We start from the raw sequence: 144,179 nt of genomic DNA, 5'->3' as shown, positions 1-144,179 counted from the left end.
ACTAATGACATGGATTGCATGATGATATGGCAATGTCAATCCATTTTTTGTTGTTGCTTACTTGTGTATTCTAAACTATGGGTCACGATCTTCTTCGTTTTCCTCCAAATGGCTTAGAGATGAGGAGTCTTCAGTGGAACTTGATCTCTAACTGTTGTCTCAATTTCATGTTCCTTTGCTTTCTCTTGATTGATCAGCTTGTCTTTGCAGCTAATAAAGTGTCTTCTGGTATGGCATCCTTCTCCATCTCCTTCTTCATAGTCTTGCCATAACATGATATAGTACTTGCATTTGCAATCCAGTGATGACAAGATGACATCAATCCAATAAACCCCTAGTCTCTGATGTTGCATGATGATTCACTGACTGAGCCAGAACTGGGTGATAGGCTGAGGGAGAGGCTCAGTGACTCTGCAGTTACATAGATTAGGCAGTCAGGGGTGAAGCTTGAGCCTTGAGACTGCGCAGTGCGCGGTTCGGGATGGACTGGGCAAGAAGATTGTGCAGTTTTAGGATTCAGTGAGTCAGGCTGAGGGGTTTTGCGTTGTTTCATATAACTATGTAGTTCTGGAAGGAAGAGGAGGTCACATGACTACGTAGCTCAGGATCTCAAGGGTTGGGCTTGAGGTCAGAGATTACGAAATGCGTAGTTAAGGCCTGGATGGAGGGCATGATTGCATATTTATGGGGGCCAAGGTCAGGGCTTGTTAGGTCCCTATACTACTAGTGTAACCCCTTATTGTTATTATTAAAACCCCCTTATTATATTTTTATGCCCATGTAGTCCCCATATTTCTATTATTGTGCCCCATAGAAGCCCACTATTGTTATTATTGTGCCCTTACATTATTATTGTTATGTCGACTCTGATTATATTATGACCCCTTAGGCTTCTATATATAGAAAGGAGGTCTTGTCATTTGTATCATCCAAGAATTTTTCATTTGTGTAATGTAAAGGAGGTTTTCCCCTCAAAGAGGCTTATTTCTAAGGCGTTGATCTTCCTTTTCTATCTTTTCGTGAGTTGGTTTCATAACATTTGGTATCAGAGGTTTGGATTCTAGGGTTTCGCTGCTCCAAACAGGTCATCGTGGAATTTTCGCTATAACTCTATCGCTACAAAGTTTCAGAAGCTAAAAAAAAACACTTTTGAGATGGAATCAGTCTGAACCTTGGGACCAAATTTCAGATCTTGTATCGCTATATTTTCGGATATATAATTTGAAGACGTTAGGATTTTTGCAAACCCCCGAATTACATTCCAAACAGGTGACCTTTGGAAAATCATCATAACTTTCTCTCTGAGCATCCGATTGAAATTTTGTAAGAAGTTACAGAAAGAGGACGGACTGTAATTTTTTTGGGTATAATTTTCAGAACCTAAGGTTGAAATAGTGACACGTGACACGTCATACAAGTTCACTCTACTGAACTAGTCTATAATTAGGTCATCGCGAGAGATTAGGAATAAATATTTCTTCGGGAATCCAATTGCGATCTGACTTGTGGAGTTAGAAAGAGGATTCAGAAGGATATTACAAGCCAAAATTTCAGAACTTAAATATCCAAAATTACAGAGTTACAGTCGTTTCAAGATTGAGCTCCTAAAATCAAGAAAAAACGAGATGAGGAAGTTTGATGGCAAGGATCCGGTAAATTGGATACTACAGATGGAGAAATATTTTGATATACATGGTGTACCACTATTACAGAAGCTATGTATTGCATCTAATTATTTATAATTGAGTCAATTTTTATGGTAAAAATGGCTTTGTTCTCGTAAACCACTTATTACGTGGTCAATTTTCACGGAGGAAATGATAGCACATTATGAGGATACAAAGAGAAACACCTTATTTAGCCAATTGATAAATATAAAACAAAAGTGGTCAATGGCATAGCACATTGAGGACTTTCAAAAATTTAATATAAGGGAAAATGATATTCCATAGAAGCAGAGGATTGATGTCTCCATAGGGACTTTAAAGGATAACATTCAACATGAGGTTCGTCTTAGTGAACCTGATTCATTGGAGAAGACATTCAGGTTGGAAAGAAAAGTGGAAAGAAAAATTATGGCAACAAGGATGTCTACCCCTCACAACTATAAAGATGGAAGTGTTGTTTCTCCTAGCCTTCCACAACCTACAAGGTTGACACCACAACATTTGGAAGAAAAACGAGCAAAAGGGCTTTGTTACAATTGTGATAACAAATATATTAAAGGTCATAAGTGTGTTGAGAAGAAATTATTTTACATTGATTTTGAAGGGGAGGAAGAAAAGGATCCAAAAACGTCAAAAGAAGAGGATATACACCAAGAACCAACCCCAAAGAAAGAAGAAATGAATCTGACCATATCTTGTAAAGCATTGGCAAGAATTACCACTCCTCAAACTCTCAAGATAGAAGGACATATCAAGAAGAAACAGGTTCAAGAAGCGAAAGATCACATCAAGAATCAAGAAATTAATCTAATAATATCTTGTAATGCATTGGCCAGAATTACCACTCCTCAAACTATAAAGATAAAAGGACATATCAAGAAGAAAAAGGTAATAGTTTTGATTGATTCGAGTAGTACCCATAATTTTATTCATTGTAAGATAGCCAAGGAATTGAATTGCTTCCTATATCTAGCACCAAAGTGTCAAGTGATGGTTGTAAGTGGAGGAACCATAAATTGTTATGGAAAGTGCCATAATATCAAGCTATCCATGGGAGAATATGTATTGAATAGCCCAATTCTTTCCATTCCAATGGGTGGTGCTGATGTTGTACTAGGAGTCCAATGGCTACAATCCTTGGGTACAATAGCTTTTAATTTTCAAGAACTTTTCATGAAATTTTCTTCGGAAGGAAAGGAAGTTGAATTAAGGGGTATCATAGGGAAACCAGGAAAGATAATCAGCTCTAACGGAATGACAAAGCTTCTAAAGAAAGAACAACAAGGCGTAATTGCACAATTATGTTTGCTAATGGTTCCCACATCGAAATCATCTATTTCTCTAGATCTCCAAAAAGTCTTGGACAATCATTCCAAGGTATTTGAGACTCCCAAATGTCTCCCATGTATTCGTGATCATGATCATGTTATTCATTTGATTCCAGGAAGTGTTCCTCCAAACATCAGGCCGTATAGATATCCATATTCCCAAAGGAGTGAAATTGAACATATGGCTGCAGAAATGGTAGAGGTTGGTATAATTATCCAACCAAATTTGATAAACAAAGCAAGGGATGAATGGAAGAATGGCGAAGCAGGGTGGGAACTCATTCAAAAGTTGCCAAAGATCCCAATTCCAACAATATTGCCAGAACTTGACAAGGAAGGAAAAATAATATTGGAACTTGAAGCATTCACAGAACTGAGAAGTCGACAGCTACGAAATCGATCAATTTCAGAGTATCTCATCAAGTGGAAGAACTTACCCGCTGAAGATTCCACATGGAAGGATGAGAATTTTATATAGAAGCATCAAAAACTACTCAAGCGTTGAGGACAACACTTTTTGAAGGAGAGGGGCATGTTAGGTCTCTATACTACTAGTGTAACCCCTTATTGTTATTAGTACAACCCCCTTATTATATTGTTGTGCCCATGTAGTCCCCATATTGTTATTATTGTGCCCCACAAAAGCCAACTATTGTTATTATTGTGCCCTTACATTATTATTGTTATGTCGGATCTGATTATATTATGACCCCTTAGACTCCTATATATAAAAAGGAGGTCTTGTCATTTGTATCATCCAAGAATTGTTCATTTGTGTAATGTAAAGGAGGCCCCCTCGAAGAGGCTTATTTCTAAGGCATTGATCTACATTTTCTATCTTTTTTTGAGTTGGTTTCATAACAGGGCTTGGGCACTGAAATTGTGAAATGTGAAGTACTGGAAGAATTGGGGGGGTGGGTGATTGCATAGTTTCTTTGTTCAAGAGCTCAAGACTGAGACTGTGCAATGCATAGTGTTGCCTTGGATGGAGAGAAATATTGCTTATTTATGGGACTTAGCTTGAGCACTAAGGTTGTGAAATGTGCAGTTCTAGGAGGAAGAGACTATGCATTGCATAGCTCCAAGAGACAAGTTTTTTTCTTGAGGAATGAGACTGCACAGTCTGTCGTTCAGGAGGCCTGGAAGAGGCTAAGTGGCCTGGTCGAGATTTTTTCCAATTTTGACAAAGTGTTGGATTAGTTAGAGGAAGTTAAATAAAAGAAAGACTTGAACATGATCACCCATCTAGTTCACTTTATGATACAACACGAAACATTCATAACACACGAAGAACATACTTTCCTCAATGCAACAACATTGTGACGACCCATTCCAAATGTGACATTTAAGTTACACTTTGCGACGACAATGATGACACTTGTGTGATAGTGCGTGAAACTTTGGAAATGAGTGCGGAACATATCTACATGATACAAACAACTCATTATCACAAATATTTCCCCTTGAAACAAACCAAATCTCCACTCTACATGATAAGCGACAATTTCCACGCCAAAAGACAACACTTTCTATATGAAAATAAAAGAGCGAACGACACTTGCGATATGCAAACCACTGTGAAAACAAAATATGTCAGGGTGAAGATAACATGAAAACGACACTAATTAAAGTAAAAGCAAGCGAAAGCAACAACTGAAAACATGAAAACGACACTTGTGAAAACAAAGGTGCATGGAGCAACAATTTGCAAAACTCACCGAAATAGAAGTACAAACACAGCTAGAAGTGAGAAACTATCGATGTCAATGCGGCTGACTGTCGACATGGATTGGACATTGCACAGGCACAGTCTTGATGGACCGTGATATTCTTGTTCAATCTTGTGTAAAAGAATGCACTCATGCACTTGTTACGAACTAATTGTGCACAAGTGAATTCGAGACTTCCAATCCAAGAGGGAGCTCAAAGACTTAACAGAGCTAGAAGTGCCTATGGAAAGGTCGATCACAAGATCCACAGTAAGCTCAAAATTTCAAGTATAGGAAAAAATTTGGAGGGTGTTTGTCACAACGACAACAATATCATTACATTTAGCAGTGTTATGCTGTATCCATATTTTTGTTAGATTAATAACCTTCGATAAAAACACAAATAACAGAAATAATACTAGCAACCTTAACGGATCATTCATTGTGAGAAATGATCAATTGGTTAAACCATTGACAAGGGATTGCATATAGACCGCAACTCTAACGATTCTCTATTCATAAGGTCATTCATTAGACTAGTGATTCATTTAGCATGGGATCTCTATTGAGTGATTTCTAACAAAATCACACATAGCATGAGAAAATTAATGGAAATAATGAGCTATGGGCACATCACACTTGCAATAGTAAATCAATATCTATGGCAACTGTAAGACACAAAATGAATCTAATTCTACTATATTGCACAAATTATAAAAGTTAAGGAACTACTCTTGAGATAAACGGTGCCTTGCCTTCTCTCAAAAGTATCCTTGTAGCACACTTATAAACATAGCAAATATAAAAATAATTGTGCACAAATTGAGATTATATTGCATTAGTAAAATAAGGTATAGAGTATACAAGCCTCAGAACTATCACCCTATCTCTCTATGCACTCACACCCACCTACCCGCATCCCCCTCCACCTCCCTATCACATCACCTTCCCCTTTATTTATACCTTAGGGTGGAAGGGATTGCATTCAACAAATTCCCAATGATTGGCAAGAATTAGAAAAACCATACAATTTTTTTTTGCAATTTTAGGTGATGATAACTCATGGAAGGGTTTAATAATTAATTACAAATCATAGGATATCTAGAAAAACTTCGTTATTTGTCGTCTCCTCAAATCTAGGTGCTACTTGATTTTTCACAAATCTAGGCAAAATTTTGCATTTTTGGCAGATTAGTGTTGAAGAACTGAGCATAACTCTCAAACCATGCTAAATTTATGAAAATGGCCCATGAATACCCATTTTCCATATTGGGAATAAATCCCATGTTCTAAAATTTCCAAATTCATCCTCATTACATGCTAAAATGTGCTCAAAGTCGACTGTTTGGAAATTTTGACTTGCAGTGTTGATTGAGAGCTGGAAGCCCGCAAGTGTGACATGGGTGCAATCTGAACAACATAGAATCACGTTGACACCTCAACCTTCAAATCCCATGTGGTCAAATCTCAACTGGAGGGGTGGACATATGTCAACCTTCGAGGTCATTGTAGGAACAAGAATCTACTACAAGAAGCTATAGGAACTAAACTCACAACCACCATTATCAATACCAACCATAATATTCTATAATTCATTAAATGGAAATAAATAGAAATTAACTACTTTATTACCTATAAGCTTGTTATAGTATATTTATGAAGAAACATGGTAAGAATGATAATGAATGAGTGAAGGGATGAGGTAAAATGGTCAAAATAATTTTTTTAAATGGTGAAAGAGAGGACAAAATGGTGACTCAACATCTTCCCCATGCTTGCACTTTTGAATGTCCTCATGCAAACAAGGTAGAGATGACCAATGATCATGCTAGCTATGCTTGAGGGATGAATATTATTATATAACAATCAACAATATTTGCAGAATATTCAATGGGGCCCTACCTGATTTGGTTTGGTCCTCCTTCAATTCAAATTGAGAAGATCTTTCAATAACCAACTTCCTTCACACTAAAAACTTTTTTTCCATCAAGAATTAATTTATTACTAATTCTCAGAAAATATATTCACCGAAAGGAAGGATCATCATTCTTTTTCTTTGGGCCTAAATTAAGTAATGTTCCCCAAAGTTTCTTTCAAAACTACCTTAAAAGTTAACATATTGATGTAAGCTTGGAGTTGCAAGGCATGAACCTGACGCTTGTGTACCATCAACATAGAGTGTTGAAAGTTGTACTGAGTCTAAGACCAATGTTGTTATGCCAAGGTATTAATGCTAAGAGATGTTGACTTTGAAAATATTTTAACATTCTATTACAGGAGTAGAGAAATTCGGTACTAGAACATAGATCAGTGACTTTGTCCAAGGATCTCCTCTTTAACTAAGGGTTATTGAGTTAATTAAATAATAGGTAAGCATGTTACCCCTATGCTTAACAAAACCCATATCTTCATATTTTCTCTAACTACATCCAAATATGCTAGCCTTGTGGTTGTTGCTGAATAGTTATCTGTTGCAAGAAGCTACAGGAAAATATGAAAAAATTAAATTCAAATACATTCCCATACACCCTTCATTATGCATTTTCTGGATATTTTTCCTCATCTTACTTAGAGGGCCATATGGGGCACAAAACCCATGTCCCTATTTTTCTTTGTTTGGCCTCAGCTGGTTGTAATATTTGTGCAAAAATTGTCCTTGACACAAGCTACTACAAGTGACTGCTACAGGAAATTTGGAAATAATTGTTGTAGGAAATATGAAAATGACTAGTGTAATAAATTTGGAAATGACTACCTTGGGAATCTCCTTCTTCTAAATACCTAAGTCATTGCATGTCCTCATGCAACAAAGTTTGTGGATGATTGTTGCATGCTTGGAATGTTTAGTCTCTTAGTTTTCTTCCTTTATTCCAGCTTGGTTTTGATGTGATGCATACATGTTGATCCTGATGAAAGGGATACTACAGGAAACTATAGGAAATGTCCAACTATATGAATTTTGGGTGTGAAATGTTATAGGAATTCTAAGCATATGTGACGTAGTAATGATCTTTGAGGATAACACCTTATTGCTAAACTAGGTTGTCGTGCTTGTTGGAGTCCAAGTGTGAACTTGGGTTAATGAGAATATTACATGTGAAATGAACATGCAAATGCCAAATGCAAATGTAAAATGAAATGCATGTAAATTTAAATGCACATGGGATGAAAATGAAATGTAAATGCCATGTAAGGTGCATTTCATTTGGAGGGAAAATTAATTGTTAGATATTTTTATTAAAATATTAAAATATTTCCTCCTAAGTTTAGGGTTAGGGGTTTTTGAATGGGGACTGAACGAGAGTTTGGAGTCTATCTTTTTGTTGCAATAGTTATGCATATGGATTTTGGGTGGTTATGTAGAGAGGAGCTATAGAGGTTGCACAACCTCCTGCTGCCATGGCAAGGAGGCCTGCATATTATGTAAATATTGTTGATCCTAATATAGGAACCTGAATTCCACCGAGTATATTTGTGTTGCAACAATTTGTTATTGATTTTGTTGCCCAGTTCTATTTATGTTTTATTTGAAACAATTCTTTTTTATTTGCAGATAAGTGTGTCATTTAGGTTGTTGTTTGTAGATGTTTTTATGGGTTTATTTCTGAAGTGTTTATTTCGTTGATCCTTCTAGCTAAAGGGTAAAAAAAAATTCCCAAAAAATTGCACTAGTCGGGAAAGCCTGGTTCCCCTTTCAGTTGGGTGGTAGCAATGATGAAGATAAGCCCAAGTGGACAAACTTGTCGTTGGAGGGAGGCTATGGGCATGGCCAACTTGTGGCTTCAGGAAGAGCACAAAATATTTGACTTCTTTGCTGAATTTTTTCTAGGTTTCTAATGGGTAAAGGAGAAAGGGTGATGTCAGTTGGCTTTCGGGTGGTCTATTGGTTGCTTCTAATCATACTTACCAACCATTAAATCTTTAATCAGACTTACCAACCATTAATCTATGCACAACGTAAAAAAAGGAAAACACACATACAATACATGACCATATAGCATTCAATACATATGATTGAATTCACATCAAGGGTTGCCTAACAGCTACAAACTTAGACATTCATGCTTAAGTCTATAGATAGACACAAACATATATAATACATGAAGAGTACCAATATTCTCCTTCAACAGTAGTCATCATGTCATATTCTTCGTTGATCAACCTTCTAACCCTCGATCTGTCTCGAGCATCTCCTTTTATCTATCTCTAGTAGCTCTTCAAACCTACTGAGCTTTCTCCTTCATCTCTCCAGCTGTCCTTTGGACCTTTAAGATATTTTTTGATACCTCCCTTAGCTGGCCCATGTGTGCTCAACCACCTTTTGAAAAATATATCTCGTTGTTAGCTCCACTTTGCCAACCTTCCCTTTGCCTACAAAATATCTCGAACCTCCCTTGCCATATCATCCCTCTCATGCTTCACCGCTGCTTCAAAATCCTAACTTCCTAACCTTCCTCTCATGCATCCCTCTTTTATGGATGCCAACATCTCCTTCTTGCACAATACCTCTATATGCCACACCTCTTCCTCCTACGCCAGCTCCCTCTACTGCACACCATCTACTCCTTCTACACTCCTCTATCCTCATGTGCAGTCCTTCACTTAACAAAATTTAAACAAAAAAATTATTGGGCTCCAACAAAGTTATACTTCAACCAATCAACAATAGGTAGCATTTATTGATTTATTTATTGACCATCCTACTCTAACTGGAAAAAGATCAAAAAATATTTATGCACAAACTAAGATTATATTGCATTAATAATATAAGGTACATGGTATCCAATCCTATGAACTATCAACATGTCTATCTATGCCTCCCCCCCCCCTCCCGTTCACATCACCTTCCCCTATATTTATACATGAGAGTAGAGGAGATTGCGTTCAACAAACTCCCAAAAATTGGCAAGAATTAGAAAAATTATACAAAACAACCTTTTTGTTATTTTGGGTGATTCTAACTAATGGAAGGGTTTAAAAATAAATTATATGTCATAGGAGATCTAGAAAAAAATAATTATTTGTCTTCTTCTCAAATCTCAATGCTACTCTATTTTTCACAAATGGGGGTGAAATTATACATTTTTGGAAAATTGACGTTGAATAACTGAGCATAACTCTCAAACCACACTGAATTTTGGAAAACAACTTGTGAAGTACCCAATTTTCCATATTAGGAACAAAACCCATGTCATAGAATTTTCAAATTCATCCTGATTACCTCAGAAATCACGCCCAAAGTTGATTGTCCATAAAGGTTAATCTATAATGTTGATTGAGAGTTGGAGGCTCACACATGTGACCTGGTTGCGATTTAAACCACATAGAATCATGTTGACACCTCAACCTTCAAAATCCATCTGGCTAAATCACAACTGGAGGGGTGGAAATATGTCAACCTTGGAGGTTACTACAGGAACTATAATCTACTGAAAGAAGCTACAAGAACTAAACTCACAACTATCATTAGCAAAATCAACCACAATCTTCTCTAATTCATTAAAAATAAAGGAAATAAATGGAAATTAGCTACTTTATCACTTGTAAACTTGTTGTTTTATATATATGAAGAAACATGGCAAGAATGGTATTGAATGAGTGAAGGGGTGATTTAAAATAATAATAAAATGGGTGTTTTAAATAGTAGAAGAGAGGAAAAAATGGAGACTCAACATCTTCCCTTGCCTACGCTTTTGCATGTCCTCATGCAAGCAAGTTAGAGATGACCATTGATCTTGCTAGCTTTGTTTGAGGGTTGAACATGCTTGTATAACAATCAACAATGTTTGCAAAATATTCAATTCCCTGCCCAATTTGGTTCAGTCCTCATTCAATTCAGATTGAGAAGATTTTTCAATAATTAGCTTTCCCCACACTAAACACTTCTTCGTACATCAAGAAGCAAGTGATTGTTAATTATCAGAAAATATTCTCACCATGAAGGAAGGATTGTCATTCATCTTCTTTGGGCGTGAATTAAGTTATGTTCCCCAAAGTTTCATCTTTAGAGTTGCAGACCGAGTTGAACTTTAGTACAAGCTATCATCTCAATTTTGATGGGCAGGTAGAGAGAATAAACTGGAGTAAACTGAGATTTGGAATATAAACTATGTATGTGTGTAATGAATATATACATGAGTTGGGAATATTCTCTTCCACTTGTAGAATTTACTTACGTTAATTGTTACCACCATTCATTTAAGAAGAGGATGTTTGAAGCTTTATACAAATGGGAATGGTTTGTATATCTATTGGGCCATTTATAATTGAGGCTAACTTAAGGAAGTGGAACTTTGGAAGAGATGAAAGCATAGAAAAGTTGGTTTCACAAAGGACATAATGCAATTTCCAAGTTGGAGAAAATGTATATTTTCATGTAAATCCAAAGATAAGTTGCTTAACTTTAGTTAAATGGAGGAAAATAACACCAAGTTATTGTGGACCTTGAGATCTTGGTACACATTGGATCAATAGTTTGGAAAATTGTCTTTACCACCTCAATTAGACATTCATAATGTATTTCATGTATACTTATTTAAGAAGTATGTACATGATTCAAACAATGTGTTTGATTTTGATGATATACATGTGGATATAGGGAACTTCTACATACAACCCTCAATGATACTTGAAATTGATAAAGAACACCTATGGAGCAAAGTTAGATGGAGACAATATCCAATGATTGGAAATACTTGAGAGTTTGATTTTGAGATTAGGGAACTTTATCCCTATTTTTTTTTCGATCATTAATTTCATGGATGTAGCCTTTCCAAGGAAGGACGATCTCTAACACCTCATTTTGTGTTTAATCTAGTTGATCACCTAGATAAAGTACTTTATTTATTGGTTGTTAATGGAACATTATGAATTATTATTACATACATTTTGAAAATAATGGTGTTGCATCCTCAAGTGATGACATATAATTACATTTCTTACTTATCATGTTGACCATAATAAGACATGTTATGAAGATAGGATTTGAGATAGTTGGATGTAATTTATATATTTTTGGAACAATATGTTAAATTTGTTATCTCAATTTTCTCTGGTGACATATGTAATTTTGATTATCATGCACATAGAATTTATTGAATTAATGATCTTATTTGAGAAGGAATTTAAGTCAATGAACGATAATGGCCTAGGTTAGATGCTCAAAGTGAAATGTATGATTATCAATATCATTGTGGAATCATACTCTAAGGTAAGGACTCCAACTCAATGTGGATAAAACTAGCTTAGAATTTTTAGGACCTTATGAGAGAAAAGTAGGGGTAAATAATACTTTATTTGGGAAATTTTTAGTCCTAATGTTTAATTAGGCTATAAGGGCCAAAAGGGATGGGATTTAGCTAGCGATCTATGATGTGAGTTGTTGAAAATTACTTTGACCGTACTTTTTCCCTAAACCTATTTATAGCTTATACTTTCATTTTATGGGGAGTGATCAAAAGTAAAAAGAATTAGTTGGCTAAGCTAGGGAACTAAGTGAGCGAAAGTGAGTTTGTTATTCTCTAGATGGGGTTTAGGTGTATGAGAAACCTTGTGAGGGTTACATCTCCAAGTGTATGGCTTATTTTGAAATAGACCCATTACTGAAGGTGTTGTGGTATAACAGTTAGAATGGATAAAGTTCTTTGGACATTGGGATACCACATTTGAGGTTAGGAGGTCGGTCCCGAATTAAGGTCGAAGGTCGGACCTCCTCCTCCTTGCAATTTTCCTCCATGCACGCTAACTCTCTTGATAGTCGACTACGCCAACTCGCTCCAAGCCTGACCAAGCCTACTATCTGAGGTCAAGTTCTCTTGTTGGTCGGAGGTTTCTTCTTTTGAGATTCTGCCACACGCCTAACTTCTCCTCAAGCCGACTAGACCAACTAGAACCAACCCTCATTGTTTTGAAATTGCTTCATTTGGGCTTGTCCCATGCTCGGCCTGGTTTCGCGGTATATATATTTGTTTTGTTTCACGAATGACTATGCAGTCTGACTCCCGACTTCTATGGGCCAATTTACCAATGGCCTCAACTTTGGTATTTTCAACATTCATTGAATAGTAGGCCTTCGATCCATGCACTCTTATCTAATGGTTTTGGTTTGGAACTAGCCGCCACCATCGTTCTTCTCTGGTGTGCAACGAAACCCAAGAACAAGTGTTCCTGGTCTTGTTGTAACTTGCTTTATGATCACACGCTCAATCACCATCAACGCCTCTCTTCCCTTATTGGTTTCTTCACAAATCAATTGGAACTCATGTGCATAACTCTACTCAATCCCCTTTCACGGATCTAACCCTAAACCCATAAGCTGATGATTGTTGGAATTTTGTGCTAGATCGAATTTCTTATTTGAATGGAGATTATACACAGAGTTTGAACAAGGTTCACTTAGGCTCGATCTGTCACTTCGTTTCCTTCCACCAAACATATTTGTTGAGCCAGAGTTAAGGGATTCCCTCATCTAGATGTCCAAACTGATAGAATTTAAATCTACCAAGAGACTACTCAGAGAAGTCATAAACTAATACACAGAGAAGGTTCAAAACTATATTCATTCTTTAATAGAAAATATGTACACTAAGATTTATTGACCACCTGCCCGAGTCCTTTTTTGAATGCAATGCGAGCTCCCACCCCTATTTTAAAAACACATTTCTATACAGTAACTCTACTCTAAAAATATCTCTACAATCAAAGTGAAATTGGATGTATCTATCTAATAGATTAAAACTACCAGATTCCTAACCCTACATGTGTTACATTGAAAAAGGCCCACTTGGCCAACCACTAAAACAAACCAACACCTCATCCTATTGATTGGCATTCTCACAATGAGCCACATGGCTAGACTAACAACCTATATTCCCACTACAATTTTATGATTTATACACAAAAATAAAATGTCTTCTCTATAATTTACATGGCTCCTTTGGGGTCTTAAAAAAAATGATTTTCCTAGGGTGATGCTCCTACATCAGGTGGAAAAAGTTTGACCTCCTAGTCGAATGTATTTACTCTACTAAAATCCAGGATCCCAAACAAAGTTTTGTCGTTTCCCACATATTTGGTCATGTTTTTGCTTCAAACTTGACTTTTAGTTTTCCAAGATCCCATACTTGATTCTGCAATGTGCCACTTGATTTGTTGAGACAATATTGCACGGTCATCTTAATGATGATTGTCCTCTTCCTTCCTCGATCCCAGATTCTACTTTGTAGTTTCTTCATCTCTACCATGTTGATGTAGCTCCCTCCAATCAGCCAAATGTTGAAACTGAATAATCTTTCTTCACCATTGTTCTATTCCCCCGATACTCCTTTTATCAACATAATTATTTCCTTAGCCTCCATATCTAATCTTCCTTCTTGTTGTTACATGTTGCTTCTTCCTTGTTGATTAAAACTATTGATATCAATCACAATCATAAACATCTCCTAAGACTGTAGCACTTCATTCTCTACCTCATTATACTCTTTACCATAGGATCTTGTCAACCATTTCCATGGTTGATCCATGAATAATAGATCTCCTCTTATATATTAAATGGAACAACAACAACAAGTTTCCTTCTTGTTGATGCCTGCAATAAAGTATGCCATGACAAATTGTTGGTCGCTTCTTAAGATAAAATTCTACTCCATATTCATTATTTGTAAATGAAATAACATGTCATGAAATAGACTTGTCCCATGCTCCTTCTCATATACTTCTTCTGACAACATTTGTTGTCCTTCCTCTACATATGCTTTTAATGGTTTTCTTATCACACATATACTTTGAGGCTTTAAGCACCTCAACTTCCTTCAATGCATTCTTCCCATAGTCTTCCTCTTTTGGTTTAGCAATTAAGTGTGTTCCCCAATTAGTTGAGTCTCCTTCTTCTTGGAGCAAAATTGACTGCTTCTTTATTTTATGAATGGCATATGTAACTTTGACTCTATATGACAAAATTTGTCACCATGTTGTAGCTTCACATTCTTTGCAGTCCTCCCTTATCTCAATGATTTTCTACTTATGAATTGCAATAATCTTCTCCTTCTTTCCTTCATTTATCTCCAAAGTACATGGCTTCCATGTCAAATATTTTGTTGTTTGTTGTCATTCCTAGAATTATGAATTCTAGTCACACATGCACATACAAAAAACATGTTATTGAAAACATTTCCTCTCTTCTGACCTCCTACTGCAAATGTGTGGGTCTCTGTCTCATCAAGAAAATGAGTTCCTCCTTGAATCTCTTCACCATCTTCTGCAGCTTCCTGGATGACACTCTTGTTATAATTCTTCTCACCTATTCCTTGGTTTGTTCCCCTTGAGGTGCTTCTAGGTGCTCTTCTTCATAATTGTCCTCATAATCTAGTCTTTCTCTCTCTCTCTAATTGCATGAGATAGTGATGTCTCCTCCTTGTTAATAACAAGTTCTTGGATGTATTCTTATCCTTGGGTTCTTTTGACCTCCTTTGGATTATCTAAATTGAATTGTACTGAGGGCTTCTCACTATCTCTCCCTCCATCATCTTCATATTAAAACAATCCACAAACCTACAAAATATGCGGTTTCTTCTCTTTTCCCAATTTCCATTGATCTTCAACCCATGACAAAATTCTTTCAAAAAGGATACAATAAACACTCAGTAATATAAGACATAACCAATCAATTATACCTCCGAGGTCACTCTTCCTCTCACTAACTTCGAGAGTTTTATTCTAAGCTCCTCTAGGACTTCTTTCACACCGTCTTTATGAGATAACCCTACATCTCCTTCCACTGTGATAGTTCCTTTAGATTGTCCAACTTCTAAAACAACTTCCTCCCACTGATCTTCATCAGAGTAACTCAACTTCTCTTAATGTTTTGCATCCTCCATAACTTATGACACTTGTTCAGCTTCACGACACTTGATACCTTCAAATTCAAACTCATCCAAACATTTAGCTAAAAATATATCTATTTCCTCCTCCTCATATGATGTTATCAACATTCTTTCCTTGTGTTGAACTAAGCACATCATCATTTCATCATTGTCATTATCCTCACCTAGGATTTATCCTTGATCTGCTTCACAGAAGTGGATTGGACTTCCACTCCTCCATACTAAGCAAATATGAGTTCTTCCTACAATAGTGAAGCACTTAGGCTGTCCTTCAACCTCTTTTGCAATAGGTTCCACTTCATCTTCTTTCTCCCTTTCAACATCCAATCATCTCTTTGGGATTTTTGCAGCAATATTACTTCCATGTTTCCCCTTTGGATAATCTATCCATGGTTTCATTATGAAAGGACCTTCAATGGTTGCTCATCTTCCTTGCTTGAAATATCCTGTAACCGCACATAATTTGTTAGTCTTAAAAGTATAAGGTTCTTTGACCTTTTTATCCATTACCTCCTCCTGCTTTGGAATTTTCACCAGTCCCTTCTCCTTGCCTTCAAGGAGTGATCATCCTTCTAATTCATAGTAATGAATTGTCCTTTATTTAAGTTCAACTGCTTTGATCTTTTCTTCTTCCATTCGTTCTTTTATCAAAGACCTCATCCTTTGCTTCCCTAGCTCTCTGGCTTTTTGGGATATCCTCTTAAATCCCTTCTATTTGATAGGTATTTTCATTTTCTTCCTTAGGTCCCACATTTGATTTTCTTTCCTCTCTAGAAGAAACTTTCTTATTACACTGAATCTTGCATTTAAATCAATCATTTCCCTATCAAACTCCTCTTGATTCATCCTCTTCTCCATGCCATTTTCTTTGGTCTCCTCCCTTCTTTTAATGTGTTTTACACTTGGAATTTCCTTATGACCAACAATGTCCATTTTATTTTTTCCCAGCATGAGCTTCTTTTTTCTCATCATGAGTGGAAACCTAGCCTGTAACAAGCCTCACCTCGCTTGTTACTTGAACATATCACCTTAACCTGGCTAATGGTGTTCCTATGGTTCTCTTCTTTGGAACCTCTTAAGAACTCCTTGCTCCTCCCTGGTTGTTTCTCCTCTGCTCACCTCTTGATAACTTTTATTGTTCTCTTCTCTTTGAGGACTTACTCTATCCCCCTCTTCCTTCCAACCTTAGTTGGAATGATTCTTTCTCTAGGAAGCCTTTCTGCTACAAGGGTTTATTTCCGCCACAACCTTTAAGAACATAACTGGTTCTCTCCTAAACCTATATCACCTTCTTCTTGTGAACAACTTTTCTCATGCTCATAGCATCTCTACCTATAACTACTTCTACCTACACTCTTGAATTTTATTAACCAATTATAGAAAATAAACTAGTTATACCTTTCTAATTCTCCACCTCTATGGTACCCCAACCCCAGTTCTCCCAGTTTCGCCTTTGGATGGTACTCTCTATCCAATTCCAGTTCTTACTGGCTGGAATTCCTTCCTCTATTTTCTACAATCCTCTGTCTCTGCCTCTGTGTCGTGCTTTTTCAACACTATCTTTGCAAAATAACCAGTTTGTTAGTGATCATTCAAATAAACAAAACAATCATTACCTCTGTGGTGCCACATCTTCTCCTCTTCACTGGATGCAAGATCCTTTGGCTCATTCCTCTCTCCACCAAAAAATCCACCAAGATCACATTACTACTATAGTCTTATCCATTTGTAACTCTTCTCTATCTTTTAGCTCTAATACCACAACCAATGCAAGCCCCTTCGATGTCCTGCTTTATTTGCCTATGATTCTTCCTTCTATTACACCGATGGACTTTTCTTTCCTCTAGGTGGATTGTTGCACAAACCACAAACCTAACACAATTTAAAAATTTCGTCAAAGATCTCTCTAAGATTTCCAAGCCTCCTCACTTTATTCTCTATATTGGTGAGATTCCCAAACAAGGTGAGGTTGTTCCTTTTCTTTTCCTTTTCCAAAGTTAATTTTGAAACCTTCTGCCTTTATAAAACCACACTTGGGGAATTTTCATGGATCATTCTGTTGGAGTAGGTTAAGAGGTCAATCTTGACTTGAGGTCAGAGGTTGAACCTCCTCCTCCTTGTAATTTTCCTCCACGCATGCTAACTCACCTGATAATATACTACACCAACTCGCTCCAAGCCCAACCAAGTCTTTCGGCCGGGGTCGAGTTATCTTGCTGGTCAGAGGTTGCTTCTCTTGCAATTGTTCTCACGCGCTCAAATTCTCCTCAAACTGACTAGACCAACTGGAGCCAACCCCGAATATTTTGAAATTGCTTCATTTGGATTGGTCCCACACTTGGTAATGTTTGGTGGTATATATATATTTGTTTTCTTTCATGAATGACTTCATCCGACTATCGATTTCTACGACCACTTTACTAATGGCCTCAACTTTGGTCTTTTTAGCATTCATTGAAGAGAAGACCTTTGAGCCATGCACTATTTTCTAAAGGGTTTGGTTTGGAACCATCCACCACCATCATTCTTCACTGGTATGCAATGAAACCCAAGCAAACTCACTCACCATCAACACCGCTCTATAACAACCCCTGGTTTATTTTCTATGTAAATAAAATAAGACCAAGGTCATGGGACACATATTTCAAGCTGAATGTTGGGTAAAACATAGTGATGGGTATCACTAGTGATTAATTAATGACTATGGAAATTGGAAAAGGCATTGGCAAAGGCAAAGTGGCATTAATTGGCATTTTATTTATGAAATAAAGGAAAATAGGAGAAAAGGAAGGTGAAGGGTCACATATTTGCATGAGAGGGAAATTGAAGGAAAAATGAAGGAAAATGAAGAAAATGGAGACCTTAGTGATAAAAAGGCATTTGAGGATCAGTTTCTATCCTTTTGACTGCTTGTGGGTGGATCTCTCTTTTATTCTCTCACTCTCTCATACTCTTTCACAATTAGAGAATTCTTGGAGCACTCTATTATTCTCTTGGATTTGGAGAAAGAAGGCAAAGGAAAGTAGTAAAGTGCAAGGGAACAGGTGGATCAACAACTACAGTTGGATTAATTTGCGAGTAATAGGTTGTATGAGTGATTTCATTATTGATTTATGGATGCATGGTATATGCATGTGGTTTTCTAGTTATGTGTTGCCATTGACATGAAGGATTTTTTAGATTGACAGTGATTTTAGCCTTGCCTTTCCATTTCCTCAATAGTCATGGTGTTGTGGGTTTTTCCACTTGATTTTTTTTTTTTATTGGTGCTCATGATTCCTTATGGCTATGGGTTGGAACAGAAGCTCTAGAAGCCCTGTAACAACTTGGGTTGAGTTACTAGTCTTGAATTTTAGGTTGAGACAAACACTCTAGATCCCTTGGTGGGTTGAGCTACTGGTCCCTAAAGTTGGGTTGGACAAACGCTTTGGAGCCCTGGAAGGTTGTGGGTTGAGTTACTAGTTCTTGGAGCCTTGGGTAGATACCGATATGGCTGGTGTTAGTGATGTCTAACCGAGAGGTGGAATCATTGGTTGAGGGTTGAGTTGGTCTAGCCTCTAGAAGCCCTGGTTTGTTTTTGTTTGGTTATTCCATGAGATCCCACATTCATTATTGGAGTATGGCGTGGGGGTGATTGGCTGAAACAAAGATTTGGTTCAAGCCAATCTATGGTTGGATGGTATGTGAAAGTCCCTGACTTGGTTGGTAGTTTCATATGTTAATAAGAGTTATTCTTTTATTGTGATTCATGTATATTTGTAGCAATTATGTTGGCGATATTATGGTTGAGTTGCCATGGTTTCTATGCTGGTTATTTATTGGTTATATGTTGGTTATGTGATGTATATTATTTATGGCTCTTGACATGTTTTGATGAATGTATGAAGGTTTGATGAATGCATGGATTAAAAAATGTTATTGCAACTATTATGAGAGGGCATTAGACCTTCTTGGTGGTTCTCAGATAATTTTTTGACTCCTATGATCAGATATACATTCATGACTTGTAGCTTACATTTTTTCCATATGGTTGACGAAATGATTGTCATGGTTAGGCCTAGTTAGGTCAAGTTTCTGACTCAATATTGAATTTTTAGTTTTTTTCATGTCTATACTAATTCTGGAAAGTCTTAGGTAGCGGTCTAAAGGCTTACCTGAAATTATGGCTCAGATATTGGGACCGCACCCTCTGAACTGGAAATTTTGAGCGACAGTCACACTCAAGCAGTGTTGTGCATGTGGTTGGAGGCCTTCAACCACACATAGGCCTTATCATGCATGCAATTGAGAGCTTAGGTTAATGAAAAGGAGCCCCAACTCAGGGTTTGGTCACCTGGGGTGGTTCTTTGGCCCCTGAGTCTCCTGTATCCCTAAGGGATATTGTGAGTTGTCAATTTGTGGTCAGTTTGTAGGCTCCACTTCCTTAACTGGAGCTTGGAGGTCCATTCATGTCATAGTAACTCTTCATCTCATGTTTACCTAGGAAGGCCAGTGAAATTGGGTAAATGTGGGAGGGGCAGTTACACGCTCTTCCCTTATTGGTTTCTTCACATTTAATCAGAACTCATATGCGTAATTATACTTGGTCCCCTTTTACAGAGTTGGCCCTAAACCCATAAAAAAATGATTGCTGGATTTTTGTTTCAACTCGAATTTCTTGGTTGAATGGCGATTATACACAGACATTGAATGAGGTTCTCTTAGGCTCGATCCCTCACTTCGTTTCCTTCCACAAAGCGTATTTGTTGAGCCAAAGTGAAGGTTTTTTCTCATCTAGACATCCAAACTGACAAAATTTAAATCTACTAAGAGACTACACATAAAAGTCAAACACTGATACATAGAGAAGGTTCAAAACTGTATTCATTCTATAATAGAAAATATGCACATTGAGGTTTACAAATCGCCTGTCTAAGTCCTTTTCCAAATGCATTGGGAGATCCCTCCCATGTCCTACACACACATTTCTATACAATAACATTGCTCTAAAAATATATCTACAATCAAAGGGAAATTGAACATTTTTCCAATAGATTAAAACTAACATATTCCTAACCCTACACTTGTTACATTGGAAAAGGCCCACTAGGCTAGCCACTAAAACAAACCAACACCTCAACCTACTGATTGACATTATTACAATGGGTTACATGGCTAGACTAACAACCCAGATTCCCATTACAATTTTCTAATTTATACAAAAAAGTAAAATCTCCTCTCTAGAATTTACATGGCTCCCTTAGGGTCTTAAAAAAATGATTTTCCTAAGGTGATGCTCTTGCATCAGTTAAGCCTTAGGGGAGTGAACCTATTAAGTATCCCTACTAAAGTAAAACTATTCATAAAGGGGCGCTACTTGTATTCTTTTTGCTTTCATTAGTTGTGAGGAAAGGCATCCTTAATTCCATTGTGGTTGTTATTGGACTTGAACATTAGTTTGCACTAGTTAGCTTGTCACCATCACAACAAATTAGAGATAGATAATTTATCTACATCTTAGTTGTTTTTGTTGCTTAATATATAATATTATTTGAATTCACTATAAGAAAATTTTTAAATACATTAATGATATTTGTTGAATTAAAGAACGGGATCCTAAAATTGAAAAACCATCCAACCTACTCATGATAAGTTTGGTTATTACTTTTGATTTCAAAGTTAACCCAACATTGAGTTATTTTCAAATGATATCAAGGCTCATCAACTGAATACAATCTTAAAACATGAGACAAGCATTGATACTAAATGGTGGTTCCTTCACATTGCAAATCATGTAGAAGATCACATCAATTAGTGTTTCTCAATCAAAATTTAATGTTGCAGTTGATTTTTCCCATGCTTACATAGGTGAATGTGGTCCAATGTGATAAACCAATAAACACTCTACTTCCCTATAAATTGAAACCATATGATGGATTTTTCAATTTCCTCATGAAAAGCAACATGCTTGCCAATAACGAATCAAGGAATTATAATATTTTGAGCTCCATTAATCATATTAAGTAATTTGAGTTGTGGTTCATCTTGTCTTGATTTTGTTTGCTTAAATCAAGGCATAATGCATGTCCTAGAAAATGATAGACACACATATACCAATCAAAACAAAACTTTAACTTCATACAAGGATGAATTAATCCATATGTCATGGTAAGAGAAGAATACTTTTTCTAAAACTAACCCCCTCTCCCATTTAATAACTGTCAAACATCCACTTAGTGATGCAAAAGTTAGATTTTCCATGATGTTGCTAACGACATCACAAAATTTGTTGCAACTTGCTATGTACTTTGAAACTCTTCATCTCCATATGCTTGAGAGCTTTATGAAGGAAGGGCACAAATTCTTGACTTAATTTATTTGTGATTCCTTATTGGCCAAAGTTGCTTAAGAAAAATAGAATTATGCATTCATGATAACACACGATATAAATATGATACAACTATAATAGTGTTCATATATAAAATCCATGTACGTTGCAAGGCTCTAAGTTAATTCTTGAAAATGCAACCACACATGCTTTATAACACAAGTTAATTCTTGAAAATGCAACCACACATGCTTTATAACACAATTGACTCAACATAATATTGATAAAGTATCCCATTATTAACAATAATAACAATGATTAATTTACTTAGTTGGGCACAAAATAACATAATTGTTGATTATAACTTGTTAAACTTGCTTGAAGGGATCTACCCATTGGCTTCTTTGGTTGGGCCTAACCCTAAGGGCGTCGAGGAGATTTGACCCATGACCTCCCAATTGACAAGATACTTAGCAACGAGAACTCGACCAATTAAACTATCCCTTAAAGCTATTGCTAAGCTTAATTAGTCTCTTACATTAATACAATTAAATGTTTAAACATTGAATCAAAACATTAATAATACTTTTATATATTATTCATTATACTTCTTACTATAAATATATAGTAATTCCAAAATTAATACATAATAATAATTATGCTTATGCACAGAATTCTTTTTCATAATAACGGGCTATCTTACTCAAATCTAAAATATTTTACTTGAAAACTTATTATTCATATTATTTATTGAAAACACCTAAAACATAATTTTTTTCCTTTAAACAAACGCATATATTATAAAAATTCTATAAAAACAAATAAATAATTATGAAAAACAATCCATATATTATCAACAACTCGTAACATTCATTAAAGCTACTAACATTCATTAAAATTCTTTTTCATAATAACTGGCTATCTTACTCAAATCTAAAATATTTTACTTGAAAACTTATTATTCATATTATTTATTGAAAACACCTAAAACATAATCCTTTTCCTTTAAACAAACGCATATATTATAAAAATTCTATAAAAACAAATAAATAATTATGAAAAACAATCCATATATTATCAACAACTCGTAACATTCATTAAAGCTACTAACATTCATTAAATCAAATTTGAAGATTGTATTATCCTATATATTCCGGACTAACCCAGAAAAGCGAAGTAAAATAAAGTGAAAAAGAAAAATTAAAACAAAATAAAATATAGTGAAAAAAATAAAAGGCAAAGTACAGATGAGATTAAAAAAAAACAAAAAAATATAAATCATAACTGGCCATAGGGAGTGAAAGCAAAACGGTGGGAAAAGAGAAAATGATAACAGAAAATATTAAAGAATTCAAATGAAAGACAAAATATTTTAGATTGTGAATCTCATTCATGCATTCAAGAATTTTGTTTCCTTGGAACAGGCTAAATTCAAAATCTGTTTATGGTTAGAGCACAGCGTATCACCATTAGATGAAAATTTGAGCAGTGAGGATTTTTTTGTCTTTTAACCTCATGTTCGATGCGGAGATTAGACTTCTTAGAATTTTATAATATATTTTTAATTAAAAATATAAATTTGCATGGACAGATATTCATGTTATTATGTTAGATTCACTTTGGGGTCTTCAAGTACCTTAGGAATCATGATCTAGAAGAAGAATTGGAAAAATAAAAAAAATTACATCAAGAAAATGGAAGAAAAATAGGAAAACAAAAATATTAAATAAAATACATAATATTATTATTAACATTTAATTTAATATTTTTTAAAAATCTTAATTTTTTTATTTACAGTTTATGTAGTTTTAGAGATTAGTAATTGACTTAACAAAACAATGTGAACTTAAGAGAAATAATTTTTTTAGTACTAATTATATATATTTTTAATCATTAACTAACTCAAACTATATATATATATATATATATTTTATTGTAAATATTAAATCAGTTTTGATTTATTTTAATTGTTGAATTATTTATCACTTTGAGAGATTAAACATTTTAAGGTATAAATTTTTCTTCAAATTTTGCACTCAAAAAATAGTTTATATCTTAAATTTTTTTATCACTTTTACTCTTGATAAATCCAGAATTAAGATATTTAAACTAATATTTAATAATTGTTTCTCAAACCAATATACTTTGTTTTATTGTATTATTATGTTTATAAATAATATGACTTAAACTCTTTATGAATAAATTGGTTATAATCAACTAATCAATTTTTACTTTGTAATCTTTATATATAAAAATTATTTATATATATATATATATATATATATTAAAATTAAATTAAAAATAATATAATTTAAAGTATTTTTCTTTTTTCATATTTTTCCTTTATCCCAAATGTAAATATAATAATAAATATGAAAATTAATAAATTATTATTATATTTATTATTATCATACATATAATTATATAATTTAATTAATTTATTGGTTGTTTTTATTATTTAATAATTGTTTTTATGTAAATATAATTATAAATATGAAAATTAATAATTTATTATTATCATACCTATAATTATAATTATATAGTTTAATTAATTTATTGGTTATTTAATTATATAGTTTAATTAATTTATTGGTTATTTTTATTGTTTAATAAAATTTTTATTTTATTTCTTTTCTATTTTCTAAGTTTTAATTTTATAAAATTATTTCATGAAAACTTATCTTTGGTAAGATGTAATATTATATTTTTGGTAATTGATTATACTTTAATTTCGATTGGTTTGATATCAAATTTTGATGAGAGTAGACTACGCGTATCTTCATAAATTTTAACAATCAAATAAATATATGGAGGGGTCCCTTGTCTAAAAAACTAGGGTCTAAGATACCAATTTGGTGTGTAGCGTAGTTGTGACCTCAAAATTAGATTATTCTTACTCTTATTATTATTATTGAAAATGTTTGGATCGTCATTAACAACAAGTAAAGTAGTTGTGATGCAATAAAATATGATCAATGATGTATTCGGGCCCAAAATTTTTCATGCTTCCAAAAGAATAAATCCTTCCATATTAGTTGGGGAATGATCAATATTATATTGAATTAGTTGGTTAAGCTAGGGGACTAAATAAGAGAAAGTGAGTTTGCTTAAATTGTAGGACTGCAATTCTCACAACCCACAATGGTGTAGGTTAGATGTTGAGAGTGAATTGAATGATTATTAATACCATGGTGGAATCATACTCTAGCGAGGGGCTCCAACTCAATATGAATATCTTAACTTAGAAGCCTTAGGACCTTCTCAAGCAAAATTAGGAGTGAATAAAGCTTTATTTGGGAAATACATGCTATAAGGTACAAAGGGGATGTGATTAAGCAAGTGATTACCTATCATGTGATCTATTGAATATTACCTTCACCCTAATTTTTTCCCAAAGCCATTTATAGATTCTAATTACATTTTGTGGGGAATGATCAATTTACAATCAATTAGTTGATTAAGCTATGGAACTTAGTGAGATAAAGTGATTTTGTTATTCTCTACAGAGAGTTTGGGTGTATGGAAAGCCTTGTGGGAGGTACATCTCCCACTATATAACTTGTTTTGAAAGAGCTCCACTATTGAAGGTGTTTGTGATACAGAAATTGGAATGGATAGAGTTCTTTGGACATCGAGGTTGATCCAGGTGGATATTGGTGGCCACCCACCTATTCCAATTGGACCCCAACATTGTTTCCTATATGTTTCCTATTTTTTAGCACAATTCACTGTTTTGAAAATTTTGATTTTTCGGCAATTTTTAGGTCCTGAATTTCCAAAGCTACTTTGTAGAACAAAATGTCGTTTTTTTGGGGAAACCAACAAAAATTGCACTCAAAATTTACTATCTTCAGATAAAACTTTAAGGTATTGTCAATTCCTATAACAATATTAACCCAAAAAAATATGTGTATTGCTTATATACATCTCAACACAAACATCTAATTATTCTAAAATTAATACATAATAATTATTATGACTATACACACAATCCTATAGTTAAGTATTGACACTATCCTATAATAAATATTTATTAGTATTATATATTTATTAGTAATATATAACATATATTAACTCTTAATATTGTGTAACAAGCCAAAGCAAAAAATTATTACACACTATTAAATATAATTATACAATAATGTTATATTTAATTTATAAAGTAATTATTTACCTAACATATATTTTTCAAAAAAAATATTAATTTTTATTTAAAATAAATTATTTAATCAAAATATATTTACTTATATTATATTAAATTAGAGTTTTTAAATTTTTTTAATAAAAAATAATATACAAACAATTATAGGGGTTTGCTCACCACTAACCATGAATAAAATAGAAGTGGCTGTGATTTATTGATGTATTGGGGCAAATTGTTCCGTGTGTTCAAAACCATGCGTTCACCAAATTAGAAGAAAGATTGTTTCCTTATATTAACAATTTGTATATATAGCCAATAGGCTTGTGGGCGAATGGCGAGGACGTTGGCGCGTCCATAAATAATCTATCATGATATCTGCTCGAGCCTATGCCTGCACTCTCCCCTTGCCAGTGCCAATTGGTAAAAGCTGGCCAAAAAATGCTCAAGAACTACGAATACGAGGGGTGGAAACGCCAGGAAGAAGAGGAGGCCGGAAAATAATAAGGATGCGGATGGTTGGCGCCAGGAGTTGGAGGGCAATAGCCGATGCCGATGCCACCGCTACCGCTGAGGAAGAACCACCAGCAGCAGAACCATCACCACCTACTGCTAGTCTTTCTTCTATCAAGGCACACTTACTAGTAAGTCTTTAGTTCTTCTCTCAAGGCGATATATTTATCAGTAAGTTTTAAGTTTTTAGTTTGAGGATGTAGTTCACCGGTTATGTGGGGAAGTTTAATTTTACACATATTGTGGGGAAGTTTAATTTTACACATATTGTATTTTAATTTTAGGCAAGGTTATATATGAAATGAAAAATGAAATGAAATTTTAATAGTCACGATATTATGAAATTAAATTTTAATGGCTGCGATATCATATATAGTGTATAAGACTATTAGTTTTTTTTGCATTTTGCAATTCAATCTTTTTATTATTCAAATTAATGGTAAACAAAAACTATATGCCTGAAGCTGCTATGAACAAGATTTCTATAATTAAAAAAAAACTCCTATCATGTAACTCCAATATAGTTTCCCAATATTAAACCAAAAACAATTCAAAACTATGAAATCTGTTAGTTACTGGCTGTAAGGAAAATTGAGTCACAACTTTTCAACGTGAATCATCCACATCCAGAAGTTTATTCTCTAAGCTTTCAGGTTCCTCTCTTTCTTCTTCTCCTTGTTTACTAGGAAGGGGAGGCTTAGGTTTTTATACCATAAAGTCTGACGTTGGCCTGAAAATGGTTTAGTCCGGTTGGAAAATCAATCTACAGTAAACCTCAAAATCTAGAATGAGATATTTGGAATAGTTAGAAATGAGAGTAAATTTGGGTAGATGATGATGCATACATTCATACATAGATGTATGTTGGTATGTGGTCCATGGGAGCACCTCATGATCATGAGGGGGTGAAGGGAATTGAATCCGTGCCTCTCAGCTTGGGAAGACATGATCAAGGGAATTGAATCCGTGCCTCTCAGCTTGGGAAGAGATGTCACTGCTTGAGTTATCTCCAGCTATAAATATTTAAGTTAGAGGGAAGTCATGACTGCTGAGGGAAGTCATGACTGCTTAAACTACTTGAAGAAGAAGATAATAACTTTTAATTATTTAAGTTATAGCCAATTGACATATATAGAGAAAGAAACACATACACATGCCAGTGTTTGACCTATGAAATTGCCCTTTGGGGAGGATTTAGACATGAGATCGGAGAGGGGTTGTTTCCTTTTGAAGTGAGCAACCTGGGTACCGATGTGCAAAATACCTGTCCCAACCTAGGAAAAACATTCCAGGGCTTAGTTTTATTCTCACTAAAGACTCTGAACATTGATATTAAGACATAATCCATAAAATAAAAATTAAAAAGGACAAAATGCCAATTTAAACTGGAAGTCCTCATAAGGAGTGTGCCAGCAGTTTGGAAATTGGCCACCCATAATCAGAAATGCAGTTTATTCTATAGGCTTCTGCTGGCTGTTTAGCAGCTATAATTGACCTGTAAACGACTCCATTCAAATGAAATTGTTGTGAGACAAGCTGCTACTTCGAGTTGCTGCATTTATGTTGCAGAGTGGTGTTATGCTCCTTGTTGCTGCCTCTGTGATCTAAAGCAATTACTGTCGTTGCTTTGCTGATTGTTGACTGTATCTTTGGAAATCACTGTGTTTGACCTTTTCAATTTTACAGTGTAAACGAGTGGATTTTATCATTGTACTGAAACCAAAACATTCACTCAATAAATTTTTTTTCAAGGTCATGATTAGGGAAAAACTAATAGGAATTTTCATTTTCTTTTGGGAGAAAGGCAGAAATTGAGAAGAGCAAGGTGAAAGAGAATAACTATAGCTATTTCCGTTTCTGGTAAATACAGTTATGTCCAAAGTGGGGATTCTGTGGATGAATTCGATTTTGAGCGTGATTAAAATTTAAAACAAACCTGCAAAGCGGGGATCTATTTGGTTGTGGAGTTCTTATACCATAGGAGGGTTTTCTCCACCTGAAATCTGTCTATTACTATCTGCATTCTCTATTTCTGTGTTCATTTTCTTTTCATTCATTCTATCCATCGGTCTGTTGAATGCCAGTATTGCTGCTGCGTCTTTTTTGGTTATGAAGAGAGGCGGCTTTCTCCACTACAGCTAGGGTTTTGACCCCTGCTGCCAACTCGCTGCAGGTAGCTTTCATCATGTGGTCAATTTTTAACCTAAATCCAGCCTTGAGCAAAAAACCGTGGTGTTCCAAGCCCCTGTAGCTAAGACCTCAAAGCATGGAGCTCATCAACCAGAGAGAGTATGTTTCCTCATGAAGTTATTATAAGTGTCAAAGAAAATAACTATTCCATTTCCCAGGAGTAAGGCTCTTTTATTTGTTCAAAAGTTTTTGGATGATAAGTTGATGGGGCAGTGGCTGAATCACAAGGTTTTAGGGCTTTGGCTAGAAGAAAAACTACTGCTGATGAAAGGATCCTTAAGTTTCATCCTTTATGGAGACATATATATTGCTTTCCTGTTTGAATGAAGGAGGACAGAAGCTTAATATTTCACAGTGGCCCTTATTTTACGCGCTATTGAAATTTGAGGGTTTTATTTGAATTGCAGAATGCTGGAATTCAACACTTTTACCTTTCATTTTCACTTTAGTGTACTTTCTTCGCTAAATTTGTTCCAACATCTGAGCCTATCTCATGCATATTTCTAGATAATGTTAGAGCCCATGGTTCCATGATCAGTTGTGTCATCGTGATGATTTGTATTATGTATCATGGTTAGTCAAAAGTGTGACCATTGTACTAGACCATGCTTAGTAATCTATGTAAACTGTTCTTTTCATCCAGATGGTTTCTCTAGACCTTTGAGGTTTGTATCATCTAACTGGGCTGATCTGTTTATTAAATATGAATTGGGCCGACCTGTGCATGTGAGACTTGGGGCTGGCCCCTTTGGAAATTTCAAATTTGCTCATGAGTTATACGGATGTGACAACAAAAAACCCATACATCCACTGCTAAGGGAAGATTTGGCGTTCTTACATGATGAGTGAAGGAGATCGACTATTTGGGGCTTTTGATGCTGAGCATTCACTTTGAAAGTCCACTTACCCATTTTGGAGGATACATAGAGATTGTACTTACTGGTTTTGTGGAGGAAAGGAGCACTTGGGAGGCCTTTAGAGGCTGGATGTCGCATCTTGAAGGGCCTTCTTTGCATCATTTGTGGAGGAAGATACCCTTCTTTAGGGTTGATTTCATTGTATATGTGGCACGATCAATCCATATTTTGGACTAATTAATGATAGAAGAAGGTGTTTTTACTCCCCCATAGGTTAGATTAGGGACTTTTTAGCTAAAGAATCAATATTTTAATGTAAAAGGAAGATGAACATCTCCCTATAAATAGAGACGCATTTCCTTATCATTTTCTCATGGATGTATTGGGGGAGAAATCCCTTGGCTAGTTCTGGAATTTTTATTACATTTTTTATTTTCTAATACGCTGTGGAAGGATGACTAGAGCAATTTCTTGTGGAGATGGTTTTGTGAATGATTTTGCAATTTTTATGGATTTTCATGGCTAGGGTTGATGGGTGATCTTGATTTTATGAGTAAATGGTCTCCCTGATATTGTTGGATTTGTTTATGGATGATTTAAGTGTAATTGTTCTTGTTTGGTGGAGATGGTGCATTCACTTCGTCTCTTCTTGGATGAATCCCTTCTTGAAACCATAGGAAGAATTCTAGTGAAGAATCTTTCCTTAACTTTTGGATTTTGTAAGATACAAGGGGGATCTTTTAGGGTTAGGAGTGGACAGCTCTAGATATCATTATAGATCCACTTGATTTCCCCCGAGGGAGTCCTTAGTTGATCCAATATGCCCCAAAAATAATGGTAGGAAGAAGCATTGGTCCAGTCCTTTCGTCAAACCAAAGGCTAAAATTCTTTCAAAACCATTTTGCTGGATTTACACTTCACATCACCTTGGAAGAATCCACTTCACATCACCTTGGAAGTCTGTGCCCTAATCCCAGCAATATTGACCTAAGGAAGCCTCCATTGATTTGGAGGTGAGCCTTCTTGAAATGTAGAAGAGGGTTGGTGAAGTGACAGTGGCCCCTCTTTGTCTTTGTTTTCATTCGGATTGCACTTGAGCTTTTCAGACTTTATCGCAAGAAGTTCGAGTTTCTGTGATAAGAATTCTATATCCAATCAGTAACTAGTTTGGAGTTGCCATATATATTTATTTCCACATTCCATATCCCTTTCTCGAAAGCAGTGGTCATCACTAGGCTGGCTACCCTTACATCTACTGAATTATTTGCGCTGGGCCAAGTCATTCAAAAGTGATATTGTTATGATCTGATATATGAAGAATACCTCCACCATGTTCTTTAGGGTTCTACTTTGCAGCTCCATTGAAAAACCCGTAAGGGATGGACATATTAACCTCCAATTCTCCAAACAGCTCACTGCTTTTTATGGATCTGACTTTTCTCACATGTTTTGAAAGCAGCTTTTACCTTGTACTAATCATGATAGGGGTTACTACCTTATCCCGGAAGGGGAGAGCGCTCCTACTAAGCCATATGGCCCATAGTTTCCTCTCTCACACACATATATGCCAATATTTAATATATGGAATTGCCCTTGTGGGAGAATGTGGACATGAGATCCCAGAAGTAGTAGAGGGGTTGACAGGTTGTTTCCATTTGAGGTTAGCAACATGGGTATCAATGTGCAAAATTCCTGTTCCAATCTCAGAAAACATTCCGGGGCTTAGTTTTATTCCCACTAGAAACTTTGAACATTGATATTAAAATGAAGAAGTCTAACTACTAATGATATGGACACATACATTACTAAAATAGGTCAATTCATGACCAAAAATGGTCAATGCACAACCAAAATGGGTCCAATCATGTAATAGTTAGACAGTTAAAATGTAATTTAAAACGAAACCAGAATGCCAATTTAAATTTGAAGGCCTCATGTGCAAGGGTCAGGACTATGTCAACCTGTTAGATCCTCACACTTGGAAATTGTTGCAGGTTTTTTGGGGCCGTGGATTCTCCGGGCTTCCACAGGTTATTAAGAAGCTATAATTGGCATGCAAACAGCTCCATTCGAACCTCATTGTAGTGAGACAAGCTGCGATTGCGAATTGCTGCATTTATGTTGTACATTGGAGTGGATGCTCTTGTTGCTTCCATGTTAACAATTGTTGTTGTTGCTTTATTGGTCGTTGATATGTAAGGACCTTTGTAAATTAATGTTTTTCACCTTTCCATTTTATTTGGCATTAATGTTTGGATCGTATAGAAGGCCAAAAATTTACTAGATAAAACCGTTTCAACTTTCATGTTTTCGGTTATAGGGTAAAACATAAGTGTTTTCATTTTCTTTTGAGGGAAAGGCCGAAATCAGGAACAGCAGGGGGGTTGGCCGTAGAAGAACAAAGCTGAGGGGAAGGAGAACGACCATACCTGTTTTTGTTTCTGGAAATTACAGTTATATTCAGAGGACAGACTCTATGGCTCCATTGTATTTGATTCTAAGGCATGAATTAAAGCAAACCCGCAAGACAGTGCTTTGTCTAATTGTGGAGTTTTCATTCCCCAGGAAGGTTTTCTCAACCTAAGATCTGCATACTATTGTGTGCAATTTTCTATTGCCGTGTTCGTTATCTTTTCATTTATATTTAGCGGTCTCTTGTTTGCAAGTGTTGCTATTGTTGGTTCGCTGTAATTTCTGGTTTTGGTGTACCGAATTGCTCTTAGGGTTTGTTAGTTGCATGCTCTGTTCTTTGTTCTTTATCCCCTGTTAGTTCTGTGAAGTGCATTGACTGTAGGCACCACAGGCATGGTAAGTGACACAGGATCAACACATACACAGGTGTTGTGATAAGATTCGCGGCCAAGGGGAAGATGTTCCATTTTTCCATTCAAACACTGGCTTTCAGTCTCTGCATTGAAGAACGTTCATATAGCTGAATAATCTGTATGATCAAGTGTGCAGAGAGGTGATATGCACTTTTTGTCCTGATCATGAACCACACAAAGCCCTGACCATGAAGCACACTGGTTGGTTCGAAATGCGTCGGCATTCAATATATTTATGTGATGGATCAGGGAGATAAATTTATAAATAATTCAACTCACAAAAGCCTCCATTCAGATAGGTAATATGCTGTTACAGATCAAACTGGTGTCAGTTCCAGGCTTCCTTGGCCAGTGAATCAATTGCCCAAATTGCATGCTATGTTGAAACCAATCAGCGGGCATTGCCAATAACTCAACAACTTTGAGTAAACTCTGCAACACAGTTGCATTACTAGGAATTGGAGACTCAGTGAACCCTTTGACTCGGGGTCAACTTAGACTCAACCACAAAGCTGTGAATTGAGTCGGGAAATTTCTAAAATATATAAAATATTCAAAAAGCAAGTTAAACAAGTATAAATCCATGCATAAGAATAGAAAGATGAACAAGTAGAGACCAGATATGTATGTTTGTTGATTTCTATTGCGTGCAAGGGTGCAAATAAGCAAACTCACATCACTTATTGCCTCAACTCTTTTTCTCACCAAGTCAAATCAAACGTGGTCAATTTTGAGTCAATCAGCCAAGTTGTGCAAATACTAGGGCATCCAAACTAGGCAGCGTGCAGAAAGTGAAACCTCCTTGTTGATTTGTATGGTGACCCACAAAGACCTAGCATCTTTGTGCTTGATATGAAGAGACAATGTGAAGATGGCCGATGGCACACTAACCTCTAGGTGGTAAGATTACATAACTCAACAAAATGAATCCTCAATGACAACATTGTAGAGGAGCAACAACATGATGTAGCCCATATGTAATGTCTTACCTAAATTTTTGACATAGTAGATGGCACTTGCTCAGGGTTGAGGGAAAGCTAGGCCCAATTAAAGGGCACTAACTTGTGAATACCCATGTTCACCATCCTGAATCTATAACCAAGAAGTCCTTCAGTCTTGGCATGAGCACATAGTCTATGGAGCAAGGTAGTCGCTGCCAGGTAAGTTCCAATATGAAAGGCTAAGAAGGAGACTTGTCCCCAAGGCTGAACATATTGAGAACAAAATCCTTCTCGCTCTTTAAAACATCCTAACTGTGAAATTCAAGTAGGGAAATAACGTAGCCGAAATGTCAATGTCCTCCTACTCGACTTCCTTCTTTATATCCAGTAAACCAAAATCCGTCTTCGCGCAAAATAAGGTAAAATGACCATACCAATCAATAGACTACCAGGCGTTGTGTGTTGATAGCTAGATGGAACCAAGGCTCATCCACATAAAAGTTGGAAATCTTCGGGGCACGCATAAGACTAATGTTGTCCAAAGCCACGGTACTAGTGACCAATAAGGTTGTTAGTAGGTGTGAAAATTTGGCTAACCCCGAATCCTATTGCAGCAATTGATGTTATTTCTTCTTTTGTTAATTTAATTAAACAAAATATTTGTTGTGTGCTATGGCAAATATCGAAACAAATACACTGCAACCTTCATGAAACAAATATTGCAGAAGAAATAAAACTGCTGGAAGAAATAGATGCACACACACAATATGACACCGTTATTTTTGGACTAAGTCCCCGGAAAAACCCAACTTGAGAAAACTAGTGCAATAGTTGAGGGTTTTAATATTATGCAGTAGTGAAAATTTGAGTACAAACTATGGATGCCCAAACTGGCTATCCAAACAGAGGAAAACTAGCAAAAATAACTAGTGAGGAAAATTCCTCACTCCACAGGCGATCTGACACTGACCTCAGCTCGAAATTGAGTCGTCCCTTGCTACCTCTGTGCAGTCTCTGTGTCAGCCTACGCAGTCACTGCATCCCTCTAGCTCGGAACTGCGTCACCTCTCACTATCTCGTCAGTTGCTGTCTGGGAAACTGATTCTCCTGGCCTTTGGAACCTCTATCCAACTTCTGGCACTGAGTCTCAACTTCTCCCCAACAAAACAAAAATCTCCTCTAGAGGGCTTTGCGCTGCCTCTCTGTGGCAATCACTGCCTCTCTGCAATGTACTCGTCGGAACTGGAAAAGCTTCCTCCGGCCTCACTATCTCTGCCCCTCTCTCACTACTTCGATCTCACTGAATCACCTCCGACAACTGAATACTGCTACTTTGGAGATTGATTTCCTAGCAAAATCGAATGCTCAACTGATTTGGTGTATCTTCTCCAAGCCCCATCGACTTTTTCTTATAATCCTCTGTTGAGACTTCAATGGACTCGATTAAGCCTTAATCGATTGCTAGGATTAACTAGAAAATGATCCATGTACTTTTCTAAAACATTCTCACCATGACTTAATTAATTCTGATTAATTAGTCATATTCCCTAAGTTTAGACTTAGGAAATATTTAAAAAATGACTAATAATCTAATTAAGTCGTCTCTAGGTGGAATTTACAGAAACGATTTCTGGGTTTTGGAGATCTCATGTATTCTAGCCTCTCTACAAAAATTCGTGGCTAGAACACATCCGATGCTACAAAAACTAACACTCCCTCTTAGCAAGGAATGTGTTTTAGAGTTGCTGCCCCCTGCAATAACACCTTATCTCTGCATCATCTCCTGGCACATTGTTGACGTCTGGCTACTGTTGCCCACCAACCACTGTACAACTCTGATATATGTTGCATCTGTGCTATTGCTGACCCTGCACTATGCCAATTGCACTATTGCCAACTCTGCATTGCACTCCCCAACATCTAACATGCAACTAGACTCTGCATCTATCACTCTGGCATCTGACTACATCTACTGCCATTGATCCATCCTGCTACTGAAATACTGTGGACTCTCGTAGCAAGGTTCTGATTCAAGAGGTGGATCTCTTCAAGAATCCTGCCCATCTGTAGCACTCTTGGGCTTACAAAACCAAATCACCCCATTTGACTCCCAGGGGTATGTCAACAAACATAGTGAAGTCTTCCTCCAGCCTAGAGAAAAGCCTATTGATCTTTGTTGATGCTGCCTGTTGGTCTTGCTTCTCCTCCTTGTCCTTCTTCCTTAGAGGACATTAGTTGCTATAGTGGCCAAGCTCACCACATCTGAAGAACTTGACCTTCGACAGGTCCTTCTTCTTTCACTGCTCCCCTTATCCCTGACTGGGACCCTTCAATGCGAGGGACACATTCTCCTCCTCCTTCACCTGCTTCGATCCGCTGTTGCTGCCACTGATGGAGCTCTTCACTAAGTCTTTCCTCAACTCCTCCTGTTGCAAATCGGCCCACATCCTATCCCACCTTGGCAAGGTTTCTCTGCCCAAACTGCTTTGGACGAATGCCTGTCACTCATAGGAGACACTGTTGAGTGCCAACCGTACTAGCTCTGCGTCTTGAGGTGTTGCTCCAACAGCCTGAATCCTGGTGAGGTAGGGGCCTATGCGTTCCCCCTTCTGCATCCTAGTGCATCTCAGCTTTTCCTCCAAGTACATCTTCTACTGCTCGGAAGTGCCTTGGTATAGCATGGAAAGTGTATCCCACATCTCCTTGGTCGTTCCCTGGCTCACTATGTGTGATACAATGTGATCTCGAACACCGTCAAGAATCAACCTCTTTTCCCTCACCATCTCCTTTTAGTATTCCTTTAGTTGATCTACATCCGTGGGGATATCTACCACTGCATCTATGAATGGCTTTAGACCATATTCATCTAGAAGGAAGGACATCCTTGCCTTCCAGATGACATAGTTGGAAGCATCGCCCAACCTGGCCTGATCTCGTAGTCTGATGGTGGCCATCTCAACAAAATAAGTCGAAATCCTCCTCTTCTCTTCTGCTCAAATATTGCTAGGCTCTACACACTCCCTATTGGAGTGAGTAAATTTACTCACAACGGCTGCTGATCTACAAGAGAAAATCAAACCTCTGAAGCTAGAAGTCCCCTGAGGAAAATTTCCCTCGGTGTGTGTTCTTTCTTCTTCCTGACGCTATTTTTCACAGGCAACTGTTGCAAAATACTGCATCCAGCAAGAGATTTGCTCTGCAAGGAAAATGCTGGCTACTCCCTCTGGCTCTGGTAATCCTCTATCTGGAGAAATCTTATTTTTCTGTCGCTCTCTCCTCAAGAAATTGACCCTCCTGGCCAAGAAACTGTGTTGCCTCCGATGGTTTTGAACTGCTGCTTACATAAAGCTACAAAATTCCTCTTCCCTTCTGCTACTGAGCTCTCCAGCGTACAATTTGTGCTTTGATACCATGTGAAAATTCGGCTAACCCGAATCCTATAGCAACAACTGATGTTATTTCTTCTATTTGTTAATTTAATTAAATACATTATTTGTTGTGTGCTATAGAAAATATTGAAACAAATACACTGCAACCTTCATAAAACATATACTGTGGAAGAAATAAAAATGCTGGAAGAAATAGATGGACACACACAATATGACACTGCTATTTTCAGACTAAGTCCCTGGAAAAACCCAACTCAGGAAGATCGGTGCAGCTGTTGAGGGTTTTAAAATTATGCAGTAGTGAAAATCTGAGTACAAACTATGGATGCCCAAATTGGCTATCCAAACAGAGGAAAACTGACAAAAATAACTAGTGAGGAAAATTGCTCACTCCACAGGCGATTTGACACTGACCTCAGCTTGAAACTAAGTCGTCCCTTGCTACCTCTGCATAGTCTCTGCATCAGCCTACGCAGTCACTCCATCCCTCTAGCTCGGAACTACGTCACCTCTCATTGTCTCGTCAGCTGCTGTCTGGAAAACTGTTTCTCCCGGCCTCTGGAACCTTTATCCAACGTCTAGCACTAAGTCTCGACTTCTCCCAAGCAAAACGAAAATCTCCTCTAGAGGGCTCTGCGCTGCATGTCTGTGGCAATCATTGCCTCTCTGCAATGTACTCGCCGAAACTGGAAAAGCTTTCTTTGACCTCACTATCTCTGCCCCTCTCTCACTACCTCAATCTCACTGAATCACCTCCGGCAATTGAATGCTGCTACTCTGGAGATTGATTTCCCAGCAAAATGGAATGCTCAACTAATTTGGTGTATCTTCTCCAAGCCCCATCGACTTCTTCTTATAATCCTCTGTTGAGACTTCAATGACCATGATTAAATCTTAATAAATGGCTAGGATTAACTAGAAATCAATCCATGTACTTTTCTAGAACATTCTCACCATGACTTAATTAATTTTGATTAATTAGTCATATTCCCTAAGTTTAGACTTGGGAAATATTTAAAAAACGACTAATAATCTAACTAAGTCGTCTCTTGGTGGAATTTCCATAAACGATTTATGGGTTTTGGAGATCTCATGTATTATAGCCTCTCCCCAAAATTTCATGGCTAGAACGCATCTGATGCTACAAAAATTAACAGTAATTCCCCAAAACATGTCAATGATCATGTGTACGAATTTTCAGAGGTCTCTAATTATAGTTCGAACCCTAAATTTAATGTTAAAAAACTCATAAAAGTCTTGGAAAGTTAAGGGAGTCTTTGAGACTGCCATAGCTTTATCTAATGAGGCTTACAATTAGCGCAAGGGTGATGGTCACATAAGAGGCAAGGTTTTTCTGAGGTTGAGAGAGTAGGAATGAAATTGGAGGACAACTAGTGGGAACCATTGAAAATTAGAAACCAAGCATCGCATATTTGGAGATAGTGGACACAATGTGGAGACGGGAAGGAGTGCAAGTAGAGAAAAGTGAAAAAGAAAGTAAGAAGGGAAACATGTAGAAGAAAAAGAAAGAGATGTCAATGGGGGGAACATCTTTTATAGGCCTTGAAAGAGCACTAATCACAAGACGAGTCACACACATTGAATCATGGACAAATTGGGGTGATATGCCCCTTAAAGATTGGCACTAGCTTGGACAGTTAAATTTACATGCAGACGTGCTAGTAATGTGGTAGGGAACAAATTTGCATAGGAGAATTGTGCAATGGATCAACATCCAATCTATATTCTTCACTTGTGGTAGAGCTTTAGGTGCAGTGTGTCCGTGCCGTTCAGCTATCATCATTAGCCTGATTATCATGTTATAATGTAAACCTATTCTACATGTATATGATGTAAATAATATCAGCAGATCTGTGTCATGTATGTAATTGTCTAGGTAAACCTACTTTTCTAGTGACGATCTACATTCTGAGAGGTTTTTTGTCTCACCAATCCATTCTTAGATGGTCGACAGAGTTTTCCTTCAGTCTTACCCCAAAGCCGGAATGAATTTTGTCTCTGGGATCTTCAGCGAGTGATCTGATATTGATCATAAACTAAACTGAAGTAGAATTGATTATTTGCCAACAGTGAATTGATCGTTAACCTTATATGCTGAATGTGGAAGACTGAAGGAAAGCAGTTGATTCAAGACTTAATCAAGAACTTAAGAAACATAATTAAACATGAATTTGCAGCAAAAACAGAGATAGAAGACAACAAACATTGATTACGGAGTTCGTCCTTGATGGACTACGTCTTCGGGTCTGCTTTCAAGATGGGCGTCCACTTTATTAAGATTGATCGAAAGAGGTCTTTTACTGATCCAGATTTAAGCAGGAACGCAACAAATTACAGAGATAACCATATACACAAAGATGCAGCGGAAATAATACTTCATTTCATTAATGGAAAATACTGACATATGCTTACAAACAGAAATGGCAATAAACTAGCTAGGGCGATGGTAGCTTATCTCTGAGAAGAGATGTGATGGCTACATGCCTCTGAACTGTTCTGAACTGTATTACAATGAGGCTCGAAGGCCTATTTATTGTTGAGAAACAATGGAAAACCCTTCACATACCGAAACCTAACCCTAGAAGATGAAACGCCAAATTGTGGGCCCCGTTTGGGTAAATTGGTACATCAATTTCTCGGGGTCGTAACTTTGGCATACGATCTCCGTTTGACGCGTACGATAGCTCGTTAGAAAGATCTATCCGAGTACTACCACTTACTTTGGGAGGCAATATAGGGCTCGGTCGCCCCAGAATTCCAAAAAAACGTCGTTTAGGGCCTCAAAACGCCTCCGGAAGTTCAGGACCCGAAAAACTGCTAAAAATAGTAAACTGTGCTACAATTAAGGAAACTGAAAATGCTGAGAAAGACAATGGTGGGGGTCCAGGTGGACCTGGCAGGTGGCCACCAATATCCACCTGGATCATTCCTCCCCCCTTAGGAAGCAATGGTCCCCATTGCGTTGAGCTCCTCCATGAGATGAGGAAACCTCTGCTGAACTTGTTCCCTGGTGAGCCACTTGCTCTGCTGAAGGAGTTGGCCTGCTTTGACAACTCGATACAGTTGGATATGCTGTTGGCGAGTGTTCTTGATCTGTGTGTCCATGATCCGATCAGTTGCAGCTTGTTCCATGCAATCTGGATTTAATTCTGTGGGTTTGAGCTGTTCTGCAATGTCGGATGTGTCTAGCAATGGTGGAAAGTATGGCCGAAGGCGGTCCACATTGAACACTGGGTGCAGGCCAAGGAATGGGGGAATGCTGAGCTCAAATGCATTGTCTCCCATAGCCTTAGTAATGGTGTAAGGACCATATCGAAGTGGTCTCAATTTCCGATAGGCTCCAGTAAGGCGTTCCTTTTGCAAATGCAACCAGACTTTGTCGCCCACCTGAAACTTGTGTGGCACCCGGTGTTGATCATGTCGCTGCTTGTACTTGGCATTTGATTTCTCAAGAATGTCATGGACCTGCTGGCGAATATGTTGGATGCGCTCAATGAAGCTGGTGGCCTTATCTGTTTCGGACTGGACATGAGCTGAATTCATGTGAGTAGCTGCAAGTGGCATGGCCACATCAATGGGGCATAGTGGCTGGAATCCTAAACCCACCTGAAAAGGGCTATGGCCAGTGGAGCTGTGAAGAGCTCGGTTGTAGCTGTGCTGAACATAGGGGAGGCTCTCGTCCCATGTGCGTGGATGCTTTGAGTTATACATGCGCAGAATGTGCACAATCATCCTGTTGACAATCTCTGTCTGGCCATCAGTTTGAGGATGGAAGGCTGTGGACTTCGTGAGTTTGGTGTCCAGCATTGACCAGAGACTGGACCAAAATGTGCTGAGAAACCGACTGTCCCGATCTGAGATGATAGACTGTGGGATCCCAAAGTGCACCCACACTCGTTCAAAGAAGAGTTTAGCAGTGGCTTCTGCTGTGATATTCTTCTTGCAGGCCATCATAATGGCCATCTTTGAGAACCTGTCGACGACCACAAAAACACAGTCATTTCCATGCTTAGTGGAAGGAAGGCCTGACATGTAATCCATGGAGATGGATTCCCAAGGTCGACTAGGGGTAGGCAACGGGGTATAGAGGCCTTGCTTCTTAATGGTCGGTTTGGCAATGGCACAGGCAGTACATGATCGGATGTACTTCCCAACATCCTGTCGAAGATTCGGTCAATAGAAATAGTTTTGCAGTACTGCCACTGTTTTCTCGACCCCGAAATGCCCAGCAGCCCGACTGTAGTGTGCTTCCCAAATCATCTTGGCACGCTCGCTTGAAGGAACACAAAGGTGACCGAGGTGGCATAATAGGGCATCCTGGAGGTGAAAATCTGCAACCTGCCGACCCTCCAAGAGTGTCTGGTATGTGTGGCCGAATTCTGGGTCGCTTTTGTAGAGAAGTGGCCAATCAGAAGTCTCGTGCCCGCAAGAGTTGAGCACGGTGGTTAGCGCCATGATTGGTGGTCGACTGAGGCAATCTGCAACATTATTGGTGCTGCCCTTTTTATACTTGATATTCAAGTGAAACTGTTGCAGGTATGTAGACCACTTCTGATGGCGATCATTCTGCAATTTCCCTTGGGTCTGTATGAATTGCAGAGGTCGGTGGTCTGTGTGGATGACCGTTTCCTTCCCCAAAATGTAATGCTTCCATTGTCGGCAGGCCTGTACAATGGAATACATCTCTTTATCATAAGTGGGGTACTTCCGGACTGTGTCTGAAAGTGTTTCACTGTGATATGCCACTGGATGTCCATGTTGAGTAAGGACTGCCCCAATAGCATAGTCAGAGGCATCTGTCTCGACCTCAAATGGTTGTTGTAAATCTGGTAACGCGAGCACTGGTGCCGTGCAGAGGCGATCCTTCAACTCCCTGAATGCCTTCTGTTGAGATTCAGACCAAAAGAATTTTGCTTTCGCCCCGCCCTTGGTGACTTGACTCAAGGGCCAAGAAATATGAGAAAATCCCAACACAAACCTGCGGTAGAAGTTGGCAAGACCTAGAAAGCTGCGGAGCTCTGTTAGAGTGGTTGGAGAGGGCCAATCCCGAATGACTTGGACCTTGGCTGGATCGACATGCACCCCCTGTTCATCAATGATGTATCCCAGATACTGGACCTCGGTCATGCCAAAAGTGCATTTCTCCAAATTGGCACATAGCTTGTGTTGCCGCAGTGTTTGGAGAACCTGTCGGATGTGGTGGAGGTGCTCTTCCCAACTCTGGCTGAAGATCAGAATGTCATCCAAGTATACTACTACAAAGGAGTTGGTGAATGGCCGCAAGATGTCATCCATTAGCCTCATAAAGGTTGCAGGAGCATTCGTCAATCCGAAAGGCATGACCAACCATTCGAAGAGGCCCTCCTTGGATTTGAAGGCAGTCTTCCACACATCTGAGGGTTCAATTGGTACCTGGTGATATCCTGACTTCAGATCGATCTTGCTGAAATATTTCGCCCCCTTTAGTTGGTCTAGGAGGTCATCAATCCGCGGGATCGGGTACCTATTACGGACAGTGATCTTGTTCAGCGCCCGATAGTCAATACAGAGTCTCCACGTCCCATCCTTCTTCTGTACCAACACTATCGGGCTCCCACAGGGCGAAGAACTCGGACGGATGTGACCTTTCTGTAGGAGCTCCTGAATCTGCCTCTTGATTTCATTGTTCTCCAGAACGGAGCGCCGATAAATTGGTCCATTGGGTAGCGGCGCACCTGGGGTCAGATCAATGGAGTGCTTGACTTGACAGTGCAGAGGAACCCCTGCCGGGGAGGTGAAGATGTCTTTGTACTCCTCCACAATCTTGTCCATTTGTAGCTGCCGTGCAGAGGGACCTCGTTTGGAGGCCGCGGCCACTGTCTTCTTCTTCCCTTGAGGGCGTATCATCAGGAAAACAAATTTCCTGGTTTTGGAAATGATCTTACTGCATTGTTTTGCAGTAATCAAAGAGATGGCGGCAGGTGGTGGTACCTCTGGTATCCTGAACAACTTATTTCCCAATGTAATAATAACAGCACGGGGCCTTGATTCATACACAGCATGTCGCTTCCACAAGTATGGTTGTCCTAGTAATACATCACAAACTTCAAGGGGAGCAATGTCACACAATACCTCATCCGTGAAGGGCTTGATGTTGTATGGAAGGCGACACTGCTGGCTCACGCGAAGATCTCGCCCTTGGTAAAGCCACCCAATGGTGTATGGTTGTGGATGTGCTGTGGTCGGTAAGCCCAACCGCTTCACGACCTCTGCCGAAATGAGGTTCTTTTGACTCCCGCTATCAACAATGAACTGTATCGGGGAGCCCTTGACCCACATCTGGGAGTGGAAGAGACGCTCCTCCTCCTCTGGATCTTCGGGTTCATTTTTCTGGATCTTTGCGGTAGCAACAGTGGCGCTGGGATCCGCATCAATGATCTGCTTCCCTTTTTCATACCCCTTATCGGGTTCTGACTCAGAGTCGGAACATGCATCTGATTCTGAAACCTTTAGCTCAGCCACCAGTGACTGTTTGGCCCGACACTCACTTGTGTTGTGAGTGGAGCTCTTATGGAACTCGCACCATTTTCCAGTGTCCTTTCTCGGCTTCGCGGCGTTGCTCTTTGCTTGCAGCTTCAGCTGGTTGTCTTGGGCTGTCCCGCCTTGGCTTTGTCCTTTGTTCTGTGGTTTAGGGGCACCTTTCCCCTGCTTTGGATTCGCAGATCCAAAGTCTCGCTTCTTTTGTTTAAACTTCTGCTCGACTTTGACGGCATACCGGTATGCTGCGCCGAGCGAGGGGATGTTTAGGAACTGTATTTCTTCCTGGATGTACTTGTGCAGGCAGCCACGGTATTTGAGTATCAAATGTTGCTCCGAATCCTTGATACCCAACTTTGTGCGAAGGGTATGGAAAAGATTGGTGAACTCCGGCACATCTTGGTCCCTTCCCTGCCGCAGCGTGGTCCACTTTATGTATTCATCCTCATAGCTTCCGACAGGGTAGTACTGCTCCTTGATGGCATCCCGGAACGAATCCCAGGTGGGTGCGGCTGAAAATAGTGAGCCAGTACTTTCATCCTTCTGCTCGCAGTAGGTTTCCCACCAGTCCTTGACGTGGGGGGCTGCTTTGAGAAGAGAAAAAACAATCTTTTCCCGACTCGAAAATTCATGAACAGAAAAATAACCCTCTAGCAGATTTAACCATTTATCTACGGCATCGGCGTCTATCTGACCCTCGAATATGGGGATTTCAAAATTAACTTGTACCTTAAAGGGTGTGGCGTTTCCAGAGGAGCTGCTGGAAGCCGATGCGCCGCTTCTGGGTAGCCGCTGAAGGATCTGCGCAAAGCTGTCCATCATCGCGTTCCGTTGTCGCTCGAGCGCTTCTTCGAGCAAGATTTTGATGGGATCTCCTGCCCCCTCGTCTTTCTTCTCGTCCGCCATGGGAGGCCGTCGGGATTTGCGAGGCTGGTCTTGCAAAGGTTCAACCAGTTCAAGCCCTAACTCCTTATATCCCGACCTTGTTGGGGACATGCAAAGAAAAACAGAGAAAAAGCAGACCGCTCTGATACCACTGATCCAGATTTAAGCAGGAACGCAACAAATTACAGAGATAACCATATACACAAAGATGCAGCGGAAATAATACTTCATTTCATTAATGGAAAATACTGACATATGCTTACAAACAGAAATGGCAATAAACTAGCTAGGGCGATGGTAGCTTATCTCTGAGAAGAGATGTGATGGCTACATGCCTCTGAACTGTTCTGAACTGTATTACAATGAGGCTCGAAGGCCTATTTATTGTTGAGAAACAATGGAAAACCCTTCACATACCGAAACCTAACCCTAGAAGATGAAACGCCAAATTGTGGGCCCCGTTTGGGTAAATTGGTACATCAATTTCCCGGGGTCGTAACTTTGGCATACGATCTCCGTTTGACGCGTACGATAGCTCGTTAGAAAGATCTATCCGAGTACTACCACTTTGGGAGGCAACATATGGCTCGGTCGCCCCAGAATTCCAAAAAAACGTCGTTTAGGGCCTCAAAACGGCTCCGGAAGTTCAGGACCCGAAAAACTGCTAAAAATAGTAAACTGTGCTACAATTAAGGAAACTGAAAATGCTGAGAAAGACAATGGTGGGGTTCCAGGTGGACCTGGCAGGTGGCCACCAATATCCACCTGGATCATTTACACAGCAAAAACACCAGACTGAATGTGCACATAGACACTTTTGGTCTTTGTCAACAGAAAGCTCTCTCTCCTAGCTTTCCAACGTCTATCTTGGTTCCCAATTCCGCCTCTGGACGACCAAGATACACTGAAAACAAGAACTGCCTCTCTGGCTCAACATCTGCATACAAGTCTCAAAATCACTCTAATTCCCTTCTACATGATCAAAAGGTTGAATTTATAGCTCCTTAGGTTCATTCGAACTCCTGATGCCAAACTTAGGCATGTATGAGTTGCATTAAAGGTTGAATGTCTCAGTCTTGTTACAAGAGGACACCTTAGGATAAAGTTACATGGTGGTTGAATTAATTTAGAACAAACTGCAACCAAAAAAACCCAAAATAGACTTTGGATAAGCGTTAGACTGCTGGCGGTCAGGTAACGACGCAGAATAGTTTGATTGTTGGCATGTGAGCAGCCATGGTCTAACCACCGGTGGACATCTGGCAGCTTTTCCCCGGCGGTTTTGGTTTGCTGTTGTGGCTTCCCCCCAGCGGTTCCAACGCGCTTAACAACCTGTTCACATGCTGACAACCTCCGACAACTTCCGCGTGGTTACAACTGAGAGTTCCGCTGTGTTGTTTACACTGCGGTTTTGACTTGACTGCTCACATGCACCTGACGGTTCCGCTGTGGTCTAGTCTCCACGGTTAGGGACTGTTATGTTTGCATTGTTTTTATATATGATTTGACAGGGTTTGTAATAGGTTTTGTTCCATAGGTTTATTACATAGTGTTTGCATTAGGTCTTAGAACTTAGGTTTAGTGCTAGGACTAACACCTTTGCCTCTTAGCATTTAGGACTTAGGTTATGTAGTATAGGTTATATACTTAGGTTTTTAGACCTTATTTTAGGATTTAAACCCCTTTACAACACCTTATTAAAAAAACCATTACAATCAACATTGTCACATTATGACAATAATCATCAAACACCATATCAACAATTTGGACCACATCCACCATGAATAAAACTAAAGACCATACTGGCGAGTTGACGAAGCTGAAGATGAACTTAAATCTCTGGATACACTGGACTGACAGGATCCTCCTGGATCAATCCTCTCCACTTAAAATCTTTTGGACCACAAAAGTTTGATTTAAGCAGATATCAGGTGAGGGTACTGTTCCTTCACTCTTCCGATCTCACAAAAAGATAGAAAAGATAGATGAACGCCTTAAAAATGTGCCTCTTCGAGGGGGCAACCTCCTTTACATTACACAAATGAACAATTCTTGGATGATACAAATGACAAGACCTCCTTTCTATATATAGGACTCTAAGGGGTCATAATATAATCAGAGCCGACATAACAATAATAATGTAAGGGCACAATAATAACAATATGGGGACTATATGGGCACAACAATATAATAAGGGGGTTCTACTAATAACAATAAGGGGTTACACTAGTAGTATAGGGACCTAACATGCCCCTCTCCTTAAAAAAGTGTTGTCCTCAACGCTTGAGTAGTTCTTGATGCTTCTCTATAAATTCTTTTCCTCCCATGTGGAATCTTCAGCGGGTAAGTTCTTCCACTTGATGAGATACTCTGAAATTGATCTATTTCGTAGCTTTCGATTTCTCGGTTTTGTGATTGCTTCAGGTTCCAATATGATTTTTCCTTCCTTGTTAAGTTCTCGCAATACTGCTTGAACTGGGATCTTCTGCAACTTTTGAATGAGTTCCTACTCCTTTGGGCATATGGATATATGTAAGGCCTGATGTTTGGAGGAACACTTCGTGGAATCAAATGAATAGCATGATCATGATCACGAATAGGTGGGAGGCCTTTGGGAGTCTCAAATACCTTGGAATGATTGTCCAAAACGTTTTGGAGATCTGGAGAAATACATGATTTCAATGTGGGATCCTCTAGTGAACATAATTGTGCAATTACACCCCGTTGTTCTTTATTTGGAAGCTTTGTCATGCTGTTAGAGTTGATTATCTTTCCAGGGTTTCCTTCGATACCCCTCAATTCAACTTCCTTTCCTTCCCAAAAAAATTTCAAGAACAGTTCTTGAAAATTAAAAGCTATCGTACCCAAAGATTGTAACCATTGGACTCCTAGTAAAACATCAGCACCACCCATTGGAATGGAAAGCATTGGATTATTCAATACATATTCTCCCATGGATAGCTTGATATTATGGCACTTTCCAGAGCAATTTATGGTTCCTCCACTTGCAACCATCACTTGACACTTCGGTGCTGGATATAGGAAGCAATTCAATTCCTTAGCTATCTTATAATTAATAAAATTATGGGTACTGCCTGAATCAATCAACACTCTTACCTTTTTCTCTTGATATGTCCTTCTATCCTGATAGTTTGAGGAGTGGTAATTTCTTCCAATGCGTTACAAGATATGGTCAGATTGATTTCTTGAGACTCGATGTGATCTTTCAATTCTTGAACATTTTTCTTCTTGATATGTCCTTCTATATTGATAGTTTGAGGAGTGGTAATTCCATCCAATGCATTACAAGATATGGTCGGATTCATTTCTTCTTTCTCGATGTGATCTTTCACTTCTTGAACCTTTTTCTTCTTGATATGTCCTTCTATCTTGAGAGTTTTAGGAGTTTTAATTTTTTCCAATGCTTTAAAAGATATGGTCGGATTCATTTCTTCTTTCTCTGGGGTTGGTTCTTGGTGTATATACTCTTCTTTTGATGTTTCTTGATCCTTTTCTTCCTTCTCTCCACAATCAATGTAAAATAATTTCTTCTCAGCACACTTATGACCTTTAATGTATTTTTTATCACAATTGTAACAAAGCCCTTTTGCTCTTTTTTCTTCCAATTGTTGTGGTGTAACCCTTGTAGGTTGTGGAAGGCTAGGAGAAGAAAAACTTCCATAATTATAGTCATGAGTGGTTGGATTCATTGTTTCCATAATTTCGCTTTCAATTTTTCTTGCCCACCTGAATGCCTTCTCCAATGAATCAGGTTCCCAAAGACGAAGCTCATGTTGAATGTTATCCTTTAAAGTACCTATGAAGACATCAATCCTTTGCTTCTTTGGAATATCATTTACCCTTATATTCAATTTTTGAAAGTCCTCAATGTGCTCTTCCATTGAACACTTTTGTTTGAGATTTATCAATTGGCTAAACAAGGTGTTTTTCTTTGTATCCTCATAATGTGCTATCATTTCCTCTGTGAAAATTGACCACGTAACAAGTGGTTTACGAGAACAAAGCCCTTTATACCATAAAAATTGATCTGATTCTAAATATGAAGATGCAATACATACCTTTTATAACAGTTGCACCTCATGTAGATCAAAATATTGCTCCATTTTTAGTATCCAATTTACCGGATCCTTTCCATCAAACTTCCTCATGTCGACTTTTCTTGATTTTAGGAGCTCGATCTTAAAAGGACTGTAACTTTGTACTTTCGGATCTTTAAGTTATGAAATAATGACCTGTAGTAGCCGTCTGCGTCCTCTTTCCAATGCCACCAGTCTGATCGAATTTAGATTCTCCAAGAAAGAGTTATGCACAATCTACCAAGATGACTTGATTATATACCTTTTTAGAAGAGCGAACTTGTATGAAGTGCCACGTGTCACTGTTTTGACTTTAAGATCTGAAAAATATACACAGGAAACTACAGTCCGTCCTCTTTTGTAACTTCTTACGAAATTTCAATCTGATGCTCAAAACAAAAATTATGACAATTTTCCCCAGGTCACTTGTTTGGAATGTAATTTGGGAGTCTGCAAAATGGCCAACTTCCTCAGATCACATCTTTGCAAATATAGTAGGAAAAGCTCTGAAATTCAGACCTGAGGTTCAGAACGATTTCAACCCAAATGGGTTTTTTTTTTAGCATCTGAAACGTCACAGAAAAAAAGTTATAGCAAAAATTCCACGATGACCTTTTTGGAGCAGCGAAACCCTAGAATCTAAAACTCTAATACCAAATGTTATGAAACCAACTCACAAAAAAATAGAAAAGATAGATGAAAGCCTTAGAAATGTGCCTCTTTGAGGGGGCAACCTCCTTTACGTTACACAAATGAACAATTTTTGGATGATACAAATGACAAGACCTCCTTTCTATATATAGGACTCTAAGGGGTCATAATATAATCAGAGCCGACATAACAATAATAATGTAAGGGCAGAATAATAACAATATGGGGACTACATGGGCACAACAATATAATAAGGGGGTTGTACTAATAACAATAAGGGGTTACACTAGTAGTATAGGGACCTAACATAACGACGCAGAATAGTTTGACTGTTGGCATGTAAGCAGCCATGGTCTAACCACCGGCGGACATCTAGTGGATTTTCCCCGACGGTTTCAGTCTGCTGTTGTGGCTTCACCCCAGCGGTTCTGATGCGTTTAACAACCCGTTCACTTGCTGACAACCTTCGACAACTTCCACGTGGTTACAACTGACAGTTCCGCTGCGTTGTTTACATTGCGGTTTTGACTTGACTGCTCACATGCGCCTGATGGTTCCACTGCGGTCTAGTCTCCACGGTTAGGGACTGTTATGTTTGCATTGTTTTTATAATATGATCCGAGAGGGTTTGCAATAGGTTTTGTTCCATAGGTTTATTACATAGTGTTTGCATTAGGTCTTAGAACTTAGGTTTAGTGCTAGGACTAACACCTTTGCCACTTAGCATTTAGGACTTAGGTTATGTAGTATAGGTTTATAAACATAGGTTTTTAGACCTTATTTTAGGATTTAAACCCCTTTACATCACCTTATTAAAAAAACCATTACAATCGATATTGTCACATTATGACAATAATCATCAAACACCATATTGACAATTTGGACCACATCCACCATGAATAAAACTGAAGACCATACTGGTGAGCTGACGAAGCTTAAGATGAACTTAAATCTCTGGATACACTGGATTGACAAGATCCTCCTAGATCAATCCTCTCCACTTGAAAGCTTTTGGACCACAAAAGTTTGATTTAAGCAGATATCAGGTGAGGGTACAGTTCCCTCACTCTTCCAATCTCCATCCACCTTGCCTTGCTTGGATTCATGCCCTTGAGTCCCACTTGAAGATATTCAACATCTCCACGCCTTGAAGTTCGAACCTTCCTGTCCAAGATGGTATCTTCCTGCAACTCATTCATATACTCAGGTGCCAAATCATCAACAGTTGGAATCTGTGTATCTTCCTCGAGATCCATGATCATCGGAGGTTCATACAACTTCAGATTTTCTACATTTACAACTGAGTAAATACGCATGTAAGGAGGTAAATCTAATCGAAATGCATTATTTCCAATCTTCTCAACAATCTTGAAAGGACCATACCTGATGGGTTTCAGTTTCTTACCTTCACCTTTCAACCTGTCTTTACTGATATATAACCATACTTGATCGCCGACCTGAAAATGATGATCGACTCGATGCTTGTCATGGCGCATTTTGTACTTGGCATGACTCTTCTCTAACTGATCCTGCACTGCTTCATGTATCTGCTGTATCCGCTGAATGAACTTAACAGCTTTGTTTGCATCATGTTCACCCACTTTATCCTCACCGAACATGAAATCCATCAGTGAATTTGGTAGATACCCAAAACATGTTTCAAATGGCGATCGATTAGTCGAAGAATGTAAGGCTCAATTGTAAGCATGTTGCACATAAGGTAAAGATTCATCCCACAACTTAGGATGTTTACTGCAGTAACCTCGGAGAATATGTATGACTGTCCTGTTCACCACTTTTGTCTGTCCGTCGGTCTGTGGATGAAAATTTGTGCTCTTCTTCAGCTTTGTGTCCATGAGTCCCCACAAAGTGGACCAAAACTCTCCTACAAAATGAGTGTCTCGATCAAAAATAATGGAAGTAGGTAACCCAAAATGAACCCATACTTGTTCGAAGAACATCTTTGCAGTCTGTTCAACAGTCACTTGCTTTTTGCATGGAACAAGAATGCACATCTTGCTGAATCTATCAACCACAACATACATGTAATCATGCCCTCTCTTGGACATAGGAAGTCCTCCAACAAAATCCATGGAAATGTTGTCCCATGGTCGCAAAGGAACTAGAAGTGGCATGTACAAACCGATCTTTCGATTGCTTGGCTTGCTGGTCAAACACATCACACATCCTTTAATGTACTTAACAACTGTTTCATACATGCGAGGCTAGTAACAATACCTTTGAATTTGTGTCATTGTTTTGCTTACTCCAAAATGTCCTGAAATGCGAGAAGAATGTGCTTCCCGAATAACATGCGCCCTTTCTGTCTATGGTATGCACAACTTACCCAGATGATATAACAACCTGTCATGAATATGATAATTGACTTCTTCCACCTGAGCACCATGAGTTAGTGATTCATAAATATCTTTGAAATCAGCATCTGTACTATATTGTTCTATATAAATTTCATGTTTTAAAGAACTATTCTGCAGCACTACTGAAGCATTCAAAGATGGTCTAGACAACATATCAGCTACTTTGTTTGTGACACCTTTCTTGTACTTAATTACTAAGTGAAATTGTTGAAGAAATCCCATCCATATGTAATGACGAGATTGTTGCAACTTAGTTTGAGACTGAAGGTACTGAAGCGACTGATGATCTGTGTGAATCACTGTTTCCTTACCCATTAAATAATGTTTCCATTTCTTAACACTTTCAACTAAAGCAAACAGTTCTTTATCATATGTTGTATAATTCATTATTTCCTTAGAAAAAGTTTCAGAATGAAAACAAATTGGTTTCCCTTTTTGAAGTAAGATTGCACCTATTGCATATCCACTAGCATCTGTTTCAATTTCGAATGGCCGTTGAAGATCTGGTAAAGCTAAGATTGGTGCTGAGACAATTTTCTGCTGTATCAAAAGATTTTTGTTGTTTTCCTCCCCACTGAAAGGGAACTTTAGAACATGTTAAAGCATGTAACAGTGATGCAATCAAAGAAAATTGAGCAATAAATTTCCTCCAATACTGAATTGCACCTATGAAACTTCTAACTTCAGTCACATTCTGTGGTCTTGGCCACTTAACAATCACATTGATTTTAGCTGGATCTATTTTCAAACTTCCACCTCCAACTATGTAACCAAGATAATTCAGTGAAGTTTTCCCAAACTCACATTTGGAAAGTTTAAGGTACAATTTTTCCCTGTGCAACACTTCAAAAACCTGCTTAACATGCCTAACATGCTCTTCCATACTGGAACTGAAAATCAGAATATCATCTAAGTAGATTATGACAAATTTATCAATGTATGGGCGAAATACATCATTCATAACCCACATGAAAGTTGCTGGCACATTACACAAACCAAAAGGCATTACTAACCATTCAAATAGTCCCTGCCTAGTTTTGAATGCAGTTTTCTAGATGTCATTTTTTGCAATGCGAATTTGATGATACCCACTTCTTAAATCTAACTTAGTGAAATAAACAACATTTTTCAGTTGATCAAGTAAATCATCTATCATGGGAAGAGGATACCTATTTTTGATTGTGATTTTGTTTAAGGCCCTAAAGTCGACACACATTCTCCATGTCCCATCTTTCTTAGGAACCAAAATTATAGGTGAGCCACATGGAGATGAACTGGGTTGAATAAAACCTTTTTCAATCAATTCTTGGATTTGTTTCTTTATTTATTCGTTCTCTATAACTAACATGCGATATATTCCGATATTAGGAAGAGGGGCATCAGACATCAATTGTATCTCATGTTGTATTTCTCGCTTAGGAGGAAGATGTTTTGGTTCTTTAAATAGACTTGGAAAAGATTCTACCACTTTAACCAAACTATCTTTAAACTGAGACTCACAACCTGAAAAAGCATCCTGTAGATCCTTATGTTGTTCTTTTACAACCATGAGTACATATTTCTTACTTGAACTTATTAATCGCTTCATCTGATTAACTGAAACTAAATCCAAGTGTGATTTGAGTTTATGTGCCCTGACAATATATTCAATCCCATCTTTCTTAAGGTGATATTTATGCTCTTTCCTATGAAACACTGCATCACGATCATAGAGATAAGGACTTCCTAGCACTACTCCACATATGTCTACTGGAATCACATCTAAATCCACTTCATCAATGTAATTAGTTGTGATGGAAAATTTTAACCAACACTGCTTTGTGACATTAATCTGAGTTTCTTTATTTAGCCAACCTAATGGGTATGGTCTTGGATGATTCTGTGTCTCCAAACCCAATTTCTTAACTAAATCTTTAGATATTAAATTTGCCTGTGATCCATTGTCAAAAAATGTATTTATTTTCTTGTGTTTAGAAGTTATCCTTATATGAAATAATTCAACCCTTTTATCCTCATTCAGATGATTTATGTTTGAAGAAGGTGCAGAAGTACTAGAAGTTGAACTAGTGTCAAAAGTTTTACTTGTCGAAACCATTGTGGTTATTTTGTCTTCATCATCTGAGTCAAAGCCTAGATCTTGTTGGATTGCTGCATTAGCCTTCTTTTCACCTTTCTTCTTCTAGAACTTATTTGGTTTGAGTTCTAGGCGAAGTTTCCAACATTTGGATTCATCATGTCTGATCCTCTGGCAATGAGTACAAGTAGGTCTTTCACTTTCCTTCTAAGTTGTCGCTGATCTCTTTCCCTTCAAATTGCTCTTCCTCTTGCTGTCTTTGGAATCCTTGATTTCCAACTGCTTGGATGTTTTCAGTGAAAACTTGAAAGGTCTACCACCTGATTCAATATGTATGGCTTGAACACACACTTCATCAAAGTCATCAAGATTAAACATCAATAATGTATGTTGTAAATATGAATGTAAACTGCCAATGTACTTTAATAAAGTTTCACGTGTATCCAATGGAATACCAAGTGCCAAAGCTTTCTTCCTGAACTCCTAAGTAAACTCCTGAACATTCTGCCCCTTACCTTGCCTCAAATGTTGCCAATCAATAACAACTTGCTGCATGTATCCCAAAGGATAGAATTGTTTTCTAAGAGCTTTTAAAAACTTATACCATGAAGAGATGACTTTACCTTTCCGCTTTACATCTATTTGAGTTTTACTTTCCCACCAGATTAAAGTTGTTCCCCCCATTCTAAGTGTAGCTAACTGAATTTTTGTCTTTTCATCAGAAATGTTCTGAATATGACAATACACTTCTAACTGCTTAATCTAATTATCTAACTTTTCAAGATTCATTTCGCCATCATAAATAGGTAGCTCAAATTTTACATCAAGTTTCAAAAGAGATGATTTCTTAGGTTTCTTTTCTATTTCAGAATCAGAATTGGAAGAAGAAGAAGATGATGATGATGGAGGAGAAGGAGGTTTATCAGCCTTGCCTTTTCCCTTGTCCTTCTTTGATGTCTTTGAAGAAGAAGTTGCATCTCTCACCTTCTTATCTTTGTAGAGTTCTCCCAACATCTACTGCATGCTCAAAAACACTTTCTGAAACTGTTCCTCGCTCATCTTCTCTTCAGGAGTTTCACCTGCATTAGATCCTGTCATTGTTGATTTATGAGCGACTTTTCGCTTTCCAATCTCTGGATCAAACTCCTCAAGTGTTCCTTCTCCACGTCACGACTTAGACCTGGTTAACATTCACTGGCAAAAATTCTACAAAACACAACCTGCTCTGATACCAAATTATATGATCTGATATTGATCATAAACTAAACTGAAGTAGAACTGATTATTCGCCAACAGTGAATTGATTATTAACCTTATATGCTGAATGTGGAAGATTGAAGGGAAGCAGTTGATTCAAGACTTAATCAAGAACTTAAGAAATATAATCAAACATGAATTTGCAACAAAAACAGAGATAGAAGACAACAAACATTGATTACAGAGTTCGTCCCTGGTGGACTACGTCTCCGGGTCTGCTTTCAAGATGGGCGTCCGCTTTATTAGGATTGATCGAAAAATGTCTTTTACACATCAAAAGCACCAGACCGAATGTGCACACAGGCGCTTCTAGTCTCTATCAACAGAAAGCTCTCTCTCCTAGTTTTCCAAGGCCTGTCTCGGTTCCTAATTCCGCCTCCGGGACAAAATACACTGAAAACAAGAATTGCCTCTCTGGCTCAGCGTCTACATACAAGTCTCAAAATCACTCTAATTCTCTTCTACATGATCAAAAGGTTGACTTTATAGCTCCTTAGGTTCATTCGAACTCCTGTTGCCAAACTTAGGCATGTATGGGTTGCATTAAAGGTTGAATGTCTCGGTCTTGTTACAAAAGGACACCTTAGGATAAGGTTACATGGTGGTTGAATTAATTTAGAACAAACTATAACCAAAAAAACCCAAAACAGACTTTGGATAACCGCTGGACTGTTGGCGGTCATGTAACGGCGTGGAATAGTTTGACTTTTGGCATGTGAACAGAAATGGTCTAACCACTGGCGGACATCTAGAAACTTTTCCCCAGCGGTTCCGGTTCGCTGTTGTGGCTTCCCCCTAGCAGTTCTGACGTGGTTAACAACCCATTCACATGCTGACAACCTCCGACAACTTCCACGTGGTTACAACTAACAGTTCCGCTACGTTGTTTACACTGCGGTTTTGACTTGACTGCTCACATGCGTCTGACGGTTCCGTTGCGGTCTAGTCTCTCGCGGTTAGGGATTGTTATGTTTGCATTGTTTTTATAATATGATTCGAGAAGGTTTGTAATAGGTTTTGTTACTTTGGTTTATTACATATTGTTTGCATTAGGTCTTAGAACTTAGGTTTAGTGCTAGGACTAACACCTTTTCCACTTAGCATTTAGGACTTAGGTTATGTAGTATAGGTTTATAAACTTAGGTTTTTAGACCTTAGTTTAGGATTTAAACCCATTTACATCACCTTATTAAAAAAACCATTACAATCGATATTGTCACAGTATGACAATAATCATCAAACACCATATCGACAATTTGGACCACATCCACCATGAATAAAACCAAAGACCATACTGGCGAGCTGACAAAGCTGAAGATGAACTTAACTCTCTAGATACACTGGATTGACAAGATCCTCCTAGATCAACGAGTCCTAGTGTTATAGATCGATTCTATGTAAAAGTGATTTGGGAATAGTCCTAACTATTTTTTTAGGACTATTCCCCCTTATGATGGAAAAAATATGAAAATCATGATGTAAAGTGTCTTGAGAGTTGGAAAAATAATTTATCCCCTCATAGATTAATTAATTAAATTTTCTAGCCAAAAATTAGTTAACATCCTTAGCCAGAAATTTAATTAATTCTAGGTCCTAGGTAAATTTAAATTCTCCAAAGGCAAAATTCGCGGGTCCTTAAAAATCAAATTTTAAAAGGTCCCGAGACTAAGGTAAATTAATTATTTTACTAAATTTTAAGCCTTTGGTCCCTGGGGGTTAAGTCAAAGTCAAATTTTTGAGGAAATTAACTCAAAGTTTTTATTTTTGAGTTAATTAAAATGTATTTAATTGTAAAATTCAAATTTCCTCAAGAATTTAATATTTCGACGAATGAGTTTTTTTTTTTATTATTCTCTTTAAATTTGTCTACTCCTATATTGATACAAAAATAAAATTACAGAGAGGCAGTGGCCTCGAGAGGACTAGCCCAGAGAAGCGGCATGCTTACAAAACCTCGCTTGAACACTGACCAAAAAGACTTGCTTAATGACTGACCAAGAAACAGAGATATATCTAGAGACTATAGCTGAAGACTGACCAGAGATATATCTAGACCAAGACAAATTGATTGGGCCCATTCAAGTAATTAGTAAAGCGCTGCCCTTTCAAAACTGGAATCTGATCCAAAAACAATTTGATCCGAAATTGAGACCCAAAGACAGGAGAATGCCGCCCACGTAGGGGAAACCGGCGATTTAACATTGGAAAAAACGGTCTGATCCTGATAACTGTAAATCATGTAATGAATATAAACCCGGAGGGAATTGAGCATCTTCGTACAGCAGAAAAACAAAACCAATAAGCGCAGACCTGATTAAGCTTCATGAGAGGTTGGAGGCGACTCTTCAACAATGCGACATCCATATTGGTAGGGGTCTTCATCCTCAGAGGGATGGCCCTCTTTGCTTGAAGAACCGCCACTTGTAGGAACGCTCGGACCGGCCTGGGTGCTCATGTCCTGGGTTGAGCCACTAGGGTCCTTTCTCTGTGTATTGGCAATCTGAGAATTATCATGCTTGTCCTCCGTCCTCGGCTCTAGAGATACCCCTGGAGTAACAGCAACCGAACCAAAAGTATCCTCTCGCAGCTCAATGGTAACTGAAGCGATGAAGGAGGAATTACTGAGAGTGCAGGGGAACCGAAAGCGAGCCGTGTGAGATTGGGAATGTTGAGAGCGCGCTTCTATATTAAGCTGCCCTCGACCCCGGCCTCGGCCACTCTTGGTCACGGGATAACTGTCAAAGCAAAAGTCCGAGGCTTCAGACGATGGGTCCGAGGTAGTGGAGGAGGGCTGGCGGGTGACGCGGCCTCGGGAACTTCCTCTTCTGCAGCTCATTCTTGAGCGCACTCTGGGCATGTTGAAATGAGCAGAAAGAGCAGAACAGACAGCTGTGGGAAAGACTGAGTAGGAGTGACAACAGAAATTGCAGAAAGGACTATGAGGAGCATGAAAACACAGCGGAGAATCAGCACAACGATCCAGAGCCAGACGATACCCAGGGCTGTCTCGAGAGCGAGGAGTTGTTGCAACACTGGAACGACATGAGCGCAGGGGAGGAGCAAGAATGAAAATTAAGAAGGGCGCCATAACAAATAAACTTGCATACTGGAGAGGGGGAAGGAGCTGCATTAATGCGGCATTGAAGTTGTTGGCTGGAGACTTTAAAACTGGCTTCATGCGAGGCCGGATGGCGGTGGCATTAAGCCACGCGCCCACCCTCCAAGCCGCCTTCGTACATCTTGCCATGCTACACACCCGCATCCGGGAGAGATATATCTTGTTGCACCAGAAGAGTGCAATCTTGTTTGAGTTGTGCATCATTAGAATCGCTTATTGGATCGGAGAAGAATGGGAGCTGCTTGATTAGCCAATCTATCTGCTACCTTGTTGGCTGAACGCTGAATGTGCTTGAAGGTAATGCTGTGGGAAGTCCTGAGCCATTCTTCAATTTGTTCCAATCTGCTTAGAAGCCGCCAGCTCGAAGCGATCTTTGCTGCTGAGGTGCCTGAGTGAATCCGAGTAGCTGCTTCTATTAAGATTTGAGAATCCCCTTCTACCTCTAGAGGGAAAAATTTTTCCTTTTCTGCTATACAGATGCCTTTCCATAAGCCTTCAAGTTCTGCAGCGTTGTTGGTATCTTTGCCAAGCGAACCATGATATATGTGTAGTGCTGAGCCAACATCGTTTATGAAAATACCACCATATCCAGCCAGCCCAGGATTGCCCTTAGCAGCCCCGTCGAAGTTCAGTTTGTAAGAATGGGAGGCAGGAGGAGACCAGTTGTGGGGAGAAGCAGTACGGATTGGGGAGCTGGTCTTGACTTGAGCTAAAAAAGTGAGGTCCAAATTCCAATTTTTCAGGATGAGGCATTCCTGGGGTGAAGTTGGCAAGTCCGAGTCTTGCCAGTGTCTTAGAGCTAGAGTTTCTTGCAAGTTTTGTTTGAGAAGTAGCCACAGGGTGTCAAGTGGCTTACTAATATTGTTGAAGATCCTGTTATTTCTCTCCTTCCAGATACTCCAATAGACAAAGCCCGGTAGGAGGATCCAAAGGGAGTTGAGAAGAAGGCTTTGGAAAGGATGCTGAGGCCAGTTTCTGATAGTGTTTATAATATCTCCCACACGTCTGCCCGTTCTTCTGTTGCACTGTGCAATTCTCTCCCAAAGTTGTGCTGCTAATGGGCAGGTGTCTAGGAGATGCAAGATGGTCTCTATGTTAAGATTGCAATTAGGACATCTAGAAGGCCCATTAAATCCTCGCTTTTGTAGATTATCCCAAGTGAGGATTCGCTGTTTGCTTAGAAGCCAAAGGAAAGTAGAGACCTTAGGCCAGATGCTTGGTTGCCAGACCTGATCCCATAGTTGATCCTTTGTTATCTGCGTGGGTTGATAGAGAAGTTGGTATGCTTCCTTGGTAGTGAACATACCTTTGGGCGAGTATCCCCATCGCAGTTTGTCCTTTTGATCAGAGTATTTAATTTTCCTGAGTTTGAGCTCCTGATCGATCTCTTCATATGTTTCCTCCTGCCAGTTAGCCTGCCAGGTGCTAGTTGATCTCTAGAGTTGAAAACCTTGAGGGGATTGTTGTTGCCAAAACTGATGAACATGGATTTGATCAGTATGCTATATAGAAGCTTGCCAATTGGGTTTATGGAAGAGTGAGGTTAGTTTGGGAAGTTGTTGCCAGGAGTCCTCCCAAAATCTTGCTGTGGTACCCGAATGGATTTCCCAAAAGCTGTGCGCTTGAATAAATGCACTATGTTGCTTGGCAGCATTCCAAATCAACGAGCCAGGGGTGGTTGTGCTAATTCGGATGAGATCTTCCTGTTGACTGCCTGGCGCATATTTGGCTTGCCAGAGACGTGCCCAAGGAATGTGCGGTTTGGATATCCAGTTCCACCAGATGCGGGCTCCCATGGTGTTATTGTTGTGGAGGGGATCCCTCAAACCTAGCCCACCAGCTGATCTCGGTAAACAAACCTCAGTCCATTTGATGAGAGCCCATTTTCTGTTGAGTCCTGAGGAACCCCAAAGAAGGTTTCTTTGAAGATTGTGAATATTTTTAAGAACCCATTTAGCGGCTGCCAATATAGAAAATAAGTACAGAGGCATGGCTTGGAGAACTGATTTGATTAGGATAAGCCTGCTAGCAATGTTGAGCGAGCGGAAGGTCCAGGAAGAGAGCCTAGTTTCTAAGTGGTCAAGGAGGGATCTCCAGGAGGCATGTTTGATAGTTGAGTCCAACAGGGGAGCTCCCAGATATTTCGAAGGTAGCACAACTATCGGGAAGCCCAAAATCCTGGCAATGTTTCTCTGAGTAAGGGTGGGAGTGTGGAAGAAGAAGAGCTGGGATTTGGAGGCATTGATGGTGGTACCAGATGCTTCTGAGAAGAGATTGAGCAGGGACTTAAAGGCAGAGGCCTCTTGAGCTGACGGATGGCCGAAAAGCATATTGTCATCGACAAACTGTTGGTGGGAGATGGGGGGTAGACCATGTAGAGAAATGCCCTTTAAGGTGTGGGAAGAGATAGCAGAATGAAGAAGGCGACTGAGACCTTCGGCCATGAGAACAAAGAGGAACGGGGAAAGAGGGTCACCTTGTCGAATGCCACGGGAAGGACGAAAGGGCGTAGAGGGAGAGCCATTAAGCAGGATGGAGAAACAGGGGAAGAGATAAGCAGGATGGAGAAACAGGGGGAAGAGATAAGATTCATAATCCATCGAGTCCAAGTAGCACTGAAGCCAAATGCTAATAACATTTGATTGATATAGGTCCAGCTGAGTTTATCAAAAGCTTTAGAAAGATCTAACTTGAGAATCATACCTGGCTTTTTTAATATATTGAGTGAGTGGATCACTTCATTTGAGAGAATGATACCGTCCATGATTTGGTGCCCTTCTACATAGCCTATCTGCTCTAGCGAGATGAGGATAGGGAGAAGAGGTTTGAGCCTGTTTGCCAAGACTTTGGATATGAGTTTGTAGATGACATTGCAAAGTGCAATGGGCCTATACTTGTTAGGCGTGTTCGATTCTTCTGCTTTAGGTATGAGCGCTATGAAGGTAGTGTTTAGGGAAGGAAGGATCCAATGCATCGATCGCGATTCTTCCACTAGCTCCCAGACCTCTGTTTTGATAAGCTCCCAGAACGCATGAAAGAAGTTGGCTGTGAAGCCATCGGGACCAGGCGCTTTGCCATCCTTAAGATGGGCCATAGCATCCTCCACTTCCTGCATAGAGATGGGCTGGAGAAGCATATTGTTGTGGTCCGCTGTAATAATTTTAGGAATATGCTGCGTGATTGATCGAATGGCCTGGTTCCTGCACCCCGGAGGCTCCTGAAGAATGTCCTGAAAGTGCTCTTTGAATTCCTGTTCCACTTCTTCATGCACCTCCAGTCTCTCCCCTTGCCGATTATTAATGAAGGCGATGTTATTGTGCATTCTCCTTTGAATAGTAGACCTGTGAAATTTTTTTGTATTTTTCTCCCCTTCCTTAAGCCATTTGACCCTGGATTTTTGATGCCACAGGATTTCTTCTTGTTGCCTTCGTGCTTCGATCTTGGTCAAGAGGGCCTTCTCCTGTTGCGCATAGTCTTCCATTCTTCCCTCAGAGATAATACACTGTTGCAGTGTATTCATTTTCTGCTCCAACACTTTCCGATGATCAAAAATGTTACCAAACTGAGTGCGATTCCATGATTTGAGAACTTGTTTAAGGTATTTTAGTTTTTGTTGAAACTAGAACATCTTGGCTCCTGCAGGGGGAGAGAAGGATTTCTAGGCATCGATAACTACTTCTTTGAAGTTAGGATGAGAAAACCAAAAGGATTCAAAGCGAAAAGGTCTATTGCACTTAGAGCCTGGACGCGACCACTGTAGCATTATGGGCCAATGATCAGAGCCCACTTGAGGCATGATGGAAGCATGAAAGTCCCCACCCAGGTGAATGGCATTATCTGATATAAGGAATCGATCCAACCTAGAAGCTAAATGCTGCGGTCCCCTTCTTTCATTGGTCCATGTATACACACCATTAGAAGTCTGAAGGTCCATTAACTGATTTCTGTGGATGAAGTCTTTGAAGCCGATGTTGTCACCTTCCAGCCTCGATCTACCTCCTGATTTTCCCCCAAAGCTGTGATTATGTTGAAGTCACCGCCACATATCCAAAGGGGAAAGCTCTTGTCAGAGTTGAGAGCTGTGAGTGTGTCCAACAGATCCAACTTTTTTTGTAAATCTTGTGGGAAATACACATTAGAGAGATGACCATGGATATTGGTCCCAATTAGGTGGAAGGTTGTTTGAATAAAGAAGTGTGAGGCGTGAAAATATTGAAGGGAGAGTACTTAAGGGTTCCACATGATTGCTAGCCTTCCTGAAGCCCCTGAAGCATCCACTGAGACTGAGCGACATCCTGACCAGGCTTTATTTAGAATCTTTTCCAGTATAGTGCTATTGCCTTTTGTTTCTTGTAGAAAGATTAATGAAGGCTTTTCTTGCTGGATCATATTTTTTAACATTTTGTGTTTTGCAGGGCTGTTAAGCCCTCTCACGTTCCATGAGATGAGCTTCATGGGAACAGTGGGGAAGAGATTTGAAAATGTCAGGCCAGGGTAACTCCACATTGAACAAGAGAGAAAACTGATTGATTTTATTCATTAGCTAACTCATGTTTATATACAAAAATAAAACGGATCAGTTCATCTTCTAGATGACTGTCCAGTTCACCCATCCGTTTTGGATTAGGTGTCAACATTCCCCCCCTTAATCTGAAGGGATGTTGGTGAGTCCAAGCATCGTTCTGAATCTTTCAAGCTTTTCTCTTCCAAGCGCTTTGGTGAAGATGTCTGCAATTTGCTCGTTTGTGGAACAATGACGGAGATGGATTGTTTTGGCCTCAACATGATGTCGGATCAGATGATATTTAGTATTGATGTGCTTAGTACGATCATGGAACTTTGGTTTCTTGGCCAACTTTATTGCAGATGTGTTATCAATCATGAGTGGAGTTGATTGTATTTGTTTTACTTGCAAATCTTCAAGAATTTTCCTGAGCCACACAATTTCTTTCGTTGCTTCAGTTGCTGCCACATATTCTGCTTCTGTTGTGGAATCTGTTGGTATTGATTGTTTGCGTGATCTCTAGGAGACAGCTCCTGATCCAAGACTCATAGCATATCCTGAAGTAGATACCCCAGTTTCTTTGTCTCCATCGAAGTCTGAATCAGAGTATCCAATCAAGTTGAAGTCGTCCACCTGTGTATACTTGATTCCAAGGTCTTGAGTTCCCTTCAAGTACCTTAGAACTCTTTTTGCAGCAGACCAATGTCCCTCACAAGGCTTTTGCATGAACCTGGAGAGGATTCCAACAGCAAATGAAATGTCTGGTCTGGTAGTAGTGAGGTAGATGAGACTTCCTACAAGCTGTCTATACTTTGTTGCATCCTCAAATTCCTTTCCTTCAATAGACGTGAGCTTCAAGTTTTGTTCCATTGGAGTACAAAGGGGATTGCACTCTGTCATGCCAAATCTGTTTAACAAATCTCCAATGTATTTCTTTTGAGAAAGAAATATGGACTTTGGATATTGAGTTACTTCAATGCCAAGATAGTAATGAACATAGCCCAAATCAGTCATTTCAAAAAATTTTCCTAATTCTTTCTTTATGGATGCAATATAGCTTTCATTGTTCCCTGTCATTAAAAGATCATCTACATATACCACAAGATATACAACTGTTTTGCCAACTTTCTTGACAAATAAAGTTGCATCATCAAGATCAAAATGTTTGAAGTTGAGTTTCAGAAGATGCTCAGTTAGTTTTTCATACCAGGCTCGTGGTGCTTGTTTGAGGCCATACAAGGACTTCACAAGTTTGCATACTTTGTGTTCATGTCCTTTCACAGCAAATCCTTCAGGCTGGGACATAAAAACATTCTCTTTTAGATCTCCATTTAAGAATGCAGTTTTTACATCCATTTGATGGACTTTCCAACCGTTCTGAGCAGCTAGTGCAAAGAGTGTCCGGATGGTGGCCCATTTTGCTGTGGGAGCAAAAGTTTCCTCATAATCGACCCCTTCCTTCTGTGCAAAACCTTTTGCCACAAGCCTAGTTTTGTGCTTGTCAAGTGAGCCATCAGCTTTGTACTTGTTCTTGTAGACCCACTTGCAGCCAATTGGTTTTGTTCCAAATGGAGGATCAACCAGCTTCCAAGTGCCATTCTTTATGAGGGCATCATACTCCTTCTGCATCACTTCTTTCCATTCATCATGAGAAGCAGCTTTTTTGAAGGAAGTTGGTTCAAAATCTGTAGACAAGTTCAATTCACAATCATAAGTAACATCCATATCAACAGGTGAATTAGAGTTATCTACATCACCTCCATCTTGTCGGTTTGTATTTCTGGTTCCTGTTTTTCCAATTTCATCAAGATGAACACTTTCAAGTGTCTTTGTCAGCCACTTTGGGGGACCTTTCTGAGATGGTCCAGGCTGTTCTGTTGATTGAGTTGGGACTGAATCAAGATTAAGTCTCCCAATTCTATCAATTACATCACTTAAAGCATCATCCGTTGTTGGAGTGTCATGCAGGGGAGATTGTTCTTCAGAAGAAGATTCCACATGTTGATCTAGTATAGGAATCCCCCCTTCAAGATGTGGAATCTAATTATCAAACTCTTGAAATGATTTCGGTTTTGTGAATTTATCCAAGCGATCAAGTTGCCGCTCAACAACACTGTCAGATTTGGATGATTCAAGAAAAATGACATCTCTGGATAAAACAAACTTTTTATTTACTTCATCATAGAGGCGGTATGCTTTAGATGTGTTTGAATACCCCAGGAAGATACACTTACGACTTCTAGCACCAAGTTTGTTTCTATGTACCTTTGGTATTAAAGCATAACAGGTGGAACCAAAAATCCTGAGATGTTTTACCGAAGGAACATGTCCATACCATAATTCATAAGGAGTCTTGTTTCTTATAGCACTAGATGGACATCTATTCTTTATATATGCAGTACATAGAACAGCATCATCCCAAAACATTGTCTTTACATTTTTGAAGAAAAGCATGGAGCGTACCATATTCAAAATTGTCCTGTTCATTCTTTCAGCTACACCATTCTGTTGAGGATTATAAGGCACAGTTGTTTGATGTTTAATCCCATGTTGGCGAAGATAGTGTTCAAATTCATTTGATGTATATTCTTTTCCATTATCAGTGCGAATAGACCCAATATGAGATTGTGCATCATTTTCAATCCACTTATGAAAATTCTTGAATGTTTGAAAAGCATCAGATTTGTTCTTCAACAAGTAAACCCAACACATTCTGGTGTAATCATCAATAAATGTCATGATATATTTATTTCCATTTGCAGAAGGAACAGGGATTGGACCACATAAATCTGAATGAATAAGTTCAAGCTTCCTATGTGCTCTTGAATGTGAATCATGAAAAGACTGTTTGCTATGCTTTCCTAGAATGCAAGCATCACATTGTTTATGTTTTCTAGGAATTGTAGGCAAACCAGAAACACCATTTTTCTTCAACAAGCGGAGACTATCATAGTTTAACTGTCCAAATCTAGCATGCCATAATAAACTTGATGGAAGTGTACCTTCTTCATGATGAGAAATATATGAAAAATGTTGTGCATGAGCAGAGGTTCCTTGCAGTTTAAGAAGTCTTTCTTCTTCTATACCCCTCATGACAAGTGAGTGGTCAGATGCCTTTCTTACCTCAAGCTTGCCATCAAACATATGAATGGAGTGACCTTGCTGGCGGATGTGGACCAGGGACAACAAGTTTCATTTGAGCTGTGGGAGATATAGAACATGATCCAGAAGAAAGTCTGGAAGACCAGGCAGTTTAAGCCTGATTGTGCCAAGCCCTGATGGCTTGATTTTTGACTGATCTGCAAAGTATACTGCTCCATCAACATTGTCAGTGAAATCTTCAAAAAAATCTTTCCTATGAGTCATATGACAGGTTGCTCCTGAATCAAGCAACCAGTCATTTTTCGAAGAAGCAAGTGAAGCATTAAACAAGTCTTCATTTACTCCAATGTTACATTGTGCCTCAATATAGTGAGCGGATTCAGGTGCTTTACCTTTGTTTGAGTCATCAGTTTTACCTTTCTGCTGGTTTCTTCTCTGCTCAACCTTGTCCCATGGTAGCTTGCATGTAGAAGCATCATGTGATCCATTTCGTTTGCAGCGAATGCAATGCAGATCTGCCTTTTCTGCTTGAGGATGTCTGCCCCCCCTGCCTCTGAAGTATCTTCCTCTTCCTCTTCGTCCACCTCTTCCTCTTGTAGAATCTTGAGCAGGATGCTTTTCTTTATGAGCAAGGCAAACAGTGTCTTCAGAAGATTCAGGGACTGTTTTCTTTCCAAAGGCTTTCTCTCTTTCAGCAAACTTTTTCACAAGAGTGTCAAAGGTTATATCTTTAAGATTTCCATTTGCTTGTAAAGACTCAAGATAATTAGAGTAGGTAGGATAGAGTGCTTTGAGAAAGGCAATAAGAGAGATATCCAGCTCAACCTTAGTGGATTTAATATCATGCATTATAGACTTTATTTCATATGCAAGAGCAAGAGGATCATTATTTTTCAGTTCAAGAGTGAAGAGTTTAATCATGAGCTGAACAACTTCAAGTGCAGAATGTGTATCATAGAGTTCTTTCAGCTTCTGTAAAGCTTCAAAGGCAGTGGAATAGGATGAAATATGACGACTTACTTCCTCATTTACAGATGCTGCGATCAATGCATAGGCTTTGCTGTTCTTGTTTTCCCAAATGACAAGTTCTTTATCTGATGTAGGCTGCACAGGGTCTTTGTCTTCTTCTCTGACACACACTCCTTTCCACAGCTCATTGTAGATGAGGGTGTGTTTTACCATCCGAGACCATTCAGAATAGTTCTCCTTGCCAGTGAGAACTATTCCGACCATAGAAATGATTGAATGCATTCTGTAAAAATACTTCTGCTGATAAAAAATCCTTACGTTACAGCCTTCAAATCCTTCTAATATTTGCTAAAAAAAACATCAGCATTTCATTGTACATATCACTGCAATACTACTGTTTTGAAAAAAAATGCGCAAGGCATCACTTCAATGCTTTGACTGATTCAAACTATTTAACAATATAGTTAACCAAGAAGCTGCACATGTGCATGCTTACAGAGTCAATGAGTGAACATTCGTAGAGAAAATTGAACCTCGAAAGATAGCTCAATAACTAAATCAATCGACTCTAGTGTGGCCCCTTCGCTTTTAATACAAAGACAAAATAAAAGTCTGATTCCACACTGTGGGCTGAAACCCAAAGCATACAATGGATGGAAAGAAGCAAAACATATATCTCGTGGCGGTGAAAAGGATAGCTACATGGCCACAAAGGTCAAAACAAGATTGCCCAGCTACAGAGAATAGTTACAGCTCTCGGCACAGTCGAATTCCCTTCCAGTTCTGAAGTGTGTATTCTTATTTAACTGGTGCACCTTTCCAGCCAATACAAGATTCACCTTCAGAAATTGATTAAAATATTCAAACAGTTTCGTGTTCAACGGATGTATGAAAACGACCCTCGGGATGGCACTATAATCTTCAATAGATGATATTGCATACTATAATCTTCAATGTCTATACAGCTGACAGCTAATAACTCGTTTCAAATACATGCATACAATAATATCATCTTTATGAATCAGGGTTATATACACAGAAGGGGCTCCTCTGAATGTAAATTTAAGCAGAGATTGCTGACTTTTCTTAAGCGTTTTCAAACCGCATGCAACACAACACCATGTCACTGCTCTTCTGGATACACAGAGCACGACTCTCTTCAAACCGCACTCCACGACATGTTTGAAATCAAGACGATTATGAGAAAGACTGCAGCTCAAAAAAAAAAAATTCAATACCTCCTCGCTGCGGAACTTTCAGTTCAACAATGAAAAAAGACGGCAGCTCAAACTAATAAATTCGCTGTCCAATACCTCCTCGTTGCGGAACTGAAAATTTGCATTCCTTTTCATTCAAGACGCTGCTGCTTTTTTTTTTTTTTTTTTTTTACAGAGATCTCATAGTTTGATAGTCCACGAACGGATCGATGGCGTTCACCTACAGTTTGCAGTTCGAAAAAGAGACCAGCGGAAAGGGAGGGCGCAGTCTCTGGCAGTCAGAGAGCGCAGGGCGTTCAATATGAAATCAGAAACGCATCAACGTTTAGGTCTATTGCACATTCAGCAGGGCAGAGGGCGAAACGCATGACAGAGGCAGCGCTCAGGTATGAGCAGCTCTCAGGACAGCAGGAGTTACAGCTATTTCTGGGACCTGTGCTCTGATACCATGTCAGGCCAGGGTAACTCCACATTGAACAAGAGAGAAAACTGATTGATTTTATTCATTAGCTAACTCATGTTTATATACAAAAATAAAACGGATCAGTTCATCTTCTAGATGACTGTCCAGTTCACCCATCCGTTTTGGATTAGGTGTCAACAGAAAAACTTGGTCAGCTCGGGAAATCTACCAGATTCCACCAACATTTCTCCAATAATAATGGTCCTTTGCAGATCCGTTTTGCGCCCGCATTTCTTCGTGTCTTTCAGTGTTTTTTTCCATCCCAAGGACTGCCTGCCTGAATACCAAGACATTTGTTATGCTGTGCTCTGGCTAAAACTACTTCAAGTCTTTCGATTTCCCGGGGGGGTATAGCATTGAATTCTTTCTGTCTACACGCTGCTTCCAGTCTGAGAATGTCCAGACCTTCCAGATCTACGCTTTCTGGTTCCTCATCCATGTGTATCGGTGTGTTCTGATCTTCCTCGTTTGACTTTTGATGGATACTGAGAGCTAGAGCTGCATCTATCTCCATGGTGGAAGATTGTAGGGCTATATCTAGATCTATTTTCTCAGAGGAGGTAGAGGCGGGGATGCTGGTGAGATCGGAGGCTGAGAGCGGAGCTGAAGATTTTGGAGGCGGGGGGGATGAGGAAGGAGATGGATCTGAAGGAGGGATTACAAGGTGATCCTCCATGGTATTTTGAGAAGTCAGGATTTCGAAACTGTTCCGTGTTTCAGGTTTCTTGAGATTATCTGGGGCGACTGGAGATTTCTTGGCATGCTTTCTTCGACTGGAGACCTTTGTGAATCCCTCAGCATCTTTGCTCGTCTCAGTGACAGGAGCTTTGGACTGAAGATTCAGTGGGCAATCCCTGAAAAGATGGCCATGTTCATGGCATTTTCTGCAACGAAAAGGAACATGCTCGTAGTCTATTGTTTGGACCCATTCAAAATCGTCATGAAATAGACTTACCGAGTCCATGAGTGCTTTGGCCAGATGCATGTGTACACAGATCCTGGCATAGGAGGTGTATCTTCGGAATTTAGTTTCCTCAGCAACTTTGATGAAAACCCCCAGGCTGTTGCCTATGTCCTTTAAGGTCTCCTCGTTCCAGTATTCCAGGGGAAGAGAGTACATACGAATCCATACTGGAGCCCAGTTGAAATCTTCTTTGTCTGGATTGAACCTTTCTATCCAGTCACGAAGGTACAAGCCTAAAGAGTTGAAGAAGTACGGGCCTCCCTCGAAGATATGAGTTTTGTCCTCCAGACAGTTGAAAGTAGCAGTGAAGAAGCCTTTGGGACCGAGCTGCAGGGTAACTTGTCCTTTAGGCTTCCATTTGGAGGCGATCCATCCTTGCAAGGCCTTTTCAGTTGGCTAGAATCCGAGGAACTTGCCTATGAGTGCATGATCCTTCATATATTGGATTTGGCTGTTTATTCGGTGACTGGGGAGATCTATTTTGATTCTTTCTGCAGACTTGGGGATGCATGTTGCAGAGGACGCCTTTGGCTGTGACGTCGAGGCATTTTGGTCAATGCCTTTGTCTTTGGCGGCCGCAGAACCTGCAGCAAAGTCACCAACGTTGTCGATGGCAGGATCGATGTCATGGGCAGTCAGAGGGGTGGAGCCGGGATTGACCTGAGTGTCTGCGCTTACTGAAATGTCAGAAGAGGGACCGATGGGGGGAGGGGGGGCCGAGCCCACCCCTCCGGAAGGCGGATTCATGGTGAAGAAATTAACGGAAATGTAGTATCAGGATAGCCGTGAGCACAGAGGAGAAGGGCAACAGGGTTTACGCTAGAACCCTAGCAAGAGCAGCATCGCTCGGCCGCCATGTTTCCTTAACAATGAATTTCGACGAATGAGATTAAAAGAAATTGTAATCCTTATTAATGGTTGGGATTGCTTTGACGAGGATCAATTGAACTAGCCGTTGGAGGATTTATCTTTAAATAGGAAGTCATTTGTCAAATGATCCATCTGATCTTTGAGTCGTGTGCTAAGTGAAAAGCTCTTGAGTAATCTTTTTCTGAATAATAAAGAAAGACTTTGGGGTTCGTTTTCACTGGTGTTACTTTTCATGGAAATACTATAGGATGTGTCGTTTTCATGCATAATTTTTTTTTGAGCCATTGATGATAGCTTTTGAAAGAGTGATTTGAGCACAGGTATTTTACTCAGTCGTTGGGGTTTAAATGATAATCTAAATTCTGAATGTAATAGCAGGTATCTCTATTTATCTGAATTTTATTATTATTTTCTCGCTCTATTTTGATGGTTGAATTGAGTTTTGCAGGAAAGTCTTGATTTTTAGATCCTCGAGCGTTAGGGGAAGTTTTCAGTTGGACCAGCCAACTCTCGATCCGTGTTTTCTGAAGAACCCAGCTAGATTTAATCTTGGGCTTATCATAAGATTTTTAGCGGTGATATAGGAAGGGTTTTGAGCTAAGCACCTCCTTTAAAATTTAAAAAATTATTTTTTGTGTGGAAAATTGATAAATCTAGCTATTGAGCCTCAGATTATCAGATCTGGGAACGGAGTTGGACTCACACTCCTCAGATTTGATAGATCTACCATTCTTGTGCATAGATCTGTAAAAAAAAATTGGGTTTTCTGATTTGGGTTTTTGGGGTTTTATTTATGTTTTGTATATCTGGGTTTTGGGTGTTTTTGTTCAATGTTGCATTAATCGTTATTGGGATTAAATCGACACGGGGAAAAAATCGGGAAAAAATCGGTAAAAATGGGGAAAAAATCGTAACATACAAAAATATTCATTTTTTTCAATTTTTTTAATACCTAAAGCATCTACAACATAAAATAAATACATTGACACATAACTATGATAAAAGAACTAATATATAAGATGTTTAATATCATTTCTAGTGCCACATCACACATAACAGTGAATCATGTCCTGAATAGTAAGTCCTGACTCATGACTCCCAACTCAGCCTCAAAGTATCAACAAAAAATATAATAATGTATCTCATATCATGAGTATAATGTCATATACAATGAAATGAGCCAAATAACTAAAGTCTAATACTACTGATTTCCTTTGCCCCTCTAGATGTAGATGTCGGTGGAGTTGGCAGTGGACTCTGCTGTGCTCTAGAAGCTGAAGAACTAGGAGCTACAGGAGGTAGACCACGTCCTCTATTGGTGACAGGGTTAGCTTGTGTCACCTCCTCATAATTTTTTTTAACGAAAAAATTACGATTTTTCATAAAAATCGCTGAAAAAATACATGTATTTATCGGCCGATAATATTGCCACTTTCAAAAACTCGCGATTTTACGATATAATCGCGATTAGTGCAACATTGTTTTTGTTTCCAGGTACAGGTTGCATATCTGAAGGTGAAGTTTGATTTGAAGCTAGATCTAGGACTTGGAGGGTAAGATTTGGCCTCAAAATCAATTTTTTTGCAGGGATATTATCCAACCCTTTTACTTTTGCGGTCCAAGGGTTTTAAATTTTTTAAATCTGAAAATAATTTTACAGGGGCATTATTTTTGTAGTCCAAGGGTGAATTTTTTTTTTTTGTACGAGGATTTCATTGATAAATCTGAAGCATAAAAATACATTTGTGTGAAATTTGTTTTTCTGGGCTACAGTTTCTCCGCGACTTGGGGTTTTCCAATAGAAAATTTCGGATTTGTTTGCTGCCTGGGGTTTTCCAACAGAAAGTTTCGGATTTGTTTTGTTGCCTGACATTTGCTATTCCTACCTCCATTAAACCGAAAACCATCTGCAGCTCCAAACACGGCTCCTTCAGAGCGACCTCACCAAAACCGCATCCAAACCTTCCTCTCCATCTCTCAGCGTCCATCCCTCTTCAAAAAATTGTAGGCCTCACTCCCACATCCACTAGATCTCGTTGTTCGTTGGTCTCTCCTAAATCGTGATACACCCATCTCCCTGTTAGCGTCCCTACGCACCCTCTCGTTACCTTGTTGCTCGTCCATCAAACATGAAATTCGCCGACATACATCTGCTTTTGCAACTCCAAACGTTGCCTGCAAACCTGCTGTTTCTTCCATTGTTACGCTGCCAAGACCTCCTCTCCATCCGCGAACAGTCCATCCTCCCTATGCCACCGTCGTTCCCTTTTCCCTCATCTTCCATCTTTGTTGACCTGCAACAAACATTTCACCTCCATCTCCGCCATTTCCTCATCGACCTAAAGCTCCTCCTCTGCTCACGCTACCGTTGAAATCACCTGCGGATACAAACAAAACACTTTCGATTTCTTTTTGTTAGGTTCCATTTGTTTATATCTTTTTAGTGTTCATGGTTAGGGTTTATATTACTTCTTTTTTATATATATAATCCGATTTGTATTTTTGAAGCTTAGGTTAGATTCATTTTTTTAAAAATTCGATCTTTGTTTTGACTTTTATTTTTTATTATTTTAATTTTTTTTTTAGTTTTATTTTCATTTGAAAAAACATTAAAAAACATTAAAAAAATCTAAAATAAAAAAAAATTTAAAAAATAAAAAAAAATAATTTTTTTTGTGACTTTGGGATTGAGAATAAAATAAACCAACAAGGGATTTGTGCTTTCACATATAATAATTATAATGTGGCCTATGGCCCATTAAAATTTTAATTTATTAACCCTTTGATTTGTTTAACTTCTTCATTTTCCACATTAAAGTAGTTGCCTAAGGAATAATTGAAATGCTAATTTAAAGTTGCTTGTTGTTTTTGGTGTTTTGTGCAAAATCTTAAATTTTCGTGATTTCTCAATTGTCAAAGTGCGATAAATGTTTAAAAAATCATATTGACTATTGGAGAAAGATTATTTTGCTAGATTATCCTGTATGCTAAAGTTTTGGGCATTTTACTTAATTGTTCATGATCGTTGCATTGCTACATTATAAATTGCTTTGGGTGACTTGTTATTACTTAGTTTTTGGTTAATTCAAATATCAAGGCACTGGTTTGTAGTCATTTTTATCTTGTGATTGTGTCTTATTTCAATCTATCTATCTCAATGGACCGAGACTTACTTTAAATTTATCAAGATATTCATCTTTAAATCTTCTAGAGCGTATATTCCACAGGCTATCCTCATCCATTCACCTTAGGGACTACCTCGCTTGACTTGTCTAGGAGAGAGTCTAAACGGAGTGAGTAAGGATTGGAGAGACAACCCTTACTTTGAGCGTTGTCACAGTGCCTAGACACTTTGTGCGACAACAGAGTGCATTCGCATGCCTCATGACATATTCATTATCTAATGCCTTATAAGTGTACAAATCCATTCATGAATTCAACGTAGTGGTCCCAAGTTCCAACCAAAAGCATTGCAATTTATGAAATTACTTATTCTTTGCACCAAAGCTTTAGGTGGAGTGCATTCACATGCTTCATGACATCTTCATTATTCAATGCCTTATAAGTGTACAATGGCATTCATGAATTCAATGTAGAATGTATGGTCCCAACCAAAAGCATTGCAATTTATGAAATTGCTTATTCTTTGCATCAAAGAACAACATATAATCACCTTCTCATAGATCTCTACACTTGAGTTTTTTGTCACAGAAGTGCTTCATCATGGACCTATTGTTGTCAATCTACATGTAAATTTATCCATCTCAATAAGCCTGTGAATCTCCCCTCTAATGAAGTGTGGTTGCCCCATTAAGTGTTAGTTTTTGTAGCATCAGACAAGTGTTCTAGTCTTGATTTGTGTCAGAGAGGCTAAGAACACAATATCTTTAAAACCCAAAAAAGATTTCGCGAGATAAGCTTGTGAAACGCCTTAATTAAATTAATTAACCATCATTTAATTTTTTCCTAAGTCTAACTTAGGAAAATTGGTTAATTAATAGTAATTAATTAAGGAAAGGTGAGAATTCTCTAGAAACTCACATGGATTGAGTTTGAGATGATCTCAGTTGTTGATGGAGATCTAATCATGTTTGTTGGTTCACAAACGAGAGATTATAAGAGCAAGACGATGGGGATGGAGAAGACACATCGAGTGAGAGAGAGATCAAGGGAGATCAAATTTCCTAGAGAGCATAGATTCAACTAGGGAAGACTTCGAGCTAGAGGTCGAGTAGCAGAGATCGAGGAGCAACAACGGAGTGATTCTCGAGGATTTTCCAGTGCCGAAAGAGTCAACTGAGAGAGGCCGAGTTATTCCACAGAGAGCTTGCGCAGGAGCCTCAAGGAGGTAGTTCGATTCAGCTGAGGAGTAGGGTGATTCAGGTGCTAGAGGCTAGGGAAATTTCCAGGAGGCCAAGAAAATCACTTCTAGAGGCAGAAGCAGGCAGAACATCTGATTCAGAGGAAGATACAAAGAGTATGTGTGAGAGACTGCACAAGCATTGCGCAGATCTTGCTAGGGGTATTTTGGGTGCCAGATTCTGAGGCCAGGTTGAGTCTAGATTTCTTGTGGAGAGAGAAAAATATCTAAGATATTTTTCCATTCATTTCTCAGGAGAGAATTGCTAGTTTGGCATCCATATTATTGTACTAAGATTTTACTGGTGAACATAACAATAATAAAGCCCTCATTTTCTTCACCAGTTTTCCTAGTTGGGTTTTTTCCGAGGACTTTTGTCCAAAAATAATAGTGTCATTTTTATTGTGTGTGCTCTATTTTTTCTTAGTTCCAGTTTTGCTTTCGCAATATATTTTATTTTTGGTGAAAATTGCAGTAGTGATTTTATTTGTTGTTTGTCGTAATAGCAAATAATCTGCACATAATAATATTCAGTTAGAAGAATAATTTCTAATTGCTGCAATAGTGGAAATTTCACATGGTATTAGAGCGTGTTTGAAGACAGATCAAAAGTGAAGGAGAAAATTTTGTAGATTTAGAGGGATATTTGAAGCAGAATTTTCCACAAGCATTGCGCAGATCTTGCTGGGGGTATTTCAGGTGCCAGATTTTGAGGCCAGGTTGAGTCTAGATCAATGTTGCACGAAGCGGGGACGAAACGAGGACGTTTTTTGGTAGCGGGGACGCAGAAACGTCATTTTCCAAAAATCTAGGAAGCGAAGCGTCTGCTATATATATATTTATATTTTTTTTGCATTTATATTCAAAACTTGCATCTTCTATATTTATATTTTTTTATATTTTTTGCATTTTTTTTTATAATTTTTTTCGGAAGCTTGACGCTTCGTACGACCGAAGTGCCATTCGAAACGCGTTTCAGAAAAACTGAAACGCGGTTAGGAAAAAACTGAAACACGTTTCGGGCACACGCTTCCTGAAATTTCCAGGAAGCATGTTTATCAGCCCGAAATGCATTTCAGAAAAACCGAAACGCGGTTAGGAAAAAAATGAAACGCGTTTCGGGCACACGCTTCTTGAAATTTCCAGGAAGCATGTTTATCAGCCCGAAATGCGTTTCAGACGATGCTTCCCCCACGCATCTGTACGGATCGCGGATTGGGGTTTTGATCCCGTGGGGGGGGACGTTTCCTGCAACACTGGTCTAGATTGCTTGTGGAGAGAGAGAAAAATCTCTAAGATATTTTACCATTCATTTCTCAGGAGAGGATTGCTAGTTTGGCATCCATATTATTGTACTTAGATTTTACTGGTGAACATAACAATAATAAAATCCTCATTTGCTTCACCAGTTTTCTTAGTTGGGCTTTTTCCAAGGACTTTTGTCCAAAAATAATAGTGTCATTTTTATTGTGTGTGCTCTATTTTTTCTTAGTTCCAGTTTTGCTTTCGCAATATATTTTATTTTTGGTGAAAATTGCAATAGTGATTTTATTTGTTGTTTGCCGTAATAGCAAATAAACTGCACATAATAATATTCAGTTAGAAGAATAATTTCCAATTGTTGCAATAGTGGAAATTTCACATGGTATCAGAGCGTGTTTGAAGACAGATCAAAAGCGAAGGAGAAAATTATGCAGATTTAGAGGGATATTTGAAGCATAATTTTCCTGATTTGCACAGAGACCATCCAGGAGTGCGACATAGTAGAGGAAGGGTTCGATTTTCAGTTTGCAGGAAACAAAAAATTCGAAGAGCCTCAGTTGCAGTGATTTGCAAGCAGTGGTGTTGCCAGGAAACAGTTCCGGTGAGCAAACTAGTAATTTCATTAAGCAAATCTGGGCCCAGTTGGTTTGCAACAAGTTTTGTAGTAGCAGATCAACGTGGGTGGAAGAGAAAAGCACACAGAGAGGAATTTCCAGAATTTCTCGGAGGGTTTCCAGATCTAGTTCTCAGAAGGAGATTTGTGATTTCTAGTTGCAGTAGGCCGCAACAATATTTCCAGTCAGCGAGTGTGAGCTTCAAGAGCAACAGATCATGTGCTAGATTCCGGAGAAGGACTTCCAGAAGGTAGAGTGAGTTTCCCATTTGAGGTAGCAGGCAGTGTGAGTACCAGAGAAGGGACGTCCAGAGGCAAAAAATAACAGATCTGCACATTTCTAGAAGCAGTGCGATTAACAGAGAGAGGCTAAGTAGGAAAGGGAGGAGGTTCCTGTTTATTTCCCAGTTTTGAGGATTTCGCAGAGATGGACTCAGTAGGACTTCGAGATTAGGATAGGCTTGATGGAGCCTCTAACTATTGCATTTGGAAAGCTAGAATGATTTTATTGCTATATGAGTATGGTCTAAAGACGTATGCAGAAAATGTTGTAGCCATACCTACAAATTAGCAGCAACTAGAGAACTACAATAAGGAGATGGCCAAGGCGAAGAGGATGATTCTCGATGGAGCTCAAGATCATATAGTTCTGCATATATCTAACAAGAATACTACTAAAGGGATGTGGGATGCCATCGCGAGGCTTTTCCAAGATCCTTCCGAGAACCAGAAAATGTTTTTAAAGGAGAAGTTGAGGACTACTAGGATGCATAAGGGTGAGGGAGTCACTCCTTATCTCACCAGAATTCAAAATGTCCGAGATGATCTTGCAACAGTTGGAGAGACACCTCTCAACAGTGGGCTAGTGCGTATAGCTCTCAATGGTTTCACTAAGGAGTGGGCAACGTTCATTCAGCGTATCACTAGACGAGATCAACTACCTGGTTGGGATCGATTTTGGAGTGATTTCACTCGAGAAGAGATGAGGCTTGCTCTTGTCGAGAGTAATATCAGCAACAATGGTAGCAAAGGACCGAAGACGGTGAAAGATGAGGAGAATGTAGCCCTTGCATCAAAAGGGAAGGCGAAGAAAGGTCCTAGTCAAGGACAAGGCTCAAAGGGAGAAGAAAAGAAGAAGAAAGATCTGTCGAAGATCAAGTGTTTCAGGTGTGGTGAGTTTGGTCACTATAGTACTCAGTGTCCCAAGAAGAAAAAGAACAAGAAAGAGAAGCAGGAGCAAGAAGCAGCTTTGATCGAGATCGATAATTTGTCCAACAGGTTGGAGGATGAATTCACTTTGTATGTAGCTATACCTCTAGGAGAGAGGTGGGGAGATCTTGAGCTCTAGTTCCCAGAGTTGCAGAGATTTGGGTAGGATCCATGGAGGACAACATTAGATAGATGTTTCCTCATGGATCATTACCTTAGCTACAAGGGCCCACAACATTTCAGTAGTAGATGGATCATGATGTTCAACATGGCGCAGTGAAATTTTGAGTGATAGTTGTAGAACTAGTTGCAGTCAGTTACTTGAGGGGCGTAGAACCAATCAGGGCATAGACAGTTACTCAGTAGATAGTGTAGAGGCTAGTTGTAGTCAGATACTCAAGAGAGTTGTAGAGTCAGTATACGGACATAGTTGATTCAAAGATTTGTTTTTATTTGCAGTAGTTGCAACAACAGCATGAGATCAGTTGCAACACAAAGCAGTGTTGGCAATGCTGTAGGTGGCACAATGCATTGTTAGCAACAACATAGATTCATAGTAGTTCAGCTATAGAGCTGGCAGTTGAATCAGAGTATGCGTAATAGCTTGGTGGGCAGTGACAGGTCATCACAGTTGTCAAACATCAGTAATGTGAGGGAAGATGTTACAGGTGAAGACAGTAGAACACCTTCCTCGCTAAGAGGGAGTGTTAGTTTTTGTAGCATCGAACAGGTGTTGTAGTCTCGATTTGTGTCGGAGAGGCTAAGAACACGAGATTTTCGAAACCCAGAAAAGGTTTTGCGAGATAAGCTTGCAAAACACCTTAATTAACTATCAATTAAATTTTTCCTAAGTCTAACGTAGGAAAATTGGTTAGTTAATAGTAATTAATTAAGGAAACATGAGAATTCTCTAGAAATTCACACGGATTGAGTTTGAGGTGATCTTAACTGTTGATGGAGATCTAATCATGGTCGTTGGTTCACCAACGAGAGATTATAAGAGCAAGACGATGGGGATGGAGGACACATCAAGTGAGAGAGAGATCAAGGAAGATCGAATTTCCCAAAGAGAAAAGATTCAACTAGGGAAGAATTCGAGCCAGAGATCGAGTAACAGACATTGAGGAGCAACAATAGAGTGATTTCGAAGAATTTTCCAGTGCCAGAAGAGTCAACTGAGAGAGGTCGAGTTATTCCATAGAGATGTTGCACAGGAGTCTCAAGGAGGCAGTTCAATTCAGCTGAGGAGTAGAGTGATTCAGGTGCTAGAGGTCGCGAAAATTTCCAGGAGGCCAAACAAATCACTTCTAGAGGTAGAAGCAGGTAGGACGTCTGATTTAGAGGCAAATCCGGAGAGTACATGTGAGAGACTATGCAAGCATTGTGTAGAGTTTGTGGAAGGCATAGTTTTAAAAACTAGCTGGCTTGAACCGAAAACCAGTCAAACCGGCCGGTTCATTGGGCGACCAGGTCAAACCAGCCAAAAAACTCGGTTGAATGGTCCATTTCGCCCAAATTTCATAAAAATCGGACCAAACTAGCTAGTTTATGACGGAACTGATCGATTTATGGTCAAATCGGTCAATTCCATCATAAACTGGCCAGTTTATTGCTAGGGTAGCTATAGACCCCACAAAATGCAGTTTTGTGAGTTTTGAGGCAAATTTGGGGTTGTTTTCCTCCAAAAATAGTCCCTCCAAGAAAAGCATGCCTACCCTCTCATTTGCTTGACATTACCATGAAATGACTCAGGATGTTTGAGAGTGGTTTTGACCTCATTGGATTTCATATCGAGAAAATAGAATTTTAGATTTCACTCAAAATTCAACAAACTTAATGGTTTTTAGGATTTCATGGTTTCGGGGTTTGCAATGCTTCCATTTGATTCTATCATGCGTGAGGGTATGAAATTGGCAATTGATCGAGAGAATGAAGCCCTTTAAGAACCTTGATGTTGGTGGCATTGATTGTTGAACTTTGTTGATGTTGGTGGTATTAATCGTTGAACTCCTCTACGATGGCCTTAACAAGAATTTACCTTTCACTCAAAGGAAAACAACTAGGTAGGCATGCTAATCTTTTTCTACCACATTATAAGGTTGAGGAGATGAACCCTTCACTCAAACTAAAATCATTGGTTAGGCATGTTAAACCTTTTCAATTTATATCATTTTATAAGGTTGAGCAATCCAAGTCTGAAGACTTTGAGCTAGACAAGGTTTATGTATCTTTTGTTGATGATCCCATTTCTAGTAGCGCTAAATCAATGATGAGTTTCATGAGTGACCATGTTGATCAATGATTTGTAGTTTTAATGTCTCTTTTTGATACTACTACTACTACTAAAGTTGTAGAGAAGTTTTAGGAGTCCTCATGTTGATGATCTCTTATCTAGTAGTGGTGATAAGTTTGATCATGATGAGGAGTGATCATGTTGTTGATCACTGATATGTAGACTTGTACTAGGTTAGTGGCTTCATAGCTTAGAGCATTGTTTTCGGACTCTAGAGGTCATTTAGAGCCTCATTGATTATGTATTTGTTGCTGATATGTATTGCACTCGGTGCCATTTTGATATATTCACCATTACATGGTATATAGATGAGCAAACCTTGCATATTTTGTCTCTATTGGTTTGGAATCATGGTTTTAAATCTTAAAAATAGTTTTTTTTATTATTAAAAACTAATTATTTCATGTATTTTTTTCAAGACCGGTTCATTGAGATCTGACCAGTCTTGGTTTGATCGGTTTCGGTTTGAAACCTGATTTATTAGGTGGACCGGCCCAGTCACTGGTTCTGTTTTTTAAAACTATGGTGCAAGGGTATTTTGGGTGCTAGATTCTGAGGGCAGGTTAAAGCTGGATTGCTTGTGGAGAGAGAGAGAAAAATCTCTCAGATATTTTTCGAGTGATTTCTCAAGAGAGGATATTGTACTCAAATTTTGTTGTTGAACGTACTAATAATAAAACCCTCATTTGTTGCACTACTTTTACCAGTTGGCTTTTTTTGGGGACTTTTGTCCAAAAATAACGGTGTCATTTTTATTGTGTGTGCTCTATTTTTTTCTCAGTTCCAGTTTTGCTTCTGCAATGTGTTTAATTTTTGGTGAAAATTGCAGTAAGGACTTTATTTCTTGTTTGCTGTAATAACAAATAAAATGCACATAATAACATTCAATTAGAAGAATAATTCCAGTTGCTGCAATAGTGAAAATTTCACATTAAGAAATGAGGGAAAGAGGGAAATTCAGAATGAGGGAATTAGAAACTCCATGGGGACCACAACATCCTAGACATAGACTTGATTGAAGGGGGTTTGACTTATGGAATCCTTTTATGTAATCTGAAAGGCCCCTTGGATAATGGAAAGAAGAAGGTCCCAATGCTTCCTTTCTAACCCACACACTTTCTTCAAGGAAGTGGAGATGATCTTAATAACACTGACGATCTTAATAACACTCTCAACCAAACGGAATCTCACAGACTTAACTTTGTCAACAATTTGACTCAACTTGGCAAAAGACAAAAAAAAGTTGGTAAGCTGTGGATGAAAATGAGCTTATTGCCACCATTTTTGGGGATTTATAAAGGGTTGGGAAAGTCAAACTTGTGCTCTATGGGTAAATCTGTTAACTCAATCACTGCCTTGCAAGTACTCACACACCATTGACCAAGTCAACATGCAGACTCTCCAAACTACAGTTTGACTCATCAGCAAGTCGAAAAGACTTGTTTGATCGGCGAATTGAGTTGTACTCATGAGTTTCAAGTATTATGTGTGAGTCAAGTATCAATCATGAGTCATATTATCTGAGTCAAACCATTGCACAAGTGTATTAAGGAGAGCTCTTATGGTGTGCAATCAAACACCATTGTATCAATTCAACAATTTATTAGCAAAATAGGTATTATTATCATTGTTTAGATCAAGAAGAGAACCCAACCTGTTGATGATGGTCCGGTACAAGAAATGAGCCACTATGTGATTTTTTTTCTTAGTGGTGGTGACAACTCTAGGCCCCTTGGTGAAAGTGTCAATGCGATCAAGATGAAGCACATGATTGGAAGGGGTTGTAAGAATTCAATGCCTAGTGCACAATAGTGCCTAGGGAAGGTTGAGTGTCCAATGCATTGGCAACTATGGCAATTGCACACCCTAGGAATCTGCATAGTTGACGAGGGCGGGACTTATAAACCTTCTTGTAGAACCCAAAGCATTGTTTGATCCACAACACCTAGGATGTTGGATACACCTTGAAGTACACCCTCACATGCCTGTATCCATACTGTTGGGTGCCTTCAACCTTGTTACCTCTTGGATTTGCACACATGATAAGTCCAATCTTCTGGGTACAAACCCAAGGAAAACTCTTGGAAGTTCAACCTGCTGTCATTTCAATAGAACCTCCCTTCATTTTAGGCAGACTGTTCTTCAGCCCAAGGAGGGTTTCCATAAGATCAAATCACTAATTTGTTTAGTAGCACAGATTTGCAAATCAGATTACTGATTTGTGTGTTTAATGATTTTTCTTTAGAGTAACAGATGAAAAGATAAGAAAGACGAAGTGGCATATCCTTTTGGCAAATAGAGTCGAAACCTAACTTGATGAAGAAGCTTGGAATGTAAAGCAAAAGTCAGCTAGTGATAAACATTACCATTCCAACCTACCACATTGATGCATAGAACTAGCGAAAAGATCTTAACAATGCCATTTCATCCTCTACTCAAAATCAACCAGCATATGATATAACCGTCAAAGTAAAAAGAGCAGCAAACAGTGATTAAAATGAGTGAACAACAGTTTTTATCTTCATTAACAATTGTGGTTACATCAAAGTTTTAGAGGGGTGAATCAGAATGCCTCTCAAAAAAGGTGTAGCAGTCCTGAAACAGGAGAAATATATCAGCAGAAAATGATGTGGCATCCCTAGCATAAATGTGAGCAACAGCTCAGCAAAATGAGCATTCCTTCACCAACTGCTCTTCCTCCCTATTACCTGAAGATAACAGTCTTTGGATTTCTAGGTGATCTCTCCACTTGAACTTCTGATTTGCAATTGAGGGTTTTTATAGTTCCTCTCCATCAACTTATTTGCACTAAATGAATATAGAGAAGAATCTAGAAAGTTTTAGATCCATTATTTCTCCAAGAAATTATTAAACTATAGGTCTTGGAAGTAGGGAATTCCAAAGCTTAAGATTTCCTTTGATCTTTGATGTCAAAATGTCCAAGTGTCATCTTCTCATGCTAGATGTCCTGATAAAAAATATTTTTCTTATTTCTTATGCCATTCTCAAGGCCACTCCATGGTATGCCTCCCTTTATTAGGGCTGGTATATCACAAATAATAATTCAAAATTTCCTTCTAAAGTGCTCCAACCAAGTCACTCCATTAGAATATTTCTTTTTCTTAAGGTATGTGCCATTATAGGTGATTCTCCATGGAATGCTTTCTTGTGGGGCTTATGCATCTTAAAAGACATTCAAAATTATCTTCTAGAATCTTATTAAGAAACTTGCTCCACCAATTATGACATCAAAGCTAATTTAATAATAATTTTATGAGTGGGTGCGCTATGCTTGGGCTATAGTGAGGGGAAACCTCAACAAAATACTTTTGTGTTGCCATGAATGCACCCAAATTTTCCCTCGATGGTGGATGGTTCATTAAATAACATGTTACTATCCTTGTAGAGGGTTAAGAATTCCTCATATTCTCCTTATATGAAGGACATCCCATCAAAGAGCCATAGAAGTAATGGAAACATGTCAAATCATGCATCCAAATATTTACACATATGGTCACTTCTCAAGATGTATTTGTTTCATAATCTCCTAAGGCATTCATAATAAATGCTCCTTAATCAATGATAAATTTCACAATAATTTCCCTGATGATAAGCGCTCTTCTTCCTATGGATGACCATGCTACTGGAATGTGGTGAGCAGCTCAAAATGCATCAAATATACAATCTTTACCTCGGGGAAGGTGAGACACACCTGCAATGAACAAATATGTGGGTTTCAAAGGTTAATATTTATCACGTGCAAAACTAACTCCAAATGTGTGACCTCAACACATAAAAGAAAAGGCACACAAATAGATCTCAGAGTTTGGTGTAGAGAATTATGTTAGCATCTACAACTTGTATCAAGCTCTGAAAATCACATCTTCCTCACCATATGGCCTCGAAAATTCCAAAATAATCCTTGTATTTTCCACAGGGGCTTCACTGGGGAGCATTATTATACCACGTGGGTTCATATTGGGGAATATATATTGAGGAAAAAATGACATAATGTATTTGGGGATATATAGGGGGTAAAGGATTTTTATATTGGCAAATAGAAAAAATGGAGCTTAAAGTTAATGAAAGAATGGATACCTACAATATCTAGTGAAAGTAGAGGTTTCTTGAACTTGGAAGCTATAGCGGGTTCATATTGGTATGGGGTTAAATAATGTGATTTTTAGAGGGATTTTTCAATATGTAGTCAAATTAAGGGTATTGTTTAATATGCCACGAACGCACGTGATATGTCAAAGATTCCCTGAGTGAATCCCCTGTGGTATTTTCAAGCAGTAGCAACTAGATCCAGAATATTTGAGGGCTATTGCTATGCATGATGTACTAGCTGACAAGGAAAATGTTGAAAATAGGGGATGTGATCCATCCAAACCTCCATCACCCCCAGTATACTATCCAAACATTCTTTCCCACTTGATCTATTACAAAGAAGATGTGAGTGTTAATATCTAGCTAATCAAGCTCAAGAGGCTCTACAAATAAGGCATGAGCCAAGATGCCAAAATGAAATATAGCATAAATAAAAACCTAATGCTTGCATTATTGAACTTATTCTTCCTACCCTACTCTACATTAGGAAGAAAATATGCTAGGCTAGTTATAATCAAATAACCCATGTAACCATCAAATCATTTCATAGACATCATTAGATCTTCCCTTGTGTTTGGTTATGAAACAAAACAAGGTTACATCAATCATCTTGGACACACAGGTTGGAATTTCCATCATTGTGAGGTTGAAGTCTGAAGTGTGCTCATGAAAATGAGAAAGAAGACCAAAATCACACCAAAAGTGGTGTATTCTACAGCAAGGTTGCTTTTAAATTGTTGGATAGGGCTGATATAATCATAATCAAGCCATCCATCATTCTTCATTGACTTAAGCAACAAGGGCTTAAGTGGCTCCATAAAAAATCGGCAACAAACTTTTTCGTTGTCATCTATCAAACATGAACATGAAGAATGTAGGAAAATATCAGATCTGAAAAAGGTCCTTATGTTCATGGCATAGGGCTTGATGTAGTCTCCCATGAGGCTGAAAATCCTTGCAATAACACACCCCTTGAAAATGCTGCTGTCCGAAACAAATTGTAGCCTCAAACACACATCTTCTGGCTGGATCTTTGAAATAATTTGGACAAGGGCTGAAGACGTCAACAGCTGGAAAATTTCCACTGTTTTGTTGACAAGAAAATGCACTTTGTGCTGAACAAAGTCAACCCATCAGTGACAAATATGGTTGTTCATCAATTAAAGAGAATGTTACACATACCTCAAAAACCTTGGCTGTCCAAGGTCATCAAAAATAGCATTTACAATACCTTCTTTACGCCTTATGAGGTGGTCTTCAACACTAAGTGGAAGTGGAATATGGCAATTCCCCTCCAACCCCCAATCATAGATGGGATCTCCATGAAAAACCAATGATCCAAATCCCATCTATGCCTTCCAGTAAAAAAGAAAGTGCTCAAATCCTCATCCTTTTGGCTTCCATATTCTGCCTCATATGTCGGGACAAGGGCAGTTGAAAAGACTTCATCTTTCAAGGGTTTCTCTACCATATATATTCCCTTCAAATCATCCATGAGTTCGTCATTAAATTCAGAAATTTGAAAAGGTAAATGACTTGCGATCCCTTGTATTCATTATCATAATGGAATCATAAGATACTACATGGTCTTCATTATTCATCTTTTCCTTTGTATCTGAAATATCAGGCATAAATGGTTCTTGCAATGAAGGGGCATGCTGGTCAATGGTCAGCCTTATGAGAATCATTTCCAAGCTTTTCTTGATAAAGCCCACCATATTTTTCCTTGATATATGTGACCAAAGACATCAAGTCTTCACTCGTGTCTTTTATTTCAATTTCAGCCAAAACAACACTAATAGAGTTTCTCTTACATTCAAGCATCAGGGATTAGATGGTTTTTCTTCATCCTAGCAAGCTTTAGCTAGATCCTCAGCCCTTTCTTCTTTTTTATAGCCACTATCCCAATGATTGCAAATTGATTTAATTAACCTTGCAAATGAGGATATTTCCCCTAGACAACAAAGATTTTAAATCCAATATTGTGCAGCCTCTTCCAAAGATTTTGCATCTTCTGCCAAAGTTTTTGCAAATATCTTCATCATAACGTCCTCATACTCTACCTCCAATTTTGAAATGTAATCCATAACTAATTCAACATGTCATGCAACTAGATGAGTGTCCCCATGAAACATTGGAACATGCCCTATTTGAATGTCCCCAAAAAAATCTAAAGTAGGGTACACACTAGCATACAACCTCTCTTGGAATGATGCCATGTCGTTCTTCTTCCAAATCTTCAAAATGAAATGCTGATATAGGATCTGTAAAATATTTGACTGATGTGTTCTAACCACCTTCACACATTCTTCTAGTGTGCACTTCATTGGAGAGTATTTTATTATTTGTGGGTGGTTGAAGTAGTTGCATGGCACACTTTTCTAGGGTGCACATCTCCTAGATGCTCTCTCATCTTCATTGCATAGATATTTCAGCTACACTTGGCATCTTCGACCTTCTTGGAGAGCACCCTCACCTTTTTGACTTGGCACAAATGTTTTTTGATTTGAGGTGGTTATGGAGGGCATTTATGGAGGCATGTGGCAAACTTGGAGGGCCACACGTTTGGCTTCTGAATGCATACTACTTGGTCTTCTTTCTATTCTTGGAGATTCTTCTTAGAGGGTGCCCATTTTGACGGTTTCTTCCTGTCTATTTTTGGAGATTGTCTTGGAAGGCACACTTATGGAGACTTCTACCTTCTATTTTGGGGTTTGACTACATCCTTTTTAGTGGAGTGCTCTAACTACTTCACATCTTGCATATTCATCTGGGGAATTGGTTTCCTTGGGATTCACATGTGTGGATTCATTGTATGCATTTTGTGGACCTTTTTCTAATTTTGGAGGAGGTTGTTGTGGAACATTCTCTTAGAACGATTATTATATTGTTTATTCTCTTATGCATCTTGGAGGGTACACTGGGTGAGTTCTCTTAGCTGGACATTGGAGCACATCCTCGTATCGGATAATTATTTTATTATATTTTGGAGTTTGACCGTTGTACTTTTGCAGTTGCATTGGCCATCTTGGGCCACTAGTGGATATTAATATTGAAATTGAATTAAATTAGAAAGCTGATCAAGATTTATTAATGTCAGTAAACCAACAATATCTATAAAAATTGTATTCCTAGCCAATTTTGCAAATTCGACACATATATAATCTACGAGTGTGTGTTATATTTGTTTAGGAATTATGTTGGATAATTGCTGACCATGTTGCTTTTAGTTGCTACATACTAATTTTGCAAGTTTTTATTAAAACGTTTGTTACTGATAAAAATGGCAATGCTTATATTAAGGAATAAAACCCACTGGTCAGCTCTACGAAAGAGAGTCTGAACCAGGAGAGTCTGGCTCTGCAAAACACTCTACATTGTTCATCAACATTACACATTAAATAGAATACATGGTTTTAGGGAAGTTAGAACAACATCCTAAGAAATAGAAACTAATTCCTATCCTGAGGCTACGTGAACCAACTCTACCTATTCTAGGATATTCTCCATTATCTTCAACACTCCCCCTTAATGGAGAATGGGTTCACATATATGCCTAACATCTCCCTAAACATTTGAAACTTAACTTTTCCAAGGGGCTTAGTGAAAATGTCCGCAACATTATCACATGTATTACAATATTCCAAATGTATTTCTTTAGATTGCACTTTCTCCCTTACAAAATGGAATTGAGTATCAATATGTTTAATGTTTTTGTGAAACACCGGATTGTTGGCCAGCTTGATTGAACTTTGATTGTCACATCTGATTGTTGTTGCGACTGTCTGTTCTTCCCCAACATCCTGGAGAAGTCTCCGCAACCAAACCGCCTCGCACATTGCTGCACACATGGCTTGATACTCTGCTTCTGCTGAGGACAAGGAGACTGTGTTCTGCTTCTTGCTGCTCCAAGTGATCACCCCGGATCCAAGACTGAATGCATAACCTGTTATAGATCTGCAATCATCTACATTTCCTGCCCAATCTGAATTTGCAAATCTTGCCAGTCTAACATCAGAAGAGTCAGTGTAAATAATTCCATAATCTACAATACCTTGTAGATACCTCAAAACATTCTTCGCTGCATTCCAATGGCTTTCAAGTGGCTTAGACATAAATTGGCTTAACATGCTGACTGCATAAGCCAAATCAGGTCTAGTGGTGGTTAGGTAGATCAAACTCCCAACCAGCTGTCTGTAAAGTGTTGCATCCGCCGCTTTTGAGCCATCCTCACACTGCAATTTGATATTCTGCTGCAATGGTACCAGTGCAGACTTACACTGATCCATTCTAAACTTTTCTAACAGGCTTTTGACATACTTTGCTTGAGACAGAAATGTTTGACCTGAATCTCTCCAGATCTTGAGAACTAAACAGTATTTGAGTTCACCGAGATGCTTCATCTCAAACATCTGTGACATTTGCTGCTTGATTTCATCAATTAGATATATAGCATCACCTGTAATTATCCATATAATGAAATCAGCACTACGCACCCTTGTTCATCTTTCATGGTGTAAAGATTAGGGTTATTCTTGCTTCTATTATAGCCAACTTGCAGAAAAAATGAATCAATTTTCTCATACCATGACCTGGGAGCATGTTTTAATCCATATAGTGCTTTCTTCAACCTACATACTAAATGTTCTTTTCCCTTCTGGACAAACCCTTCCGGTTGCTCTAAATAAACCTCTTCTTTCAGTTCCCCATTCAGAAATGCAGACTTTACATCTAGTTGGTGCATTATCCAATGTTTTTTGGTAGCTAAGGCAATTAACATTCTGATGGTGTTCAATTTAGCTACAGGGGCGAAGGTTTCTTCATAATCTATCCCTTCTTTTTGTGTGTACCCCTTTGCAACCAACCTAGCTTTCAGTTTTTCTATAGTTCCATCTGCATTAATTTTCGGTTTATATAACCATTTGCAACCTATGACCTGTTTTCCTCTAGGGAGTTCTACCAATTCCCAAGTGTTATTTTTTATTATTGAATCATATTCCTGTTCCATGGCTATTTTCCATTCATTACTTTCATTTGCTTCTTTATAACTAGACGGTTCAACAACATTCATCATACTAGTTATAAATGCATTTTCCCTATATCTTGCAGGCATTTGAGCTTTCCTACCTGATCTCCTGAGTGGTGGGGTGGTGGTTTCAAACCTTATTTCTTCCTGCTACTGTTGCTGTTGCTGTTTTTGTTTTTGTTGCTGTTCATCCTCTACCTTTGTTTGCTACTGATCCTGATTGTTCTCTGCATCCTCTTCTTCAAAGTAAGGAATGTCCCATCCATCATCATGCTCATCAGTTTCTTCATTACCCTGCTCATGGAATTTAACATCTCTACTAACAAAGATCTTGTGAGTAGAGGGATTAAATAATCTGTATGCCTTATATGACGAACAATACCCTATAAAAGTAGATCTGATGGCTTTCGAGTCTAATTTCTTTCTATCTTCCTTTGGTATATGGGCAAATGCTTTACATCCAAATATCCTTAAGTGTTTTATTGCAGGCTTATATCCATACAAAGCTTCAAAAGGAGTTTTAAACTCAAGACTTCTTGTAGGACTCCTATTTTTTAAATAAACCGTAGTACTCACTGCTTCAGCCCAAAAACCATTTGAAAGATTCTTACCTTTCAACATACTTCTCGCACATTCCACCAGAGTTTTGTTCTTCCTTTCTGTTACTCCATTCTGCTGTGGAGTATGGGGTACTGTAAACTGCTGCAAAATTCCATGATCTTTACAATATCTGATCAGCTCATCTTTCCTATATTCTCCCCCTTGATCAGAATGGAGAATTTTTATCTGTTTCCCTGTTTGTCTTTCAATCATATTTTTAAACTGCTTAAAGTATTCGAATGTATGACTCTTCTTACTTAAGAAATACACCCAAGAAAACTTCGTACAGTCATCAATAAACAGTAGGAAATACACTGCACCTCCTAATGATTTTGTCTGCATGGGACCACAAAGGTCTGTGTGCACTAACTCTAGTATATCCCTCTGTTTCTTTTCTATTCTAACAGGGAATTCTTCTCTATGCATTTTTCCTAAAGTACAAGCATCACAATCATTATGTACTTGCTTTAGCATAGGAAGATCTCTTACCATTTCTTTCCTCTGTAGTAACAGCAAATCATTGTAATTGATGTGGCCGAATCTCTGGTGCCAAAGCTCTTCTGTAGTCAGGCTCGCTGTTGTCAATGCTCGAACTGGTGCAGGTCTCACATCCAACTTGTACAGTCCTCTTGTTCGGATTCCTATAGCAATTGTCTTCATTCCATCTAGCAGATCCTTAATGTAATAGTTAGATTTTAAAAATTCAACTTTCAAATCTTGATCTGTAATCATTGATACAGAAATCAAGTTCTTTGTTATTCCAGGCACATACATTACATTATAGATTTGTTTAATATTACCATCAGGTAGAATGACATAAACTTTCCCACATCCTTTGATTTGATGACTTCTGTCATCTCCTAGGTAAATCTGTGCGCCTTCATTGATCTCTTTAAAATCCTCCAGCCAGTGCTTGTTCCCTGTCATGTGTGTTGACGCTCCTGAATCTACATACCAGATGTCTGCATCAACATTCTCTTCATGATCTGCCATGAACAATCGCAAATTCTGCACCTGATCACTGTTCGCGAGATGACCTGCATGTCTCTTTGGCTTCTACTGTTCTTCATGATACTTATTTTTCCTACATTCCCTGGCAATATGACCCAATTTTCCACTATAAAAACATTTTGTTTCAGAGTCGTTTTTATTCGGATGCATAACTTGGGTTAGATTTGGCTGTTTATGTGAACTTGCTCCGTTTTGCTGTTGTGGACCTCCTTTCCCTTTGTAGAAGTTCTTCCTCGCCACCAATGCAAGCTCGGCACTCTGAGGCTTCAAAGTCGATCTCCTCTCTTCTTCCTGCATCAGTATACTTGTCAGCTCTTCAAAATGCGGGATCTTTTCTCTGGCATTTATCCCTATGATGAACATCTGATAATCATCAGTGACACCATTCATTGTAATGGTCACAAGATCTGTATCATCCATTGTATGACCAATATCTGATAATTTGTTTTTCAGATCCTTGATCCTTGCTACAAATGAAGCAATCGTTTCATTCTCCTCCATCTTCATGGACAAAATCTTACTCTTGAGGAACAGAAGACGATTTGAATTTCTGATCTCATACAATTCCTTCAAAATTCCCCAGATCTCGTTAGCTGACTTACCTTCTCTGATGTGCGGTATAATGCAGTCTTTCACTGACATCTTTAACATTGTCCTTGCTTTGCTTTCTCGTTTCTCCCAATCTGGGACCGATGCTGATCCAGTCGCGGGCCTCGGCTCATCCCCATTCACAATTGTCCAAGCACTCTGCGCTTCTAGCAGAGTCTGCATCTTAAACTTCCAATTTGCATAATTGGAACCATCGAGCTTGTTATGCTCATTCATGCATGCTTCAAAAATATTGTTATTCATCTTGGCAATTTAGAAAAAAAAATCGACAGGTAAAAAATGTTAAATTTACCCCAGATCTGTGACAGAGACAGATCACTGTTGTTTGATCTCGCAACACACACGCAGATCACCATGGCTTTCTTCTCAGCCTCTAGACAACCTCCTGTTGTCAGCTACAACCTTGTTCTTAGCTTCCCCACTTAGCTTCTCTAACAGCTACAACCTTGTTCTTGGCCCCCTTTGAAATTTCTTTGATTTACACGATTGTCGCTAATATTTGCCTAATATCCGAGACTAGTCGCAACCGTCGCTGAAATTTGCCCAATATCCGAGACTAGTCGCTGAAATACACCAATTTTCAGAGACTAGTCGCAACTGCTGTAGTTGTACACTGGAAAAGTGCGACGATTGAAAAATGAAAAAAATTGAGAAGTGTAGAGGTGTATCGTTGCGGCTATCTACTCAAAACCTGCGACGATTTTGGTTCAAAGAACCACCCACCAGCCAGCGTACAGGTTCCTCAGCCCTGACGTTCTGATACCATGATAAAAATGGCAAAGTTTGTATTAAAGAATAAAATCCACTGGTCAGCTCTACGAAAGAGAGTCTGAAACAGGAGAGTCTGGCTCTGCAGAACACTCTACATTTCATCAACATTACACATTAAATAGAACACATGGTTTTAGGGAAGTTAGAACAACATCCTAAGAAATAGAAACTAATTCCTATCCTGAGGCTACGTGAACAAACTCTACCTATTCTAGGATATTCTCCATTATCTTCAACAATTACATCCCATTGCATTAGAGAATAAAGAGGAAATACTAAACTAAAAGAAAATAAAAGCTTTTTGTAATAAGGAATTTCTTATTCAGTAGGTTTAATTCTGGGCCTCGCCCAGCTTACTCCAATAAATCACTGATTTATCATAGATTAAAAAAAATTGAATTATTCATGTGGAGTGACCTAATTCTGTATAGATGTGTCATATTCGAATTCAATTAACAGTCTGAATTGTTATATCTTATGTGATTTCTACCGAAAGACTTTGTTTAATAATAAAATTGTCATAATCTTAAGAGAGATGCATTATGTGTCTTGAAAGTTTAAATGGTCTTTTTATTATAAGTACGAAAGTGGTTGGCTTTCACTATAGAGGAAGAGTTATAGTTCTGTTAATTTATATATCTCTAAAAGGATACCTTGCAGAGTGCTGTTGCTGGGTTGGATAGAGGATTGGTTGCAAATGAAGCTGACGTGATGATTGTGGAGAGTGTTGCAAAGAAGCTCGAAGCTTCTGGAGGCATTGTGGACTTATCTACAGGTCTTGACAAACTGCAGGGAAGATGGCAATTAATCTACAGCAGTGCCTTCGCATCTGGCAGTCTTGGTGGCCTTCGTCCAGGCCCCCCTACAGGAAGGCTTCCCTTGACTTTGGGTCAGGTGCACTAAATAATAAGTGAATCTATTACCTTCTATTAGCATGTTACTGTGCTTGTTATTGACATTAAATTAATCAAGATTTGACACTGACCTGCTTTGTGCAATAGGTTTTTCAACGCATTGATATTGTTGGAAGGGAGTTTGATAACATTGTAAACCTTCAGATTGGCACTCCCTGGCCACTCCCACAGATTGAAGTTATTGCTACTTTGGCCCACAGCTTTGAACTTCTAGGTATGTTTACCTCCATTCGTTTTCTGTTTTAAAATACCTCTGTGCATTAGAACAGTGTGTTTGACATTCTCCCTGTGCGTGGATTAGGTCGTGCAAGTATTAGAATAATCTTTGAGAGGACTATCGTCCAGACAGCAGGTAGCCTATCGGAACTTCCTCCAGTTGACTTACCTCGACTGCCAGACTTTTTAAGGCCACCATCTAGTGTTCGAAGTGGAGATTTTGAAGTCACTTTTGTGGATGATGATTTTCGGATCACACGTGGGGATCGTGGGGAACTCAGAGTGTTCTTGAAATCATAACAGGCAGATTATATAAGTGAAAGAATAGGCCATGTGCCAGTAATAGCAAATGTTTAAAAATGGCATCTTGCAATATTCAATTTCAACGTATGGCAGGCATCTCTATATGGCCTCTGCATCTTTCTGGAAAAAATAAATACTAGGAATCAAGCACAAACGTTGCCATATCAGAAAAAGCGTACAAATCCACAGAGATAAATAATGAGTGCTCTCTCCCCCTACTATTACCTCTGGATGCTATCACTATGAAGCAATATATAGCATAAAATCTCCATCAAGACCAAATATAAACACTGAATCAAGATACACTGAATGATGCTTTTTCTTTCGTTAAATTCCATTTTGGGGCATATTTTACGCATGGGACATTCTTCATCAGTGCAAATTACCATTTCATTGTTATTGCTTCTATTCTTTCACCTATGGTGATTACTGTGAATCAGATTGAATTTTGAATTGAAGTAGGGTTGTGATATTTTGCAGTCCTTATAAAATTGGATTTCCGAATTCTTATTGAAGCATTTGGATATCAATTTTTAGTCTTATAATATTGAAAGCTGTAATGCCAACATACTATATAAATCTTTATAAGTATTAGTTAGTAACAGACGCTCATTACTATTACTAATAGTTATAAATTTTTATATAGTATGTTGGGCTTTACAAAAGCAGATTTGGTTATTTTTCTTTTGTCTTCTAGGTTCACTTGACATGCCTTTAATAGCATTCCTATATTTAGAAAAATGATTGTGTTATTGTCATGATGCTCTCAATAACTAGCTTATGCAAGTTACTATTGCTGTACCAGTGGTTGGAAACAAAAATACTGTGAAGTGGCTTTATGTCAGGACTGCTTATACTGCAAAAGGCTATTAAGTGGAAGCGACGATGGAGGAACCTTTTATTATTATGGTTGTACTTTTACAGCAATGATGCTCTCAATAACTAGCTTATGCAAGTTACTATTGCTGTACCAGTGGTTGGAAACAAAAATACTGTGAAGTGGCTTTATGTCAGGACTGCTTATAATGCAAAAGGCTATTAAGTGGAAGCGACGATGGAGGAACCTTTTATTATTATGATAGTACTTTTACAGCAAAACGTCATATTGACAATTTCAACATGGGAGTAGACATTTTTTATTTCGACTCTTGCACATCATAAGATTCTCTAATCCCAGTTCTTCACATTCTGAGGATCACTTGAGCATACTAATAATCTGTCTTCTATGCAAGGAGCATGATGTCTCGTGGGTTTTCCAGAGCGTCATTCTGACAAGTGAAACGATAATGAAGACCTCTGTAACTTTGTGAAAGTTATCAACGTGCTAATAAACAGACAAAATACACAAGAAGGAAAACAACCTAGTTTTCTCGACTCCAAGTTTGAAAAGGCAGAAAGGAAACAAGCTGGGAAAAAATAGAAATGGACTAGAAAGCATGATAAATGAGCTACATTGGCTGAAACACATGAATTGAAAGAAATTGGCACAAAGATCATGCTCATGATCAAATCTGTAGAGTGAATCTGCATTGAGACATCGGTGAAATAACTGTGCCAATCTTGCAGCTATTGCACTGTTGTGTGTGAATGACGAAATGATAATGTAATAGATGCAATCTCATTAGGAAGTTGGTTATGGATATACAAGAATGCTTTGAAGCAACAATTGGAAGAGAAAACTGAAGCATTTGATCTCCAACTAGAGAAAGATACATGACAGTCTCGCCCAAAGCTTGTCAGTCTCCCAATTGGAGGAGAAAAAGAATGCATTTAATCTCCCGACGAAAGAAAGATACATGATAATCTTGCCCAAAGCCTATCAGCTTCTGCTATAAACCGCACAGCAGTTCAGCTCAAAGGATGAAAATTAGCACGAGCAGATTCAACGACTGAAGAAAACAAGCAATAACTAATATTCCAGATGGTGCACTTGAGAAGACACTTAACACTTGGTAAATTTTAATATCCCCCCTCTGACATCAGAAAAATGCCTGGCAAGTCTGAACTCTGTAAATACCTGATTACTTTGTTGCTATCATTTGAGCACGATCTACAAATTTAATATGTATTATAAATGAACATGATGCCATTTTGCCTCACAGTTAGCATGCATCCGCCTTTTTATCATTAGAACAAACATGCTTTGCCTGTATTTGTAAAGTTTCCCACCAAACTAGGGAACCCACAGAATCATCCTCATTGCCCAGTAGAATTAGAGCATTGAACTATATTAGTTAGAGCAATAACTAATATTCCAGATGGTGCACTTGAGAAGACACTTAACACTTGGTAAATTTTAATATCCCCCCGCTGGCATCAGAAAAATACCTGGTCAGTCTGAACTCTGTAAATACCTGATTACTTTGTTGCTATCATTTGAGCACGATCTACAAATTTAACATGTATTATAAAGGAACATGATGCCTTTCTGCCTCACAGTTAGCATGCATCCGCCTTTTTATTATTACAACAAACATGCTTTGCCTGTATTTGTAAAGTTTCCCACCAAACTAGGGAACCCACAGAATCATCCTCATTGCCCAGTAAGATTAGAGCATTGAACTACTTTGACAGAACAATTTCAATAGAATGTCAGAAATCTCAACTCAAATACATAAATATCGTAGCCTAGTGTCTGTGACGGGAAGTTTTGCAAGTAATTGAATATCTTAGATGTAAAGTAAAATAAAATCTATTCATGAACCAAATATGTATGGATTATTCATCCTAACGTGTACCAAGGCCCCTTTTAATGGTCCAATAGCAAACTAATCTGCCACTGGCAGAGATCCATGCTATGACGTCAATTTGATTTGTCTCAGGCTTCGTTTCTCAGCTCCTATAGCACTTGGAATGTTTTTCGAGCTCTTTGAAAGGCACTGATGTGGCTTTCCTGATCCGATTTTGTCTCACAAGGTTTCTGGCCGATGATCTTATGATCAACTGACAAGTCGTGGTAATTGAGTGGACTTCAATCCAATGAATCTGTATTTTTCATTCAAGATAGAGTTCCACAGAATTCAAATGAAAAAATAACAGATGAAAACCGCAAATAACTTTGATTCAATTTGAAGAACAAATTACAGAGTCAATTTCCTAAACATTCAACTGGCTTACGGACTCTGCAACCTTCACAATTAAAAATTGTTGACACCTAATCTTCATGATTGGGGAATTTGTAAAATAAATAAATCAGGAATTTGAACAGTCATCGGAAGATGAACTGAACAATCACTCCTAATGTATAAAACAATAACATACCTATGGAATAATCAGACGAATCAGTTTTTTCTGCCTTTGGAGAGTTACTACCTGGCCTGACATGGTATCAGAGCCAGCTCCTATTTTTAGCTGTTGTGCCTTGTAACTCCCTTGTCTGACTGAGTGTCCTGTCTGTCTGCCATGACCTGCGCTCTGCTCCATACAGAGCCTGCTCCCTGCAATACGTTGCCCATATATCCGTTGGTGCCAGATTCTGACATTGTCTGTCAAGACTGCTACTGTTATGCTGCTACCATTTTCTAAACAAAACCTACGCTGCATCACCGAAATTCATAACCGTCCGAGCTCTCCTCCCGCCCAGTTCTAGCTGTCCATACTGTGATTGTGATTGAAATCATCTCTGAACGAAAACTGCCTGCCTGCGTGCCCTCCATTGTGAACAAAAACTGCGCACCAGCATTCTAACCGTCGGCTTCACCATACCTTGCGCACCAGCATTCAAACCGTCGGCCTCACCATACCCTGCGCACCTGCGAGGTAAATGTTTTCAAGCAAGTCTTGAGGGACCTGGCCAACTTTTGAACGGTTGATAATGTGAATGATGGCAGTCAGTCTACGCAATGCAATGCAATGCACTGCTGTTACTTTCCTTTGCCTTCCCTTGTAACAACCTTAGAGGCCCTTGCAAAAGCGGATTATCCTTTCTGCTCCACTCTCTCGGGTTGCATCGTTTCTCTTGAAAAGTGCCTAATGCAATAAGATATGAAGTCACTGTAAGATACACTTTGATGCAAGGTTCGATAGTTTGATGCAACATTTGACACAGATTAAACCGATTCTCTTTTAGTGGCCACAAGGTTTTTTTGTCAAGTACTTTGATTCCTAGCAATGGCGATAAATGACAAGAGGGTGATTTTAATTCCAGTGTATATTTATGATGGCGGTTTTGCCTTCAATGGCTGAACTGAATTGATGGAGATTATTCAGCAGGTCCGATTCGTCCAATATGTCACTTTTGTCTCGAGTCAGTAGAGATATGACTGCAGGCTCCAAATCAACAGGTGTTGAGATATAGGCGAAGGGAGGCCTGCGACATGGTATGGTAACAAAACTGCGTCTTGGTAGTCCACAATGTCCGTGGATACGTGTTGAGTTCATAGTGTTGCGCAGTTTATATAAGCAGTTTATATATCATTCAAAGCATTCAAAGTATTGCGCAGTTTATATATCATTCAAAGCGTTTTATATATCAAAGCATTTGTGGTATTGCGCGTTTTATATATCATTCAAAACATAGTAGTATTGCACAGTTTTTTTATCATTTGAATGGTAATGCTGCGTTGAAAAGTTAAAGCATTAAAGTGATATGTAATATTGAAGTGATATGTACATAATATTTCAATGAAATGTTGATGCTTCTATCAAACATTAGAGGGATTTGAAGAAAATATAGTGCATAAGGCTGTAACGTAAGGAAGTTTTTTTTTTTTTTTTTTTTTCAGCAGAAGTTTTTTTTACAGAATGCATTCAATCATCTCTATGGTAGGGATAGTTCTCACTGGCAAGGAGAACTATCCTGAATGGTCCCGAATGATAAAACACACCCTCATCTTCAATGAGTTGTGGAAGGGAGTGTGTGTCGGAGAAGGAGACAATGACCCAGTACAACCTACATCAGACAAAGAGCTCGTCATTTGGGATAACAAGAACAACAAAGCATATGCATTAATCGCAGCATCTGTAAATGAAGAAGTAAGTCGCCATATTTCATCATATTCAACTGCCTTTGAAGCTTTACAAAAGCTCAAAGAACTCTATGACTCACATTCTGCACTTGAAGTTGTTCAACTCATGATTAAACTCTTCACTCTTGAACTGAAAAATAATGATCCTCTTGCTCTTGCATCTGAAGTAAAATCCATAATGCATGATATCAAATCCACTAAGGTTGAGCTGGATATCCCTCTTATTGCTTTTCTCAAGGCACTCTATCCTACTTACTCCAATTATCTTGAGTCTTTACAAGCAAATGGAAATCTTAAAGATATAACCTTTGACTCTCTTGTGAAAAAGTTTGCTGAAAGAGAGAAAGCCTTTGGAAAGAAGACAGTCCCTGAATCTTCTGAAGAGACTGTTTTCCTTGCTCATAAAGAAAAACATCCTGCTCAAGATTCTACAAGAGGAAGAGGTGGACGAAGAGGAAGAGGAAGATACTCCAGAGGCAGGGGGGGCAGACATTCTCAAGGAGAAAAAGCAGATCTGCATTGCATTCGCTGCAAACGAAATGGATCACATGATGCTTCTACATGCAAGCTACCATGGGACAAAATTGAGCAGAAAAGAAACCAATAGAAAGGTAAAACTGATGATACAGACAAAGGTAAAGCACCTGAATCCGCTCACTATACTGAGGCACAATGTAACATTGGAGTAAATGAAGATTTGTTTAATGCTTCACTTACTTCGAAAAATGATTGGTTGCTTGATTCAGGAGCAACTTGTCATATGACTCATAGGAAAGATTTTTTTGAAGATTTCACTGACAATGTTGATGGAGCAATATACTTTGCAGATCAGTCAAAAATCAAGCCATCAGGGCTTGGCACAATCAGGCTTAAACTGCTTGATCTTCCAGACTTTCTTCTGGATCATGTTCTATATCTCCCACAGCTCAAGAGAAACTTGTTGTCCTTGGTCCACATCCGCCAGCAAGGTCACTTCATTCATATGTTTGATGGCAAGCTTGAGGTAAGAAAAACATCTGACCATTCACTTGTCATGAGGGGAATAGAAGAAGAAAGGCTTTTCAAACTGCAAGGAACTTCTGCTCATGCACAACATTTCTCATATATTTCTCATCATGAAGAAGGTACACTTCCATCAAGTTTATTATGGCATGCTAGATTTGGACATTTAAACTATGACAGTCTCCGCTTATTGAAGAAAAATGGTGTTGCTGGTTTGCCTACAATTCCTAGGAAACATAAGCAATGTGATGCTTGCATTCTAGGAAAGCATAGCAAACAATCTTTTCATGATTCACATTCAAGAGCACATAGGAAGCTTGAACTCATTCATTCAGATTTATGTGGTCCAATCCCTGTTCCTTCTGCAAATGGAAATAAATATATCATGACATTTATTGATGATTACACCAGAATGTGTTGGGTTTATTTATTGAAGAACAAATCTGATGCTTTTCAAACATTCAAGAATTTTCATAAATGGATTGAAAATGATGCACAATCTCATATTGGGTCTATTCGCACTGATAATGGAAAAGAATATACATCAAATGAATTTGAAAACTATCTTCGCCAACATGGGATCAAACATCAAACAACTGTGCCTTATAATCCCCAACAGAATGGTGTAGCTGAAAGAATGAATAGAACAATCTTGAATATGGTACGATCCATGCTTTTCTTCAAAAATGTAAAGATAATGTTTTGGGCTGACGCTGTTCTATGTGCTGCATATATAAAGAATAGATGTCCATCTAATGCTATAAGAAACAAGACTCCTTATGAATTGTGGTATGGACATGTTCCTTCGGTAAAACATCTCAAGATCTTTGGTTCCACCTGTTATGCTTTGATACCAAAGGTACATAGAAACAAACTTGGTGCTGGAAGTCGTAAGTGTATCTTCCTAGGGTATTCAAACACCTCTAAAGCATACCGATTCTATGATGAAGTAAATAAAAAGTTTGTTGTATCTAGAGATGTCATTTTTCTTGAATCATCCAAATCTGACAATGTTGTTGAGCGGCAACTTGATCGCTTGGATAGATTCGCAAAAACGAAATCATTTCAAGAATTTGATAATCAAATTCCTCATCTTGAAGGGGGGATTCCTATACTAGATCAACATGTGGAATCTTCTTCTGAAGAACAATCTCCCCTGCATGAAACTCCAACAACGGATGATGTTTTAAGTGATGTAATTGATAGAATTGGGAGACTCAATCTTGATTCAATCCCAACTCAATCAACAGAGCAGCCTGGACCATCTCAGAAAGGTCCCCCAAAGTGGCTGACAAAGACATTTGAAAGTGTTCATCCTGATGAAATTGGAAAAACAGGAACTAGAAATTCAAACCGATAAAATGGAGGTGATGTAGATGACTCTAAACCTGTTGATATGGATGTTACTTATGATTGTGAATTGAACTTGTCTACAGATTTTGAACCAACTTCTTTCAAAGAAGCTGCTTCTCATGATGAATGGAAAGAAGCGATGCAAAAGGAGTATGATGCTCTCATAAAGAATGGCACTTGGAAGTTGGTTAATCCTCCATTTGGAACCAAACCAATTCGCTGCAAGTGGGTCTACAAGAACAAGTACAAAGCTGATGGCTCACTTGACAAGCACAAAGCTAGGCTTGTGGCAAAAGGTTTTGCACAGAAGGAAGGGGTCGATTATGAGGAAACTTTTGCCCCCACAGCAAAATGGGCCACCATCCGGACACTCTTTGCACTAGCAACTCAGAACGGTTGGAAAGTCCATCAAATGGATGTAAAAACTGCATTCTTGAATGGAGATTTAAAAGAGAATGTTTTTATGTCCCAGCCTGAAGGATTTGCTGTGAAAGGACATGAACATAAAGTAGGCAAACTTGTGAAGTCGTTGTATGGCCTCAAACAAGCACCGCGAGCCTGGTATGAAAAACTAACTGAGCATCTTCTGAAACTCAACTTCAATGATTTTGATCTTGATGATGCAACTTTATTTGTCAAGAAAGTTGGCAAAACAGTTGTGTATCTTGTGGTATATGTAGATGATCTTTTAATGGCAGGGAACAATGAAAGCTACATTGCATCCATAAAGAAGGAATTAGGGAAAAGTTTTGAAATGACTGATTTGGGCTATGTTCATTACTATCTTGGCATTGAAGTAACCCAACATCCAAAATCCATATTTCTTTCTCAAAAGAAATACATTGGGGATTTGTTAAACAGATTTGGCATGACAGAGTGCAATCCTCTTTCTACTCCAATGGAACAAAACTTAAAGCTCACATCTATTGAAGGAAAGGAATTTGAGGATGCAACAAAGTATAGACAGCTTGTAGGAAGTCTCATCTACCTCACTACTACCAGACCAGACATTTCATTTACTGTTGGAATCCTCTCCAGGTTCATGCAAAAGCCTTGTGAGGGACATTGGTCTGCTGCAAAAAGAGTTCTAAGGTACTTGAAGGGAACTCAAGACCTTAGAATCAAGTATACACAGGTGGACGACTTCAGCTTGATTGGATACTCTGATTCAAACTTCGATGGAGACAAAGAAACTGGGGTATCTACTTCAGGATATGCTATGAGTCTTGGATCAGGAGCTGTCTCCTGGAGATCACGCAAACAATCAGTTCCAGCAGATTCCACAACTAAAGCAGAATACGTGGCAGCAGCTGAAGCAACGAAAGAAATTGTGTGGCTCAGGAAAATTCTTGAGGATTTGCAGGTAAAACAAGTACAATCAACTCCACTCATGATTGATAACACCTCTGCAATAAAGTTGGCCAAGAATCCAAAGTTCCATGATCGAAAAAAGCATATCAATACTAAATATCATCTGATTCGACATCATGTTGAGGCCAAAACAATCCATCTCCGTCATTGTTCCACAAATGAGCAAATTGCAGACATCTTCACCAAAGCACTTGGAAAGGAAAAGCTTGAACGATTCAGAATGATGCTTGGACTCACTAACATCCCTTCAGATTAAGGGGGGGAATGTTGACACCTAATCTTCATGATTGGGGAATTTGTAAAATAAATAAATCAGGAATGTGAACAGTCATCGGAAGATGAACTGAACAATCACTCCTAATGTATAAAACAATAACATACCTATGGAATAATCAGACGAATCAGTTTTTTCTGCCTTTGGAGAGTTACTACCTGGCCTGACAAAAATTGATGTTTCAGACTCTAGATAACCTAAGAGTCTCACCACTTTAGGTTCTTAGATGCTCTCATGCACCTGCGCAGGCTTGTTGAAATCTACGTAAGATGACCTAGACCAGACTATCAAGAGTTTTGCTTCTGATGCAAGCAGATCACTCAAGGTGAAATTGTGGAGCATATACAAACTCTAGACTCACTGACTCTGAAAGAAGAGAATGGACTTCTCCTTTTTTATTATAGATCTTCAAGGGAGCATAAGACATCTCCTCGAATTATGGCATCCTGACAAATCACACAGGAATCGTCCCAAAAGTAAACATCACAAATCATACTTTGACTCGCTTTTCCGTAGATTCTTTGAAATGTGGGTCAATCCACACCAAAAGTTAGAGAAGTGCTCCAAGTTTTAGAGATTTGTCTGAAAAAGTCTTACAGTGGAGATTTTTAGGAATCCCATGGAACCTAAAGTAAAACATAGTGGATATTTTAACTGAAATCCCACGAGCACAGATTGGCTCCACATGAGTCGGCCAGTACGACAGGATACATAATTACCAGTCATCAATAAAGAAAACACACATGGGTTCTCCACATGAACACCGTTCAAGTCTGTTGGAGTCAGAAGAATAATCTTCTATATGTGTGAAGGAGTGCAACTAGGGCTAATTCCCCATCCTAGAAGCCCCTCCTTTGATGGCTCTTTTCACATTTGGATTCCCCTTGATGGCATCTCCCTTCACCTTGAAAATTAGAATTTTTGCACACCTACAAATGCCTCAAAATCAAGTCGGCTCAGGTCTGCCCCTCTTCAAGTCGGCCCAGTGATGAATAGACATGACTTTTCACCCCATGCCAACCACTATAAATATAAGTCAAGACCTCCTCATTTTGGCACATTCATTCACAACACATTCTCTCTCATCTTCTGATTGGTTCATACACCTTTTGAGGCATCTATATTTTATACACATGCGAAGGGTTCCTTGGCTGTTCTCTTTTCCCCGTGTTGACTTTTTTGCAGCAGACTTTGACCAGCGTCGACCCAGGACTTTCTGCAGTATTTTGATTATGTTTTGACTTGGAAACGTTTTATTTGGGCAAGCCACATTCATTGGCACACAAACAGAGGAATTTTGGGCATGTTGATCAGTGTTGACCACAGATTGGACTGTTGACTTTGGCTGCAGAATGTTGACTTTGTTTGACTAGTTTTTTAACTTTGTTTTAGGTTGACTTTGACCTGTTGAAAAGGCCGAGTTCTTAGTTTGACCAAATGGCTTGGAGGTTGTTTGACCATAGTTTGACCACGGTTAACTGAATTGTTTAGGACAAGTTGAATGAACTTCATAGACTTCAAAATTGCAGATTTGACAAAGACATATTTGGATCAAATTGGGCTTCTTGTTTTGGGAATTGTTTCTGGTTGGTCATCTTTCTTTGGATAGTCAAAATTTTGACTTTGACTTTGTCATCATTGTACAAAATTGGATTTTCTCTCTCCGCTGGACATTTGATATTTATCAATAAGAAGGATTGGTTGGGTTTTCCCCCTTGTGGGGTTTTTCCCTGGCATTAGCCTAAATATCTGTGTTCATTGTCTTCGCTTGTCTTCTTGTGCATTGTTGTTGATGTTCTATCTACAGTTATTGTCAATAATGAACTATTGTTGAAGTTTAATGTGATTGCTATTGGAATCTAAAGTGAAATTGTTACTGGGATAATAAGATATTGAAGTACTTGTTGCAAGCATAGAACATACCATAAAACTTAACATGGTATCAGAGCAAAGGTGAAGACAAGACCAAGAAACAAGTAAGCAATCACTTCTGGAATTCATGTTACTATTAGACAAGGTCTATTGAGAACAAGTTAAAATATATCAAGATGGATAAAGGGGAGTTTATCCAATCTCACTTCATGAGAATAACTCAAGTCAAGAATGATTTGTTATCTATTGGAGAAATTATTGCCGATAGGGAACTCACTCTTATTGCACTTGGAGGTCTTACAAGGCCATGGGAAACATTTGTCACCGCCATTCTCAATAATGACAAGATACCTGGTTTTGATGAGCTATTGGCTAGATGCACTCAAGAGAAAATAAGGATGATGAAGAGAGATAAGTCCTACAATGGAAATAGACCTACTACTTTCTCTGCACATGCTAAAAGAAGAATTGATGCTGGTCCATCTAATTCAAGGAGACGGGGTCAAGGATCTAAGAAGAGATTCAAAGGAAAGGGCAAAGGAAGATGCTACAATTGCAACAAGTTCAACCACTATTCTAGAGAATTCCCTAATAAGAAGAATCCTTCAAGGGATAATAACAACAATCAAAGAAACAACAGGTATACCAAAAAAGGAAAAAGTAATACTCCTGCTGCCTTAGAAGGAAATAATTGACCTCCCAAGAGGACAAGAAATGCTAGGTATAATGAAAATAATTGTGTAAAAAAACAAGATGAGTTCTATCTTATTTATGCTCTATCTACTACCTCTCCTTTGGATACCTTGGATCATTGGTTAATTGATAGTAGAGGCTCAAGGCATTTCACTGGATATAAGCAGGCCCTCTCAAATTTAGTTGAGAGGAGAACTAATCTAAAAATTATTCTCAGAGATAATGCCACCTACCCCATGAAAGGGATAGGAACTGTTACTCTTCACTTAAACTATGGTCAAACCATACATCTACAAGAAGTCTTATATGTGCCCAATTTGAAGAAGAATTTGGTGTCTATTTCTGTGATGGAAGACAAAGGTTTCAAGGTAGCTTTCATTGATGGAAAGGTACGTGTATGGCATAGGAACTTCAAAGATGCTTTTACTCTTGGGTTTAGGGTTGATGGTCTTTATCAAGTTGGTGGAAGTCCTTTGGGAGCATTGGCAAGTGATACCTCTATTCAATGTGAGCTATGGCACCAAAGATTTGCTCACTTACATTACAAAGCCTTACCTGGGGTAAGGAAGATGGTCATAGGAATGCCCGAGTTTCATATGAACCATGAAGGAGTCTGTCAAGGTTGTGCAACTAGGAAACATACAAAGGGACCATTCCCTTCTAGTGAAAGAAAGACAACTAATATTCTTCAATTAATCCATTCTGACCTGTCTGGTGCCTTGCCCGTAACTTCATTAGGAGGATACTCATACTATGCAATATTTGTGGATGACTTCTCGTGCAAAACATGGATTTATTTCTTGAAGAGGAAGGATGAAGTGTTCAAATGATTTCGTTTTTTCAAAGCGTTGATGGAGAATCAAACAGGGAAGAAGATCAAGACATTGAGCATTGATATTTGGAATCAAATATGAATATAATGAATTCAACGACTTTTGTAGAGAGGAAGACATTAAGAGGGAGAAAATTGTTCCGTATACTCCAGAGCAAAATGGAGTTGTTGAAAGAAAGAATCAAACTATTATGGAAGCCACCTGTGCCATGATCTATGATCAAGGTCTACCAAAGTTTTTGTGGGGAAAAGTTGCTAACACTGTTGTATATGTTCAAAATAAGAGCCCTCATCAAACCTTGGATTTCAAGACACTGGAATAAGCCTTTACTAGTAAGAAACTTGATGTTTCTCATTTTAGAATCTTTGGTTGTCTTGTGTATTTTCATGTGCCTAAAGAGAAAAGGAACAAGTTGGAAGCTTCTGGGAAGAAAGGTGTATTTGTTGGATACAGTGAAAATTCAAAGGCATATAGAATTTATGTACCTGGTCAAAGAGAAGTAGAAGTAAGTAGAGATGTTACTTTTGATGAAGACACTGCCCTCGGGAAAGCCAAAGATCTCCCCATCTCAAGGAAGGATGATGATGCTACTGAAAAACAAGAAGAACCTCCGATGGATGAGCCTATGCCTGATGTTGATGGCCCAATGGATCCTCTTGATCCACCTCCTTGTGATCCCTCTACGTCAAGGAAAATACTGCTATGGCTTGGGGATACTCTTTAAGATGCAAAAAAACATTCACCCCTAGAGGAACATTTTGAGAAAATAAGAAGCCTATCAAATATTAAGGATACTTGGTTGCCATGAGTACTTTCATTCAAATTCAACCTTGTACTTTCGAAGAAGATATAAAGCACTAGGTATGGAAAGATGTGATGGTTGAAGAGTATGAGTCAATCATGAACAATTATCTTTGGGAAGTGGTGCCTAGATCCAAGGACAAGTCCATGGTCACTTCAAAATGGATCTACAAAATTAAACGCGCAATTGATGGAAGTGCTGAAAAATACAAGGCATGGTTCATGGCTCGTGGTTTCTCTAAAAAAGAGGGAGTTGACTTCCAAATTTGAGATGAAGGACCTATGGCTGATGCATTATTTCCTAGGCTTGGAGGTCTGGAAAAATGCAATTGAGATTTTCCTTTCTTAAGGGAAATACATTGTGAAGTTGTTAGAAAAAAGTGGTATTGGAATGCAAGTCTATGTCCACTCCGATGGAACTAAATTTCAAGAAGCTATGTGGAAGTGTTGTTGGTCCAGAATTGGAAAATCCTTCTGAATATAGAAAACTTGTGGGGGACCTGATGTTCTTGGTGAACACTCGACCGAACATATGCTTCCCTAAAAATACTTTGAGTCAATTTATGGTTGAGCTTCATCATGTACATTGGGTTGCTGCAAAAAATCTTCTAAGATATCTTCGTGGCATTACCAACTATGAACGAAGATATTGTCGGAAATAATACTGAGAGGGGGGGTGAATCAGTATTATCAGATCAATAATTTAATTTTCTGAACAGATTTTTATACGCGACTTCAACTAAGTGAACTAGCGTGTATATGCAACTGTACTTAAGGCAACCAGCGTATATGCAGAGAACTTTTGATTTACCCAATTTATCATGCATTGAACTTTAACCAGTATATCAAAAATTTATTAGACAGTGCAGTAAAAGTAGAATAAAACATCACACATAAGCAACACACATGAACACCAAGATATAAGGTGGAAACCCAATGTGGGTGAAAACCACCTGCTGCTGTCGTCTCTGTCTTCTTTTAATAATAAGAAAATTTGTTTACAATTTTGTACTGGTGCAGACTTATACCAGTACACAGGCTTCTACCTGTAGAAGGTTACAACCTTCTCTCATTCTCCAGCTTCTCCTGGAAGGGAGCTACAACCCCCTAACTCTTGTACTAGCTGATATGTTTACTAGTACGTAGGCTGCGACCTACAGAAGGCTACGACCTTATTTCTTCCTCCAAGGACCACGTTTCATAAATTTTCAGACTGGATCCATCAACAACATCATAACTATAATTCAATCATCAAATACATCTGCATCAACCAATCACTTTATGAACCAACCACAACCGAATCAATCAATCACTTTGACAACCCATCAATTTGATCATTTATAATACTGTCACCAGAATGCAGTAACCAGAACCCAGAATTCTGCAACAGTAAATAGAAACAACTGAAACATATTTTACAAGGTATACACTACTTCCATGTGTCGAACCTGCATGTATACGCGCTTTTCTCAAAGCCAACCAGCATATACATCTGCAAATATTAATTTATAATCCTGCAGCTATTCTAAACTTCAGTTATACCTAGATCATGATATTTACAGAACAACACATGCATCAGTATACAGAAAACATGATCAAACCATATAAAGATAGTTCATTTCAAGCTTTAAGATCTCGATCCATCATTAGATCTTATCCTCCATCAACTACTAAGGTTCATCCCTGGTTCAGATCAAGCACAACACCATAAGCCAATAACCTGCATACTAGATCTCACAATTCATCAGATATTCGATACTTGCACACCTTGGCCTAATGATCTTCTCCTCCTTTTATAGTTTTAGGTCTTTCTCAATACGATGGACCAAAACCACTTATGACCAATACCTTGGACCAAATACCTAGGGTCAATACCTCAGACCAAATACCTTGGACCAATACCATGGATCAAAGTACCATGGACCAAATACTTCGGATCAAAAACTTAGTTTTCCAAGGTATACGTGCTTTTCCTTCTTTGAAAGTGCGTGTGTACGTATACGCTACTTGTGGTCAGTGAACCTGCGTGTATGCGCAACTTGGTCAAGGTGAACCTGCGTATACCTCTCTTTCTTCATTCTGTGTAGATTGATCTGTAGTTATTTGTTGTTAACTAGTTGTACTGTGATTTTTCATCTAAGTGAATTGCCATCAAGGACAATACCTATATCATAATGCCAACAATCTCCCCCTTTGGACTTGATGGCAACAACAACACCAAGTCACTCTCCCACTTTGACATCAAGGCAAAAGGGTCATGCTCCCCTGCTGACATACATTATGCTGGTCATGCTCCCGCCGAGTACATGTTGAATTCTCTGATATGTTGAAGTGTAATGATTGAGCTCCCATGATAGAGTCCATGCTCCCCCTGAGCACAAGCAAAGTCTGCAAAAAGATTTTCTAAGAGAATAAAATGACTCTATACATTCATCACCAATGACCTTCCTATCACCAATGACTCATACATACATCCATTTCCAAACCAAGTGGGGATATACCAAATTTGACTCATCTACCTAACCAAGTGGGGATATACCAATTGTGTATACATGAAAAAAACAAGAAATATTACATCATCCATCCCATGCATAGTGGGGTTACAAATTAGGTCTTTTCATGACCTTTACATTAAATAAGGACATCAACAAGACCATGATAGTCATCAGCAACTATCATACACCATATATGATCTGCACCATCAGCAACATCAGGATCAACAGCCTGTATATTTCCATCATCAAAAGAGTCACCTGAATCAAAATAATTATGCGGATCTGTACCAAGATCTTCTAAGATAATGCCAACAATGCATTATTAGAAGCATATGCTTCCCCTGAACCTGTGTTAGATGTTTACTGTCAGATCTAATTATAAAATATCAGAGCATCATGATCAATCAGATATACATCAAGTTATCAACAACTTTATGAGGACCAATATATTTCCACATGTTATCAGTGGATTGTAACCATCATCAAACAAAGCAGATAATTGACAGAACCATATCAAACCCCTTTTTTCTGAGTCTGGCCCATTGCTTTTCCTCAAACCAACATATACGCGACTGTTCCCACAGAACCTGCGTATGTTCGTGACTACGCTTCATGAAACTCGCGTATAACAACCTTTCTCTGAAAAATAGGATTTAATAGCAAGATGATGCAACAACTACTCCCAGCTTTTGTCTGAGATATTCAAATGTCTCTCTGGGCAGTGGTTTAGTGAATATATCAACAACCTGTTCTTTGGAGGGAACATACTCCAATTTGACCTTTTGTTCAAGCACTTGTTCATGTAGAAAATGATATTTGATGGGTATGTGCTTGGTCTTGGAGTGCATGACTAGATTCTTTGAAATACTGATGGCACTTGTATTATCACATAGAATGGAGATGGGTGGAGTACATGTGATCTGAATGTCTTGCAAGGTTTGCATCATCCAAAGTAGTTGTGTGCAGCAAGATGCAACAACCACATATTCTGCTTCAGCTGTAGATAATGCAATTGAACTTTGTTTCTTGCTGAACCAAGACACTAACCTGGAACTCATATAGAATGCATCACCACTAGTGATTTTTCTGTCATCAACACTTCCTTCCCAATCTGCATCTGTGTATGCATGAAGAGTAAGATTTGTATGCCATAAACCAAAGTTCTGTGTTCCTTGAAGGTATTTGAAAATCCTTTTGACTGCCTGAAGGTGTGATTCCTTTGGATTTTCTTGGAATCTTCCAACTATTCCTACTGCATGCATGATGTCAGGTCGGGTACCTATTAGATAAAGCAGACTGTCAATCATGGATCTGTAAGTTGGTTGATGTACTGCTGTTGATTCATCATTTGAGTTGAGATTGCATCCTGTTACCATTGGGGTACATACTGGTTTATAATCTCCCATGCCGTATTTTTTCAAGATCTATTTGAGATATTTGTTTTGTGAAAGAAAAATACCATCTTTATTTTGTTGAACTTGTAGACCGAGAAAATAGGTAAGCTCACCAAGCAAGGACATTTCAAATTCTTGCTGCATTACTGAAGCAAAATTCTAACTCATCGATTCTTCATTACTACAAAAAATGATATCATCAACATAAACAACAATTATTAGCAATTTATCAGTGTCAATCTTTGTATATAGATTGCTATCTACTGATCCCTTTGAAAAAATCTGTTGGTGGAGATATTTGTCAAGATGGTAATACCAGGCCCTTGGAGCCTATTTTAGACCATAGAGAGCCTTTCTGAGTCTGCATACAAGTTGTGCATCATTTCCAAGAATGAATCCTTCTGGTTGTTCAATATAGACTTGTTCTTCTAAGTCTCCATTAAGGAAAGCAGATTTTACATCCATTTGGTATACTTTGAATTTTTGAAAACTACAAAGAGCAAGAAACATCCTTATGGCTTCAAGTCTAGCAACAGGTGCAAAAGTTTCTTCAAAATCTATACCTTCTTGTTGAGCATATCCTTTACAAACAAGTATGACCTTGTTTCTAATAACTTCTCCATTTTCGTTTAGCTTGTTTTTGAAAATCCATTTAGTTCCTATGATATTCTTATCATGAGGTCTAGGAACTAATTTCCAAGTATTATTCTTTTGAATTTGCTCAAGTTCTTCATTCATGGCCTTGACCCAACATTCATCTTTGCATGCTTCATTTACATTTTGAGGTTCGGTGGAAGATAGTAATGCTAGATAGCTTGAGGTTTCTGTAATAGTTCTTCTTTTCTGTACACCTGCCTCTTTTTCCCATAAAATTTGAGTTTCTTGATGATTTTTCTGAACATACCTGGATGGAGTCTTTTCTTCTACCGTTATCTATTCTTCTGGTGCTTCATTGATTTCTTCTTCAGAATCAGTGTGATTTGATGTGGGAAAATAATCCCCATCTTCTTCATTGTCATAATCTCCAGTTTTTATCTGTTTTGGATTTTTGCATGCTTCATCAACCACAACATCAATACATTCAATAATTTTCCCAAGTATTTTATTATAACATTTATATCCTTTACTTTGAGAAGAGTAACCAAGAAGAATACCTTCACCTGCTCTGGGTTCAAACTTACCAAGATTTTCATCAGTCATTTTGATGTAACATTTTAAAGTATTTTACAGTAGGAGTCTCACCATACCAAAGTTCATGTGGAGTTTGAGTGTTGTTTACCCGAACATTTGCTTGGTTGAGAATAGTGACGACGACGAATGCAGCTTCACCCCAGAAGGTTGCAAGAGTTCCAGATTCATATAGCATAGCTCGAGCCATTTGTTGAACAATTCTGTTCATTCTTTCTACCACTCCATTTTGCTAAGGAGTCTTTGCGGTGGAGAACTGCCTTTTTATTCCATGTTGTTCAAAAAAGTCAAAGAATTCATCCGAGATAAATTCCCCTCCTCGATCAGATCTGAGGCATTTGATTTTGCGATCTGATTCATTTTCAACCAAAGCTTTGAAGGCTTTGAACTTTTCAAATGCTTCATCTTTATGCTTTAGAAGACCTATCCAACACATTCTGGAAAAATCATCAATGAACAATATAAAGTATTCTTTTCCACGAGGTGACTTTCTCCTTGATGGTCCACATAAATCAGTATGAACAAGTTCAAGAGGCTTACTTGCTGACCCTTCTTTTTCAATGAAGTGAGATCTAGTTTGCTTACCGAATTGACATGGTTTGCATATTGTATTTTTCAGGAATGTTGATATCTGGAAGATCACGAACAACCTGGAATCTGCATGCTTTTTTTATTTGAGAAAAGCTTAGATGTCCCAATCTTTTGTGCCATAGATAGTTTTCGTCATTTTTGCTTAGATAGCATTGTTGTTGTCCTCCCTTGAGTATGTATAAGTTGTTTGGAGTTATTGTACCTTTGATCACGGTTTCTCCTGTATCAAGCTCACAAACAACACATTGGTTTGATCAAAACACCACTTCATTTCCTTGGTCACACATTTGATTGGCACTCAACAGGTTATGCTTTAAACCATCAACATACATAACATTCCCAGCTTTAACCTTTTCTTTCTAGAAAATAGAGCCTTTACCTTTTATGACAGCAGGAGTTTCGTTTTCAAATGAGACATTCTTTTCCTTTTCTAAGACATTATATGAGTGAAGTTTTTCTTTGTCACCTGGCATGTGTTTTGAGCATCCACTGTCGATGTACCACTGATTTTCTTATCCTTCTGCATATAAGGCTATACCACATCTTTCTGTTTGCGGTTCTTTCTTTCTCCGTATTTTGGGATTTAATGGAGTTTTCTCCTTATGAGATATTTTCCGAAATTTACTCCTGCATTCAGATTCTTCATGGCCAAAGTTGTTACAAATTGAGCATTCTATTTAATTTTTAAAGAAGAGAAAAGTTATTATAGGAACTTTTCTTGATCCTTGTCACATTCCTTTGATTTCGTGATTCTCTAGTCACGATGGTCTTGTAAGCAACACATTGAGTAGCTTTGTGTCCAAAATTATGACATGAGAAACATTGACCATTAAAGAAGTTCCTGCGATTATTTAATCTATTGACCTGCTGATTGTAGTTTCTATTGATATTCATCTTTGAAGCAAATTGAGTATGATTTACTTGAGGTTGGTTGTGGCTTTTGTTCATCCTTGAAGTAAATTGAGCCTGATTTACCTAGTGATCTGCTTTATGCCTTTGCTGACGATTGTCATACTGTTCACTGTTCTTTGCTGCATCAAGATAGCTTTTAGTGGAGGTTGACGGCTTCTGTGATTGAGATGCTTCTTTAGTATATCCAAGACTTGTCTTTATCAGAGGAGAACGCTGCACTTTGATAATTTCATTTAAGGTTTCTGATCCTTTAGCAAATCTAAGATTGAGAGCTTTTTTTTTTTTCTCAAGATCATTTCTTAGACCCAAAATTTCACATTCTAGTTTTTCATTATGTTTTTCTCTTTCAACAAGTTGGTATGTCAAGATATCTATAATCATATTCTTTTCTTCTAAACAAATTTTGAGTTTAGAAATTTCTTTATGAAGGTCATCTTCTTCTAAAGCATCCCAAAAATTATCATCTTCATAAGCCATTAGAAGTCTATAGTCATTACTATTTTCATCTTCATTACTATTTGATAAACCATAGCTATATTTATGAGTATAGTAACTCTTTTTACTTACACTTTGTTTTCTATTCCATTTTGCAAATTCCTTCCCTTTATCATATTTATCTTTATGAGGACATTTGGCAGCGTAATGATCGACTCTACCACAGGTAAAACATTTGAAAGGTAGTTTACCTCTAAATCTTCTGGAACCCCATTGAATCTTCTTGACAAAGTTTACTTCATCTTCTTATTTTGAAATATGTCTTGATTCATTGATTTCTTCCTTTCCTTTTGCTGAAGCTTTAAATGCGGCTTCTCTCATATCTGATGGGCCTCCTTTTCTCATCTCAAAGGCAGTTCAGATTCCGTGACGTTGTGTCATAGTGATAGTCTGTAGATCCTGTTTTTCTTCTATGGCAGATACTTTTGATTCAAATTTAGCAGACAAGAATCTTAAAACTTTCTCAACTAAGGTAACTTCCTTTATCTCTTCACCTAGATTCTTCATGCAATTAACAACCTCATCTATACGTAAGAAGTAACTAGCTATACTTTCATCATTGTGCATCTTAAGTGTTTCATATTGAATTCTGAAAGTTTGCAGTTTAGCACATTTTACCTGAGAGTCTTCTTCGTAACTTAGAACGATTTTGTCCCATATTTCTTTGGCTGATTTGAGCTGCATAATTTTGACAAACTCTGATGGTGACCAACTTCCCAATAATGTATTGACAGCCCTGGCATTGGTTTCATATTGCTTTTTACCTGCCGTATCTGTAGGAATTGCTGATGGAAATGTATATCCTCCTTCCACGATTTCCTAGACATCTGTTCCAAGTGATTCTAGATAGGCTGTGGTTCTTATATTCCAATAAAAAAAGTTGCTCCCATCAAAGATTGGCGGTCTGATGGATCCCATGCTTTCTTGATTACCCATGATGATGGATCTCTCTTCAAGCAATCAAGCTTCTTTTGAAGGACCTGCTCTAATACCAATTGTTGGAAATAATACTAGGGGGTGAATCAGTATTATCAGATCAATAATTTAATTTTCCAAAGATATTTGTATATGCGACTTCAGCTAAGTGAACTAGCATGTATACGCGACTGTACTTAAGGCAACCAACGTATATGCAGAGAACTTTTGATTTACCCAATTTATCATGCATTGAACTTTAACCAATATATCAGAAATTTATTAGACAGTGCAGTAAAAGAAGAATAAAGCATCACACATAAGCAACACACATGAACACCAAGATATAAGGTGGAAACCCAATGTGGGTGAAAACCACCTGCTACTATCATCTTTGTCTTCTTTTAATAATAAGAAAATCTATTTACAATTTTGTACTGGTGCAAACTTATACCAGTACGCAGGCTTCTACCTGCAGAAGGTTACAACCTTCTCTCGTTCTCTAGCTTCTCCTGGAAGGGAGCTACAACCCCCTAACTCTTGTACTAGCTGATATGTTTACTAGTATGTAGGCTGCGACCTATAGAAGGCTACGACCTTCTTTCTTCCTCCAAGGACCACGTTTCATAAATTTTCAGACTGGATCCATCAACAACATCATAACTGTAATTCAATCATCAAATACATCTGCATCAACCAATCACTTTCTGAACCAACCACAACCAAATCAATCAATCACTTTGACAACCCATCAATATGATCATTTAAAATACTGTCACCAGAATGCAGTAACCAGAACCCAGAATTCTGCAACAGTAAACAGAAACAACTGAAACATATTTTATAAGGTATAAGCTACTTCCATGTGTCGAACCTGTGTGTATATGTGCTTTTCTTAAAGACAACTAGCGTATACATCTGCAAATATTAATTTATAATCCTGCGGCTATTCCAGACTTCACTGATACCCAGATCATGATATTTACAGAACAACACATGCGTTAGTATACAGAAAACATGATCAAACCATATAAATATAGTTCATTTCAAGCTTTAAGATCTCTATCCATCATTAGATCTTATCCTCCATGAACCGCTAAGGTTCATCCCTGGTTCAGATCAAGCACAACACCATAAACCAATAACCTGCATACTAGATCTCACACTTCATCAGATATTCGATACTTGCACACCTTGGCGTAATGATCTTCTCCTCCTTTTATAGTTTTACGTCTTTTTCAGTACCATGGACTAAAACCACTTAAGACCAATACCTTGGACCAAATACCTAGAGTCAATACCTCGAACTAGATACCTTGGACCAATACCATGGATCAAAATACCATAGACCAAATACTTTTGACCAAAAACTTAGTTTTTCAAGGTATACGTGCCTTTCCTTCTGTGAAAGTGCATGTGTACGTATACGCTACTTGTGGCCAGTGAACCTGCGTGTATACGCAACTTGGTCAAGGTGAACATGCGTATACCTCTCTTTCTTCATTCTGTGTAGACTGATATGTAGTTCTTTACTATTAACCTGTTGTACTGTGATCTTTCATTTTAGTGAATTGCCATCAAGGACAATCCCTGTATCATAATGCCAACATATATAAGTCGGGAATTTGAGGCTACATGGATATTTTGATGTTGACTGGGCTAGAAGTGTGGTGGATAGAAAAAGCACATCTAGATGTTGTTTTTCTTTGGGATCTGCTACAATTTCATGGATGAGCCAAAAACAAAAATCTGTTGCACTAAGCATTGTGGAGGCTGAGTATATCGTAGCTAGTATGGCCTGTTGTGAAGTTATTTGGTTGAGGAAGCTATTTAATGAGCTATTTGAGCATGTGTTGGACAATGGATACCACCATCATTTAATGTGATAATAAAAGTGGGATTCGTCTCTCATAGAATCCCATGTTCCACAACCGATCCAAACATATTGTTATTAGGTGCCACTTTATCTGGGATATGGTACAACACGGAGCAATAAGGCTCCAACACATCAAGACAAATGAACAAGTTGTTGACATCCTCACAAAGCCTTTGGTAAAGGTCAAGTTCTTAATCTCCAAAGAGAGACTTGGATTCGTGGAAAGACCCTCTCATGAGGGTCCCGCTTGAGTTGGACATTGAGCTCTAAGAGCTCCTGGTGGGCCTGGGGTACTTCTTGGAGCTATATGAGCACGAGGTGAGTGGTTCGCCTTCCCTTGTGGAGTATATACCCCAACATGATTGAACATAGGGTGAGTGGTTCGTCTTCCCTAGTGGAGGACACTATTTGAGCATAGGGTGAGTGGTTCGTCTTCCCTAGTGGAGGATGCTATTTGAACATAGGGTGAGTGGTTCATCTTCCCCTATGGAGCACGATATATGAAAACATGGTGAGTGGTTCACCTTCCCTTGTGAATACCCCAGCGTACATCTTACCCTTGAAGTATGGGACTCTTGGGAAGTACCTCTCATTTGGCCAATGAGTTGGGAAAAGAAGTTAGGGTTAATTAGTACTATCGATAGATGCATAAGGTATTATTGTATTCCCTATGACTAGGATGCATGATGTTCAACAACTTGATCTCTAAGGATTAGACCTGGTAGGGGTTCTTGTCCCCTGGACATGACTTGCCTCTGTAATTTTGGTGAGGGTGGCAGAGTCTTGCGACCCACCCTCTTTCAATCCTTTCTTATTGATCTATAATATCAATCTTCAACAGATACGAGACAAGTTACAAAGATGGTACATGATGAACATGATGCCATAGCCGTGGATGGACATGGTTAGTTGGAATTAATCCCTAGTTGAGAGGGAGTGTTAAAGAGTGCAACTAGGGCTAATTCCCCATCCTAGAATCCCTTCCTTTGATGGCTCTTTTCACATTTGGATTCCCCTTGATGGCATCTCCCTTCACTTGGAAAATTATAATTTTTGCACACCCACAAATGCCTCAAAATCAAGTCAGCTCAAGTTTTCCCCTCTTCAAGTCAGCCTAGTGATGAATGGACATGAAATTTCACCCCACGCCAACCACCATAAATATAATTCAAGACCTCATTTTGGCACATTCATTCACAACACATTCTCTCTCATCTTTTGATTGGTTCATACACCTTCTGAGGCAACTCTATCTTCCACATGTGCGAAGGGTTCCTTGGTTGTTTTGTTTTTCATGCGTTGAATTTTCTGCAACAGATTCTGACTAACGTTGACTGGGGACTTTCTGAGGTGATTTGATTGTGTTTTGACTTGGAAAGGTTTTGTTTGGGCAGGCCACATTCATTGACACATAAACCAAGGAATTCTGGGCATGTTGACTAGCGTTAACCGAAGGCTAGACTGTTGAATTTGACTGCAGAATGTTGACTTTGTTTGACTGGTTTTTCAACTCTATTTTAGGTTGAGTTTAACCTGTTGAAGAGGCGAAGTTCCTAGATGGTTTTACTAAATTGTTTGGAGGTTTCATGACCATAGTTTGACCACTGTTGACTGGACTGGTTAGGGCAAGTTGACTGTTGTTGACAGACTTCAGAATTGCAGATTTGACAAAGACAAATTTGGATCAGATTGGGCTTCTTGTTTTGGGCATTGTTTTTGGTTGGTCATATTTCTTTGGATAGTCAAAGTTTTGACTTTGACTTTTTCATCATTGTACAAAATTGGATTTTCTCTCTCTGCTAGACATTTGATATTTATTAATAAGAAGGATTGGTTGGGTTTTCCCCTTGTGGGGTTTTTCCTTGGCATTAGCCTAAATATTTGTGTTCATTGTCTTGGCTTGTCTTCTTGTGCATTGTTGTTGATGTTCTATCTACAGTTACTATCAATAATGAACTATTGTTGAAGTTTAATGTGATTGCTATTGGAATCTAAAGTGAAATTGTTACGTGGCAAATAATATATTGAAGTAATTGTTGCAAGCATAGAACATATCATAAAACTTAACAGTATGGCCGACCTAAGTACTTGGTCGTGGAATATCTTTGTTCATATGCTCCATCTTACGTGTTGGTTTAGATAAATATTTTCTGAAAGACATTGCTTGACATTAGATCCTTTCATGAAAGGATAGAGATCACATGCAAATTCTCCCTAGAAGAGGGATTCAACTTGAAGATTTTATTCTTCTACCTCAATCAATGTTCCCACTACATTTCCTTTTGGATTTAAAATTTAATTTTTGTATTGTATATGTTTTAAAGGTTCTAGTGTTGTGATTTTCTTGCCAAGGTGCTTATGGATGAATTTGAACCATAATTCCTTTTGAGCAGTTGCCTTCATATCAACTTGTAAATGTAGAATGAAATCACTGTGTCTCTACACATAATCCTTTCTTCTTCAACATCGTGTTCTTCTTCTTTAATTTCAATTCCTTTACTCTCCCTCTTATATCTTGCTTTATAAGCTGGATTAGATTCTATTTCATGATAGGCCTTAGTCATTTCTTCATTTGAGGAGACAATTTATTTTAATCTAATAGTTTCTAATAAGCTTTTAAGTTCTTTAACTTTTCTATAGCTTATTTAGCTATTTTCCATTGTTCATCAATATGGAATAATAAAAGTTCTTATTTATGCTCTCGAAATTGTTGTCTGTCCTAATGTTTATATGGGCCAGAATAGAGATCAACATGATTGTAAATAGCTGAATTTTCCTTGTAAGGAGAACTACTAGAATTTTCATGTTTTCTAACAACGTGCTTAACAACTTGTTATAAGAGAAAATTTCTTTCAGTTCTTAACTCAATTCTATGATTGGAAGGTTGAGATTGGGCAGTGTATAAGGTTGCGTTTGTAGACATTTTTGCATGGTTTTTTTGTGCATGGTTTGATGGCTAATTCTTTGTGTCGGGGCTTAAATATCTCTGAGTTATTGTAGGTAGGGTTGAGACCTTGTTTTTGTGTGAACAATGGTCATATGACTTATGAAAAGGAATCGAGTTTCTTGAAGATAACGTAGGAGGAAGGGTTGGTTAAAGAAGGGTTAATGCAGGTATTGAAGTGTTTGGAGGTCAAGATGTAGGGTTGACATAAAAACTATAGGCAAGCCGTAGATAGGGCCGAATCCTCAGAGCTGAGACAGATAAAAAGGGTTGAGATTCTTGTGCTTGTTAGAAGAAGGTCAAGGTAGAAGAGTGTTGGTACAAGAGGCTGTGAGGCCTCTCTCAACTGCAGAATAGAGGTTTGAGATATTTTAGGTAGAACCAAGGTGTAAATTGGCTAATGAGAAAGAGGTTAAGGGCTTCTATAATGATATAAGGTTGTTCGAAAACCTAGATGAGGTAACCTTAGTTCTATTAAAGTTCTCACAAGTTGCTGAGGTATGAATAGTATGCTTGTTTGATGTTTTATGAAGTATAAATGATAGGTGGGAGTCTGGTTGACAATCAACCTAAGTACAATACCTTTTTGAGGAGATAAGGTCTATTAGGAGGATTTGTTATGTGGGTTGTTCGTAACGTGCCCTAATCTTTTGTGATGCCTAATAGTGATATTTGTCCTTATAACAATGATGTATGGCACTAAAACTTGTCTTTATGACAATAATGCTTGACGAAGATATATGTTACTTGTCAAAATGATATGGAGATCTATTAGAGGTCTTGTGGAGGGCTTGTATCTCATTATAATTGTACTTTGTATCTCAACTAAACATGTTATGAATATCTAAGAAGAAGAAGAATTGATTTTTGGGTTTTCCACCTTGTGGGTAGGCAAACTCAACCCTTTGTAATAAAAACTTAAAGACCAACAATGAAATTGACACACTGTGGGAGCTTGACTCGATCCATTATAACAAAAATTTTAAAATCGACTATCAAATTGACACATAGTGAGATCGAGTTGCTAATCGAGGATCGACACGGACCTTGCAGAAAAAAAATAAAATAAAATAAAATGATAAATAAATAAAGATGAAAATACAAAAGAAAACAAAAATTAAAACATTGAAAAAAACAACAAAAGTTTAAAAAAATAATAACTAAATAAAAATATATATTAAGACAAAAAAATTTAAAACATGACAAAAAAATACGAAAGTTAAAACATTGAAATAAATAAAAACAAAAAAATGCAAAAAGTTAAAAAATAACAATAACAAGTAAATAAAAATATATATTAAATCATAAAAAATTAGAAAAACATGACAAAAAAATATGAAAAAGAAAAGACAACAAAAAATCAAACATAAAAATGTAGAATTTTTTTTTTTTTATAAAAGATAAAAACACTAAACAAAAAAAATTAAAAAAATATATGAATAAGACAAAATATTTCCAAAAAAACGTAATTTAAGATTTTTTTTTTTAAATTAAGATAGAAAAAAACAGAGTTCGTAGGCCCAGGCTTGGGGCAAATCTGATTCCCAGAATCGAGCATTTTCTGCCCAAGGTTGTGGGCCTCAGGCTTTTCCAACCCCTTTCTCCCCCCTACCTAGGGCCCGTGGGGCCATGTTTTTAACTTTTTTGAATTATTTTTTAAGTGTGTTTTTAATGTCTTTTATTTTTATTTTAACAATTTTTTTTTTCATTTTTTTTTTCTTTTCAATATATATGTATATATTTTTACTTAAAATTTTATCTAAATCATTTAAAAAAAAAACCTTCAAATGTCATCATTGGATACCAAATTCATAAAAAATTAATAAAAATTGTTATTTTTGTAACTTTTTTAATTCAATATTTTCATAAAAAACTTTTACTCAACATATTGTTCTTAGTGAAGAGGTTTTTTAATTATATTTATATGCAAAATGTGTATTTTTATCTAGTGTTTAAAATTATTATTTTTTAGTGACAATTATTTTATGTGTATTGAAGTATTAATTAACGATATATAAATATATGAAAAGTCTTGACCTCAAAATATTAATATTAATATTATTTTTTTTAACTTTGCAAAAAATTAAAATGTTCATTATAAAACAAATTGCAAAGAAAAACAAAAAACACATGTTTGGAAAACCCTTAAAAAACAATTAGGATGAAAAAACAAGAAAATGAATAAACAACTTGAAAAATGGTTAAATAATTGTAGAAATTATGGTGTAGATTTGCAATTGCTTATGAAGTTTTAATCAAAATCACAAGACACAAACCTACTCTATTTATCTACAGAATTCAATTCACAATTTAGAACATCAATCACAAATATGGAATGAGAAATAACACACATGCACACAATATTATTCCAGGGAAAAACAATCTGCTAAAAACTATTATCTATACATGCTTGCATTAATTTGATGAATAGAGATGCATCACAATTTCTTTGCTCAACTAATCACAACTTACAAGTGAATAACCTATCTCTTTGCTCATTGAGAAGCTCTGACCCAAACTTATTCAGTTTATGCCTCTGCTTTAGCCCCTATTTCCTTGTGCAATTATGCCCCTATTATTTAGGAAATTCCTCAAATTGATTGTGCAATTACCAAGGTTGATCATCTGATTGCATGTGACACCTGTACACTCAAGACTAGTCTACAATTGATGTTACACTGCCTTGGAATCTCCACCACAACTGGGGAACTCAAATTCTCTGCATGCACTAGCTATTTTGGGATGATTGATCAGTTAACTGGATGATCATTGAGTTAGACTGAAGTCTCACTGCACAACTGACCTTCCACTAGTTCCTCCAACAGTTGGAACTAGTTTAACTGAAAACAACTTGAAATAACTGACCTTGATTGCTACAAATTATCAATCACACATGCTTAACTGAACTCTAACTCCTCCAACTCAAATTTACTGAGTAAACTAGGTGACACAAGCCATGTCACATAAGTTAACTACATCCAAGTTGTCTGTTGATGTGGAAATTCAAATTTTCTCAATTTAATCAAGGCAAAATCAAATTGAGAATTTCTTGTTGCATTTTTCAACACTCCCTCTCAGCAAGAAAGGGATTATCAACCACCCCTATCCTGCACCTGTGGAACTTGAACTTCCCTCTTGACAAAGCCTTTGTCAAAATGTCAGCATCTTGTTCCTTTGTCGGAATGTATTATAGCAACATTATCTGCCTCTGCACACAATCTCGTAAATGGTGATATTGGATATCTATATGCTTGGATCGATCGTGAAATACAAGATTCTCAGAGAGTTTAATGCAACTCTGATTATCGAAGTAGATCACAGTTGGATCCATTATCTGACCAAACAATCCCACATGTATCTTTCTTGTCCAGATCGCCTCACATGTTGCTTGAATTGCAACCATGTATTTTGTTTCTGCCGAAATAAGCATCACAATTCTTTTCATTTTGCTGTACCAGGAAACTGATTCTAACCCAACACTGAAAATTCCACCTCATATACTCTTTTGGTCTCATGGACTCCCTTCCTAATTTGCATCTGTGAAGCCACACAGCTTCACTCCCTCTGTTTATCTGTACCATAGTCTAAACTAGGTAGTGCATCTGAGGTACCGTAAAACATGATTAACTACCTTCCAAAATAATTTGGTTGGCCTAACCAGAGTTTGGCTCAGCTGGTTGACTGCATAACACATATCTGGTCGTGTGTTCACAAGATACATTATTGAACCCACTAGCTTCCGATAAATGGTAACATCCACTTCTTCACCTGAAGTGACATCCTTCTTCCCTTAGTTGATTGCTAGATGTGTCTCCATGGGTTTACAACTCTCCATGCAGAATCTTTGTAGTATCTCATTTGCATATTTCCCTTGAGACACAAATAGTTCCCCATTGCCTTGCCATACTTCCAACTCGAGAAAGTAGTGCATAAGGCCCATGTCCTTCATTTCAAATTCTCTTGCAAGGTCCTCCTTGCAAGATCTGATCAGCTGCTCATCACCAGTTAAAATTAAATCATCAACATATAAGACAATAATAATCAATTTACCTTCTACCAAGATGTGATAGAGGTTTGCATCCGCTTCACTTTTGGTGAAGCCCAAACTGGTGAGATAACTATCGATCCTGGTGTACCAAGCATAGGGTGCTTGTTTGAGATTGTACAATGCTCGCTTGAGTCTACACACATGAGACTCTCGATCAAATGTCTCAAAACCTTTTGGTTGCTCGATGTACACCTCCTCCTCAATAACCCCATTGAGAAATGTTGTTTTTACATCCATTTGGTGTTTCTTCCATCTAATGGATGAGTACCTTGCTACAAGAGAAAAGGTATCCTCATAGTCAATTACCTCAACTTGAGAGTATCCCTTGGCAACAAATCTGGCCTTATACTTTTCTATGCTTCCATCTGTTGCACGCTTAAACTTGAAGATCCATCTCGAACCCAGAACTGATTTATTTGTCGGTCTTGGGACCACTTCCCAAAAATTGTTCTTTACAATGGATTTGTATTCCTCCACCATTGCATCAACTGATACAGGTTTCTCTACTGATTCCTCGAAAGAGGATGGCTTAGTATCTACAAGCTCAGTCATTAGAGTGATGTAGCTAGTGTACCGTTCAGGTGACCTCCTTTTCTTGTGCAAATTTGAAGGAGCTCCCACATTCTCCCTCGTATCCTGCACAAGTATATCACAGCTTCCCTGGTTATTTTTATGTCTTCTTTTGATGAATCTGCTTGAGTTGATGTCTCCACTCTCTGCTCCTCAATTTGTCGCTTCTCTACAACTTCCCGAGGCTCCTCCTTTGGAGCGAAAAGCTCCTCTTCTGGTGGGATCTGAAGCTCCCTCTGAAGAGAACACCGCATGGAATTCTCCTCATCAAACTTTACATCCCTTTGTAAAGTTTTCATTCTAAGCGATGGTAAGTACACAGGATAGTTCTGAGGAGTTTTCATGTAACCCACAAATACCCCCAACTCTGTTTTTGGCTCAATCTTCTTCCTTGATTCTTTGGAGACATGACAGTAAACAGAGGCCCCAAAAATATTGAAGTGCGACACATCCAACTTCCTCCCTGAGAAAACCTCCTCCAGTGTAATCATACCAAGAATCCGATGAGGACTTTGGTTCTGCAGGTAGATTGTTGTGTTGCATGCCTCAAACCACAAATGCAAAGATAGGCCTTGGTCATGTAACATAGCTCTCGCATCCCCCATAATGCTACCTTTATTTCTCTTAGCCACCCCATTTTGCTATGGGTTGTGGGGTGTTGTCATCTCTATTCGAATGCCTTCTTTCGCATAGAAATCTTTGATTTCATTCGAAACATACTCACCTCCATTATCGCTCCTGAGAACCTTAACCTTTTTGCCTATTTATTTCTCAACCAATGCCTTGAATTCTACAAACTTGGAGAATGTCTCATCATTCTTGCGCATGAAGAAGATCCAACACTTCCTTGAGAGGTCATTTATAAAAATGAAAAAATATTTGTGTCTAGAAGTGGAGGTTGGTGAAAAAGGTCCACAAACATTAGAATGGATCCTTTCCAACACTACATGTGCTCTGTTTTCCTGATCATGGAATTCGGATTTTGCATACTTCCCCAAGGTACATCCTTTGCAAACGTCCTACTGCTCAAGTTCTCCTTTCGGGAGGCCAGTGGCTATTTGTTACATAATCTTCAGGGCATCATGATGCAAATGGCCAAGTCTTTTGTGCCAAAGTTTACCGACACCGCGACTCTGCACTTAAGGCACCTTAGTGATTAATGGAGCACAATCTTCCACATCTAGCTTATACAGGTTCTTCACACGAGCCATGATTTGCTTCACCTTTCCCATGGCTATGCGTCTCATGAATTCTTCCTCTTTGTTGAAGATCACATCATAGCCAGGATGTTCTAAAACTGCAACAGAGATGAGCTTCTTCTTTAGACATGAAACTAACATGACATCCCTGAGTATGAGTGGGGAACCGACTCTCTCTAAAAGGTGACTGTATCAATCTCGGCCTCATTGTACCTTTCGTCATCCTCCAGCTCGATGTGCATCTAGAGATATTTCTCCTCTGGATAATTGAAAAATTATCTACACCATGTCATGTGGAACGATGCACTTGAGTCCAAGTACCACACACTCCCCATCATTGCGCAGGCCATGCATGCGACAATGGGGAAGTCAAGCTTCAATTGTGAAGCCAAGGCTTCAACTACTGCTCCTCATGAGGTCTTCTTGCTCGATAATTTGTGTGGACACTTCGTGGCTTAGTGCGTGAATTCATGACAGTTGAAGCATTTAATTTTGGACAAATATTTCTTCTTGCCCCCTTGAATGGATCCTGGTTTGGTTTGATATTTCTTCCCTTTTCCCATCTTTCCCTTTCCAACCAATGCAACATTTTCTTCATCCTCACCCTTGTATGAAGTCCCATCTCTGGTATTCTACCTTATTTCCTCCTACACGAAATCATACCGTAAGTGTTCCCAATTCAGTAGTTTCTCCCTCTCGTCCACCAAATCTTGGTAGATATGCCAGCTCTTAGGAAGGCTTAGAAGGCTTAGGCTTATCGACTCATCATCTGAAATAGTAACACTAACTCCTACAAGTTCATCACGAAATTGTGTGAACCTGATCAAATATTGTTGAATAGTGTCATTCTTCTGCATCTTGATATTTCAAAGTTTATCCTCGAGTGACAATTTCCTTTGGTCGTTGTTATTCTGGAACAGATCTGTCAGTGCCTGCCACGTTACATGAGTTTCTTTCCCATGGATATTTGTGACAATGTGGTCTCGCAATCCCTCCAAGGTTATTCTCCTCACCTTGGCTACATCTTTCTTCCATTGGGATAGGTTTGTGCATCAAATGCCTGTGGTTTTGTAACATTTGTCTTGATGTATTCTAGCAATATGTTTTCATCCATCAGCACCTCCATGCGATCCTTCCATGCAATGAAATTAGAGTTTCCTTCCAATGCATACTCTAGTCTTATTTTGTTGAAGGTCATTTTTCCAATTCTGAAGAGATCTTGCTACCTTGAACTGCGAATTCGAACCTCTTGAGAAACAACTTCAAAATGTTGCTCTAATGTGAATCCTGCATTGATACCATGTAGAAATTATGGTGTAGATTTGCAACTCCTCATGAATTTTTAATCAAAATCACAAGGCACAAACCTACTTTACTACCCTTCAGAATTCAATTCACAATTTAGAACATCAATCACAAACATGCAATGAGAAATAACACACATGCACACATTTTTTTTCCAGGGGAATCAATCTACTAAAAACCTGTATCCCTAATTGCATTAATATTGTATTACAATTGATTTGCTCAACTGAGCACAACTTGCAGGTGAATAACCTATTGTTGGAATTTGACAACTAATTATGTAAATATGTGTAGAAATTGTATTAGTTACTAACGCAGGAGTCTCTTATAAAACTGATGAATGCTCGAACTATTGTAATCATGGAGAAACATTATTGATCAAATAAAGAATCCAATCCCTTGTCCCGTGGATGTTGCTTCCTTGACATACTGTTAAGGTTTTACCACGTAAAAATCTTGTCTTGCTTGTGTGATTTATTTTTGGTTTCCATTCAGTTTTCATTTCATTTCTTTCTTGCTTAATCAACTGCTCAAACCAACAATTGGTATCATAGCACAGTTTGAAAATCGAGGTGTATTGAGCCGCCACTGTTGGAGAGGATCGAGACACCTTAGTTTGAAAGCCAGTGATCCTGTCCGCTATTTGGAAGACCCTGTGCAGAGACAATTTGAAGTCAAACAGCTGGAGAGGGAGAAAATTTGCTATCAAATGCAGAGACAATTTGAAGTCAAATTCGGTAAAGCAGCTGCTATTAACGTAGAGTGCATAGACCGACGGTTGGTTGTGAGTCGTCATTTTTCCTTTGAAGAGGCGTGATTGTGTGAGCCGCGACGATTAGAAAATAAATCTTGCCACGTTAGAAAAGAAACCCTAACGTTGTCGTGTTGAGTAAGAGGAACAATCGAATTGTTGAATCGGTTCTCTCAAGTTGAGGAACGTTGTCCATCATTGGAGGAACGCACAATAAGCAAGTTGCAAATCAGCCTGTTTGCAAATTGAGGAGCAGTTTGTCATTTTTGCTAAACAAGGAAGAGGAGGCCACTGTTGCTGCGTGAAGAGGGTTTCTGAAGGAAAAACCAATATTGTTTCTCACTGAAAAATCCTTTCTTTTTTGAAAGAAAATATTTTTGGAAATTATTTGTTGTGAGCTCAAAAACCAGTGGAATATTTTTTAGAAGTTAAGAGTAGGGTTTCATTAAGGAAAGGAAAACAATTTTTTTTTCTAGTGAAATTTGTTGAAGGGTATGGTTGAAGGGTGTCTTTAAAAAAAAAAAGCCCAGAACTATAGAAAGGGAATTTGTGAAATTTTTCTAGAAAAGGGTTTCATTGAAGAACAAAGGTTTTGTCCAAGAAACTGAAATTAAAGGGATTTTTTATTTTTATTTTTATTTATTTATTTATTTTATTTATTATTATTATTATTATTATTATTATTTATTATTTATTATTTATTATTATTATTTTTTTTCTTCAGGAAACTGTTAGATTTTTCAGTAAAGTTGAAGGAATTTTTTTTTTTTTTGGAAAGGAACAGGATTCTGAATTTTTCTTTTAGAAAAATTGAAAACCCTTGTTGGAAGAAGACAAATCAATTTTTTTAAGAAACCCTAGTTGAAACACTGAAACCTTAGGAGGAAATAAATGGCCAAGATGACGAATGAAAAGTTTGAAGTGGAGAAATTCATCGGCAAGAACAACTTTGCTCTATGGAAACTGAAAGTTAGGGATTTGCTGGTGCAACAAGGGTTGCAAAAGGCATTGGATGGGGTGAGTAAGAAACCTGCTAGCATGACAGATTCAGAAGGGGAGGACTTGGATGCCCGAGCTCTCAGTACCATCAGGTTATGCCTGGCGGATGAAGTTCTCTTCAACATTGTTGAAGAAAGTACAACTGCAGGTTTATGGGAAAAACTAGAAAAACTATATATGACAAAATCGTTAACCAATAGAATTTATTTGAAAAGACAATTGTATAGTCTACGGATGAAGGAGGGTACAAAAGTTGCAGAACATTTAAATGTTTTTAATACACTTATATGCCAGTTATCAGATATGTAAGTTAAAATTCAGGAAGAAGATAAAGCTATAACCTTGTTCTGTTCTATGCTCGAGTGGTGGGACCACTTCGTAACTTCAATCAGTTTGAACACTGCCGATTCTTTGAAATTTGAATCAGTTGTGGGAGCTCTCTTGTCTGAAGAAGTACGAAGGAAATCTAGTACTGAAATAGCTGCACCAGAAGCCATGATAGCCAGAGGACGGTCAAAGGAAAGAGGAGAAAAAACAAGGGGATCTTCCAGATCAAAATCAAAGGGAAAGAAGTGTAAGGCAAAATGTTGGTACTACAATAAAATTGGACACCTCAAGAAAGACTATTGGAAACAGAAAGAGTCTGATAACCCAAAGAAGGAAGCAAATCAGGTTGATTCAGGTATGATAGATGAAGTTTTATCTACTGAAGAATTATGTATGATAGATGAAACTTTACCTGTATGTAATGTCTCTCAGGATTTTGAAAGTTGGTTGTTAGACTCTGGTGCTTCTCATCACATGTGTCCACATAGAAATTGGTTTATTTCATATGAAGCTGTAGATGGTAGTTCTGTGTTTATGGGTAATAATGTATCATGTCAGACTGTTGGGATGGGAAATATCAGGATTAAAATGTATGATAACACAGTTAGAACATTAACTAGTGTTAGACATGTACCTGAATTGAAGAAAAAATTGATTTCTTTGGGAGTGTTGGATTCAGATGGATATAAGTTTACAGATCAGAATGGAGTGTTGAAAGTCTCAAAAGGCGCCCTAGTTGTTATGAAAGCAGAAAAGGTCGGAAATATTTACAAACTCAAAGGAAGTACTCAAGTCAGTGAAGCAGCGATTATGTTAGAGAAAGAAGAAGAAGGTACTCGCCTATGGCATCAACGATTGGGTCACATGAGCGAGAAAGGTCTTCAGGTACTGATAAACCACAAATTACTTCCCGATTTGAAATCCTTGAAGTTGGATTTATGTAAACATTGTGTGTATGGAAAACAATGTAAATAGATATTTAAAACTGGAAGTCATAATAGTAAAGAAATTTTGGACTATATTCATTATGATCTGTGGGGACCATATTCTGTTGTATCGTATGGAGGTGCTTTATATTTCTTAACATTTATTGATGATTTCTCCCGAAAATTTTGGGTCTTTATGTTAAAAAAGAAATCTGATGTATTCAATGTATTTAAACAATTTAAAGCAAAGGTAGAAAAAAGAACAGGCAAATCAATTAAATATTTAAGAACTGACAATGGTCGTGAATTTACTCCTCTAGAATTTGAACAATACTGTAAGGATGAAGGAATTGCTAGACACAAAACTGTTGTTTATACTCCTCATCAAAATGGTGTTGCTGAACGTATGAATTGGACTCTTATGGAAAGAGCCAAAAGCATGATCACCAATGCTAACCTACAAAAGGAGTTGTGGGCAGAAGCAGTATCCATTTCTTGTTATTTAGTTAACAGATCACCTTCAACAACAATTAGTTGTAAAATTCCTGAAGAAGTTTGGACAGGTCAGTCTTGTGATTATTCACATTTAAGGATTTTTGGTTATGATTCCTATTCTCTTATTCCTAAAAATCAACGTTCAAAATTAGATCCAAAATCGAAATGTTATGTCTTTGTTGGGTATGACTATGCAGTGAAAGGATACAGGTTATGGGATCCTACTTCGCAGAAGATAGTCATTAGTAGAGATGTAACATTTGATGAATCTTCTCTTTTAAAATCAAATGTTGAAAGAATTGAACAGGAATAAGTATTGCCAAATCAACAAATCCAATTGGAGGCAAAACCTTTTTTTGAAATTCGAAAGGAAGGAGAGACTTTTGGAGGAAAAGGTGATGAAGATACAAAGGAAACTGTGAAAGTTTCTGAACCAATTCAGCAACCAGTCACTCTAAGAAGGTCTACAAGGGAAATAAAAACTCCCAAAAGCTATGAACATTATGCTTCATCTTTTTCTTTGATTACTGAAGATGGGGAACTTTCTTGTTATCAGGAAGCAGTGGACGATACATATAGCGAAAAATGGAAAATTGCTATGGAATAAGAAATGGATTCCTTAGCCAAGAACAATACCTGGGATCGTGTAGAACTTTGTGAAGCGAGAAGTGTTGTTGGATGCAAATGGGTCTTCAAATTGCAATGGAAAGTTGATGGAAGTATCGAAAGGTATAAGGCGATGCTGGTAGAAAAAGGGTATTTTTAGGTTGAAGGTATTGACTTTCATGAGATTTTTTCACCAGTTGTAAAACTTGCTTCTATTCGTACTATGTTGGCGCTAACTGCACTTAACCTTGAGTTAGAATCGTTGGATGTTAAAACAACTTTTCTACATGGTGTTTTGGATGAAGAGATATATATGGAACAACCAGAAGGTTTTTTACAAGATCGTAGCAAAAGATTAGTTTGCAAGCTCAAGAAATCATTGTATGGCCGGAGGCAGTCTCCTAAGAAATGGTACAAGAAGTTTGACTCCTTCATGGTAAGCCAGAACTTTATTAGAAGTGAGTATGAATATTGTGTATACTTTGAGAGTTTTAGTGGCATATTAATTATCTTAGTTTTGTATGTTGACGATATGCTTATTGCAAGGAAAAGCATGGATGAGATCAACAGGTTAAAGGCTCAGCTCTCTAGGACGTTTGATATGAAGGATCTTGGAGCAGCAAAGCATATCTTGGGCATGGAGATACACAGAGATAGGAAAAATGGTAAGATTTGGTTATCACAACAGAAGTATGTGAAAAGAGTACTTGAAAAGTTCTGTACGAACAATGTGAAACCTGCTAATGTTCCATTAGCTTCCCATTTTAAGCTTTCTTCAGATTTGAGTCCTAGAACTAATGAAGAAAATAAGTATATGTCTCATGTTCCATATGCAAATGCTGTAGGAAACTTAATGTATGTGATGGTATCTACAAGACTTGACATTTCACATGCAGTTGGAGTTTTCAGCAGGTTCATGGAAAATCTAGGTGAAGAACATTAGCGAGTAGTGAAATGGGTGCTTCAATATTTAACAGGCATAAGTGATCATTGCATCATATTTAATGGTAGTGAAGGATCAGTTTGCAGATATGTGGATGCTGATTATGCAGGTGATTTGGACAAAAGGAGATCTACTACGGGTTATGTTTTTACTCTTGCAGGTGGAGCAATTAGTTGGATGTCAAAGCTTCAAGAAACAATTGTGTTGTCCACTACTGAAGCAGAATATATAGCTACTTCAGATGCCAATAAAGAAGAAATTTGGTTAAAGGGTATATTTGATGAGATTGGAAGGAAACATGAGTGAGTGAATGTACTTTGTGACAGTTAGAGTGCTATTCACTTGGCTACGAATCCAGCTTATCACAGCAAGACCAAGCACATTTATGTAAGGTATCATTTTCTGAGACATGTGATCAATGGCGGAAAAGTATCTCTCGAGAAGGTCCATACATGGGAGAATTGTGCAGACATATTCACGAAGCCAGTTACAATAGAGAAATTGCGATGGGGTTTAGCTTCTATTGGCTTGCAGAAGAGATGATGAATGGGCATGGGCAAGGGATTAGGAAAATTGTTGTCAAGGTGGAGTTTGTTGGAATTTGACAACTAATTATGTAAATATGTGTAAAAATTGTATTGGTTATTGCCAAGTTAGTTTTATACCGAAAAAACAGTTATGTAACGGAGGAGGCTCTTATAAAACTTATGAATGCCCAAACTATTGTAATCATGGAGAATCATTCTTGATCAATTAAAGAATCCAATCCCTTGCCCCGTGGATGTTTCCTTGACACACTGTCAACGTTTTACCACGTAAAAATCTTGTGTTTACTTGTGTGCTTCATTTTTGGTTTCCATTAAGTTTTCATTTCATTTCTTTCTTGCTTAATCAACTTCTCAAACCAACAATTATCTCTCTGCTCACTGAGAAGCTCTGACCTAGACTTAGTCAATTTATGCCTCTGCTTGAGCCCCTATTTCCTTGTGCAATACCTTGAGAAATTAGGCCCCTATTATTTAGGAAATTCCTCAAATTGACTGTGAAATTCCCAAGGTTGATCTTCTGACTACATGCAACACCTATACACTCAAGGCTAGTCTACAACTAATATTACACTGCCTTGGAATTTCCACTACAGTTAGGGAACTCAAATTCTATGCATGCACTAGCTACTTTGGGTTGATTAATCAGTTAACTGGATGATCACTAAGTTAGACTGAAGTCTTGCTGAACAACTGGCCTTCCACTACTTCCTCCAACAATTGGAACTATTTTAATTGAAAACAACTTGAAATAACTGACCTTGATTGCTACAAATTAGCAGTCACACATGCTTAACTGAATTCTAACTCCAACTTGAATTTACTAAGTAAACTGGGTGACACAAGCCATGTCACACAAGTTAATTGCATCCAAGTTGTCTACTAATGTGGAAATTCGAATTTTTCTCAATTTAATCAAGGCAAAAATAAAATTGAGAATTTCTTTCAAAATTTTTCTTTTTTTGTTGACTAACGGAATCGGCAATGACGGTGGTATTGTACTCGCGTTACACGGGGTCGAATCCCACCGGCTGCCACTATAGCCTCTAGGAGGAACCGCCCAACCCGCAAGAACAACCCTCGGTTAAGACGAGACTTGAACTCGTGACCTGCACAGCGGCATGGACGACTTAGCAAATCGTCCATTGGCCACGAGACCAAACCTCTGTGGGCTTCTTGCTAAATTTTTCAACAATAATCAACATTTAAAAAAAATTGTGCATACTTGGGACATATGAAAATTTAAAGATTCAAAAATATGCCTTAAAAAAAATTGTTGACACTTCTCAAAATTTGCATGAAAATCAACAACATTTTAAAAAAATCATGCACACTTAATACATTAGAAAATTTAAAGTGTCAAAAAGAAGCCCTCTAAAAAAGGGGGTTGATGTTGCATCAACACTTTTCAAAATGAGCATGAAAATCACTAACATTTAAAAAATAATTGTTCCTACTTGACACATAAGAAAATTTAAAGTGTCAAAAATATGCTCCGAAAAAAAGGTGTATTATGAATCAACACTTTTCAAAATCGGATGATTTTTTGCTACCTAAAAAACACAGGTACTCAATAGAGTTCCCGTTTAATAGTTTACATTGTTAAATGTTGAAAAATGTTTTCAATAGAAATTATCTACAACAAAGAACTATCTATCCCTAAAATTAACATGGTACCAGAGTTGGGTTGAAGAAAATTCGTTGGGATCACCCCTACATAGACGTCTATGATGGATTTCTTGATCAAACATAGTGAAAGAGATGAAGGTGTTGGAGACCTAAAAGAATGTCGAGGTTTGGAGGAAACCCTAGGGAGACCTTGTTCTTACAAATAAAGGTTAGGGTTTGGGAGAAACCCTAGGAGTGGCCTTGGATATGGAAAACTCATGGGTTCTATAACATTGGAACCCTAGTGTGATTCAATTTTTTTATGATATGATCAATAAGATTCTATCAAGTTATTCAAGTGGTAGATTCAATACCTATGACAGATTTAGATTACCCTTATTTGGGCTTGTATGCTACCCAATAGGAGGTGGTATGATGCAAATCCAATGGTCATCTTGTCTATTGATAGTTGGTATTTGTTTCCCAATAAGGAGATTAAGGATACAAGTGGTGTTCAAGAGGAAGCAATGCTTCATTTGCAGACGAAATTATCATATGGTTGATGGACAATGGTGACTCATGGAGGAACAATCAAGAGGGAGTTGATAGCTTCCTACAATCCTCATTAAAGATAAGTACTTTCAAGACTTATGTTATTTCTTTGTGACATTATTCTTGTTAATTAATTTATCTTCTTAGACTATTGTGTATTCTTCTTGCACGAGTAATTGGCTAACCAATTGATTCTTTCCCCAACTTCTTGAGGATCATCAAGATGCAAATTAATGAAAGAGCATTATCTCCAAGAGGGAGCCGGTGCAGGATAATGAAGGAGCCACTCCCATATCTAGAGAAGGAAGACAATAATGTCTTCTAGATGAAGCTTGCAACAAATGATGGCAACATGAAGAAGCTCAAACTGTAGAGGATTCTCTTGACAGGAAGATTGGACTGTGTAAAGTGTTACTTCATGATCAAGTACACTTTCATTATGTTGTTATTATTGCTCTTTCTCTTGCTTGTGGTTCAACATGTATATCAAATAGATGCAAGGGAAAAGTCCTCAATATTGAACTTGAGGAAGATGTAGGGTAATCCCATGATTAGAGTGGCACTTGAGAATAGACAAGAGCTCAGACCTTGAATGAAGGATTGTAGTCTCCCAGGTTGATGACAATGACTAAAGAGGCTTCCGATTTAGAGGGTCTAGACAGTCAAGATTGGATGTAACAGCTAGATGAGATGCTTTGATACAAGAAGTGATGAAGGAGCATCGTAAATATTTTTACTCTATGTAAATTTGTTTTATGTAATTTCTAAAAGTTTAAGTTAGTTTGAGTGAAAGGTGAGGTGTTTCTTTTAATAAATGTCTTATTAGCCAAGTGCAACTCCAATCATCTGGAGATTGAGAGCTAACTATTTGTTATGATTTGATTTCTATTTCTATTATAGTTAGATCCTATTTTTATGGATCTAAACAATATTTTGTTTTAATTCTAACTATGGCCACATTAATATAATAAGAGATTGCGTATGCAGGGAGTGTGTGGTTGTTGAAATATAATTCCTGGCTTTGTTAATGCGTTTTATTTATTTATTACAATTATCATCATGAAAGGGTAGGTTGAGATTCGACTACATAATGGTGATTGAAGGGACTATGTATTCTTGTTCATAATGAGTGCTTGATTAAATACTCGGTGCATATTTAATTAAAATCTAACTTTTCCATCTATGTTGTTGGACACCTAATCCTCTAAGGGTTGGTGTGGAAGCTGAACAACCAAAGGGAGTCCAAGGGACCACTTGGAATATGAAACCAAGGGTCACTCCTATGTATTATAAATATGTATCATTGTGAATAAGATATGAAATTCATTGATTTATCATTCAGATTCTATTCACATTCCATGTATGTCTGACATGGTATCAAAGTGGGCACCTTCCTAACCTACTCAATCTTGTGTGAGCCACTAGTTTTGTGGAATTTGTGTGCATTTCAGCTCTTCCATCTATTATTTTGCTACCATTCTCAGCCTGGCATGAAAAATGCTCCTCCTCATTGTGCACCTACTCTAATGCTCTGAAATATGCCTGAAAACCTTAGTGCCCCTCAAAACCATATTTTTTAATATGTTATTCCTTTACATGCGTTGTTGTGTCCTGTCAGATAACAATTCACTTGTGGAGGTATCCTTGCTCCTGATTCTCACCACTCACAGTCGGCCTCAACGCTCATTATTTGACTTCTATCACACCAGTTCCTCGACTCCTCACTCTTCCCACTACGCATATGGATAGGGGATGTCATCGTCACAGGTTCGAGTCGATCATCCAGTGTTTGAATGTTTTTCCTGTGAATTTTGGGGCATAGGGAGCCTAGGGTTTCACTTGATTCTGGACAGGACTCTCGACGGGACTCCTTCTAGCAGATGTCATTTAAATTTCTAAATGTCCTGGAATTGATCAAGGTTTAAAAGGTTTTTATCTCACTGATATCCAGATTGAGACAACCACGTTTTATAGAACTGTGAAATTCACCTTTCAATGTCATTTGAGTTGTCCTTTAGCATCTAACAAGTTTGTTTCCAGAACTGAGTTCATATGGCGTCGGGTTCAATTGAGGCAGATGAAAGATTGGTTGTATGACTCTTGCTTCATGCAGTTTTTCTCATGAAAGTGGAATCAATGGGCATAGAGATTGCATTGATGTTCATCACTTTAATGAGGACCATCGAACAACGTATGGTTTAGAGAAGTTCTAGCCACAACTAATCAACGGAGAAGATCGTATGATAGATTTGTATTCCCACATACTTCAAATAATTATTTTATTAATTTCGATACTTTCATTTCTATAATTCGAAATGAAGAAAATCAACAAGGGTATTGCCTTGTCAATAGCCATTTCCTTCGTCATATTATTTTGTGCTTATCGACTTTCCTTGTGTATCAAAAAATTGGAGGGCTGGGTAACAAGAGTAATTGGCAGTGATATTATTTGGAGTCCTTATTTTATTCATACTTTCTTTGAAGAAGAAGAAAAAAAAAACGTGGCTATCAACGGTAGAAAAAATGGGAGATCATTGCAGAGTAGAGCTAGAATTATTTTAAAGGTTTTGAAAGCTCTACAAGGAGCATATTTGGGAAATATATTTGTTGGACAAGAAAGACATTTCGCAAAAGGGAGTAAAATTTTGCTGAAGAAATTTTGGTCTTTGGAAATTCTATAAATTAAGTTCTTCAGTGAGCTGTTAGCTAAGCCGTAATTGGAATTTTTTCTAATTTTTAGTAGTTTACCTTTTGTCAAAGTTTATATTAAAGGAATGCTCCAGTTTTCTAAGGAGTGGTTGACAAATTTCTTCAAGGAACATGACTGATTTTTCCAAGAAGCTGGTTTCATAGAAATACATTGATCTACTTAGATTTTTTAGGGACTCAAAGTATCATCAACGCACTTCATTTGTTTGAAAAATGGCTCTAATTGGTGAAATATTAGAGTTACTGGACAATCTAATACCCTCTACTATGGATAATAAAGTCAAAATCAACAAGTATTTTCTCACCGATATTCAGAGTTGTTTACAAGATGTACATGAAAAGATAGATTTTTTACAACTTGAATCTCAACTTCAGTAAGATGAGTTACAACATAAAAGGCATCATTCTGAACTTGTTTTTATTCAGAACAATCCCCTATCTAACTTTGAAACAAGATCCTATCAGCAGCCAACAAGTCATCAAGTCAATAATGTTAATTCAAATCAAGTGCTCATTTCAGAAGCACATTTGCAGGTAGATATAGAAGTTCAGTCTGCACTTCCCAAGGTGGCCATCAGACCTTGGGAAGAACTTGTCCATAACAAGCACAGAACAGGTCTTGGATATGAAAAGGATGTGTCCTTTCATGTTCTAGATTACTCAAAACCCATCAAATTTCAGAGTGTTGGGTTTCTTCATGACAGTTCACCTTCAATTGTTCCAGATTGTGCTCCTCTTCCACAGAGACAACAACGGATTTTGAAATGGCAACACTGTGACCGAGTTGGCCATATGGAATATCATTGATTTGATCTTCATCTATGTAAGCAATTTCATAAAACGAGTCATTCTTCAAATAGATGCTTAAAAAACAAGCCTCCTGGAAGAACAAATATTTATCTTGGATGGATCGCTTCTTGGCAATGGGCATCAATAAATAAGAAGATATTTAGTCATATGTCCAACTTGTTCTAGAGTATTGAACAGTTTTGTAGTTGAGTTTTCTCCATCATATCACCTTGTGTATGACAAGGGGGGGAATGATGGTCATATACAAGCTTCAAAGCCACATCAAGAGAGCCTCAGACACAACCTGCCATACCAGATTCAAAGTTGTAGCTAGAGACAAAGATGCCCTTGAGCATGCTTTTAGTTGGTGATGCCTCTTCAAAGAATTGGTGACACTTCCTCTAGTAGAGACTTCAACTTCTTACTAGTTTTGGAAGAGTTCCAGGAATTACATTAAGAATTCCAGACTTGGTGGTAATCCTTAAACCATCACAGGTTGAGACCTCCCTTTTCAGGTTGAGGTTCTCCCTTTTATGTGGGGTGAGACCTCCCTTCCATGGTTGAAGGTTTCCCTCTTCAAAAACATCAGGAGCACTTCCTCTAGCAAAATACCTCAGCTTCTTGCCAGACCTGGAAGAGTTCTGGGAACTGCACTAAGCATTCCAATGTTGGTGGTCATCCTTAAACCACCTCCCTTGATACCAACATTTTAGAGAGCACATTCAGCCTAGTGTTTCCATGCATTTTTGCATGTTTTGTATTACAACTCTCTTCTTTGACTCATACATATCCCTTTGGATTAAGGGGGGGAATGTTGGGCACCTATTCCTCTAAGGGTTGGTGTGGAATCTGAACAACCAAAGGGAGTCCAAGGGACCACTTGGAATATGAAACCAAGGTTCACTCCTATGTATTATAAATAGGTATCCTTGTGAATAAGATATGTAATTCATTGATTTATCATTCAGATTCTGTTCACATTCCATGTATGTTTGACACATGTTTATTGTAAATGAGACATGGATTTGTGATTTGTGAGAGTATCTTACGTGAAACCTTTGGAATTTCTCACAATATCTCCCATCGCTATCACAGAGATTTCAATTAGTGCCATCAGTTGATTGTGTTACAGGAAGGCATCCATAGGCATCGTTGTAAGCATTACAACGTGGACCTTTTTCTCTTCAAATCATGTGACCACGCGTGGGTTTTGTATTGGAAGTTGAAGGTGGATAGTATAGCACAACCAGTTGCTCTTTCATATGAGAACGATATCGTCCAATGGTTTAAAAAAAGTAGTGGTATTCTAGATTCCAACCTGTTGGTAGTGTTTTTAATTGCAGTGATGTTGGCTTATTTTTAATATTAATCAAAATCAAGGCCAAAGGCCCAATTTTTATTTAAATATTAATGATTTTATATAAAATCCTTGCTTATTCATAATTGACTTATGTTGGAGATAATTTTCGGCATCAATTTGGTATCAGAGTAGTAAGATTCTCTCTGGAAAGGAAAAAAGGAAATTGATTTTATTGAATTTTAAAAATGATTTGTTTATTGAGGAATGGCATTCAAAATTGGAAGAGGCAAAGGTTGAGGAAGATGTCAGCCAGCTAAAAATGTGGAATTGAGAGATGAATTAAGAACTCTTCGACGAAGTCTAGAAGCCATGGAGGATACCATACATCATGATCACACAGGTGATACCAGTGAGGAAGAAGAACTTCCAAAAGAGGAAGAAGGGAGAGTTGAAGAACCCCCAGAAGTTAGATTTTTCAAGTTGGTCTTTGGTCCAGGTTTTAGGTCGAAGGCAAAAATACCTACATATAGTGGCAGTTTAGATCCAGAAGAATTAACATGTTGGATTAATGCCACAAATAAGAATTTTGAGTATGTAGAAGTTTCAGAAGACAAGCAAGCTAGATTTGTTGTTATAGAGTTCAAAGGACATGCTGCTTTATGGTGGGATGGAGTGCAAGAAGAAAGTACATTGGAAAACAAATCCAAGATCAAGAGCTGGAGTAGGATGACTGCTAAATTGAAAAGTAATTTCCTTCCTAAAGATTATCAATTAATTTTTTTTAGGAAGATGCAAAATCTTAAGCAAAATACGATGACTGTTAGAGAGTATACGAAGGAATTTTACAAAGTAAATATTAGATCAGGATACATAGAAGATACACTTGAGAGAGTTTCCAGGTATATCAATGGATTAAGGTTTGATATTCAAGATGAATTAAGTTTAATGTCTTTGAGATCTGTTGAGGAATCATACCAGGTTGCATTGAAGGCTGAAGAAAAGTTGATGAGAAAGCAAGGTCGTAAAACAAGAACAAGGAGTACCAGAACAAAAGAGTAGCAACAAAAGGGAGAAGTGAGAACCTAAAACCAGTGGTCACAATCCGAGAAAAATAGCAATGCTAGAGCGAGAACTCCTTCAAGGGGTAGAGGTAGAAGTAGATATTAGGTGAGATGTTTCACTTGTGGACAGTTGGGACATTATTCATCTAAATTACCAAAAAAAGTTGGAAAACAAACAAGGATACAATTATCACAAACTAAGCAAGAACCTAAACCTTCAAACCTAGTGGAAGAGTGTGTCAACCCACAAGAAGAAGGAGAATCTTTGTTGTTGAAACAATGAAGATGAACTTATGCAAAGAAGAAGCTTATTCAGCACGATATGCAAGGCAAAAGGTAAATGTTGCAAATTAATTATTAATAATGGAAGTACTGATAATGTGGTTTCTACAAAGATAGTGGAGAAGTTGCAGTTGGATAAAATGCCACATTCTGCACCATGCAAAGTTTCATGGCTTCAAAAGGGACAACAAATGATGGTGAATGAACAATGTCAGGTGGAGTTCTGAATTGACCAATACAAAGAACAAGCTCTTTGTGATATTGTGTAGATGGATACGTGCCATATCTTTCTTGGAAGACCTTGGAAGTATGACAGAAGGGTGAACTATGATGGTAGGATGAACACTTACAATTTTGAGAAGAATGGACAAAATCATGTGTTACTACCTATAAAAACTAAAGGTACCAAAGAGGCAACAGATCCAAACATATTATTAATGAGAGAGAAACAATTGGTTACTAGCAATGCAAAAATTAGAAACCAAGAGCAATCAGCGGAAGTAGAGGTGACCAATCTACCTTCAACAAATCAAAATTCATTTAATTTCAAATATGAAATATTTCGTGAACCAGAAAATGTAAAATTAGCAGTACTTTCCATGGTAGAAATAGTCATGACAGAGGAGATCCAACTTAATAAACAACAATTAGTAATGCTGGAAAATTGTGGACAGGAAAAGCTTGAAAATAATGATACAAATGACAAGGGAGAAGGGAGTTTTGAACAAAAAGAAAGATAATGCAGAACAAAAAACCAGCATGCATGGTATCAATTGATCCTTGTAGTTTTATGGATTTTAATTTCTTGGATAATGAAAGGAAGGATATGCCCAATCAAGGAGAAACAATTGTAAGAAAATCATGTTCCATGTCAATGGTGGAAAGTTCAACTGCAGTCAGTGAACTTATGTAGGAAGGAATGGATGAGAGGATTGCTTAAATGGGGAAACCACCCAAAGAAGAAACCTTGGGTATCTACTGCATTGTTATAGAAAAGTAGTAGAAGGGAGCCTCATGGACAAGAGCCTATGAACAATTTGAAGTTTGGGTGTATGATGCAGGAGCATCATAAATATTTTTACTCTTTGTAATTTTGTTTTATGTGATTTCTAGAATTTTAAGTTAGTTTGAATGAAAGGTGAGGTGTTTCTTTTAATAAATGGCTTATTAGCCAATTGTAATTCCAATCATTCGGAGATTGAGAGTTAACTATTAGTTAGGATTTTCTTTCTATTTCTATTATAGTCAGATCCTATTTTTATGGATCTAAACAATATTTGTTGTCATTCTAACTATGGCCACATTAATATAATAAGAGACTACATATGAGGGGAGTGCATGGTTGTTGAAGTATAATTCTTGGTTTTGTTAATGCATTTTTTATTTTTTTTATCACAATTATCATCATGAAAGGGTAGGTTGAGATTTGACTACATAATGGTGATTGGAGGTGATCTGATACGAGATCTAAGACAATTAATAAGGTATTACAGACTTATGTGCATGGATTAGTCTATGTCATTATATGCAATGGATCGATAAGATTGTGAAATGCACAGACAATGAAGCAGTAAACAAACATAATAGATGACACATGACACAACAAATTTAATGAGGAGTTCACCCAATACTCCCGGGCTACATATCCTGGTCTAGCCTTTAGTGGTGGCCTCTCTATTATGTCTTCAGGCAGAGTTTTTCTTACAACAGTGAGCTCAATTTGAGCCTCACACACAACAAAATATAGCAATAAGAGTTTACTTGAACCTCTCAAGTTCCCTATGAGTACACAAACTCTCTTAATGATCTCTGTCCCAACTCTGTCTCGGAATTTTCCTGAATACTGCTCTCCCCCTATTATGCTCTTTGTCTGTGGCTTTTAAAGCCAACCACGCTGCCTGTTTGTTTCACATCCTCGATTCTCAGTCTTCTCGGCCTCTAAACGCTTATAATCCCCCTGCCAGTGTTTTTAATCATTATTTAATGTATGGAGGGGAGGTGGCCACCTATCCATTACGCCAGAGTACCCAGGTCTCTGAAATTCTTAAGACAGTTGCGCTCTGTTAAAACACAGGGAAATGCAATTGAAATGGACAAATCCACCAAAAACTCATATATCGGACTTCAAAAGTCCTTAAATATGTTTCATTTCTCTATTAGGTCCGTTCATAGATCGGAAATTGCATATCGGAAGGGCTCCGCCTCTGTGTATTTCGTTTAATACGAAATTACACTAAAACACTGTAAAGCCTCGCATTCCAGACTTGAAATATCGTTTAATATTGTTGATAAGCCATTTCACGTCTGCAACATCGCATCGGCGCCATTCCCTTTGGTTTTTCGTTTCTTCACGAAAATGCGATTTACAAAGGAAAACACAGTTTTCCGGACTTCAACATATATGCAATCCTGCCTATTATATTGTCAGATCCGTAATATTGTTTCCCTTATTGGTATCGGGCCCACTTCACTGCATAGTTCCGATGCGATGCGGCGATGCGATATATCGCAATCACTCATCGCAACAACCCTTGGGCCATTATAAAGCGCTCCTTTGCATGCTCCAACAGCGATCTCGCGACGTAATATGGGTCGTCGATCTGTGCGCTTGATCAATGGTCTAGATTCACTTCGCTATTTTCTCATCGCAATTTATATAAAGCGTTGATCCCCATCAATATTCTTCACTGATTGCAATTTCCCGATCCGATCTAGACCGCTGATCGGCCAGATCGGATGGCTATTGTGCATCACCTGTTCTGCTTGCAATTAATTTGTTTTTTTCACGATTTCGTGGGTTTTGGGCTGCCCGATATTGTTTTTTCGCCCGGATAAGGGTGTCCCTCTTATGATGTTTTCGATCCTTTTAAAGAATTTTTGGATTTAGCATGATTTTAATAGTTTTATGAAGACTTAGAGGCATTCTTGGATCCATTTGGATCACGCCTTCCCACTGAAAAAGGCTTTTGGACCACCAAAATTTGGTTTTCAAGGATCAATCAAGTGAGGATATTGCTGCCTCACTTGCCCAATCCCTATCCATTTTGCACTGTTGGGTTTTGAACCTTTGAGTCCAATCCTTAGGTACTCAACATCTCCTCTGCGCGTTGTCCTCACCTTCCTGTCCAGAACTATATCTTCCTGTAGCTCATTGAGGTATTTAGGCAACATATCATCAATGGAAGGTAATTGACTTTGCTCTTCAGGATATTCAAGTAATGAAGGTTCAAACAATCTTAAATTTTTTGCATTTACTACTGAATAGATGTGCATGTATGCTGGTAGATCAAGGCAGAAAACATTCTCACCAATTTTCTCAAGTACCTTGAAAGGCCCATACCTTATTGGTTTCAGCTTATTTCCTTCACCTTGCATTTTGTCCTTGCTGATATACAACCAGACTTGATCGCCAACTTGGACGCTGTGCTCCACCCGGTGTTTATCATGCCTTGCCTTGTATTTGGCTTGGCTCTTTTCCAGCTATTCCTACACTGCCTGGTGAATCTCTTGGATCTTTTCAATGAATCTTGCTTTATCCACATCACTGTGTCCAGCAAATGCTATGTCTTTTTCAAAGACAAAATCCAAGGGATACCTTGGTATAAAACCAAAACAGGTCTCAAAAGGAGATCTTTGTGTAGAATAATGTTTAGCACGGTTGTAAGCATGTTGCACATAACATAAATTTCATCCCAAAGCTTGGGATGCTTGTTGCAGAAACCCCTGAGCAACTGGATCATTATCCGATTGACTACATCTGTTTGGCCATCTGTCTGTGGATGAAAGAAGGTGCTTTTCTTCAGTCTGGTGTCCATTAATTCCCACAAGCTTGACCAAAACTTCCCAACAAATCGGGAGTCTCAATCAGATACTATGGAAGTGGGTAACCCAAAATGCACCCAGACATGCTGAAAGAACAATTTCACTATTTGTTCAGCTGTAATCTGCTTATTACAAGGTATTAAAATACACGTTTTGTTGAACCTATCCATGATAACATATAAATAGTCATGTCCCTTTCTATATTTTGGCAATCTTCCAACAAAGTCATGGAAAC

At 38.1% G+C, this 144,179-nt stretch overlaps 1 protein-coding gene across 2 annotated transcripts; it reads left to right on the top strand.

Moving 5' to 3' along the window:
- Positions 1–26,299: 26,299 nt before the first annotated feature.
- LOC149169719 (plastid-lipid-associated protein 6, chloroplastic-like) lies at positions 26,300–93,530 on the top strand. Of its 2 annotated transcripts, none has more exons than XM_089428781.1 (4): positions 26,300–26,676; positions 92,347–92,592; positions 92,700–92,826; positions 92,914–93,530. In XM_089428781.1, exons 1-4 carry the CDS (start codon positions 26,404–26,406, stop codon positions 93,126–93,128), a joined length of 861 nt encoding a protein of 286 aa, XP_089284907.1. In that variant the 5' UTR covers positions 26,300–26,403; the 3' UTR covers positions 93,129–93,530. The 2 variants fall into 2 exon arrangements, with proteins under 2 accessions (XP_089284907.1, XP_089284908.1); XM_089428782.1 differs by having other exon boundaries at positions 26,307–26,676; positions 92,359–92,592.
- Positions 93,531–144,179: the final 50,649 nt, after the last annotated feature.

This window comes from Pinus tabuliformis, chromosome 4_2, assembly GCF_031772625.1.
Source record: "Pinus tabuliformis cultivar Carrire ecotype Pingquan chromosome 4_2, CPIR1, whole genome shotgun sequence".
NCBI lineage: Eukaryota > Viridiplantae > Streptophyta > Pinopsida > Pinales > Pinaceae > Pinus > Pinus tabuliformis.
The sequence above is the reverse complement of the archived record's forward strand: the minus strand, read 5'-3'. Positions and strand labels throughout refer to the sequence as shown.

Coding starts and splice junctions, on each gene's coding strand:
- LOC149169719 (XM_089428781.1), top strand. CDS start 26,404: ATGATATCTGCTCGAGCCTATGCCTGCACTCTCCCCTTGCCAGTGCCA. Junction 26,677..92,346: donor CTATCAAGGCACACTTACTA/GTAAGTCTTTAG, acceptor TATCTCTAAAAG/GATACCTTGCAGAGTGCTGT. Junction 92,827..92,913: donor CCACAGCTTTGAACTTCTAG/GTATGTTTACCT, acceptor TGCGTGGATTAG/GTCGTGCAAGTATTAGAATA.